At 34.3% G+C, this 108,086-nt stretch overlaps 7 protein-coding genes, 1 long non-coding RNA gene, 4 other non-coding genes and 5 pseudogenes across 13 annotated transcripts; 11 read left to right on the top strand and 6 right to left on the bottom strand.

Annotated features, from left to right (window-relative positions):
- Positions 1-15,466: 15,466 nt before the first annotated feature.
- LOC120151716 lies at positions 15,467-17,200 on the bottom strand (annotated as a pseudogene).
- A 1,150-nt stretch (positions 17,201-18,350) lies between these two features.
- TRNAG-GCC lies at positions 18,351-18,421 on the top strand. Its single transcript has one exon. It is a non-coding gene; the product is annotated as a tRNA-Gly (tRNA).
- Positions 18,422-18,620: 199 nt separating this feature from the next.
- On the top strand, positions 18,621-21,223 carry LOC120151832 (annotated as a pseudogene).
- Positions 21,224-21,290: 67 nt separating this feature from the next.
- Positions 21,291-21,744, bottom strand: LOC120151791. The gene is made up of 3 exons (XR_005518646.1): positions 21,651-21,744; positions 21,481-21,549; positions 21,291-21,346 (listed from the first exon to the last, which is right to left on the bottom strand). It is a non-coding gene; the product is annotated as an uncharacterized LOC120151791 (long non-coding RNA).
- Positions 21,745-22,797: 1,053 nt separating this feature from the next.
- Positions 22,798-22,868, top strand: TRNAG-GCC. The gene has a single exon. It is a non-coding gene; the product is annotated as a tRNA-Gly (tRNA).
- Positions 22,869-22,875: 7 nt separating this feature from the next.
- Positions 22,876-22,962, top strand: LOC120151866. The gene has a single exon (XR_005518649.1). It is a non-coding gene; the product is annotated as a small nucleolar RNA snoR114 (small nucleolar RNA).
- Positions 22,963-23,272: 310 nt separating this feature from the next.
- Positions 23,273-23,359, bottom strand: LOC120151864. The gene has a single exon (XR_005518647.1). It is a non-coding gene; the product is annotated as a small nucleolar RNA snoR114 (small nucleolar RNA).
- Positions 23,360-26,452: 3,093 nt separating this feature from the next.
- LOC120151831 (antifreeze protein Maxi-like) lies at positions 26,453-27,112 on the bottom strand. The gene has a single exon (XM_039164171.1). The coding sequence runs from the start codon at positions 27,110-27,112 to the stop codon at positions 26,453-26,455; it is 660 nt and encodes a 219-aa protein (XP_039020102.1).
- Positions 27,113-37,200: 10,088 nt separating this feature from the next.
- On the top strand, positions 37,201-41,965 carry LOC120151787 (C2 and GRAM domain-containing protein At1g03370-like). The gene is made up of 9 exons (XM_039164142.1): positions 37,201-37,710; positions 37,972-39,201; positions 39,314-39,496; positions 39,613-39,896; positions 39,998-40,114; positions 40,233-40,495; positions 40,597-40,765; positions 40,963-41,235; positions 41,330-41,965. Exons 1-9 carry the CDS (start codon positions 37,362-37,364, stop codon positions 41,519-41,521), a joined length of 3,060 nt encoding a protein of 1,019 aa, XP_039020073.1. The 5' UTR covers positions 37,201-37,361; the 3' UTR covers positions 41,522-41,965.
- Positions 41,966-42,344: 379 nt separating this feature from the next.
- On the top strand, positions 42,345-44,416 carry LOC120151790 (protein phosphatase 1 regulatory inhibitor subunit PPP1R8 homolog). Of its 2 annotated transcripts, none has more exons than XM_039164146.1 (3): positions 42,345-42,472; positions 42,704-43,205; positions 43,383-44,416. In XM_039164146.1, the coding sequence occupies exons 2-3, from the start codon at positions 42,802-42,804 to the stop codon at positions 44,224-44,226; spliced, it is 1,248 nt and encodes a 415-aa protein (XP_039020077.1). In that variant the 5' UTR covers positions 42,345-42,472; positions 42,704-42,801; the 3' UTR covers positions 44,227-44,416. The 2 variants fall into 2 exon arrangements, with proteins under 2 accessions (XP_039020077.1, XP_039020076.1); XM_039164145.1 differs by having other exon boundaries at positions 42,695-43,205.
- A 2,028-nt stretch (positions 44,417-46,444) lies between these two features.
- Positions 46,445-50,271, top strand: LOC120151788 (probable galacturonosyltransferase 4). Its single transcript, XM_039164143.1, has 9 exons — positions 46,445-46,724; positions 46,808-46,842; positions 46,936-46,983; positions 47,077-47,146; positions 47,240-47,391; positions 47,888-48,150; positions 48,305-48,662; positions 48,890-49,465; positions 49,747-50,271. Exons 1-9 carry the CDS (start codon positions 46,616-46,618, stop codon positions 50,020-50,022), a joined length of 1,887 nt encoding a protein of 628 aa, XP_039020074.1. The 5' UTR covers positions 46,445-46,615; the 3' UTR covers positions 50,023-50,271.
- Positions 50,272-50,474: 203 nt separating this feature from the next.
- LOC120151789 (ent-kaurenoic acid oxidase 1-like) lies at positions 50,475-78,861 on the bottom strand. The gene is made up of 10 exons (XM_039164144.1): positions 78,857-78,861; positions 61,891-61,896; positions 52,680-52,953; positions 51,863-52,340; positions 51,506-51,772; positions 51,310-51,399; positions 51,139-51,217; positions 50,917-51,023; positions 50,713-50,834; positions 50,475-50,620 (listed from the first exon to the last, which is right to left on the bottom strand). The coding sequence occupies exons 3-10, from the start codon at positions 52,916-52,918 to the stop codon at positions 50,530-50,532; spliced, it is 1,473 nt and encodes a 490-aa protein (XP_039020075.1). The 5' UTR covers positions 52,919-52,953; positions 61,891-61,896; positions 78,857-78,861; the 3' UTR covers positions 50,475-50,529.
- LOC120151830 lies at positions 58,321-61,831 on the bottom strand (annotated as a pseudogene).
- Positions 70,408-72,152, top strand: LOC120151829 (aldehyde oxidase 4-like). Its single transcript, XM_039164170.1, has 5 exons — positions 70,408-70,413; positions 70,690-70,962; positions 71,121-71,207; positions 71,598-71,787; positions 71,890-72,152. Exons 1-5 carry the CDS (start codon positions 70,408-70,410, stop codon positions 72,108-72,110), a joined length of 777 nt encoding a protein of 258 aa, XP_039020101.1. The 3' UTR covers positions 72,111-72,152.
- Positions 78,862-84,745: 5,884 nt separating the features above from the next.
- LOC120151828 (very-long-chain aldehyde decarbonylase CER1-like) lies at positions 84,746-85,475 on the top strand. Its single transcript, XM_039164169.1, has 2 exons — positions 84,746-84,772; positions 85,113-85,475. The coding sequence occupies exons 1-2, from the start codon at positions 84,746-84,748 to the stop codon at positions 85,473-85,475; spliced, it is 390 nt and encodes a 129-aa protein (XP_039020100.1).
- A 10,809-nt stretch (positions 85,476-96,284) lies between these two features.
- LOC120151778 lies at positions 96,285-99,270 on the top strand (annotated as a pseudogene).
- A 2,771-nt stretch (positions 99,271-102,041) lies between these two features.
- Positions 102,042-104,031, top strand: LOC120151827 (annotated as a pseudogene).
- The last annotated feature ends 4,055 nt before the right edge of the window (positions 104,032-108,086 follow it).

The following is a 108,086-nucleotide window of genomic DNA, read 5'->3' as shown; positions in this document are numbered from 1 at the left end:
AAAATGAGGAAAGAGACACTGAAGCTTCGTCAATGGACTCCAAATGACTGACGGCTTCAAGATGGGGTTAGTGTCCTTAGACCGAATACCTTCGAAACCTTTTACAAACAGCTTGACCTTGGACTATTATGTTCGTTTTTTTTTTTTGGGGGGGGGGGGGGGGGGGGGGGGGGGGGGGCGTTGGGAGGGAGAAAGAGGAGAGGAGAGGAGAGGAGAGGGAGGGAGGAATATTAATAATGTGTAGGACGCGGGGATACTTTTTTTTTTTTAGTTTTTGGAATTATCTTAATTTTAACTCATAAATTCATTTAAAATTCATTTTTTTTATTTTAAATGATTCGAGTATCATTACCCAACTTCAAATTAAATAGTTCTATCTATCAGATGTTTGGATTCACACAAAAAAATCAAAAATTAAAATTTTAAATAATATATCAAATGTCCGAATCAACCAATCCTATTGTAATAAACTTATTTTTTAGGGTTAGGTTTAGAGGTGAGCATTCGATCGATTAGAGTTGAGTCGAGTCAAAAAAATTTGAGTTATTTGAGTTGACGAATTGTACTTTACAACTCGAACTTAACTTGATATTTTTTCGAGTCGAGTTATTCGAGTTTCTATGTTGATTTTCTTATATTTATTTATAGTATTATAGTAATGATTGATTCTAATTTTTCGACTTTATCTAACCATATAAGATATATATATTTTATATTATTTTCACATTATAATGTTATTTTTTATAACCGCCAGTATCTGATTTATTGATCGTCTAATCCAGATCGGGTATTACAGAGGCAATGACGACCCTCCCAACCCAGTTTACTCCATTCGCAATTGCCAGGATTTAAACCCCTAACCTTGCTTAATAGATCTAGTACCTCATTTCACTAGATTAACTGATTGTGGGTACATTATAATGTTATTTAATATAACAAATACAATCTAAAACTATAAAATATATTCACAATATTATATTTTACTTTATTTTTAGGGTAAAATACCGACTAGAGTATAAAATAGTCAAGGAATTGATGGGAAGAAAGAATTTGCAAACAATTGCAGTCAAAAGATCAAATTGAGTAAAATGCAATGTCAAGGGTCTAAATAAAAAAGAGAGTCCATTTTTAGCACCAAAAAAAAAAAAGAATTGAAGTTACATAGGTATTATATAGTGATATATGAGCATGTAGTGGTGGCAATCGAGTGGGGAAAAACTAAAAATTGTGGGGATCTGAACTGACAGGGATGGAGAATAATAGAAATCTTCACCCGCAGGGATGAGGATGGGGGAAATTTTATCTCCGAAGCTCAAATGGGGATGGGGACGAGATTGCTATATCTGAACCGTGGGGATAACCGAATCGTACCCGTGTAAATAACCGTGAGGATCCCCGAAAAACATCCGCAAGAATCCTTGATATTTTACAAAATTTTAAAAATATATTTATAATCATTTACTTATATACCCTTAATATATATTTTAATAAAAAAAATATATATGATAAGATTGTGAGATTACGTGTTGTCACTTTTACATCTCAAAGGAACTAAAATTGAAGTTTAGATATTTTCTCATTTAATATACATTGACTTGTTGAGATTGAAAATGATTAAGATTGTACAAAGACATTGGGTGTTATATGAATATTGATGTTTGAAACTTTCTTATTATAAATAGAGACCAATTTGAGACAATTTGATATATCTATCAAGATTTAGGTGTTGCATTGATTTCAAAAATGTTTGTTTATTTTTTGGGTAACCAAAACCCGCAAGGATCCATAAGGGATGGGTATGAGGATAAAAAAATACCCAAAATATATAATGGGAATTCCCCAAAATCGTACCCTTAAGTGTTGGGGATGGAATGGGTAATGTAAAATCGGCCCCGCCCCACCCCGTTGCCACCCCTATGAGCATGTGGTTCAAATTTGATAAAAAAATGACTTAAAATAAAGGATAAATTGAAGAAATAAGGAAATTATAAAAAAATGAGGGACTAAATTGAAAAATAAAAAATTTGTTATCAAAAAGAGAAATCGAAAGTACATATATATTCTACTATGTGTTAGGAGCATGCATTTCAAATTTTGTTAAAAATAGACTTGAAATGAAGGTAAATTGAAGGAATAATTAAATATTGGACTAATGGAAAAACTATCAAAATACATAGTCATTTTTTTCAAGTAACTCAAAATTTCAAAATTTCAACTCAACTAGTGTAACACCCCTAACTCATATTCGACCTGAATACAAGTCCAAGATGTCACATTGACTTTTCAAACTTTAATTCTTAAAGAAAAATCCTGGGAATTTAAAATTTTCATTAAAACAAAATATTTTAATTTACATAAAAGAGACCACTTAATACAAAATCGATCAGAGCATTCATAATTAACCACTTATTACATACCAACACTTTATACACAACAAAATACCTACTTTGTCAATTACTTCTGATCTGATTTCTTAGTAATGTTGCTGTTCGTGCCACTACTATTCTGAATCTTCTTATTTCTTGGTATCTACGTGTAAATCACTTACACGCTAAGTCATAGACTTAGTGATGCAACAAATGAATATGCAACAATATCTTCATGAATATGCATTCTTACCATTTCCTTTATGACATTTCAATATGCATGTATCTATTACACAATAACATATATAATCATATCATGCATGTACAAAACTTACCTTCTTGTACCACTTTCACTTTACTTTGTGTTTCAATTGGCCATGTATATTATTGAGAATAGAGGTATGTGAGTACATAGAGGTTGTGCACTAATGCTGTCACCACAGCTCGTATCAATTCCCTCATGGGGCACCGAACCTTAGTTCAGTATTCGTCCCGAAAGACTGTCATATATGTCCCGTAGGACCACTACATCCCGAAGGACTATTATACCCTCGACTCTTGGCTTGCCAATTACACTTATAGCTCTCATATCGTATACTATGGGCATTATTCTTATATTCCATATGTTCATGTACTCATGTCATTTCTCTTGTGATCATGTAGCTCATGTCATTTCTCTTGTGATCATGTAGCTCATGTCATTTCTCTTGTGATCATGTAACTCATGTCATTTCTCTTGTGATCATGTAACTCATGTCATTTCTCATATCACATATCATATTACATTTGTATTTGAATCTATTCATATATATACATCATTTATCCAATCACATGAACATATATATGCCTTATGCATGTATTACAATAATTATCATGTATGCATGTTCACAATTATTGTACTATAAAAATCAATATAGGAATTAGACTTATCACAAGTCTTATTCCATTATTCTATACATATAGTATGCACTCACCTTAGGTTTTCTTTGATTCGATTCTAATCCTTTGATCGTTCCGGAATAAGCTTACTTTTAGTATCTACATAATCACACATGGATCTATATCATTATTATAGCTAATATACTTTAATGGTTCACTCTTTAGATTAAGATAAATGTCAATTTCCTCTTTTAATGAAGGTATGCATCGATGCATAAAATGCATTCGATGTTTTATTATTAATGGGATACATCGATGCATGCCTTATGCATCGATGCACTAATTGCATTCGATCTTTTTATTTTAAAAGAGTGCATCGATGCACTACCTGTGCATCGATACACCTTCAAACACTTTCTGGGTTTTAACCTTGATGCATCGATGCACTATGAATATGCATCGATGCAATTTGCCCAGAATCCTCTTTTTGAACCTGAAAATTCATTCATTTTGGATTAAATCCTTCATGTTTAATCCTCTTTTTCATTCTTAACTATAGTACACATCCTTAAACCAATTTATACTCAATTATTTTATCTTAAACCTCCAAATTCTATCCTTCATATGTAATTTAAGAATTACATCAATAAATCAACATGTTTGAATTCCACTTTTAACACTTCGTATATCTTAACTAGATTGATGACAAGTCAAATTTAACTTTCAATTCTAGTTATGAACTCTATTCCAAGATTTCATTTAAGAACTTCAAATCTTAAATCTCTCCTAACTCAATCATCCTTTGATGTTAAGATAACTTAAGCTTTCCTTAAGCTTAGTTATCATCTAATAATCAAAACCCAATATTAAATTTAACGAGAAACTCAATAATCAGAAATCTTACCTTTGCTTTTGTTCACACGCACAAGGAAGAAAGAAGAAGAAGAGAACTCTGGAAGTCTTGGGTGTTTTCTCCCTTTCCACCCACGTGTATCCTTATATATATATACTTATCCCTTCTTTAATTATTTTTCCTTGCAATTACTCTATTGTCCTTTCATTCATTCTTCCTTTCAATTCCATCCTACACAATAATTTATATGTAAATCTTTGTACTATTTATTCATTTTATTTTAACCACCAAATTCTGAGACTTTACAATTTAGTCACTAACCCGGTATTGAGGATTTTACAACTAGAACTCGAAAATCGAATTGATAATTCGAGTTGACTCGAATAACTTGACTCGAATAAGAAAAAAATGATTTTTAAAGTCAAGTCAAGTTTTGCTCAGCCCTAGTTAGGATCCATTTACATTATGTAAAACTAATAAGTTATACACGAATTTATAGTCATTAGATTTAAATAAATAAATGACTCAGATTTAATTAAAATTTATAACTCATAAATAATTTTTTTTATAAAGAAAGGAAAGAAAGTAGGCTAACTAAGTAGAATAGCTGATAAACCCTAAACCTTAAACCTTAGACCTTATCCCTAAAAAAATATTATTCTACTGTTAGTTAAAGAAATATTTATTTATGAGTTATAAATTTTAATTAAATCTAATTCATTTATCTTTTTAAATTTAATGAGTATAAATTAGTGTAAAAACTTATTAATTTTACATAACATAGGTGACTCCTAACTCTATTTGTAACACCCTAAACCAGTACGATCGATCGAAGAGCCACACAGAACCACCGAAGTAGCTAACCAAAATTTTTCTTAAATTTTCAAATCTGAAAATGATCATTTGTAAATATTCGACCACAATTTAAATCAAAGTAGTTTACAATCAAGAGCTCCCAAAAATAATGATTCAAATTATATAGACCATCTTTTAAAATAAGTTATGAATCGAATATAAAATAACGAGGTTTACAAATATGCATGCCCTCTAGAGACGAACTCGAGAGGTACTCTGCACTAGTCTAATCTAAATCACAGCTGGCCAAAAAATTCCTCTGATTGCTCCTAGTCTAACTTGCGTATGAAAACAAATTCCAAACGCTGAGCTAATTAGCCAGTGCCACACTAACAACTAAGTCATACTAAAAGTGTTCATGACATGCTCAAGCTAACTGATAATAATGCAATAATGAGTATACTCGTACACTGCACTCTCTACTCTATGGTAGACATCATGGTTCGACTGAGGGTTCTGCATCTCGGAGCTCATGCACCCCTCTAGTCTACCGAGGATGGTGCCCGAAATTCTTGCATCGTTCAATACCATTGACTATCCCACTCCTTGAGTGTAGGACCTTGTGCTCAAGCTAGTCAGCTTAAAGTGCTACGCACACTACCTAAGGATATATTCGGACTGATTTTATACTTCGACGTCATAATCTTGCTAAAGGAACTTGGGTGTCCCAATCGTTTCCCGAGCGTCAATCAAGGCTAATTTTATGTCCCTTAATTGATCTCGTTTCTAAATGTAGTTAAACATCATTAATGTTCTCATTTGTAGTCTTATTTGATGATATACTGAAGTGTTGGAGTATCTCGAGTCTAATCCCTTAAAATTAGTGTTAATTGCCCAAAACAGTCTGTTGGTATTGATATTGGCCCTTCAATATTGATACATCTGACCTGGTCTCGATACCCTATGTGAGCATCGATACTAAAAAGCTTACTGGAACTTTTGGTCTCGATACCAAATCGGTGAGTTTCGACTCTCGAGACCGTGACCCCAGTATCGATACCCCAAAATTGGCATCGATACCGCTGCCTAGAAAATCATAATTTTGCCCAGAAAAAGAATAACAGTCTCGATACTAACCCTCCAATATCGAGACCCAAGCTGCAGAGTGCACAAAATAAGCTAAAAAAAATCCTATTCTAACCCAAAGACCTTATTGAGGCCCCCAGTCATTATTAAAGTTTTATGTAGTTACAAGGGATCATAAATAGAGCTTTAAACATGGTTAAAACTCTAAAAAAATGAAATCTACCATGGTAATTCTTAGCATGCTTCAAACTCAACTCTTAAGCTAATGTTGCAATTCTAATGACTCACTAAAGGTATGAAGAAGTTGTAAATGTGTTATATTGCTTCCTTGATGGCTAGAACTCTCCCCAAATCAACCAATTGTCAACTTTTCTTTTCCTTTAGCTTTAGAGCTTTCTCCCACTTCCTTCACTAAACAAAGGTGAGAAAAGGGATTACTAACTCAACTAAGTGTTAATTTCACTCTAAACACAATCTTTATAACTCAAATCTTCCCAAAATGAGCTAGAATCCATTAATTCTATTAAACCTTCCAATATCCATTTTTGACATTATGGTTAAAACTAGTGAAATGAAGCTGAAAAAGAAGCTTTAAGGATTAATAATCTTACCTTTGTGTAACCAAATTAGGCTTGAAACTCTTGTAATATCCACTTTAGAAAGAAAGAAGAAGAGAAAAAATATGGAGGAATAGAAGAGTGTTTGGTGAGATTGAGGGGGTTTGGTTCACGTAAAACATAAATAATGAAGGGGTTTTCAGCTTTCTATTTGAACTGTGGGTAAACTACACTTTCAGTCCCTCTACTTCCTACTTCCTACTTCCTAATTCATAAGATACTCATCACCCTTCATTATTTCTCTTGGGTCCAACTCAAGCCCACCATCACTAAATTTGGCCCAAACTATTTTAATAGGTCCTTTTACTCAAAACATGGATCTCGGGTTGATCCGAACTATTAGCCCAGGATTCAGAGCGTTACACTATTTTTTATGTTGTAATCCGGGGTCGAATATATGATCTCAATCCACATATGTATAATTAATTTGGATGTAAATAACAAATATCCAATGGTATCTATCTGCATTCGTTTCGAATCTATAACGAATAATAGTTTTAATATTTGAATATGCAAAAATCAAAACTTATATTCATAAAATATCTAAGTCCACAATCTAAACAAACGTCCTTAAGCATGAAAAGACTTGGACAAAAGCAACGATTCACAACAACTTATCGTGACTATCGAAGTTGTCGAGGATTCTTTTGATTACGCAATTGATTAAAACCTTCAATAATTTAATACGTGTAAAATCGGTCCCAAGTCTAGCAAGAGCATTCGCACACTGATTCCCCTCCCAATATATGTGTTTAACATTCACTTGTTGGAATATATGGATAAAGATGGCAACGGGAGTATCGGGTTTTTTTGTCAATTTGGCCCGACTCGAAAATATGTATCATTCATCTGAATCCGATTCGATCCAAAATTTATATCTTTCACCTAACTTGATCCGACCCGATATAAAATAAGGACTTAATTAAATAATAATAATAATTTTAAGGAAATTACATTATTATTCTCGAGTCGTGTCGGATCGAAATTTTTTCACTCTCCACCTAAACTCGATCCGATTCCACCCCTAAAAAATACGACCCAACTCAACTCAAACCTAAATTTTTTATATAAAAAGATATGACCCTATCAAATCGGGTCAAATCGTAACCCGCCATATTTGAGTTAAATTGTCATCTTTATACATGAAAAAGAGTCTTGCAATTATTATAAGTATATAAGAATGGGTTTAAACCGATTCCCACTATGTGGCACACTAATAACAACAGTGGGTCAGTGGCATCAACCCCTGTAGAGAGTATATTGATCTATTTAATAGTAGAGTTAAATTATTATACCTTTTAGGCTTAATTAGAAAATAAGTGTTTAAATTATGCTGTTTTACTAATGAAAGGAACTCAGCCAAGAAGATGACTGACGCTCCACAACTTGGTGGTATAGGCATCCTCCTGATAGTCTTTAGCTATCTCCACTAGAACCATATTAAAAGTTGTTGTATCGAATGAGCTCTTCCAGGCAATTTCGTCATACCATCAGCCACCCTGCTGCAACAACGAGTTGAGCTTGACATGCCAGTCTCTCTTAACTAGTTCTACTATCCAATTTCACCTCAATCGTTCGGATTTGAAGATTTCGAGCCAAACACAACCTTTCATATAGTCCCTTCAACTCTGTATCGGTAACGGAACAAATACCAATGGGTTTAGAGAAGTCCAGAAGTTATTTACCGAATCGATCCCGAATAACCCGTCACAAGTGGTTAGTCACAAGTGGTTATAACTGAATTGATAAGTTTGAACCACCCCTGAGGAGGAGGAGACCAAGCAGTTGCAAGGTTACGACCCATTACTCGATTCCCCATCAGTGGTAGATTCATCGAGTTGGCTTGCACTGTTTCTTGAACTAACCGGCTGCTTTGCTGAAGGATGGTTTCCCTCCCCACATACTCTTTGTCAGACAACGTTTTATTGCGTCTAACCCGTATGCACCAAATCACAGAACCAAAGAAAGATCCCAATCTTGAGATAAAAGAGGACAATAGTTTGAACTGTTCAGGTTTTTTTCCAATCCATTGCGTCAGATTAAGGCTTAAAAATTCCTCAAAGTGAGCAGGTTTAATAATAGTGGACCAAGCTGCTTTCGCCAGAGGATTTTCCCTAAGTATATGGGTTATAGATTCCACAGCAGCTCCGAAAATGGTACAACTGGCATCCGAGGGGATATGTCTTCGAGCTCTTTCCTCGTTGGATGGCAAACACCCTCGACAGATTATCCACAACAGCGTTTTCACTCTGGGAAGCCCTCTGTAAGTTGAAATTAAGTTTCATAACTTTGCATTCGATGAAACCGAAGGAGAAGGAAGTCTCACAGCTAGTTGCACAAGAGCACTCCTAGTAGTAAACTTCCGATTAGCTTCCCATTTCCATCCCAGTACATCGTCGCCTCTCGGAGGAAGAGGTGGTCGAATGGCTGCAATACAAAGGCGAGCTGAAGGAGATAACAAATCCTCAAACTCCTTCCACCTCCATTCCCTACTCGGATCCACCATGGATGCCATCGTATCATCTGGCTGAGGAACACTACCAGGCGCACATCCGTTCTCTCTCAAAGGTACTAAGTCCCCGAGCCAACAATCATTCCAGAAGTCAACTGTTGAACCGTCACCCAAATTCCATACAATACCATTTCAAACCAGGGATTCAAATCGCGATCGCGGCCGCGTTTATCACGGTCGCGGACGTAACGGTTGCTATCGCGGTCACTGTGAGTATCGCGGACCGTGAAAGTTTTTAATTCACACAACTTATTACATAATATAATAAATTATAATTATAATTATAAAAAAACAATTTTAATGATATTTAGAGTATTTTCTAACACTTATGAACTTCTAAAAACTTTTATTAATACATGAGCATAATTTTTACAATCATTAATTATTCTTATATTTATTTATAAATTTCTTAAAAATATTAGTCAAGAAACATAAAATTAAAATTAAATTTTATAAATATAAAACAATTCAGTACTTCTATTATCAATAATATAATACAAAATATAATAAACATTTTTCTGATAGTGAAGAACAATAAGTTTACTGCATAAATTAATAAATAATAAAAATAATTTAAGTGTATAAAATTTAAATTTAACATTCAATCTCTTAAAATAAACCATAATCATTTTAAAAAAATTAATCCATAAAATTATCTATTATTATTCACTTACCAAAAAACATATTAAAATTTAAAACTCACAAAACTAAAATAAACCCAACAAAAAAACCCATAACATGGTAACCCAAATCTTATTAATTTAATGAGATTTCTTTTGGTCCAAACCCAAACAATTAAAAGTAAAAAAATATTTCAAATCTAAAATATAAATAAAATAAAAATTACTAAATACCCAAGCCTCTTCTTCTTCTATCTTGTGCGTGTGAGAGAAGGGAGGCAAAGAGCAGCACAAGCAGAGAAAATTGGTATCCCATGTTTATTTTTCGTTTGTGCTTTTCATCAAAAAGCTTCATTTCTTTTCTTGTAGATGTGTTGTTGAAAGCTTCCCTTGCACTTTCTTTGTTGAAAAATAATCAATTGGAACATCCTGTTTCATGTTTTCCTCTCTTTGTTGTCCAAAAAAACAGGTATGAGTCTGGGCATTTTCCTTCTTTTTTTCTTTCTTCGAAGCTCTACTTTTCCCTCTGAAAACCTAGAAAATATGTGTGGGGTTCAGTAGTTGATTTGGTGTAACGGGAAATAATGGGAAATAACAGGAATAACGACCCGCTATCACCGTGATCCGCCATTACCCATTTAGTTACGGCCGCAATCGGCCGCTATCGGTGTGATTCCGCTTCACACTGGTATTTCGGATAATAGCAGTATCGAACGACGGCGCTACTGTGAAATAGCGGCCACTATCACGTTTGCGTTCTGCTATTTGAAACCATGCTTCAAACATCATCCCAAATGGTGCATAAACCCCTCCACAGCTGAGAATAACAATTGCCTAACCTTACAAACATGATCATTTTAGGTATTCGGGTCGAAATAACATTGAGTTAATTTTGAAAATTTTATTTAAAATAAAAAAACTTAAAACTATATTTTTTAAAAAAAACCCAAAATTTTCGAAAATCTTTAAAAAAACCCTAAAATTTGAAAACCTTAATCCCTATACCCACACCATTGCCACACTTTACCATCGTCGTTTCCATCGATTGAACCTACCCCTGATCGCGACTCTACCCGATGACCACCCACGAAACAAACAGTTATTGATTGTGTGATTTACATCAATCGACGGTGTGATAATTTGGGGAAATAATCACGATATTTATGTGACCAGACAACGCAAACGACGGTAAGGACGATGTCAGTCAAAAAGGGAGGCGGTGTCAGCCGCTTTGACAACGTCGGAGGCATCGATCGTGGTTGTGATTTGGGGATTTAGGTTAAGGATTTGGGGTTGATTTTAGGGATTTGGGGCTTTTTTGTAATTTTAGAAAAATTAGAGTTTTTTTATAAATATAATAATATTTTTAAGTATTTTAACTTTATTTTTTTTTAATTTAACAATAGTTACAGCCCGAACACCTAAAGTGATAACATTTGTAACGTTAGACACTTAGATGAATCGAAAAAGAGTTTACGCACTAATTTGATAAAAACGAGATAGTTTGGGCACTTATTTTTTAATTAAGGATAGAAATCATAATAGACGGACGTGATAGGTAATTTCATCCCCTCCATTGGGAACGAAGTTTCTCTAACCTGGTCTGTATAGCTCAAGCTGCATGCAGCTTTGTTCTACGTCTTTACTGATTCACAATACGTATGGTTTTCCTTTTCTGCTAAGTTCTCTACTCACACACAACACCAAACCCGGAAAAAAGGAAGAAGAAACAGATTACAAATACTATGAAACGAAGTATAAAACTTTGAATTTTCATTAACAATCCATCTTGTGTTTCTGAAATACTTTATACATCTATACAGAACAAATAATTATTATAGAATATCGGGAATGTTTCCATTATTTAGTTCCATCATCATATCATTATAACATCTAATCAATCAAGTAGTAGTCGTCTGCTAGTTGAAACATCTATGCATTCATCAGATATTATGCCGCCGCATTAGACGTAGATGAAACATGGCCGGCAAAGGCCCGTCCGCCGATGCAAGGCGGGCCATTTCCTCCAGGAATGTGGGTGCAGCCATTGGGACCAGAAGGAGGGATAGGTTCCCCCTTTTGGGCAGATTGTAGCACAAGATCAAGATAACCTTTGTCTAGAACCCGACCAGAAACGTCGTACGGGTGAGTGCATACGAGAAAAAACACGGCCGCCGTGGCAAGAAAATGTCGTAGATTGCTCATTTTAATGTAATCAAGATCGATTTAGCCCTGAACTTGAGGATGGTTAGATTGTAGCTTTGTAAGGTAGGTGTATTTATATGTGTTTATGACAACTTGAAGGACCAGAAACGCATGGCTCTAGGTTGACCTCAGTTTTTCAAGTAGGCAGCGTCGTCACGTAACTACAAAATCAACTAAATCTTGTTTAATTAAGCTGTTCGCCGGATCAAACATTGGTGTCAATTGGCATGTGGGTTGGAATTTGGACTTTGAGGTTTCCTTGGTCGGCTTTGCTCCCTCTTTTGAAAGATTTTAACGTTCCCAAACTCTGGTCTTTAGATCAATGTATATGTGGATCCTTCGGACACGGAATGAATTAGGAAAATGAGAATTCAAGGATGAGGATAATGAGGTGTAAAATGTGAAAATATGCCCTTCGCTGGCTTTCCTAGAAGCAGCATGGATATAAGCAAAGGAAGACTCGAACAGTAAGCACGATCGTTGACACACTTTTCAAAAGCATTTCACGAAACTGATTAATGAGCTTACATGTAGGATTAGATGGGTGCCTCAATTTGTTAAAAGACATTAATTAAGCAAAGACAAAGGCTTGGTTAGCATGCATGGGCCATTGTATCTGTTCCGATGGAAATATTACAAGACACGACCGGTTCCAAATGAGGGATCAAAATGACTGACTCATTCAACTCGGAGTTTGTGTCTTCAGACCGAATCCTTTTGCAAACAACTTTGACTTTAGATTTTAGGGTGAGGGAAGAAAGAGTATGGATAGACTTGGACTAAAGAAAAGACTGCAACCTTTTACTGCTACCCAAGTTACCCAAGTTAATCAAAGTAAATGATATGGGGAAAGTAAAATGAAGTATCTTATTGAAGATAACTCTTAACATTATTGACATTTATGGTGCTTGAACCCGAGTCCTCAGGAATAACAACAATTTCTTTATCACGGATGTCACTTTATTAGTGCGATTTTATAATAATATTAATTATAAATTAAATAGGGGTTGTTTATAATTTTTTTATATATTATAAATTTCATCATTCATATTTTTTTCACTTCGATCTATTTTCATCATTAAATTTTTTTCTAAAAAATAATTTACTCACTCTTCATTTATTCTTATTTTGATCATTTTATCATTAGATGTTTAGCAACATCATGAATAGATATTAATATTTCAAAATTTATGAAATGATTTTAAATTTTTTTTTTTTTTTTGAAAAATCTACACTTTTAAATTATTTTCAATTTCTCGATGAAGAAACATCTTTTTTCCAAATCTCATATGTGGGAGATAGGGGTGAGCGTTCGATAGTCGAGTAAAAAAAATTCAAGTTATTCGAGTTGACGAGGCCTATTTTATAATTCGGAGTGGACTTGAAATTTTTTTGAGTTGAGTCAAGTTTATAAAATTTGAGTCGAGTCGAGTCAAATTTTTGAGTTCTTATTTAAATTTAATTATAAATATTTACAATATTATGACATTATTTGATTCCAATTTAAATGATATTTTTTAACCATATACAATACATATATATTTTTTCATATTTTTTTCATATATGATTCACATATACCATACAAAGTTAAGGGACTTGACTCAAATTTTGATTCAAACTTGAAAATCAATCTAATAATTATTAAAAATTTTGAGTTATTCGAGTTGTATTTTACAACTTTATTTGAACATGAATTTTTTTCGAGTTAAGTCGAGTTTATCAAATTACAACTCAAACTCAATTCGAGAAGAGTTTTTTCAAGTCGATCCGAGTCGAAAAAATCGGTTTTTCAAGTCGAATCGAGTCTTGCTCATCCTTAGTGGGGGAGGTGGAGAATGAGAAAGCGAGTTGTATATCTTGATTCTATATTGATCGGATGATAGATATTACAGATCAAAGTTGTTTCGAATTTCATGAGTATCGGGTTGGGGTTGAGTTTTAAAGTGATTTGGGTAAAATTTAAATAAACAGAGTGATAGGAGATAATGACGTAAGTTCGTCGATATCTTGAGTAATCATAAAAGATATTGGAGATTGATAATTGTAGCGCCAGAATGAGACAACGAATGAATTTAATGTCAATAGAAAATAATCCACACCAACACACATGATTATCATGTCACCTTTTGATTACAATAAGTGCAAATCAAAAGTTCAATGAGTAAAATGATTTTTTTTTTAAAAATTAGTGATGAAAATAAGAACAAATAAAAAATAGAATCGTAAATTTAAAAAAAATTAAATTTTAATGACAAAAATAAAACTAAGTAATAAATTTTATGATTTATTTACATTAGTTTAAGTATATTTTAATATTTTAATAATTAAATTAGTATTCGACTAATTCATTTATGATTAGAAGAAAATGAAAAATAATATCAATAAAAATTTCAAATAATCATTAATGAAATAAGCAAAAATAAATAATAAATTACAGTGACAATTAATTTATTATTGTTACACTTCGCTCATAAGTAAGCAACATTAGGATGAATGTTCCATGAATATGCTTAAACAAGCCATTGCTACCCGATCAGTAGTTTCGTTGGACACGGTAAATAAATTAACCTGCACCACTCATTCACCACAGTAATTTCCTCAGGTTTGAGGTCATCTGTAAGTCCATAGACAAATGATTCTAGAAAATAATGGCAGGGTTTGTATGGATTGGACATTAATTCATTAGGGTTCGAGGGTTTAGGGTTTGCATGTAAAGAGAAGATATTGAATGATCAGTAGCCTCCCCTGGTGAAGCCATTGAGTTGTCATAATAATTCCCCACAGTGTTCTGATCCGCTAACCCATTCTCACAGTAAGAACTTGCGTTGGGTTGATCGGAGACGTTCGGGTTAAAATTTGATGCCATGATTGAATCATCATGGTGAAACCAGCTTTGAACATCTTGGAGCTGAGAACAAGTAAGGTTTCCATCATTAGGGTTTGTAAGAATCATATGGCATTAGGGTTTGTAAGAATCATATGGGTTGCTTGTTCCACAAGATAAGACGAACGTAGGATTTTATGTTAGGAGCGGGTGCCTTTGGTCGAACTAAGATAAGATAATTAGTTCAAACATGGTCAAAGTGCAGGTAAAAGAAAAATAACCTGCTGTTGGGGAGAAAAGATGTGAGAAACACAGCCATAAATGGGGTCGTGAAGTCTGGCTTGAGCTTCGTAGGAGATTGTGACGGCGGCTTCACAGCGGTGGGTGACGGGGAAGCGAGCGAGCAGCTTCGAGACATTGCTTGCACCAAAAACCTTATGGATGGCTCCGTTAGTGCACCTCACCAATTAATATTTATTTGGTTACCTTATTAATCTATCTGTCCTTTAGACCTCGGGCTGGTTCTCTTTATATGCATTTTATCATAGTGTCGATGGTGTTTATCTTTTATTATCGGTAGTGTTCTTTGTTTGTATCTATTATTCTTTTTATCTGATTATTTTTTTAATTTTATTTATATGATCATATTTTATTTTTTAATCTGTGGATTTTAGATTCAAAAATCGTAGAGTCGTAATATTATAGTTTAAATATAAAGCATTGAGACGGTGGCTTGGATCGATTGTATGATTGGGACCATCATCGTCGACTCTTATGTGCGTTGCAATGTCGACATAAACCTGAGGAATCCCAGCAAAGCAAAACTTAAACCGGGCCAAGATTATTAGGTAATATCATTCTCAGCTTATTAATTCATGGATGATTCGTAACGTTTACGATCAGTTGCACCGGTCTTGGTCGCAAGCACGACAACTATCCATTTGAATTACAACAAACGTCGACGTAACAGTCTTCTTGGGGCTGCTGTAAAGCTCGTTTCACCTAACATTCAACATATGAAAATGCCTCAACTTTGCAAGAGGAATATACCTTTTCTTTTGGTGGCTCGACACCGAAATTCGCACCCATTGCTAACTGGGAACTTGATTCCTGGACCACAAAGTAACATGTCAAACAGGGTTTCACTAGGAGATTTCTCATTAGGAATTAGGGAAAAGGAAGAGGTGATTGCAGGATGATACTCGAGTAAGTTGTTTATAATCGTCAAACGTATTGCCTCGAGCAGTTCCGGGTCTTCGACTTTCCTTCCAGTAGTGCTACAGAGAAGAACCAACACTATATTAGTAATGTCACATTGAAAATAGCTATTGTAACAACAGATATATAGCACTAGGTAATGCATAACCTCTTGCACATCATTCCATGCTCACATTCGAGTTATTTACGAGACGAAGACGAGTTAAAAGGCAGGCAACTTACGCCTTAGTGATGGCGAACTTATGTCCCAGATGAATCCAGGTAGACATTTGCTTTAGCAACATTCAACCCAAGATTTCTAAGGGCATTCATCTGCAACTCATTCACTAATAGTTAGATCATGCACAACAAATTCTTGGTGAAAATCCAAAACATCCATATGAAAAACACATTAAGTGATTTATACAGTATCCAGAAGAGCTCCAAGCCGATCGCCAAAGGTTATTTCAATTACGGTGGCGTCGGGATCCGAGTCTTGGTCGATTATAACTTTGGGGGTTGAAACTGTATCAGTGTCATCATTCTTCAAACACACAACAACCATGGATCTTTAGGCAGCTAAAACATTGTTAAAATTCAACCAAATATATAATTTGTTCTTCCATACCTCCACAGCAGTGGCTGATGGTGTTGCTCTTGGAATGATTCTCACCATTGAAGATGACAATCTAACACTGTAATGATTTAAAAGTGAAGATCTATCAAATTTAAGATGCAACGAAACCATTAAATTGCAGCTTTTTTTCTCCATAAAACTGATTGATTCCAGTTGGATTTACTAATGCATTGATTTTTTTTCACTTCAAGCAACATGAAATTCATATTAAAGGATTCCCAAAACAACAATTTCAAAACCCAGACAAGGAAATCTGCAGATACAAAAACAAAGAGAAAAAAACAAGACCAAAATTCAGAAATGAATTAGATTGAAGAAAGGTACCTTCTTTTATCAAGAATGTTGACTGAGGCAACAAGCCAAGAATGGTTTTTGAGTTCGAAGATAGGAAGTTTATGCTTGTTTTTAGTGTTGGTTGTAAAGTACGCACCATAATCAGCAGCAGAAGCCATAGCCAAAACAGCCATTGAAACAGAAGAGATGAGAAAGAACAAACAAACAAAACTGAAGAGAAAGAAATGTTAAAGGAGAAGAAGGTTCAAGGCTCTCGTTTTATCCGCCATGAGAAGGTAAATGAGATTGTGATAGAGAAAGAGAACTCCCCATTGTTATAGATTTTGCTCCTTTTTATCTCTTTTATCTTTTTCTTCCTTCTGCTTTATTGAATTGGTTACAGATCCTACTCATCCCTGTCTGCATATTAACTCCAACGTTGAAAGTTAAAATGAAGGGTAAATCCATCACAAGATCACTATACTATTACTAAATTTATAATTCAGTCACTTTATTGTAAAACATTACAATCAAGTCACATAATTAATCAATTGTAACAATCAAATCATTATGTCATTAAATCTCAAACAGGCATTTACTTTTTATTTATATTATGGTCGCTCAATTATGAGTATGCTTGTATTTTGATCATTCATCTTTCGAATGTGAGTTGATTTTTTTTTAATTTCTTACATGTTGGTACAAAAACGATTCCGTATTCTCTCAATATTCTTCTTCAACGAAAGTTCTTTGATGTTTCTATACATCTGCTCATTAGTCCTAAAGTTGTAAAAAAAACTTTCAATTTCTTTATTACATCATTACGTACACATCAAGATAGAAGAAACGGTCTGATGTATTCTATATTAATGTTAGTGACCTTCAACGAACAATGGTGTTTTTATACTTTAGTGTACAATTTTAGTGGCATGCCATCTCTTCTAACATTGTTACAATATATATACATATATGGGAAAAATAAATAAGTTCAAATACCAATGTGGAGCGAAAAATATTAGGTACTAATATGAGAAAATGAGACAAGTTTAGGTACCAACATGGATAAAAAATGTTCAAGTAGTAACATAAAAAAGTTTGACAAACTCAAGGACTAAAGTGTTATTCATCATATGTTAATAATTACTACAATTTGTGAGTAGAAGCAGAGGTGTCCTATGTGACAATTGTGATCATTTATAGCTAACTTCCAGCAAGCGAGAAAGGACCACCGGGTAGGTGATGAGGGTATGCACCCATGAAAATGACCATAAAAGAACCATCTCGATATGTCAAATTATCCACACGTTTCAATTTTAAAGATTCATCGTATCTTATTATGTTAATGTTTGATATTATTTATTTTTTATAATTCAATTTTAATAATGAACTCGTACCTCAAAAGCGCACATTTTATTGAGAGTGATAATGTAAGAAAGTATCAAAATAAAAGTTATATATATATTTGTTCTCTGCAATCGTTCAACAAGCACCAGTGGTCTAGTGGTAGAATAGTACCCTGCCACGGTACAGACCCGGGTTCGATTCCCGGCTGGTGCACTTCCTGAAGTAGTGATGAACTGCCGCGCTTCCAATGAAGATAGGGTTCTTCACGGTGTCTGATTCAAGACGACACACCAGCGCTTCTGAACTTCTATTTTTTGCCTTAGTCATTAACTTAGTAAACAACAACTATAATCAGTGAGATATTTAGCAGCATACACCAAGCAGCAAACCCACCATGAAATCACAGTGAACAATGACCAATAATCATGTCAACAGGTGGAACAGTATCATGTACATGCCTCCACAAGCATCTGCTCATTTTTGTTTATATTCTCAACTACAATCGAGCAAACTTTTGGATGGCTTCCCACTTCCACTTCCCAGCTTGAACCTTGGTCATAACTGGATGATCCGAGACTGCCAGCTCCCTCGTGATGCATCTACAAATTCGGCAAGAAGGTGTAACAACACTTGAATACCGCTAGTGTACAGTAATTATGTTGCCATTTCATGACAAACAACAAGAATCTGCAATATATGCCTACAAAGCCCAAAAGGTACAAGCTCCCAAAAATTCTACAACAAGTTAAATGAGATCATTTCATTTATTAACCCAATACTCAATCAGATCAGTGAAATCTTCTTGGTTTCTAGTTTACAGAGCCAAAACAATCATTAACCAGCAGAAAGTTTGAGCAAGTGTTTATACTTTATAGAGTCCAAGTCACTTAAATCATTTTGATTCCCCAACTTCAAGTGCTTTTGAAATTTTACATTTGAAGATTCAGCAGTATCCCACACTTCATTTTGATAAGAATTCAAACCACTCAACCTAACAGTACCATTAATTGCAGATTGAAGGAAGTTCGAGTATAATGTATGATCAGCTTCATACTGTTCAGCTTGAAAGTGCAACACTAAATAAATTTGTATTACCGGTAACAGATTTAGATGCTCCAAGTCGGGAACATTTGATCTTGGTGTCAGCAATTTAGCAGTCTCATCACTCCCTGCTGAGGATAGCTCATGCTTATTTATATTATATATGATTTTTTTTTAGAATAATATGGTATTTTTAAAAGATGGGATATATCACTTGATGCATTGTAGTTTAAAATATGATATCCAAGACTACAATATGATATCAGAAAATTAACTGTTATAAAAAATATCATTTTATTTATTTTTCTTATATGCATAAACTATTTTATTTATTTAACTTGGTTTCTAGTTTTTTGAGTCAATTACAAAATATAAAATTTAAATTGCAGTTTGCTTGGTGATTTAAGTTCCTAATGGCGTCTCGTTGATGCGAAACTAGAGTCTAGATGTGTTGTGATTTGATCTCACTTTATGATCAAGAGCATATTTTGTAGAAATTGATGGAGTAGCAATATACTCGGTATTAAATCTTCAGTTGACACCGGTCTCGGATTCGATCTTTCGACGATCCCTACTTCCTTTCCCTTGTCCATTAAAAGGAAATTGATTTACTTAGGTTTACGGTTTATTTCCAGGTCAGAGTTCACTAATTCTTGCAATCAGAGTTTCAGTGTTTGAGTGAATTTTTATGAGCTGTTTACATAGCAGTAAAAGTTTTTCAATCCTTAATTTTAACCCTTTGAAAGATCTCTCACATTTAGAAGTGAAAGTATGAGGCTTTGTTTATATACGAAGTTCTATGTTCCGTCGTGGTCGAGCGGTAATGTCCAAGAGCAACCCTACTGAATTATCATATGTTTATCTTGTAAGGTCTAGTGCATTGTTGATGCATATTGTCATACATTCAAGCATCTTACATTCCAGTTGCAGATGATTTGATGCTCATGATAGACCTCAAACAATCTTATCGTTTCTTGGTTTCCAATTCTCGTCTGTAGTTTTTGTTATCTAATGTGACTTGTTATCTGTTATCTTTTAATGTGCATACAAAAACAATGTGATGTTTTACTAGTTAAGGGAAAGAGTGGAATATAGGATTAGGAATCTTAGGTGTGCCATAAACGTGTCGCGGTTGTTCGGTGAGATATGTTTTTCGTTCCAATCTTAGTTGCACGTTTCGCTGGTGGTTCTTAGGAGATAACTCAAGTCCCCCGGGGAAGAAACTGAATGCCGAGAGCTTTTCGTTGTTGATATGATTGCATAGCTCCTTGGTGAAGATTGGAAATTGACGTTTGTTTCGGAGGATTACCTGTTCAAGATTGTATTGGTTGTTGATTCAGCTGTTGGGAAATCGAATTTACTTGCAAGATTTGCTAGGAATGAATTCTGTCCTAATTCGAAGTCAACCATAGGAGTAGAGTTTCAGAACCGGAAGATGGATATAAATGGCAAGGAAGTTAAGGCACAGGTCTAGGATACGGCCGGTCAAGAGCGCTTCAGGGCCGTTACATCTTCATATTACCGAGGTGCAGTTGGAGATCTTGTGTACGACATTAGCAGATGGCTAAATGAACTTCAAAGTAAGAACCATGCTGAACTCATGCTTTTGTTGACTATATTATTGGATATGTTGTTCTTGGCCGATGATGGCTAAGGATTGATTTGTGTGCTTTGTCATTTCGAACAGCTCACTCCGACATGAATGTAGTCATCATTTTAGTAGGCAACAAGTCGAACCTCAAGGATGCCCAGAAAGTACCCACATCCGAAGGAAAGGCCTTGGCAGAGGCGCAGGGTTTATTTTTCATGGAGACATCTGCACTCGATTCCTCCAATGTAGCGGCTGCATTTCAGACCGTCGTTAAAGAGATCTACAACATATTGAGCCGGAAAGTCATGATGTCTAACGAGAGCAAGAAGCGAGACGCGCCGTTGGATGGGACGACTCTCAGTCATCATCGAGTTTCCACTTAGGTTACCGATTTTTCTTCTTCTCCATACATTCGTTTATCAGTGCCATTAAAATGTTTGTTTTAGTAAACTAGCCTCCTCTGTAGTTGGACGCCTCAAGAAATATCATAAACTGTTAGCAAGAACCTGCCGAGTTTCATGCGATTAAAACACTCATTCGAATGGTGCCCCGGAAAGTGATTAGGACGTATGCCCTACCGTACCTATATGATTAATACTACACCTGCAATTTAATGTGCAATGTGTTAGTTGCAGTTTACCTGCTGCAGGGGCCTGCTGATAGCTTTACCCTTGTAGCTAACGTGAAACTTTGCCTTTGCCAACAACCCCTATGTTTCGAAGGTAGAATTTCGAGAGGGAAAGATAATATCTTTAGGCTTATGCAAGATGACGACCTATGGAAGAGAAAAAGAGTAATTGACCATCTCACCTCAGTGTCGAACTCCCCGGACTCAACCGTGATGTTGATGTCGGAGATGATTTTTACAAGATCCAGCAGCAACCCTGGGCGATCGGCGGTCTCCACGTATAGCAAGTGAACCAAATTTATTTACAAAATTAAATTATATGGAAATGAACCAATACTGCAAGCCAGAACATATCATCCCTTTTGGCTGAATTAGACATGTAAGGTGCTGCCGAGGAGTGTAGTCTTAAATGTTAATCAAACTATCGAAATTACAAGGGCAGATGTTGCATTTGACCACAGCATTCGTTACCTACGATTGGGACCATCATCGTCGACTCTTAATGTGCGTTGCAATGTCGACATCAACCTGAGGAATCCCAGCAAAGCAAAACTTAAACCAAGGGCCAAGATTATTGGGTAATATCATTCTCAACTTATTAATTTATGGATGATTCGTAACGTTTACGATCAGCTGCACCGGTCTTGGTCGCAAGCACGACAACTATCCATTTGAATTACAACAAACGTCCACGTAACGGTCTTCTTGGGGCTGCTGTAAAGCTCGTTTCATCTAACATTCAACATATGAAAATGCCTGAACTTTGCAAGAGGGATATATATATATATATATATATATATATATATATATATTGATATGGGAAAAATAAATAAGTTCAAATATCAACGTGGAGCGAAAAATATTAGGTACTAATATGAGAAAATGAGACAAGTTTAGGTACCAACATGGATAAAAATGTTCAAGTAGTAACATAAAAAAGTTTGACAAATTCAAGGGCTAAAATGTGATTCATCATATGTTAATAATTACTCCAATTTGTGAGTAGAAGCAGAGGTGTCCTATGTGACAAGTGTGATCATTTATGGCTAACTCTCATCAAGCCAGAAAGGACCACTGGGTAAGTGATGGGGGCATGCACCCACGAAAGTGACCAAAAAAGAACCATCTCGATATGTCAAATTAACCACACGTTTCAATTTTAAGCATTAATCGTATCTTATTATGTTAATGTTTGATATTATTTATTTTTTATAATTCAATTTTAATAATGAACTCGTACCCCAAAAGCACACATTTTATTGAGAGTGATAATGTAAGAAAGTATCAAGTAAAAGTTATATATATTTGTTCTCTGCAATCGTTCAACAAGCACCAGTGGTCTAGTGGTAGAATAGTACCCTGCCACGGTACAGACCCGGGTTCGATTCCCGGCTGGTGCACTTCCTGAAGTAGTGATGAACTGCCGCGCTTCCAATGAAGATAGGGTTCTTCACGATGTCTGATTCAAGACGACACTCCAGCGCTTCTGAACTTCTATTTTTTGCCTTCTTTTTTGTTCTTTCTCCCATCGTTTCAGGCTTGGCTCCTGTTCATGTTAAGATTAATGGTGAGAGTTGAACATACATTTATTACTTATGGAGTAATTGAATCCAGGTAATGTCTTTGTTTGTCCTCCAACAATCAACGTGACCATTTCCACTTGTCCACACCACGAAGACGATCAAAACATTTTGCAGTAAAAATATTAGAACCTAAAACTCCATTTGCAGGCTTCTGTGAGCCAGAAGGGTGAGTCAAGCTAAATGGCAGAAAGAAAAATATTTCAACAGAGAATAAGAATATGAAGTTCAGAAGCGCTGTTGCATCGTCTTGAATCAGACGATCGTGAAGAACCCTATCTTCACTGGAAGCGCGGCAGTCATCACTACTTCAGTTAATGCAACAGCCGGGAATCGAACCCGGGTCTGTACAATGGTAAGGTACTATTCTACCACTAGACCACTGGTGCTTGTTGAACAGATTTTTAGAACTCTGATTTCATTTCATTTAGATAGCATTGATGGTTTGATATTTATGTTGAAGATATAAATTACAATATCTTATATACGTGAGAAATACTAATTAAAATTCAAGTTTAAAGAGATTCCAAATCTGATCTAATTTTTAATATAAAATCTACATCAAATTGTTTCTTATCTAATTTTAATCAATAAAATAAATATTTAATTAAAAAAATATAGAGATATTATTGCAACTATCCTTAAAGATACAAAAGATATTTATATTTATTATTTAATATCAAATTTTTATGTATATATTGGTTTCATTGATGTATATATTTTTATGTTAGTATTAATGTTTATTTTTCACACACTAATATTTATTTGTATCTATTATTTTTGTTGAATTTTTAACCATTGATCTTATTTTATTTCTCAGTAGCTAATAATTGTATTTTGACAAAATGATCGGTTAACGTGATTAATCTATTCAACTTTTATAATTTTATTGTATTTCATATGTAATTAATAAAAGGGTAAAGTATAGTAATGGTCACTGAACTTTTCTAAATCTTTCATTTAGGTCCCCCAACTTTTAAAACTTGTAATACAATCCCCCAATATTTAGTCAGTTTGTAATATGGTCCCTCAACATTTAGTCTGTTTGCAATATGATCCCCGACGTAACTATTGGGGGATCATATTGCAAACGGACTAAATGTTGGGGGACTGTGTTGCAAGTTTTAAAAGTTAGGGGACCTAAATGAAAGTTTTAGAAAAGTTCAGTGACCATTACTATACTTTACCCTTTATTTAACACTGAAACCACGCGTTGTCACTGACCATGAATGAGGTTGACATTTATCCTATGCTCTCTCTTGTCTTTTAGCTACCTACCTATTGGAAATCAATTAATGCTTTTTAAAATCACTTTTAAATAAAACAAAAATCTATTTTGACCGTAAAATTAATATTAAACAGATAAAAAATGAAATAAAATGACAATGGAAATAATGATTTCAAACCAACATTAAAAATTATGATTTCTAACTTTGTCATTTTTAACTTTGTGTTTGTAAGTAAATTATAATTTTACTTTTATTAATTCATGGATTCCGTTCAAATATATATTTATATTTTATTTTAATAATTTAATACTAACATCCTTAAAAATAATGTACTACTTCTAATAATTTATTTTAATTATTTAAAAATAAATAAAATTTATGGTTTATATATTAAAATATTAATAGTGAGTTATATAAAATATTTTTTATAATTTTATTTTTATTTGTATTTTTTTATCTTTTTAATATAGTTTAAATTGATATCATTAGTATATAATAATATTTTTTCTAACTCACTTTTTAACAGAAATCTCAAACAATTAAATTTTAAATTGTACTTTTATACAATACTTTTGAGAGTTTATTTCTACAACATTTTTAAAAATCAAATATACCAAATTAGCCCTAATTATGACTGAATACCTCTAAATCTTATTTATGTTTTCACTTAGGTTTGAAAATTATTTAGAGTTGAAAGTGGATTCGGGTTTTAACTTGAATTTGTAATTAGTTTAGGCATATTTTGGGTTGTTCAGGTTAGAAGAGTACTAGACCTTAGTTTTGATATTAACTTTGATGAATGAGTCCTGGACCTAGAAAAAAATGTGGCATTTAATTGATTTTTTTAATTAATATACGGTGTTTACAAGTGTTAGTATATATTCTAAAGATCCTCAACCATTTAACAATAAACGTCTAAATATCCTACAGTTTCTAGTGTTTGAACCTAAAAAATAACAATCAATCTTTTAACCACCGAGATAGCTTGATTCGTGCTGAATTGAGCATTAGTATGTAACACATATGCATACAACAATTGGGAAAATATTATGAGGTTAATGTTTGGGTTATCTCTATCCTAGTGCCCAAGGAAGGATATATTAAGGATGTTTTTGTTTATAATTGATTATTTATGTATACAAATTATATAAAATTCAGTAATTTTAATAAAAAAACAATTATGAAAGAAACCTATTAACATTAAAATTTTGTACATTAATGTTATCATTTTTCTTTTTTATATATGTTTTGTTATATAATAGTTTATTAGGTAAAGATGATGACAATTGAACACATAGAATACCTTAAAGGCTTATATTAGAGGTCAATAAGAAGATCGACATTAATAGGAAAACAAGTAAATGAAGTTTTATTAGTTAAAAGGACCAAGCAAAGACATAAGGGGGCGTTTGGATAGGGGAATGTGGGATTTCTTCGGGAATGGAATCCACATTCCCCGTTTGGTTTGGCCGGGAATGTCATTCCCGGTAATGTTTTATTACTAATAGTGGATTTTTTGGGTATATTACCGGGAATGTCATTACCTCCCTTCCCTTAGGTATTGTAACATTACCGGCATTTTAGACTAAAATGCCCTTAAATTTTTATTTTTATTTTCAAATTATTTTTATTTTCAAAAATATCATTCTTCTGTCATTGAATAATAAAAATTATACGAATGTTAAATTACAAATTTATCCTTAAATTATTTTAGATTTACAAAAAAAGTCTATAATTAAAATTTTATATGAAGTTCAGGGGTTAAAATAAAATTTTACTCTTTCATTAAACTTTTTTTATATTTTTAATTTTGTAAAAAAATTATATAAATATTATGAATTTAATTTTTTAAAGAAAATATATAAATATTTTACAACTTGTAATATTATACAAATATATAATAAGGACAATTTGATCAAATATACATTCTAATAATCTTTTATTCCTTTAACCAAACACGGTGATCTTACATTCCTGCTAAACCAACCAAACACAAAATATAACATTCTCAGTAATCCTATTATCTGATAATCTTTTATTCACACTAGTAATCTTACATTCCGTGAATCAAATACACCTTAAAAGCGACAGACCCCACACCAACCACAAATGACAAAACTCAAGCAACTTAAATCAATTTTATTAATCTCCTCCCCTGCTTTCAGACATCAAAAGTCAACATTGTAAAAACCCAAACTTAAAGTAAGGAATAACAGACTTAACAGGCCAAGGTAGACAGGCAGGCAGGCAGACAGTAGAATAGATTATACTTGTCTCAACGTCACATGATTGCACAACTTGACGTTCTCTGCTCACAGATGCCACACCTTCCACAGCCACATGATCCACCACAAGTTCCGCTGCACCAAAAGTTACCGCACCGCTTACACGATGACGATATATTGCGACCGTTGCATCCGCCGCAAGCACTGCTGCCGCACCCTTTACAACAACTCCAGCTATTGTAGTATCCGTATCCACCGCCACCCCTACAGCCCCCACCACACGACATGCTGCCGCACCCTTTGCAGGATGACCAAGACCAGTTGCCGCCCCCACTGCATCCTCCACAAGAAGAGCTGCCGCACCCTTTGCACGATGACCAAGACCAGTTGCCGCCGCCGCCGCTGCATCCTCCACAAGAAGAGCTGCCGCACCCTTTGCACGATGACCAAGACCAGTTGCCGCCGCCGCCGCTGCATCCTCCACAAGAAGAGCTGCCGCACCCTTTGCACGATGACCAAGACCTGTTGCACCCGCCACAAGAAGAGCTTCCGCACCCTTTGCACGTAGCCACGCCGGTGCAAGCGTTACAATTCCAGCTGATCCATCCATGACCGGAGCAGCCTTTGCAGCCACTGCCTCCACACCAGTTGCAACACATTTTCTTCCCACAGTTCTCATTGCACGTCGTCAGTGGGAAGGAAATGCACTTGCTCTGGATGCATGGACCTTCGGGATGCCACTTGTGGCATTCCTTGCAGAGTATCCACACTATCTTACTTGTTTCGGGCTTTTTGGTTTCGGGTTGCTTATCCTTTGGTTTGGTTTCAGGCTTTTTAATCTCAATGCTTTTGATGGCACTGCCAGCTTTGTACCTTATCTTGGTTTTGATACACTCGGGATCCCAGGATACCACCGTGATGGTCACTGTATTTGCCTTGTCATCATATTTCTGGTCCCTTATTTCTGTTCAATTACACCATTACACCACACTTGATCAGTTTTGCAAACTTATCCTTTATTTTTCTTTAAAACACTTAATTCTTAACCATTTATTTTAGAGTAAAATAACTTTTAGATGAATAGCAACAGTTAGTAAATTAATAGTCGATACTTATCATTTACGTAGCAAGTCTTATAAATCTAAAGTGATAAGACAACACATGTCATATGTATATAAGTGATGATATGAGACATATGATCATGTGTACATAAGTAATGATATGACATATGTCACATTATTACTTTAGACATATAATACCCGTCACATCTAGGGATACACATGTCACCTTATATATTTGGGGATAATTACAATAATACCCCGTTATATATTATTTTTTCAATTAAATCACTGTTTTTATTGAATAAAAATAATATTTTTTATTATTTCGGGTCGGGTTGTCGACCCGACCCGTGCACATCCCTAGTTGCATCAATAACAAATGTTAACCATCAGTCAACTAACTATTTATATCCAATCAGATTTATTTGATCCAAGTGAAACTTTGAGCGTCAAAATACTTCTAAAAAATAATAAAAACTACTTTTATTGAATACCAAAAATATTTTTTTTACATTATATCTTATATTTTATCTCGATTTATTTTTATATAGATCTGAATAGGTTCATGTTATTAATTTGATCGTGTATTGTAATAATTAAAAGTATTTTTTCCTCATGCATATAATATATACACGAACAAATCAAAATAATAGTAAAAGAGAAGAGACCCATCGGACTTGCCCGGGAATTTGCAGAGCACTTTCTTGACCTTCTTATAGCAGCGGTCGCAGTGGAGGTCAACTTTCAACACCATTGTTGTTGTCTACAACAATGCTATCATCAATAATTGCGATAATAAGAAGAAAAAGAAAAGGTGGTGTTATTGTACCATGTATCATCATCCGATACGAAATTAAACTCGTTTTCCGTAATAATTTATCTGATTATAAGGTAGTATATGTGAGTATATTTCTTAATTATTAACAACGAATCTACTTAATTTACGGGACACGCTAATATTTAGTATTGCAAATGAAATAAAAGGAGAATTAATGCTATATATATATATATAATATGAATATGAATCTTTTTTACACTGTTATTTTGAAAATGAAACATGACCCTAAGTTAGTATGTATAGATACAAAATTATGCGTATAATTTGGGGTTCATGAAGTTAATACGTATAGAGTACCTCTGCCATGGCGTCTTCAACAGGCTCCAAGTGAAACAGACAAATTAAGAGAGAGATTGGGAGTGTGGGCGTCCTTCAGTGTGGCCCTAATTAAGCTGCTACGTTTAGTGTCTTAAATAGAGAAAAAGACTTCGACGTGCTGTATGCATAGTCGACGACCAATCACATCCATCCGACCCTACATATGTCTTGTTTTAATTATCAAGATTGTCATTTTATGTAATGAAATGTTCAACCTTCGGTGTTGAATTTTCTCATGTCCAATTATTGGGTTCACATGTATATGTAAAACAGAATTGGTTGGATTGATTGACACACCGTACCTGTCGTCCAGTTGACGAACATAATCTTAACTTGATTTTTATTGGACATGGCAGCATCCATGTTTTGGTATGGGAATGGTATCTCAAGGTGGTCCATCTAAGTAATTTGTCGTGTGTTCCTCGAGTGGGTGTGGTTGACACATCCATGCATTATTCTAATCTCTGGTCTTTATAGTTTTGGATAATACAATATAACTAATTGGTATAATACTATTATCATTATTAATGTAAACTAAAATGGTGTGCTAATTAGAATATTAGTTAGCAGTTGTCCATCATGTACTAATAAATAGGGATCGACATATGATATTAAGTCAGGAACGAACTTCTTAAATTTTATGAAGAGATAAACTTAAATTTTATGAATGAAAATAAATTATTAATTAAAAATATAAAAAAATCTAAAATATATATTAATTTAAAATTTTTAAGAAAACGATGGTGTCTGTGCTCTTATATCCATCGTGCTAATAAACCTAGCTAGTTGCAAGTAATGGTGTATGGGGAGTTGTTCAAGAGAAGGCCATGTGTCGTGGCTAGGAGTGTTCAAATTCGGGTACCCAGGTCTTCAGGTAGTTGATTTGTCGGCTCGTGTCCCGACTCGGATGTTGTGGAAATCCGAATTTTGCGGGTACCTGTAATTCGGGTACTCGATACCCGAGTTTTTTTTTCATTTTCAAATTATTAATTTAAAAAAATACACAAATTTAAATGTTTGAAACTTTGAATTACATACTCCAACATCCGAACATAAAATTTAAAAGTTCGAAATACAAAATCTAATAATCCATAATATAAATAAAACAAAAAAATCATAGCTAACTAGGGTAAATATGAATTATGATAGACATCCAATTACTAAACTATCAAAACTTAATTCAATTATGATATTAAATTATAATCACAACCCATTTAAATAATTTAATTACCTAGACTTTAATTACCTAGACTATCAAAACTTAATCCAATTATAATTCAATTACAAATTAATCCAATTAAATTAATATCATATTTGATAGTCATAATCCAATTACTAAACTATCAAAATTTAATCCAATTACAAATAATATCAATATTTATACAAATTATCATGTTAATGGTTTAGTAATTGGATTATATATATATATATATAAACTAACCCGAGTATCCGGAAAACCTCAATTTTGTGATCGGGGTCCGACTCGGGAAATGTCTGGTCGGGTACCATAAAAATTACTCGATTTTTAAGGTTCGGGTCGACGGATCAGGTCAAGCGGGTCGAATATTTTTGCACACCCCCTAGTCGTGGCTTTGTTGCTTAGCTCAAAGGAGCTTTAAGATCTTATCTCGGGATGGGCTTTGACCCATTAGAGGTTTTCAATACCCTTTAAAGAGTCCAAGTTTCTAAATGGGTTATTAGTTTGATCTCGTGTGCGTGTTTATATATATATATATATATAAGATATACATTTTTTTATGTATTCGTAATGGCAATCACTTGCAATTGTGAAGGTTGGTCTTTTGATTGTTATACAGTAAGGAGAAGGCACTAACAGTTCTATGTTGCTACCATTCGCTCACTTTTCGATAACTATTTCGGTAGATTCATAGATGGAGGGCATGGAAGGAGGAAGCTCATATGGACCAACATGGATTTTTAACTGGTAACTTCAAACAATTTGATGCCTCAATTCATGCGATTGTTTGTGATCAAAGTCATGCAAAAGACATTTCGAAAACTTTCAAGCCATTACTATGATGATTATAGCTTATTTGCTGCAGTCTTTGCTGCAGCACAAGCTAGAGAAGCGCTAATGCGGAGACAAACGGCTTTAATTGTACACCACAAAGCGAACCCCTTAGCGACGAATAGAGTTGTGATCTGGTTGGTAGGTACAGAACATTTCTTCTTGCTGCGTTTTCTGCAAGAGTTGACTCATAGATATGTTGGTTTTATATTTATCATTGATAATATATTGTGTTCAGGGAAAATTGCAGGCTGGTTTGAGCATATGTATCATGTAAACCATCTTCAAGATACATGGAACTCGGAAAGTAGCTCTCCGTTTCCGCTCATTACAAAAGCGTCAATGCCGACTCGATGCAAGGCTGTGGCATTTGCAGGTAGAGTGTGGGTCACGAGGAATCCTATAAACAAGGATCAAGTAATTTGGTTCAGTATGGCGATGCCAACATCCTGGAGCAGCAACACAAAGGCATTTTGGTTATACATACGAATTCGATAATTAGGCTCTAAATGACAATAAATCACCTTGACGGCAGCTTCGACGATTACTCTGGTGCCGTCACCATGCAATGGAAGCTCGAAGAAGAGAAGCAAAGAGAGCGAAGTCCATAGGTCGAGTCACGTCAAGTTGTCAACGGTTACTCCTCCGTTACGGGTAGTTCACTGCATTGGGTGCGTTAAAATCTAGAGTTCCTTGTTCTTCATTTTCATTCACATTTGGAGTTGAATTAATTTATGCAGACATGGTTGTTTCTCGATCTGGTTGCCGAACTTGGACGATTATGAATGACGGTGATGTCGTATATCGGTTCAGCCCGATCCGAGTCATGAGCACCTCGTACCTGCGGAGGTTGATGGATCCTCAAACAAGCAAGCCAAGGTAATGAATTGCAGGGCACGGCGTTAAGAGCACTGTCATAATAAAATGACTAATAATAAAATGACAATAACATATTTTTTACCCTCAACTTTATCAGTTTAATCATTTTAACCCTTTAACTTACATTGCATTCTTTTTGACGCGTGGATTCCGATTAAAACGAAATTTTGGAGTATAAATTCGAACCAAAATAAAAATAAGGACCTAATTAAAAAAATATAGAGAGAGGGTACCATAGTAATTATCTATAAATTTATATATAAAAATTGTACTATTATCCTCGAGTCGGGTCAATTTGAAGATTTTTCACCCTCTACCTAAATCTGACCCCTCCCTATATAAAACCCAATTCAAAATCTGATCCGACTCAAATATTTTTAATAAAAAAAACACCGTTTGATCAAGTTGGATCGAATCAAAATCTATTAATTTCGAGTTAAATTATCATTCTAGGTGTACTTGAAATGTTCAGTTGAAGGATTTAAAGATTGTGGATCGAGAGGTGCAGGGAAGAGGTTGAGTTTTGACCGGATATGACCAAAACGGGCTGGTGATTTCAAATTATTTGGATTTGGGTTTAGCTTGTTTGCTTTTAAGGTAAAATTGGTCCAACAGGTTAGGCGGGTAAAAAATTAGCCTATTAGGTAATTTTAAAAATTAATTTAGGATCTACAGTAAATGTTATAATATAAGATAAATTCGTCACGCTCACATGACGAGTTTATTCAAATATTATTTTTTATTTAAACTCGTCACGATGAAGTGACGAATTCTAATAAAAATATAATTTTCATTAGATTTTGTCACGCCGGAGTAACAAGTTCCAAAAAAAAATATTTTATTAGAATTTGTCATATTCACGTGACGAGTTCAAAGTCACTATAACAAATATCGTAATTTTCAAAACAAAAAATCGGGTATAGTATTGGGCTAAATAATTAGCCCGCCTACTATATTGGGCCAAAATTGTCAAATTTTTTAGATTAATTTATTAGATTCGGATCTAACATCTGTATTGAGCCCAAACAAAATTTAATACCGATAAATGCCTTTAATTTTATTATATCTCAAAAAGTTAATTATATCATATTTCTCCAAACTATAATTCTCATTTTAAATTGATTTTTAAACTTTTGAATATTTCAATTCCATCCCCAAAATATGACTCTCATTCTAAATTAATACCTAAACTTTTAAACATTCTAATTTCATCCTTGAATTGTGACCCTCTTTCTAAATTGGTCCCCAAAATTTGAATATTCCAATTTCATCCTCAAATACATCCAAATATGTAATCAGTTTCAACCATAATTTAACCTAAATTTTATTTTATTTTTCAAACATGTAATAATATAACATGGCCTAACAATTTTATTAACAAGGGATGTGATTAGTATATACCCATAGTTTGGGATGAAATCAGAATGTTCAAAATGTTTGAGGACCAGATTAGAAATAAGATCATAGTTCGGGGATGAGATTGAAATGTTCAAAAGTTTGAGGACTAATTTAGAATGATAGTCATAGTTTAGGGATAAAATTGAAAGATTTAAAAGTTTAGAGACTAATTTAGAATGAGAGTTATACTTTAAGGTCATGTGATGCAATTAACTATATCTCAAATATAATAATTTACGATTGTGATCGTAAATCTTTATTGTAATTTAAGATATTTTTATTTTAAATAAAATTAATTGTTTCTATAAAAAAAATAATCTAAAGTAAGAGTAGATAAAAAATTAAATAACATCTAAAATAGGGAAGAAAAAGGAAATAATGCAAACAAATGGTAGAAATCATAATCGATGACAGTAATTAAATTATTTAATTGACATATATGAAACCATCAAAATAACTCATTAATATGCTACGCAACAACCTTTCTTTCCTTTTAATTATAAGAAAATAATTTCAGTGACCGAAAATGTCTTATAATATACGATTTTAACCAACTTTTTTTTGGATTTACGAAAATGACCAATAAATTCGCAACGCGAACTCCAATTTCGCAACACAGGTTCCAAAATCGCAACGCGAATAGGTAAATCGCAACGTGATTTTCTAAATTCGCAACGCGAATAGATGAATCGCAACGCGAATATGTAAATCACAACGATAATATGTAAATCGCAAAAAGAAATATGAAAAGCGCGTTACGAATTCGAAAATCGCGTTGCGATAATACTGTTTATATTGCGATAGTACTGTTTACCTATATCGGTAATTAGCGTTGTGAATTTGAAAATCGCATTGCGATAGCACTGTTTACATTGCAATAGTACTGTTTACATTGCGATAGTATTGTTTACCTATATCGGTAATTAGCGTTGCGAATTTGAAAATCGTATTGCGATAGTACTGTTTACCTATATCGGTAATTAGCGTTGCGAATTTGAAAATTGCATTGCGATAGTATTGTTTACCTATATCAGTAATTACCGTTGCGAATTTGAAAATCGCGTTGCGAATTTGAAAAATTGCATTGAGAATTTGGAAAATTACGTTGCGAATTTGAAAATTGCATTGCGAATTTGGAAAATCGCGTTGCGATTTCCGAAACTGAGTTACGAATTTGAAAACTGTGTTGCGAAATTGGAGTTTGAGTTGCGAATTTGTTGGTTATTTTCGTAAATCCAAAAAAATTGGTTAAAATCGTATATTATAAAGTATTTTCAGTCATTGAAGTTATTTTCTATTTTATTATTTCTTTACACGTTTTCTTTTCTTTTGGATGCTTAATTGCATAACCTACCATTACAAACATTATTATCTTATTATCGGTAAGGGACGGAGTCAGGATTTTAAGTTGAGAGACAAACTTAAACTTATAAAATTTTAAGAAATGAAAATAAACTTTTAATAAAAAATCCATAGAAAAAATATAAAATATATATTGATTTTAGAGTTTTAGTGAGACAACCGTACCACCCACTCCCTCAATCCATCCTGTTATTGGTACTTGATTATTAGGTAGCTCAACCAGTTTCTTACTTTCATTTTTAATCTATTAGTTGATAGCACATATTTAATATATATTTTTTATTAATTTGGGGTAAGTGCAAGATAATATATGTTCAAAGATAGTTCTTAATCATTTGATATTATACGCTCACACCTTTGATATTCCTAGTGCTTGAACTCGAAACCTCAAAGAAAAACAACAATTCCTTTATCACTGAGGTCGTTTGGTTCGTGCACATATTCAATATTTTTTAGGGTAAAGTATAGTAATGGTCATTGAACATTTCTGAAGCTTGCATTTAGGTCCCCCAACTTTTAAAACTTAAAATATGGTCCCCCAACATTTATTCCGTTTGCAATATGGTCCCCCAACTTAAACTACTGTTAGAAAATTAGGGTAAATAATATAAACGGTCATTGAACTTTTCAAGCACTTGAATTTAGGTCTCCTAACTTTTAAAACTTACAAAACAACCCTCAATTTCATTCTAAACCCCAATTTCCAAAGTAATTCAATTTCATTATAAACCCTAAATTCCAAAATAATTCAATTAAATTTTAAACCCCAAATTCTAAAATAATTCAATTAAATTTTAAACCCCAAATTCTAAAATACTTCAATTTAAGGTTTAGAATGTAATTGAATTATTTTGGAATTTAGGATTTATAATGAAATTAAGGTGTTTTGAAATTTTGAACATGAATTTACTATTTGACAATATTTATTTCAATATAAATTTGAGGTTTATTTAACTGTTTATATCAATTTTGAATAACAATATGTATTGATTAAACATCCCGAATAGCAAAATGTAAGCACTCTATTCGGTATTTCAACTTCCCATAAACTCTGCTCATTTCTTCAACTTTTGACTATATGAAATTCGGAACACTCATTTGGAGCATTATGATTTAAGTACCACTATGTTCTTGCATGCTATTTTTTTATCAGATTTGAGTACCTAACCCTTCAGTGCTTTACAGTGCGATCATTTATGATTCGCCTGAATTTTCTTATACAGTGATCATTTATGATTTAGTAGAATCAATGGTTTAGAATGAAATTGAATTACTTTGGAAATTGGGGTTTAGAATAAAATTGAGGACTGTTTTGCAAGTTTTAAAAGTTGGGACACCTAAATTCAAGTGCCTGAAAAGTTCAATGACCGTTTATATAATTTACCCTAATTTTCTAACAGTAGTTTAAGTTAGGGGACCATATTGCAAACGGAATAAATGTTGGGGGACTGTATTGTAAGTTTTAAAAGTTGGGGGACCTAAATGCAAGCTTCAGAAATGTTCAGTGACCATTACTATACTTTACCCTATTTTTTATTAAGATTGGTGATGAATTAGTGGTCAAATTATATTATTAGTCCCCTGCTAAATGTAAGTTAAGAATTCATCTCCATATTTTAATTGACGTAATAACAAAATTACCCCCAACGTTTGCACAAATAGTCACTTTGCTCCTATTCTTTTTTTCTTTGAGTATTTTAGACCCTAATATTTTATTTTGGAGTAAAATACCCCATGGTTAGATGAAAATCGTTAATTGACTAACGATTAATACTTTCTATTGACGTGACAGACCCACATGTGATGTCACATTAGAAATTTTTTAAGGCAAAGTGTAATTGTAATTAATTACATATATATAATTATAAAAATATATTTAAAAAATAATTTAAAAATAATTTTTTAATGACATGGCATCACATGTGGACCTTCCACGTCAATAGAAATCGTTGACTGTTAGTCAACTAACGATTTTCATTCAACCTGGAGCATTTTACTCAAAAATAAAATATTGGGTTTAAAATGATTAAAAAAAAGATGGGACAAAATGACTATTTCTACAAACGTTGTGGGGTAATTTTTTTATTATACCATTGTAGTTTAGTTCTTATTTAATATTTTGTTGAAGGAGTCAATCAAATAAAAAATAATATTTTTTTCTTATTTGTTTTTTAAAAATATATTTGATAGTATAAAATGAAAATGATAGTATAAAATTCTTTCCATAAAGATATAAAAGAAATAGGTAGATAAAATGTAAATACAGGGACTGAATCATAATTTTCCCATAAGAAGAGGTCAAAACTGAAACGCGCAAACGCAGACACAACGGCAACGTTTAAACGAATCAAAAAACAAAAGCTGCCAACGTTGAAAACTTGAAAGGCTCTCTCCCTTTTCTTTCAATTGACTCAAGGCCGAAGATCAAAGCATAATTTCTCTTCTTCTTCTTCCCCGTTTTCGTCATTTGCGAATCTTTACGAAAGAAAAAAAGTCCCCAAATTTATTCTTTAGCTTATCATACATATACGTGTCTCGGTAGCTGCTGTTTTTGATCTTATCTTCCTCTTCAATTTTGAAACTTGATACTGTTTGAGCTCTTAATTTAGCACATAACACTGGGAACTGCTTTAGTTCTAGATAAATGATAAGTAATCGAGTTTGATTGACTTTTTATATCAATTTAGCAGCGGCCCTTGTGTATTTTCAAACGATCTTAGCTTGGGAGAGTCGTGTATTTCTTTCTTTCTTTCTTTCTCCCAGACATTGAAGAAATATAGCTACTTTGGAAGAAGTGGAATATTCCTAGGCATTGTTCTTTCTTGGGTGTTCTTTTGTTTTTATCAATGACTGAGATACAGTGTTGATTGCCTGTCGGTGGGTGGGTTTTGTTTCTTAATAAAATTAAATATTATCGATCAAGGCTAAAGTTTGATTGGGTTGAGGGAACCTATAGAGGGAAAAAGATCCCAAAATGAAGCTTATCGTGGGCGTAATGGAAGCTAGAAACATACCCGCCATGGATATAAATGGGTTCAGTGATCCCTACGTGAAGCTTCAGCTTGGAAAACAGAGGTACAAAACCAAAGTGGTGAAGAAGACATTGAATCCGATTTGGGGTGAGGAATTTAGTTTCAAGGTGGAGGATTTGAATGAGGAGCTGCTAATCTCTGTCTTGGACGAGGATAAGTACTTCAATGATGATTTTGTTGGGCACCTTAAAGTCCCCGTTTCCCAGGTTTTCGATGCTCATAACAAATCTCTTGGCACCGCTTGGTATGCACTTCACCCTAAGAACAAGAAGTTGAAGAACAAGGATTGTGGTATGTTTTCTTTTTTGCTTTCTATTATTTGCACCTTTCATTTCTCAGCATCTGCCAAAAAAACCCTTTTTTTATATGAGGATCATTGTACAAATGCCACTTTTGGTCATCCCCCCCCCCCCACACAAAAGTATTTATCTAAGTAGTTTGAATCTAGGGTACAAAGATTCCAGTCTTGAAATACATGTTTCAATTGGTATTGGTTATATACTGTCTGCTTGAATCTTTACCTATATACTTTTGTTTCAATTTTGGTTGTAGGTGAAATACTTTTGAGTATCTATTTTTCCCTAAACAATTTGAATTTTAACGGTGATCCTGCACCGACATTTAGGAAGCATGAAGACATGGCTAGTAATGATCTTTCTAGGTCTTTTAGTGGTTCATCGAACTCGTCTTCTCCGCCGAGACAAGATGATAATATGTCTTCCAAGGAAGAGAAATCATCTGCACAGAAATCCCTAGCAGGTCGAATCACTCAAATGTTTAATAGAAATGTTGACACTGCTTCTACTACATCCAGTAGGGGTACTGATTTGACAGAGATACCTGAAATTTGGAGTGCTGATATTGTCGATAACAAGTCTGATGATGAGTCATCTTCTTTTGAGGAAGCGGTTGAAGCGCTGTGCTCGAGAGATCAGGGGAGCGAAGTTCCAAGTAATTTACCTGGAGGAGTGCTTCTAGACCAATTGTATGTGATTGCACCGAAAGAACTAAACTCTCTGCTTTTCTCACCTGATTCAAATTTTCCTAGGTCAGTAGCAGAGTTGCAGGGATCTACTGATCTACAATTTGGACCTTGGAAATTTGAGAATGGTGGTGAGAGCTTGCAAAGAATTTATTCGTACATCAGGGCTCCGACCAAATTAATTAAAGCTGTGAAAGCCACCGAAGAGCACACATATATAAAAGCTGATGGGAAGACTTTTGCTGTTTTATCAGTCGTGAGCACTCCCGATGTTATGTACGGGAGCACCTTCAAAACCGAAGTGCTGTACTGCATTACTCCTGGGCCTGAGCTTCCATCTGGAGAACAATCGTCCCATTTGGTGATTTCATGGAGAACGAACTTCTTGCAGAGCACCATGATGAAAGGTATTATAGAAAATGGAACCCGACAGGGTTTAAGGGAAAGCTTTGAGCATTTCACTACTCTACTGGAGCAGACTATTAAGCCAGTTGATCCAAAGGATCTCGGGTTGAACAAAGAACAGCTTTTGGGATCATTGCAGGCTGAACCTCAGTCAGATTGGAAGTTGGCAGTCCAGTACTTGGCTAATTTTACCATAGCTTCCACAGTTTTGATGAGCTTATATGTAATAGTCCATATCTGCCTAGTTGGACCTAGTACAATTCAAGGACTCGAGTTCGTTGGGCTTGACTTGCCTGATTCAATTGGTGAATTGATTGTGTGTGCTGTTTTGGTTCTTCAAGGTGAAAGGGTGCTACAGTTAATCTCACGCTATGTCCATGCCAGAGCACAGAAAGGTAATTTTTACATTTAATAACTACTCTGCCCAGCCCATGAGAAGAGTTGCCATGTCTTGTTTCTTGTGTCTCGGCCTTTGATTTCCTTTTTCTTTTGTGTCTCTAACAATAGGGAGTGATCATGGAGTGAAAGCGCAAGGGGATGGATGGTTACTAACAGTTGCATTGATCGAGGGGAGTAATTTAGCCGCTGTAGATTCCAGCGGCTTTTGTGATCCATATGTGGTGTTCACGTGCAATGGGAAAACTAGAACCAGCTCAATCAAGTACCAGAAATCTGCACCCCAGTGGAATGGTGAATTCAACATTGCTCTGTCTATGTTTGGGTTCAGTGTACATGTTTGCAGCTGCACTAGCGTAGTTTTGAATAATGAGTCACTTTAATCATTTCTCGAGTATTGCTTTTTGCAGAAATATTTGAATTCGATGCTATGAAAGAACCTCCTTCCGTATTGGACGTAGAAGTTTTTGATTTTGACGGGCCTTTTGATGAACCTACATCTTTGGGACGTGCTGAGGTTAATTTTGTAAGATCTAATATATCTGATCTAGCTGATGTGTGGGTTCCTCTGCAAGGTAAGTTGGCTCAGGCATGCCAGTCTAAGTTGCACTTGAGAATTTTTGTGGAAAATACGAGAGGTGGAAATGTAGTTGCAGAGTACTTAAAAAAGATGGAGAAAGAAGTGGGGAAGAAGGTAAATAGATAGTTGTTCTTCTTTTAGCTTCAATCGACCAAGAATAAAATATTGTTGTCCATTCTTGTTATTTACTTTAGGCCAAATGTTCTATTTTGCAGATAAATGTGAGGTCCCCTCAAACAAATTCAACCTTTCAGAAACTCTTCGGGCTTCCTCCAGAGGAATTTCTCATCAACGATTTTACCTGTCATTTGAAACGGAGAATGCCTCTGCAGGTTCTGTTTTGTCTAGCTACATAATATTTTGTAAAGCTCACTTTTGTTATGTTTACTATGAGTAATTAATATTACTGTGTTTGCCCCTTTTTGTTAATCTGACGTAGCATCTATGCAGGGTCGCTTGTTTTTATCACCAAGAATAATTGGGTTTCATGCCAATTTATTCGGCCACCGGACAAAATTCTTCTTCCTTTGGGAAGACATTGAAGATATTCAAGTTTTCCCACCTACTCTGGCATCAATGGGCAGTCCAGTTATTGTTGTGACTCTCCGTCCAGGAAGAGGAATGGATGCTAGACACGGTGCAAAGACTCAAGACGAGGAAGGCCGGCTAAAGTTTCATTTTCAGTCTTTTGTATCTTTCAACATAGCTCATCGGTAAAAGAGCATTCTATCTTCTGTGATTTCTGTTTTTATTTAGTTTATGCTTTTCTGTATCTTTTGATATGTTTATTAATTTTCATTTTTTTGTTGTCTAGAACAATCATGGCTTTATGGAAAGCCAGAGCCTTGAGCCCAGAGCAGAAAGTGCAAATAGCTGAAGAAGAGTCCGAGTCAAAAGGCCTCCAATCTGATGAAAGTGGATCTTTCTTAGTCCTCGAGGACGTCTCTATGTCTGAGGTTTATTCGCGTTCTCTTCCTATTCCCGTAAGTCCTTCACATCTCTCCCTATGTGAACCTATGGAACTAGTTTCTCGCATCATACAGCTCGACCACTGCCAGTCCTTTTGTTAAATCTTATTAATGGAGTCCTAATATGTAAATGTAGCATATGACCCTTCATATACATGTTTTTTAGATATATTTTCTGTGATCAGATGGTGATTGTTTTATTGGTGATTCAGATCGGTTTCGTCATGGACTTATTCAGTGGTGGTGAATTGGAATATAAAGCTATGAAGAGAGCCGGCGGTCTCAACTATTCTTGCACTCCATGGGAATCAGAAAAGCCTGATGTGTACGAGAGGCAAGTATATTACAGATTCGATAAGCATGTATCCGGCTATAGAGGAGAGGTGACTAGTACGCAGCAGAAATCCCTACTTCCCGACAAAAACGGCTGGCTTATCGAAGAAGTTATGACTCTCCACGGTGTTCCACTCGGGGACCATTTCAATGTATGAATACCACGGAGAACAATTTATCGGTTTTATCTTCAAGTGTGAGGCTTCCTCGTTATTGACCCAATTTTGAACTTTCAATATTTTTCAGCTTCACCTTAGATACCATATCGAGGACTTACACTCAAGAGCAAAGGGATGCCAGGTGCGAGTATTTTTCGGAATCGCGTGGTTGAAAAGCACAAAGCATGAAAAACGGATTGCCAATAACATCTTCTCGAATCTAGAAGGTCGCCTGAAGGTGATATTTGGTGTCGTTGAGAAGGAATATACCTCAAGATAGTATGTGACTGGCATTGCTGATACAATTTCCGATTGACTGCATTCTTTGGTTTGTTTTCTTCGGTGCGTATTACGTTTGTGAAAATTAGATTTATCCAGATTTGCAGCACAGCTGTGATCTGCACGAGTATCTCACTCAAAGTTGAACCGAAACTTTTGCTCGAAAGCGAATGCGAAAACTGCTGGTTGACAGCTTACTCGGCTTTAACTTGTTTTTAGAATGTAGCAGAGTTTAATGCTAGTAGCGACCGAATCCCCTCGTCGAAGCAGCCTTTTAAAGTTACGGCCTTCATAAAATCTAGGTGTGTTATGGCTGCTTTAACCAGAACCCGGCCGGAGATACGCCTCCGTTGTTCTTTGAACTGTTTTTGTAAGATTATTGATTATCATTGTATTCTAAAAACCGGAACGGAATTGCGAAGAGCAACCGATAACTGTTGTTTATTGACGAGCTGCTGTAATCATAATTTAAATGCATAACGGAAGAAGAAGTTATTCTTTTTGCAGTGTAAATTAGTCAAATGGATGGAGGTGTAGGATTAGTATACTGATGCATATGGTGGTTGGTAAGTACAATTATCGACGTCCAATCAGAACATGTCACGTGTCATTTTATCGAACCGGGACGGGTTTGGTTTTTTTTTTAATCACTACTGAGCTTAAGGTGCCCATGATGCAAGTCTGTAAACCCAAAGTTTCGAACTTTATTCGTTTATCCGCAGTTACTCCATATGATATAAAATAAATCCAATTCCCATAAATAAAATTGATTGAACTCTATAAAATTACGAAACAGAGAAAGAAAACACCGGGAATAACTAGCGCGCCGAAAATAACGAAGAAAGCTGCTTCCTTCTGATTGTTGATTTGGCCTTCACCGTGAGAGTGTTGGATTTGTATATTGAATGTCGATTTGTTTGCCGCTCTCTCCGTTATCGCTATTTGCCCAAAGGTTAGTCAGTCCCTTTCTATCTCTCTATCTGCTATTCATTCAACTTCATCTTCATCTCTTTTCTTCTTTCTTTTTATGCATTTGGTTGTAGAGGGTTGGATCTTTTCTGTTCGAAAACTGACTTTTAGGCCATGATTTATCTATATCATTGGTTGGAGAAATCTGGGTTTTCGAACTCCTATCCATTTTCTCCAAAATCTAAATGGGGGCTTTTGAATCTAGATTTTGCAGTTCTGTGACTGTGAATGATTGAGGTGGAGAGGGTTACTGCTAAACTTGATGTCTACTGAATAAACCTGGGGAATATAATCGATAGGGAATAAAAGAAAATGTACGGGAGAGGTGGTCTTGAGAAATTCAGGAAAGCTCAATCTTTGAAACCCTTTTCGGTCTCGATAAATTCTGCCCCGAAAACCGCACCCGTTCGAGTTCAACAACATTCGCATTCTCAAAATGTGGCTGCTCAGCCTCAGCAGGAGGACCAAACTCAGGTTCAGCCAGCCACTCAGCTTGGTGGGGGTCAATATACCTGGTTGCCTCCTGATTGGGCTGTTGAGCCTCGCCCCGGTGTCTATTATCTCGAAGTTGTGAAGGAAGGACAGGTGCTTGATCGCATTAAACTCGATAGGCGCAGGCACATCTTTGGGAGGCAACATCATACTTGCGATTTCGTGCTTGATCATCAGTCGGTTTCACGCCAGCATGCTGCTGTTGTTCCTCACAAGAATGGCAGGTCACTTCCTTTTCTGTTTCTTTTGTATTTGCTACTCTGTTGAGATTGCTAATTGACGTTTCGAATTGACGTTGATTCTCTTCCAGTTGTTGCCTTATTTCTATTTATCTGAAATCGAATCTTCATCTTCATTCTTGGATATAGTAATGATTTATAAAGCTGTTACAATCTTAACAGCATATATGTAATCGATTTGGGGTCAGCACATGGAACATTTGTTGCAAATGAGCGTTTGACAAAAGACACACCGGTTGAACTTGAAGTAGGGCAATCTTTGTGCTTTGCTGCATCAACAAGAACTTATATCTTACAGAAGAATAATGTGGCTCTATTTCCTCGTCGTCCTCCTCCCACCGAGATAAATCTACCCCCAATGCCCAGTCCTTCTGATGAAGAAGCTGTTGTTGCATACAATCCACTTATAAATCGTTACGGTCTGAGCAAACCTGATCCGATGCCAAATTCATATGCGTCTTCCATCTCATTATCTGGAAAAGAAGACAGCACAGAGGCAGAGAGATGCGCTAAGAGAATGAGGAAACTGAAAGTGACCTTCAAGGATCACGCTGGGGGAGAGCTGGTTGAAGTTGTTGGAATTTCAGATGGTGCGGATGTAGAAACCGAACCCGGGACCCTAGGTGTTAAAGAAGGAAGTCTCTTTGGAAAATACGAATCACTTGTACAGACAACCTTAATTCCTAAAGGTAAGGATCAATCATCCATAAAGGAAGAAAATGTTATTCAGAAAGGTGCGACTGATAAACTGCAGGAAGTCTTGGATAAGGTAAAAAACGCTCCTAAAGGTGGGATTTACGATGATCTTTATGGAGAATCTTTGTCTGACAAAGTGGGTTCTTCCTGGGCATACACTTCCGATAGTTCGACCGGAAGACAAGGGTCATCTTGTCCTACGAAGGACGCTATTACAGGAAAGCGTACTGATGTTTCAAGTGGAAGACCTGGAAGTAATACTGCCTCTAATGATGATGATAGTGAAGACGATTTATTCAGTGACTACTGATTGAATGAAGCTGAAACACTAATGCAACTTGCATCGTTCTTCGCACTTCGGTTCGACAAAATGACTGAAAACACGTTGTGTGAGGTAGCAAGATATTGTTTTCATCTGAAGTTGCAGAATTTTTTGTTTTCATCTGAATGTTCATCCTGATTACTGAGATTGGGAGATTTTAAAGGATCATGTTGTCCTGGAAGAAAAATGGAAAGTATTGGTAGAAAGTTTTTGAATCCTGGTATGCTGTTCAGTTGTGTTTGTTTTGTTCTTTTAGGTTTCTGCTGCTGTTTTACTTGCAGGGAAAGTTATGCAGTTGTTGGCTGCACATCATCTTCTTTCTTATGATGATGGTAGTCATAGGCCTTCTTTTGGTACCATTGCAACCTTGCATACAACTTGGGGATGAAGATGCAATTTACTCTTAGATTGATTTTTCATGAAATCCACTTGAAACCGATAAAAAATTTATCTAAATATTTGATGACTTGATACTTTGATTCCCCCGATAATCATACGATGAGGATAATTTTGAAGTATATTGTTCAAGTTTTTTGAAAGAATGCTTCTCACCATTGCATTTTCGAACAAATATAGAAACCCTTAAATCTAAAAAAAAATTCTAAACTCAAAAAATATGATTTTTTAATGTTTAATTTCGTGAGTTTTAAAGATTTTTTAGAAAAAATCTAAACCAACAAAATAATAGAAGATGATAAGACGAGTATATCAGTATTTAGGGTGGATGCAAAAATATAGAAAAATAATAGTTTTCGACAAATAAAACCGATAAAAGAAACTATAATTTTAATAAAAAGATTGATAAAAAATAATTTTTTTATTTTCTCGTAGCATCAAATTGTCATGTATCGTGTTGTTGATGAAATGATGGTTCAGTGATATAATTAAAGTTTTTTATAAGATATAATTAAAGTCTAGACTAAAATTTATGTCATAATTAAATAATCAAAAATTGATATTAAAACTTAAAATTCAATGATTTTAAAGTAATTTATGTTAAATAAAATACAAATAAATAAATTATTTAAAAGTTAACTATTTGAGGAGTAAATTATATAATTTAACTCAAAAGATTGATTTAAAATTTAAATTAAAAATTATATAATTTTTAACTTTTAAATAATAAGATGAATTGTTATGAAGCACGAAAACGATAAAGGAATTACGTTTTAAGTAATTGATACGTCTCCAATACGAGAATGACACGGGAACGGTTGAGATACGTACCGGAGACGTACCACATTGGTGGAGTTAAAACTCACGAGTTTCGTATCAATACAGTCCCACGTCGACGGCGAGAGTTAAAATCATAACGTAGAAGCTTTTGGGAGATGACCGACGATCTACTTACCTTAGATCAATAAGAACAATTTAGACGAGACGAGAATGGACGAGCAATAAGAGGAAAAGAAATAGAGAGACAGCCAAATGTTAAAGCAAAGCTGGAGATTTGTGATTATTATAACACTGATATAATTGCAGTTAGTCCTCAAATATTTTAGGATTTACAAAAAAAGTTACATGCTTTATAATAATTACAATTTAGTCATGGAAATAATTTAGGGATTTAAGCCAAAATTCTCAAATCTTATGGTTTCAAGTTTTCTATGAAATATTGACTTTATGAATTTTATTTTCTAATATTATAATTTACTTATGGATTTTATTTTTTAATTTTCTATGAAATAATGAAGTATTAACTTTATTTATGATTTTTACATCTATTTATAATTTAAATTTTTTATATGACGTACTTTTATCGTTTCCGTATCCTGTAATTTTAAAAATTATTATTTTCATCCCTGTATCCGTATCCGTCCCCATATTCATATCCGTATCTGTATTAGTGTAACATAGATAAATTTTTCAAGTTGAACAAACATAAATTATTTAAAAAAGAAGAAGCTATAATTGTGTCAATCCAGTTCATAAACACTTTCGCCCGGGGGGAAGAGTATTGAATCTGCAGCATCTGCCGACGCTCTTATTTTCCTCCATGTCCATGAATTTAAGCATGATTAAGTGAGTAATTTAAGAAATCATAATAACATTTTTTAGAACGAAAAACCAAAGGCAGCAACGGGAAACAGCAATGATTGACCATCGACAGCTTAAAGTAATCACGGCTCTCTTTTAAATGATTAAAAAGGAAAAAGAGCATTCATTTATATCATCTAGATCTACAAACACTACAACTGGAACCCCAGAAATAGAATCCTCTCTCATACAAGATCGCTTCATCTTTCTCTCTTCTTCTTCCCCGCACGGTGGGTGGTTTTCATTCTCCTTTCTATTCTTGGTGGTGGTGGTGGTGGTATAAGAAGTGAGCAAACTGTTTTCATAATTAGATAGTGGATATTATACTAATGAAAAAACCATGAAGTTGAAATTGAGGCATGTAGTATTGGGTTTGCTCTCTGTTACAGTCATTGCTCCCATTTTTCTTTACACTGAAAGGGTCGGAACTTTCGTCAATCCTTCTTCTTGTATGTAAAGCTTCTCTCTTTTTTCTTCTTTTTTTATAACCATTGGTTTTGTTTTTCATTCCCCCCTTGTTTGATCTCTGCAGCAAGACGCGATTTTCTTGATGATGTTGGAGCTTTTGTAAGTTTCTTTCTTTTGGGGGTTAACGAATTTGATGGTATAGAATATTGAAGCAGGAAAAAATAAAGTTGAATTCTTTCTTTTCTTGTGCAGATGTTGTCTGGTGATAATACCAGACATCTCAATGTTTTTCAGCACCAGGTAGTTCAATTTTCAACATAGTAGATTAGTTCCAATTTTGTTGATTGATGTCAGATCTAATTGTCTTCAATGTCTAAATTTTGTTTGTCTTAGGAAACTTTCACCCTGAAAGAACCCATTGGAGTTGTATATTCTGACCAATCTACCGGTTCCTTTCCTAAAGGTGAGTTTTTTATTTTGTTGTTTGCTTTTGTTAAAGAAAAAAAGGGGGCAATGTGAATTTGAATTGGTGGTGTTTCATGATTCTCAACGACAGTGACGACGGAGCATAAGTCGACACGGGTGCTTTCTGCTACCGATGAAGGACGGCAACAGCAATTGTCTAACCCCATTAGGCAGGTCGTCGATGGTGCACCTCCCAATCTTACCACCGCCATCGATTCCCATCTCAATGCCTCTAACATATCAGTAATTGCTTCCAGTTTTCGCCTACTATAAATCGGTCTATTTTTGAAGTATTCTTGTATTGCCATAGCAGCATTTTACTTGGAATTCACGATATTTGTTGATTTCGGTTTCTGTATGTTCTTTTGATTTGATCACTTGCATCTTGTTCTTGTATTTGAGCATTTTGAAAATGTTTTAATGCTAGCAAAACTTGAACTGTCCCGTCTGTACTTTCTAAATCTTTGCTATGTACTTTGCTTCAATTGTCACCGATACAGAAATGTCTGCCTTAAGCTGATCCTTGAAGGGATGTTAATCCGTAACCCTTTCATGCTTGTTGGCATTTGTGCTATTCTCGTTAGCCAATGTTGTTTTGCATTTCCGAATCATCGTTTCTACACGGCTAAGACCAGTTCCTTGATGCAGCCACATTTCCAGGATTCACAATGAGAGGAAATTTTGGACCTAATTCTAGGCTTAGCTAACAGTTACCATACCTTGTTTGCTTTATGAATAGGCTGTAAAGCTTGAGCAGCAACCAACTCAACCGGCTCCCAGGATTGATCAGACAGAGATTTCGGATAACAAGAATGACAGACAGTCTGAACCAGCAGATGCTCAGGTGCGCCGCCTCAAAGATCAGCTCATCCGTGCAAAAGTATATCTCTCCCTTCCATCGATAAAAAACAACCCACATGTTACAAGGGAGCTTCGACTGCGGGTTAAGGAAGTTACACGATCTCTTGGTGATGCAACTAAGGACACAGATCTGCCAAAAAGGTAACTCTTCTTTCTGAGCATAGGATTGCTGCTCTATGTTTAAACTTTCTTGGTTGTTCTTTTCATTTGTCAAATTCCTGCATGTGTTCCTTTATTTCTTCAGGTTCAATCACCCAATTTGTTAATTTTTCCTTTTTTTCTTTTTCTTTTGCAGTGCCATTGATAAGATGAAAGCAATGGATCAATCATTAGAAAAGGCGAAGCAGGTTCAAGATGATTGCACTCCTGTGGTAAAGAAGCTGCGAGCTATGCTTCAGTCATCTGAAGAGCAACTTCGAGTGCACAAAAAGCAGACCATGTTCTTGACACAGTTAACTGCAAAAACTCTTCCCAAGGGTCTTCATTGCCTGCCCTTGCGCCTTACTACCGAGTATTATAGCTTGAATTCTTCTCAACAAAACTTTCCGAATCAGCAGAAATTAGAAGACCCTCGTCTCTACCATTATGCTCTTTTCTCTGATAATATAATGGCAGCGGCAGTTGTTGTAAACTCAACTGTTTCCCATGCTAAGGTAAAATGTAGTCTTCTGCAGAGATTTAACTCGTTCTTCCTTCAGTTGCTGGGGGATAAAAAGGCTGTTTTTCATTTTAATCTATACACTTGTGAAGTAAATATTGGAGTATCTGTTCGAACGCATGCGTGTGTTTGTATAAAACAGCTTGGTATGTAGATAACGACATTTGATCCCTGCTTTTTGTTGACATGTTGAACTCATCAAATTTACTTAATTCTTTGCAGCACCCTTCGAATCATGTTTTCCACATTGTTACGGATAGGCTTAATTATGCAGCGATGAGAATGTGGTTTCTAGGTAATCCACCAGGGAAAGCCACTATTCAGGTCCAGAACATTGAAGAATTTACGTGGTTAAACTCAAGCTACAGTCCAGTTCTTAAGCAGTTAGGTTCTCCCTCCATGATTGATTATTACTTCAGGGCACATCGGGCTAATTCTGATAAAAATCTGAAGTTTCGGAACCCAAAATACTTGTCCATCCTAAACCATCTTCGGTTTTATCTACCGGAGATCTTCCCAAAATTAAATAAAGTGTTGTTCCTAGATGATGATATAGTGGTCCAGAAGGACCTTTCTGGCCTTTGGTCCCTTGATTTAAAGGGCAGTGTCAATGGTGCTGTTGAAACATGCGGAGAAAGCTTCCATCGGTTTGATTGGTATCTCAACTTCTCAAATCCCCTAATCTCAAAGAACTTCGACCCGCATGCTTGTGGATGGGCATATGGAATGAATATTTTTGATTTGAATGAATGGAGGCGGCAAAACATCACCGAGGTGTATCATCGATGGCAGAGGCTGGTAAGTGAGCTTGGCTAAACAGATAATACATGCTAAGTTAGATGTAATTCACATATACTATGCTTAAACGGCTAGTTTAGCATTGCTTGGTTATGCGCCTTGGGTGCCTAAGCCTCCCGGTCACACATTATCGTACATTCAGAAATGTAGTGTCGTTGTAAATGATAAAAAACAGCTCGGAATTTTCATAGTTCACTATGGACATTCCCTATACCTTGTACATAGTATTATGCTGGTGTATTATCTTTGTTTTTGATTCCGAAGTTAACTTTTATATGCAGAATCGCGACCGGCAACTGTGGAAGCTGGGGACCCTGCCTCCTGGTCTCATAACATTTTGGAAACGCACATATTCCCTGGACAAATCTTGGCATGCGCTCGGGCTTGGCTACAATCCTAATGTAAACCAGAGGGAGATCGAAGAAGCTGCCGTTATACACTACAATGGCAACTCGAAACCATGGTTGGAGATCGCCATACCTAAGTATAAAAACCGTTGGACAAAGTACGTAGATTACGACATCACGTATATGCGAGAGTGCAACATCAACCCATAGAAAAAAAACCTTCACGGGGTACATCAAAGCGTTATGGTGAGCTATGTTAACCATTCATCTTGATTGTCACTTCATAGGTTTATTTTGTTCAAAGGAATCAGGTCGAATTTGTGCTTGTATACATTGTCCTTTTTGTTTTCGATTTTTTGGTTCTTACCGCGATGCGTGGAAGCTGTGTTTATGCAATGTTTTAGGTATTTAATCGAAAATTCGGGTGTATTTTGTATATCATTTAACTGGCAATCCTTTCATCTCTTGTATTACTATGGAAAAAATAAGTTGTTTCATGCAGCAGAGATTGACATGCACCGTAAACATGAATAGAGACTGCTACATATTGATCTCAACACATCAGTTTCATCCATTTTTTTCTGTTTCATTCGACAGTCGATTCGCTTACATTCTAACCGAGTTATCCTGCACTCCTAATCCCCCGGGAAAGATATTATTGCTACTTTTATTATTGCTGTCTAGAATTTCCCAATAACTTGCTAGAAGTTGAAAAGGCTAGTTTTTCTTGATCACTGCCAAGCAATTATCCTGAGGCCTTGTATGAGGTAGATACCTAATTTTACTCCCGGGATTAAGACGTTCCAGCCTGCATTTCGACATCGATCGACGTTAAAATCAATAATTTTAAGCTTGAATTTATAATATAATCATGGAAATATATCAGCAATCGAAAATAACTTGTAGTTGAGGAGGAAATGGTGAAGAAATATGGAAATTTCAAGCTTGGCAAGATCATTTCCAGGGCACAGTCTGCTTCCAGCTCCAAAGGGAAGGAAAGTTCCTGCTTTGGCGTTATAGTCCTGAACATGAACAATTTTGAACTTAAGAAACCATCATTACATGCATACATACAGGAAATATGAAATGCTTTATGGATCTTACATCCCATCGAGAAGGGTCGAATTCTTTTGGATTCGGATAAATCTCAGGATCCAAGTGAATGCTTCTGAACCAAACTAGTGCTTTCCATCCCTTTGGGACAGTATAACCTGAAAGACAGATAGCTCTATGCATGAATGACGGAAAAATATCACTTCACATTGTCCCCGACCTTGGCCGAGGACATGTATGCGGTATGCATACACACATAACATTAAAACTGACCACTTATATTGACGTCTGTTTTTGCTTCACGGAAGACCATCGAGGAGAATGTTATCAACCGAAGCGTCTCATCAATCACCTTCATATATATATATATAAATCAAATTAAGCAGTTCGAGATAAAGGGTTCCGAACTATACTTAGCATCCAAATATTCGGTTAAAGATGTACCTTAGAAAGGTATTCCATTTCTCGAACTTCCTTGAGATTTAAACCTTCATGGGTTGGTGGCCTTTTCTTCAGAATCCTCTCTTGCTCTTCCTGTATACAACAATACTGTAAAGTGTAACGATAAAGAAGCACACTCAAGCTCAAACACTGCTCGAAAACGAATGTTCATTTATGACATCTAAATCGTAAATGCCACCTTAGCTACATTTAGGTATTCAGGATGTTGCTGCAGGAAAACAGTCGCCCACATTGTCGTATGGCCGGAAGATTCATGGCCAGCATTCAGGTACATCAACATGATATCAATGATTTCCTCATCATCCAGTGTTACACCTTTCTCGTCTTTAACATCTATCAGGGCATCCAACATGTCTTTCTTCTTTGTGGTGTAGGTGTTTGTCTTCCTCTGAATTCTCCGCTCGCTCACCACGGATTGAAAAGCCGCCACGAGGTTTTTCCGAGCCTGAAGAAAACGAAAATGCATTTCAATATTATACCTTGCTAGCACAAGACAGTTAGCTTCACACGCAAGAAAGAAGTGAGAAATTCCCACCTTGAGGGCTTTATGGTAAGCAAACCCTGGGATATTGATTGCCATGGCTCTAATTCCATAGTTGAGAGTTGTGTACTCCCTCTCCAAAGCGTTCATCGCCTCTTCGTTTTCCGAGCTTAGGAAAATAAACATGATTATCCGAAAAGTGAGCTTTCGGAGCTCGGTCAAGAACTCGATTTTCCCCATCTTAGACCATTTGTCCAGGGTAGATATCACAATCTCCTCAATGTAGGGGATGTAAATGGAGAGTGCTTCATGGCCATTGACCGGAGTTGCGGTTAAACGGCGGAGACGCTTGTGTTCTTCATACGAAATACCGATGAACGATTTCTTACCTATGAGCTCAGTTGTGGAAGTAGGCCATCCAGGCTTAAATGCATCATCATCATTCAACACTTTCCGACTCGTCTCCGGCCTGGTTACGATCACACTCGGGCACCCGAACATGAAGGCCTTGTAGATTCCGGTGCGTCCAAATCTGCATAATCAGTACATTAACATTGAGCTAAAATGGAATGTCTTGGAAAATAGTGAGACGCTAAAAGACATTGCAGTAGGCGACAAGAGATGCAACTGCTCCATTCTCGAGACAGGAGCTGGTGGGTCTTCAACTAGAAGACACCAAAGAAACTACACCTTTACCTTGTATTTTATAATATTTAAAAGAAAAGAAAAAAAATGAAAGTGGGAAATGAAGTGATCATCCACCATTGTTGAGTAATTTTTTACTCTGTAACTTGATCACTCACACGCTTCCATCCTTTGTAGTGAGCAAAGTTTAAATCTTTACTTTTTCGTGATGAAAATTGAAAAGTACCTGGAAACGAAGGAACCCATGAAGGAATCGGGCTCGTCGGACCGGAAAGCTCGGAGAAACGACCACATGTTGCCGATGACAGGCCAACCCAAATCCCCCGGCGGCAGAGAGTACCGCAAATCGCCCAACCGGGATTCATACACCCACGGATTCACGCTCTTCAGCACCCATTTCAAAAACGCAAAGCCACCCAGTGTAGCCAAGGCCACCGTCAACCACATCGAACCCATGATTTCCATTGCAGCAGCAACAACAATAACAAGTAGAAGACAGCTTTTTTGGAAAAATTATATAAAGGTCAACCACATCGAAAGTAGCTTTTTTTGAGAGACAGAGAAATAGAAGCAAAGGGCTCAAAGTTGGTAATGACAGCTGATATAAAATAACAAGGAAAGTATAGTTGTTAGTACCATAAATTAATTAGGGTAAAGTATAGTAATGGTCATTGAACTTTTCTAAAGCTTTCATTTAGGTTCCTAACTTTTAAAACTTGCAATATAGTCCCTAACATTTAGTCTGTTTGCAATATGGTCCCCGATTGTTTGACGCCGTTACACTGTTGTTAGTACGTTTGCAATATGATCACTGAACTTTTCAGGCACTTACATTTAGGTCACCCAACTTTTAAAACTTGCAACACAGTCCTAAATTTTATTCTAAACCCCAAATTCCTTTTTCGATCTTGAATTTCCTTTTTCGCTTCTCTCTTCTCATTTCCAGCGTAACTTTTCAGTCGGGGATGCATGAGAAATTCTAATCTAACTTTGAATTATGTGGAGGTGTTGACTTGAATAAGGGTCCATTGAGAGAAGATCCGGCCAAGGGACTATAGGGATCATCAACGATTCAAGGTGTAATGTTAGATACATGTTATCTCAGGTGAAGCATAGATGTTCGATGAAATGCTTGTGAGAAAAAAATGGGGTTAGAAATGCAGAGTTGAAAAATACTACTAAGATGAACTAAGTATCATTGTTGAAAGTCACAAACAAAGCTAGAATTATTTTGTATAAATGGCATATAATAATTTCTTCGTTTAATCCTTGTGCTTAAAGATTTTCCAACAGATGATCAAATATAATGAATTCCCAAACAGCTTATTCACCTCTCGTTTTGGTTTTTGTTCTTCAATTTCCCGCCATGTAAAATTGTAAACCCAAGCAGTGCTTCGTCTTTCAGCTTTTTATTTACAAATAAAAAAAATTGAGGAAGAATTGCTGGAACGCAACACTGATTGCGTTTATTTCTTAGTCTCTCCCCTCACTTGTAAGAATGTATTTATTTTCTCTTTTGGGCTATCCAGAAGTAAGCTTTTCCTCTTTCGTACTTTCCCATTTTCAGCTTGCATTGTGTGTTTTTCGTTGAAATTTTTATGTTTCTGGAACTGCATGTCAATGATTTGGATATTTAGTGTTAGTTTTGAACAAAAACCATCTAATTTTCTTTATTTCTTCTTAATCAAAACTTTTAGTACTTCTTATGAAAGATATTCAGTCCATCAGAATAGAAGTGAAATAGGGTCCTATGCTAAATTTTTTTTATCTTCTTGTTTGGTTTTTCTTTAAATCAGGGAATTGTATTGATTCGACCTATGGTTTTCAGCGTCATGTGAGCTCGTATTCTTTTTAATAAGTTCATATTGATTATGTGATTGATATATCGTGAACGAATTAAATTTTTTACATGTTTTGGAAATTTTATAGTTGAATTGTATTGAATTATAGCTTTAGATGACAATTTTACATGCACGCAACTCGAAAGACATCATAACAGGATAGTATATTTGGTGCAGCTACTTGACCCTGTCATGATGCCTTTCGAGTTGTGAAAGAGACTGAGAGGTGAATGCGCTATTTAGGATTTCATTATATTTGATCATCTGTTGGAAAATCTTTAAGCACAAGGATTAAACGAAGTAATTATTATATGTCATTTATACAAAATAATTCTATCTTTGTTGGTGACTTTCAACAATGATACTTAGTTCATCTTAGTAGTATTTTTCAACTCTGCATTTCTAACCCCTTTTTTTTCTCACAAGCATTTCATCGAACATCTATGCTTCACTTGAGATGACATGTATCTAACATTACACCTTGAATCGTTGATGGTCCCGATAGTCCCTTGGTCGGGTCTTCTTTCAATGGACCCTTATTCAAGTCAACACCTCCACATAATTCAAAGTTAGATTAGAATTTCCCATGCATCCCCGACTGAAAAGTTACACTAGAAATGAGAACAGAAAAGCGAAAAAGGAAATTTGAGATCGGAAAGGAATTTGGGGTTTAGAATAAAATTTAGGACTGTGTTGCAAGTTTTAAAAGTTGGGTGACCTAAATGTAAGTGCCTGAAAAGTTCAGTGACCAAATTGCAAACGTACTAACGGCAGTGTAAATGCATCAAAAGGTCGGGGACTATATTGTAAACAGACTAAATGTTGGGGGATCATATTGCAAATAAACTAAATATTAGGAGATTGTATTGTAAATTTTAAAAGTTAGAAGACCTAAATAAAAGTTTTAAAAAAGTTTTAAATGAATCAAATCATTTAAACGATAAATGAGTTTTTATTTTCTGATTTTCTTACTTCGAACATTATGAATATCAAAAGTATAAATATTTAATCTCAAATGATTAACAGTTAGTTTAAAATATTTTTTTTGATTGAGTTAATTGGCTATAAATTATTATTTGTTATAAGTATTTTTAACCGTTTAACAATAAATGCTCATTTACTCTTACAGTTATTAGTGTTCGAACTCGTAATATTTAAAAATAATAATAATTCATTTAATCACTAAAATAATTTAATTTATGCGAATAAATAATATTTTATACTTATATCGTATTAATAAAACAAATATAACCAGCTACCTGTAATCACCTAGTAAGGCTATAGCTTCTATTTGAATTTAATGAAATTGGATTTATTCAGGAAAAATGTTTAAGTATTTAATTTTTGTTAATTAATTAATACATTTACGCTGCATTTATACATTTATGTATATTTTTTTTTGAGATTTTAAATTCAAACAATTATAATAAGAGAATATATATAATTATTAATATTTTAAAAAGATTTTAGACAAGTATTTTATTTTTTTCATAATTTTAAAGTATTATAAATATCATGGTTATCAAAACCGGACCGGATCGGCCAGTTCAACCGGTTGAATCGTGAACCGGTGGCCTGTCCGGTCCGGTTACCTCACAAAACTGGTCTGGCAATGAACCGGTTGAAAACCGATAGAACCGGTTGAAAACGGTAAAACCGGGGTGAACCGGCTGAAAACCGACAAAACCGGTTTGAACCGCCGGTTCACTTTTTTTCTTTTAAAAAAAAATTAAACCAAACGACGTCATTTGTTCAACGAGCAGAGTCAAATTCGAGTATTACTGAGCTCGACTCGAACTCAAAAACTTTAAAAGTAAGCTCAACTCGACTAAAAAACTCACGAGCTAAAAATTATCAAGTTCAACTCGAACTCGAAATATAATATTAAAACTTGAACTCGAAAAGGCTCAAACTCAAAAAAATTTAGAAGTTCGATTGAAGCCTAAAATTTGAACTCAATTGAAGCGAAAGAATAGTTCACTCTGTGCTCACCAAAAGGCTCCATGATTTTGAATGTCAAATTACCTCTATTATTTATAGAAGTAAGTTGGGATGCTCTTCTATGTTTCTTAGCCATGTGGGATTGTTTTGTTCTCATATTTTTACTCTTTAAACTTTTGGGATGCTCTTCTATGTTTCTTATCCATATGAGATTGTTTTTTTTTAAATTAAACCAAATGACATCATTTGTTATGATTTTTTTAAACCTCAATTTTATTTTTTTTGATTATAGTTATATAATTATATTTATTATTTAATATGTTTTACCTTAAATATTATGTTGTAGTTGATTTGAATCATTTTGTTTCACTTGGTTTTATGTTTTTAATTTATACATGTTATGACTTGTGACATTTTTATACCTTTTAATGTTGTAAACTTAAAAAATAGTGTGTTATATTTCTGAAGGTGTTCAATCTATTAATTTAGTCGATAGACGAACTGTATTTTTTTTCTTTAATCGTAAATCAAATTGACTTTTTCAAATCAACCAAAATTTGTTATAATTTTTTTAGTCAGATTAATTTGAGTTTAATTTATATTTTCTTTTATTTGGGTCTTGAAAGTTTAACAGATCTAGTGTAATTAAAAAATAATTGAGTCTTAATTAGTAACGGATCTGAGCTTAAAAAATATATATGTGATAGGTAACATATTTAATATTAACCGATTCGTAACTTATTCAATTAATTAACCGATTTTAAATCGAATTGATCAATAACTTAAAAAGTGAAAGAAAAAAAAAAGACAGTGTGTTAGAAGGAGAATCAAATGTGTCCTAAAGTTGGAACAAATGGGTGGTGGGTGTGACTGGGATTGAAGATAAATGAAGAGATGAATCATGTTATGTAGAAGTGTAAAAAAAAATAAATCCGAATATCCGATTTTGCACAAAAAATATTCGAAATCAGATATGGAAAAAATCGGTTTTTTTTAAACAGGATCGGATATTTTAAAACCGGATAGTATAATCGGTTTGGGAAAAAATTGGACGACCGGATTTTTTATCGGATTAAAACCGGTTTGAAAAAAATTGGATAAAAAACCAGTTTTTTATCCGAAAAATTCCGGTCTGGGGTTTAAAAAACTAGCTGTTAATATAGCCGTTGGGCCGTATGCATTTGTTTGAAGGATTATTTGGATGGAGCGGATTTTTTACCGGATTAAAAACTGGGTTTTTTAAAAAACCGTTTTTTTCAAACCGAAACCGGTTACACCATCCGGCCCTCTAAATCGATTAGAATCCGAACCGGTTTTTTTAAAATCCGATTTTTTTACTAGGTGAAAAATTGGATCGGTTTTTTATCCGACTGTGTGCATGTCTAATGTTATGGGTTAGGCATACAATTAGAGATATAGGGATAGAAATAAACAAACAAGTCCCTATCATTCTTCAACATTGTAGCTTTCATCCCCATCCATTTCCATCCTTTTCCCCTTTTTGGTAGAAAATAGAATTCATTCCCTTATATATTTTGTTTTAATTTGTTTGCTTTGCACTCAATTACCACCCCATATATATAAAAAAAATTATTCATCCATTTTTTTATTTAGGGTAAATTACACATTTAGTAATTAAACTATCAATTTTGATCCGTTTTATTACTTAAATTTTTTTAAATCATATCTAATGTTTAATTTTTATTTCATTTTAACACCCAACGTAAAAAACTTGACATGCCTATTACCTAAACTATTAATTATAATATATTTTAGTACCTAAACTTTCAATTTTATTCAAAATTTAACGTTAAATTTTAAACAATGTACTATAAAAAATTAAACTTTAATTATGATTTTAAATTTTTTAAAAATTTAGATACTAAAACAGATCAAACTGATAATTTAGATACTAAACACATAATTTACCCTTCCATTTAACACACCAGTGAAAAAATAAAAAGAACAAAAATTAAGTGATTAAATTAATTTTTTTTCAAGTTTAATGGCCAAAACAAGAATACGATTAAAGTTGAGTGTGCAAAGCATAATTTACACTTTTTTTATTATCAAAACTCCCTTTTGTCAACTCATTGCCTAGTAGTTACTCTGATTATTTCTTCATACACATTTCTTTAACTCAACCTAAGCATCCTTTAACATACTAATAACACCCAAAATGACCCTCTCACCTGCTACCATTTTCTTCCAAGCCTCTCACCGGCACACGGTACAAGGAGACAGGATCGGAAGGAGGGAGGAAACTAGTGTCAGAAAGTTTAAAACATTGCTGCCTAGACACGCCAACCATTTTGCTTCTTCGCCTCGATCGAGGCTCCGTCATTCATCATGTCTTGCGCATCAGTTTCCATTCCAAGCTTGGAGAGGGCAAGAGCTTGCATGTAGAAGGCAGTAGGCCATTCCGGCAAGCACACTTGAGCCTGCATGGCATCTCTCAATGCAAGTTCTGGTTCACCGATCATCAAGTACGAGAGGGCTCTTCTCACGAATACGGTACCAGACGGAACAGACATCATCGATACCAACTGTATTTAAAGGGGGGAAAACAAACCAACATTTGAAACACAAAATACACACTCTTAACTCAAGCTTGTGAGAAGTAAAAACAAATCCATTAGAGGGAGGTAAGGAACCTTTGAGTAGTAATCAATGGCTTTTTTAAAATCTGTCTCTAAATGCAATGTCCCCAAATTTCTTTGTATTCAACATATCTTGAACCTGTTGTGTCCACTCTTGAAACGACAGCTTCACCAATAATACGGTTCCGGCAAATTAGACAACGAGAGAGAAACCGACAGGCAGAACATGAAACTAAGCATTCCAATTTTGTTATTTCATAAATTTGAGAAAGTAAAATAGTCATAACCCACCTCATTTTCTGCACCTTCCTCGTCTTTATAACCCGTTTTAAGTAAGATATCATGCACCGCTGTAAGATCCATCCTAGCACATGCCTTTCCGAGAGGGGAAAGCATAGTTGGCAGCGCCGGTGGCAACTTAGATATACCCATTAGAGCATGAGATGCGACCTATGGAAGGCAATGGATATTAATTTAGTAGATTTCAAGATGCATCTATACATCACACTCTCTAAATTGAAATGCCAGTAAGTTCAATGGCTCGAAACTCGTACATCTTTCTGTTTTTGAAGAGGTGCCGCTGCTGAAAGGAGGAAATTGATATCAGGTCGATCTCTAGCCTCATACTGAAGACATTTTGAAGCCAATTCAACCAATTCTGAGGCATCTTCATTAGCGTACTGTCCATCCAGGGAAGAATCCAATAACAACAGCAAATTCTTTCCTCTTATCAAATCCAATGCCTGGAGAATCAACAGTCACATAATAGTGTTAAAATCGATATACACAAAATTAACGGCGGATGTAGAAATTTACTAGAGAAAAAACCAAAATAAATAAATAAGCAGAATGTCACCATTCATCAAAGAAAGAAGCCCAACGGAAAAACATCACAGTACCATACAAAGGTCAGCCCAAGGATAAACAAAAGAAAGCACATCCATGAAAGAGTGCAAGGCTAATCTGGTTTATGTCTCTGTTCTGAGTGTGCATGTGCATAGACATAGACATAATAGTTCTATTTTTTTTCCTAGACTCATCTCATAGGACAACGGACAAAACTCAACATTACCTATAGGACTATTCCACAATAGTATAGTAGATATTTGATATTTCTATTTTAAGACATTTTGCACTCTTCTAATATTTTACAGATCTTAATCTGACTTTCTTGCCTCCCAACATGAAGTTTTCATCAATAACAACTTCAAGGGCAGTATTAGCAAGGAAACAGAAAGAACAAAACTGAATTTGGAGAACTGAGTGTCCCATACATGGCTGGGAGGGATATGCTTCCCACTTAAGAGATCCAGGAGAACGGTTCAATAACTGTAAATCACACTCTCAGAGACGACCCTGCCTGCGGAGTTGAAAATCAAATAACTTAGCAGTGAAGGGATATACATTCAGTAACCAATCCCCTCCTTTTTGGAAGGCCTATATAATGTATTGTTTCTTATTTTAAGATTAAGAAAAGGAATCAGTTAATTGAAATTCAAAATCCAAATATGTAATCAGAAGAGCTTACCTGTCCTCAAAAATTCAGGAGTATAAGCTAAATTAGTACTGTAACTTTTTCCATCTCGGCTATTTTTCATCAGTCCAAAACTGGATAATCGAGGATCGCCATCCTGAAGTAGAACGAACATATACCAGATATCAATCGATGATTCTACTCATGGAGCATGGCGATATGATATGTATGCAGATGGGTCCCATTTCTATTTTTCCAATGCTATTGTCAAATGTCAATTACTCTATCTGGCTGAAACAATCAATTTCGATATCAACCATACCACAAAACTCAAGTCGGCCGCTGCGAAGCCGAAGCCGCCTATTTAAAGGACTCTCGTACGAGAAAGGATTGACATTCTAAAATGTAATTAAAAACTATACCTAATGGGGACAAAATCAACAAGAAAGGTCCCTTAACAGCTAAAGAAAAGCCAGTTTCCACCCATTCTCAGAAGAAGCTACCATTATATCATAATCTCCCAAAAAGCTTAAAATGTAAAACCATAGAGAAATAACATGGTAGAAAGGGAATGAACAAAGCGAACCTCATCGAAAAGAACTCGATAAGCATTTAAATCGTGATAAATTTTAAGGTTCTCCGCATTGCAGTGATGAAGGGCTTGTGCAACATGGTAAGCAACTCTAAGGCGCATTTCCCATGGCAAAGGCTGTTTTTCCCCTGCATAGTTCATTGTATTTTTCATAAACGCTGAGAGAAAACTTTTTTTTCTTCTTCTTTAATAGTAGTAAGGGGTAAAGGGCAAAGGGCATACAGTGGAAGAGATGCTTAGAGAGGGTATCATTAGGCATATATTCAGCAACCAACAACCGCTCGTCTCCCTCGGCGCAACATCCGATCAAATTAACCAGTCTCTTGTGACGGGCTTTACCAACCCCAGCAGCTTCGTTAACAAACTGGTGTGGGTCTGGCCACGACAGCTTCGAGAAACGCTTAATCGCCACCACTCGGTTGTTCTTCAACTTCCCTAGGTACACCACATTGGGAGCTTTGTCCCCGCTCTCCGACACTATGAGGTCGCCGCTGAAGCCATTGGTAGCCGCACGCAGCTCCGTGAATTCGAACTCCTTGAATGCCGGGACCGCCGGAAGCTCCCCATTACCATCTGAAAACAACAAAATAAAGAAACCCAGAATCAGGAAAACAACAAAAATGAAGGAGGAGGAGGAGAAGAAGAAGAGCATGGGCATTGGGAGAATGAAAGAACCTAGATCTGGGTTGTTCTGGGAATCAAGAGGAAGAAGAGGAGGTTGATTAGAGGGAGGAAGAAGGGTGGTTTTGGACTGAAAGCAGCCCATCACAGTAACAGTAACAGTAACACTAACAGTGCCTAGTGACACTGTTTCACCAATATTTTCAGAAGTAACACCTTTTTTGCTGAGTTGGCAAAGGTGCGTCGGGACGCCTTCGCCATATCAGCAAATACGTGTGGAAAGCACATCTCCGGGGACGCATCTTCCATTAAATGTCATAAATACTCCCATCCGTTTTTCCTAACTACCCCTCCTCCTCCCCTATATAAACTCCCTCAACCCTTCATCATTCTTCACACCAAAATCATCTTCTCCTCTCTTATATAACTCAAATTCTCCAACTATTTGAGTTTTAAATTTGTTATTAGTGGTAAGAAATTTATTTTTATGTTAGTATTTTTTTAAATAGTTATTATTTTTTATATTAATATATTTATGTAAATATTATTTTTTTATTAAAATAATATTTATATAATTATTATTTATTTAGAATTATTAATTTTTTTTGCTAATTATATTGTTTTTTCTACAGTTATAATGGAAAACAAAATGCTGTTGCGATTGGATATTGATCATATCTCCAGACATTTTAGCGATATGGTAATATTTTTTATAATTAATGTTAATATTTAAATTTATTTTTATTTTAAAGTTATTATGAATTTATATTAATTTTTTATAATATATTATTTAGGATGCTGATCGTATTTTAGAAACTTTTATTAAAAATCCACGTATACCGACACCGGAACGTATTTTGCCATATTTAGCTTCTGCTGGGTTCGGGTATATTGCAACAATTATAGGCGGTTGCAAACTTGAACCTGTCCTAATTTCTGTACTGATTGAGAGGTGGAGGCCCGAGACACACACTTTTCACCTTCCATGTGGAGAGGCAACAATTACATTGGAGGATGTCTCTATGCATCTGGGGCTTCCCGTCGACGAAAATATGATGTGTGGTATGGCGGATGGTGATTGGCAATCAATGTGCATTGATTATCTTGGAGCTGCTCCGCCAGAGTTTAATGGAGGTAGAATAGCTTTATCTTGGTTGAAAGCTAATTTTGAGGTTTTAAATGAAAATGCTTCAGAGGATCAAGCAAAGGCATGTGCTCGGGCATATATTCTACGAATAATTGGAGGAATATTGATGCCCGACAAATCTCGCAACCAGGTGCATTGTATGTGGTTGCGGCATCTGATCGATTTTGATGAAGCTGGAAGATATAGTTGGGGTGCTGCAGTTTTGGCATTTCTCTTTAGAGAAATGTGTCGGGCGACGAATTATAAGAAAACTGCTATCGGTGGATGTCTTCTGCTTCTACAATCATGGGCGTGGTTCCGCATGCCTTTCTTATGCCCGATCGTGAATGAACCATACGTATTCCCCTTATTGTTGAGGTAATTTCGAACTAAATTTTGATTTAAATATTTTCAATTAAATAGGGTGATATTTAGTTTATATTATATTTCATAGGTGGTCGATGAAAAGAAAGGACCATAAAAGTATACCTACTGGGTTAGAGGAAATTCGTTTACTTATTGATACGAAAGCTGGGTCTGAGGTATGTTTTTAAATTTGTTTAATTATTAATATTTTAATTTAAAATGTTAGATATAATTAGAATATTTTATTTATTTGAATTGTATATTTATATTTCAGTTTCAGTGGATACCTTATGCGAGCGATGAAGTGAAAGCTTGCATCCCACCCCACCTTAGTGGGTCATTAGAGGTATGGATATCGGTTATACATCTTATATGTTATGCTATTATTGAGTGGCATCCAGTTGATCGCGTGCTCCGTCAGTATGGTTGTACGCAATATATTCCTGAAGCTCCTAGGAATTTAGACGACGTGCATAACATAGATAGACGGGGAAAGAAAGATGTTAACTGGGTGGTGAGACACAGAGATTGGATTGCGCTTTGGGAGAACCGATATACACTGTTGGCCCCTCGTCAATATTACGCTGAAACTGGTCATATGGTTACGGATAACTATATGGACTGGTTTAATGAAAATGGGAAGCCGTTTCTACTTTCGGCGGAAGCACGAGGGGTTAACATTCCTAGGCGCCGAGAAAGACGTCAACCGTCTCAATATCATCGTCCCCCGACGCGTGGATGGAGAGAATGCGCTACCGGTTCTGCATCAGTCCCACCACAACATCCTTATTCGTCGATGCCGCAGGGTTACATGCCCAGCCCTCCACTTCATATGCCAAGCCCACCAGTTTATATGCCATCTCCGCAGGGTTACATTCCGAGCCCGCAGGGTTACATTCCTAGCCCGCCAGGTTACATGCCTAGCCCGCAGAGTTTTATACCATATGGAGGTACATATACGACTATGTTTAATGATCCAGCATATGGTTCATATGCATCTTATTTGGCTGGTGGTGCTTCTCCGCAGACACCTCAATCTCCATCTGGATCACATACATCGATGCCAATGTTTCCACAGTTTCCACAGTTCCCGGGGAGCGGTGGGATTGTTACTAGCACTCCTCCATGGTCGTTATTTTATACAGGCCCTTCAGCCCCTTCAGCGTCATCTACACCAAATGAAGAAAATGCTGCTGATGATGATAGTGAAGATGAGGAGACTGAAGAACAAGTTCCACGAAGAAATCCTCCACGAAATAGGCAACCACCGCCATGTGGAACTCATTCGAGAAGACGACATCGGTGATCCAATTATATTTAATGTTATTTAAATAATTATATTTCAGAATTTTATGTAATTTGGTTATGTTATTTAAATGTTTCATGGTTGTTACATACATATTTTTTAATGTTATTTTTTATTCACATTTAACATTAAATGTTTGATAAATGTTTTTAAAATACAAATTATATTATTCGAAATTTAAAATAAAAAAAAATAATATTATTCAAATTTAAATTTAAAATATAAATTATAGTATTCGAAATTTAACATTAAATTTCAACTTAATATTCCAATTGTATTCGAAATTAAAAGTTATATTCCAATTATAGTTCACAATACTTAAATTGAAATTAAATTTATCCATACATATGATTTATCATTAACATATATATTAAAACGTATACATTAAAATCAACTTATGTTGAGTTCATCGATCGACGGAATCAGCCAAGAGGGGGGTGAATTGGCAATTTATTCAATGTCACATTTCAATGCTCATTCCATACAATTTCAATGTCACAATCAACTTATCACTTCACATTTATTCAATTTATCCATAACATTTTATCTAATTTATTCAAACTTCACATAACGTTTTAATTTAAGTTATTCTTAACTTGCTGAACTTTCAAAAGAAGTTAAATTTTGGTTATAATTTACCTGATTTACTGATATATCTAGTGTCCCCGAGGGACATGAGTGACATAATAGGGCAATGATAACATATTCTCTGACGAAATAATGGAAGGCGCGCCCCGGGAACGCGCCTTCATGTGAATAGTGAAATAATAGGTACTGATATATCTAGTGTCCCCGAGGGACATGAGTGACATAATAGGGCAATGATAACATATTCTCTGACGAAATAATGGAAGGCGCGCCCCTGGGAACGCGCCTTCATGTCAATAGTGAAATAATAGGTACTGATATATCTAGTGTCCCCGAGGGACATGAGTGACATAATAGGGCAATGATAACATATTCTCTGACGAAATAATGGAAGGCGCGCCCCCGGGAACGCGCCTTCATATGAATAGTGAAATAATAGGTACTGATATATCTAGTGTCCCCTAGGGACATGAGTGACATAATAGGGCAATGATAACATATTCTCTGACGAAATAATGGAAGGCGCGCCCCCGGGAACGCGCCTTCATGTGAATAGTGAAATAATAGGTACTGATATATCTAGTGTCCCCGAGGGACATGAGTGACATAATAGGGCAATGATAACATATTCTCTGACGAAATAATGGAAGGCGCGCCCCCGGGAACGCGCCTTCATGTGAATAGTGAAATAATAGGTACTGATATATCTAGTGTCCCCGAGGGATATGAGTGACATAATAGGGCAATGATAACATATTCTCTGACGAAATAATGGAAGGCGCGCCCCCGGGAACGCGCCTTCATGTGAATAGTGAAATAATAGGTACTGATATATCTAGTGTCCCCGAGGGACATGAGTGACATAATAGGGCAATGATAACATATTCTCTAACGAAATAATGGAAGGCGCGCCCCCGGGAACGCGCCTTCATGTGAATAGTACTCCGATTATAGACACTATTATATGCAACGTATTATAAACTTTCAAAACAAACTTCAGTTCACAATCTTTCAAATTCTCAAATTCCCAAACTCTAAATTCTCAAATTCTCTGAAAATGAGTCCTCTTTCTGCTGTTGTTTTGTATGATGGAGAAATTAAGGAAGCTGAAGAGGGGGTTGTTTTTGAGTCAGATCATTATATCCCCTTAACCTTGAAGAGAAACATCACAATTGAGGAGTTAATCACAAAAATTTCGTTAAAGATTCGTGTAGCAGGCCAGAGAAGACTATCTTCACTTCAGTACAGATTTCCTACTGAACTTTTTCCGCTCACGTATACATCATTTCAGCTTTCAAACGATGATGATGTTTCTATGATGGTTGATGCTCATATGGGGAGTTCACAATCTCTTATTGAAATGTATGCCACTTTTATTGAGGTTCGTGCAACTCGTGGTCTCTCATATTCCTCTCACTTTGGCATTGCATATCAAACTGATCAAGTTGATAGCCCGACACAACTTATCTGTAATGATTTCACATCATTAATGGCGGATCCAACGCCATATACCATGCCATCAAGTTCAATAGGAAGGCGCTCATCTGCAACTGCTTATGATCTCAACCCACGTGGCTTCACTAATAATCCATATGGCAACATCTCTTCTACTTCAAGGGGCAGACATTCATCTGCCAATGTTTTCGACTTACATATGGAAATGCCAACGAGACGACAGTCTATTCACATCCCACATGATACAATGGCCTCAAGTTCAAGGGGAGGACACGCAAGCGGGAACTTAGTTGACCTCAACATTGGATTATCGGAGGAACCCTCATCTCCACCAGAAGAACCTCTTCGGGAGCCAGGTGCAGATGGTGCTGAAACGGGATTATTCGTTGAACCTGACTCACCACAGTTTAACGTACATTCTGATGATGACGAGGATGACGTTCCGATAAATACAACACCAGCCGAACTTCCTGTACATATGTATGAGGCTGATTATGATGCAATGTATGAGCCTAAATTTCCAGATCTTCCTGATGTTGGCAACTATGGACTTCAATCATCAGTCAATGACGGTAATTTACATATTGGAATGGAGTTCGCATCGAAGGAGGAAGCAATGATGGCAATAAAGAGTTACAATATTTGTAACTCAGTTCAGTCCCGAGTTGATCGATCTAACACGGAGAAATATGTCTGCTACTGCGTCCAACGTCACAAAGGATGTCAATGGATGGTCCGTGTATCAAAGAGGAAGAGAAAGAACAACTTATGGGAACTAACCAGATACAACGGTCCTCATACATGTTGTGCAACAGGTATAAACCAGGATCATCCCAACTTGGACTCCAACATTATTTGTCAAGCAATCATGCCCATTGTGAAACAAAGCTCTCATATAGCTGTTGCAGTGTTGATTTATGCTATACAATCACAATATGGGTACACTGTCTCATATAAAAAAGCGTTGTTGGCAAAACAGAATGCCATTTGCAAACTTCATGGCGAATGGGATTCCTCTTACAACGAGCTGCCCAGTTGGTTTCATGTTGTGCAAAGACTTAATCCCGGGACAATTGTTGAGTTCGAAACTCAACATCATTACGTGAATGATCGAATGGTTCACGATCGCTGCCAATTTTACCGAGTCTTTTGGACTTACCCTCAGTGTATTAATGCAGTCAAGTACTGTAAACCAATTGTCCAAATTGATGGTACTTTCTTGTATGGGAAATACAAGCAAGTTTTATTATTGGCTGTGGTCCAAGATGGAAACCGCAATATTCTTCCTGTTGCGTTTGCCCTCGTTCAAGGAGAAGACACTGAGTCTTGGGCTTTTTTCCTTAAAAATTTACGTTTACATGTTGTCACCAGGGAACGAGTATGCATTATTTCAGACCGAGGAGCCGGGATAAAAGCAGCAATGGACTCTTTGGGTACAATGTATAGACCTCCACATGTTCAACATCGTTATTGTGTCCGTCATATTGCTGCAAACTATTACGGAAAATACAAGAAGAACGATGAACGTCAGTTAGTCGTGCGGATGGGTATGTTACTTTTTCCCAAATTTTCTATCAATTTCTTATTACTTATTTATACTTCATATTAACTATTACATATTCCTAATGGCTTAGGTTACGAACTCTTACCTCAAAGGTTTGAGTCGATGCTACAAGAGCTGTTTGGCAAAAATAAGAAGGGGTGCGAGTACATTATGGACATCAGCAAAGAAATGTGGACAAATGCATATGACGGGGGGTATCGCTATGGTCATATGACAACAAACTTGGCTGAAGCAATAAATTCAACCTTAAAGGGGGCGCGTCATTTACCAGTCACGGCGTTGGTTAAAACGACTTATTTTCGTTTGGGTCAACTCTTTGCAAAGCTCGGTGGACAAGCTCTTACTTGGATGCAAAACGGACATATTTACCACCCAAGACTAGTAGTTGATTTACAGAAAAAAGTGGTTGCATCAAATGGGATGTTAGTTACAAATTTTTCTCGCACCCGTGAATTGTTTCGTGTAACCGAAATGCCACGTCCGCTGCAAGGGATTGAAGCTAACTCTTTCAGAGTTAATCTGTAAGAGAGGTGGTGCGATTGTGGTTTCTTTCAAGCACTCAAATATCCATGCTCTCATGTCATTGCTGCTTGCTCACATTCGCATTTGGACTACAAAAATTATGTTGATCCCGTATACCAACTTTCACAAGTATTCAAGGTATATGAATTTGAGTTTCCGCCCATAGGAAACGAAAGAGACCCAAATGAGATTCAAACTTGGCTTACAATTGTACCAGATCCATTGCTATTGAGGGACTCAGGTCGTCCAAAATCTACTAGAATACATTGTGATATGGATATTCGGGAGAAGTCAACAGAACAAAAACGATGTGGGCATTGTAGAAACATCGGGCGCAATAGAAAAAAATGTCCAGCTCTGTTATCATCATATAACCGTTAACTCTTATGTAATTAATATTGTATTTAAATGAATGTTTTTGTTTCTAATAATTTAATGTTATTGCATTTATATAATTTGTCAATGTATGTACACCTAAATAATTTTTTTTAACTTTTAAATACATAAATATATTTAATATATTTATTTAATATAATAATTAATATTATTAGTTATAATTTTTTTAAAATATAATAATAATTTCACCTTCTAAGTAGAGAAAAATATTAAATTAAACAAATTAAAAGTTATTAAAAAATTTATGTATACGATGACATATTTCATGTTCTGATTGGAGTATTAAATTTATTAAAATAAATTTTCAATAAGACTAATTTTATAAAATATGTAAGTCTTGAAGATTAAATATGTAATTATACTAATTTATTAACTTATGCATCAATATTTTCGTTAAATATTGATATGAGATGACTAGATTGATAACATTTAAATAATTAACTAATAAAATTAATAGATCGATAATCAAAATAAAAAATAATCGAAACTTGATAATTCTTACATTATAATCTAAACATTTTACATAATATATTATTAATTTATAATAATAATAAAAATAAACTATTTATTATAAAACAAAATACGTGTATGCTGAGTTGGCGAAGGCGCGTTCCCGGGGACGCGCCTTTCACACGTGGCATCCAACTCAGCGAAAACACGGGTAAAGCGCGTCCCCGGGGACGCGCCTTTGCCAACTCAGCAGAAAGGGTGCTACTTCTGGAAATATTGGTCAAACGGTGTCAGAAAGATAAAATTAAAAGCAAACGGTGTCAGTTATGTAATTTAGAATGAGAGTGACGATAATGAGACAAAGAAGCAGAGAAGAAGCTTGAACAGTGAGAATGAAGAAGATAAGCAGAAGCAAAGTTTACTGAGGACTACACAGTTGATTAGAAATGGAGTCGAAAAGAAGAGGAAAGGCCACGCTGTGTTCAAACTCCCCACCGAGTTAACTTCAACTCGGTATTTTTTTGCTTCTTTGGTCTCGAGAAATAGCATCAATCAAATCTGTCTATGTCCATTGGTTGGGTCGCCCATTTTTTTATTTAAACGATTTGATTCGAGAATTTAAATAAATTTTAAATGAATTAAATTGTATTATTTTAATTGATTTAAATTTTAAATTTATAGAATTAAATGATTTAGTGGTAAAAAAATTATTGTTTTTTTTAAGTTTTAAATTCGAGCAATAGGAATATCATAGTATAAACGTTTAATATTAGATAATTAAGGGTTATATTTAAATTGATATTACTTTGTATTTACCCATATTAATAAAAATAAATTTAAAATGTACATTTAGTATATATATATATATATATACACACACGTTAATTATTTTTTCTCAATTATCATGAATTATATAGGAAAATTCTACGACGTTAGACGAGCACTGCTAAATACTATTAACGATGAACACAATTAATTTAATTTTTAAAAATTTAAAATTCTAAAACACTAAACATATAATTATACATTAATTAACATTTTAAAGGTAAATTAATTAAAATAAAATATTAATTACATTATTCTCCATAATCTTTTTTGGGTAAACTATAGCAATGACTGTCTAACTATTATCCTTTTTCATTTTGACCATCATTTCTAAAATTTTATCAATCAAATAATTAAATTATTTAAATGCATTCAATTAAGCCATTTAACGTTAACAATTAACGGAGGTGTTGACGTTACAACTAATAAAATTTATATAATTATACATTTAGTCCTTATTACTTACACAAACTATCAAATTGGTTATAATTTTAAATTAATTCAATAAAACGAGGAGGGGTTGATATGGGTCCATTGCTGTTGAAGTTGGAGGGGTTGATCTGGGTCAGGGTCCATGGACCAAAGTGAAACAAGTGGCTGCATATAGTCTTGGTTTAATCAAACGTGGTGGCATCGAAGAGCTGTTGGAGAAAGTAAGAGTCATTCAATCTGGTACTTTGAGTTTGATTCAAGGGGGTTTCACTGGTGGCAGCACAACATCTGAATCGAGCTGTGAAACAGTTAGAATTTGTTGCAATGTCTTGGTTGAGAAACTTACTGCTCTTACGGAACAGTTGATGGAACATATGGGAACTCTTGAATGGGAAACATTGATTCTTCAGGTATGAGCTGAGATTTACTGTTTTAATATCGAACTCATGTAATTCAATTCGAGCTTCTCTCCCATTGAACCAATCATGTTCAATCTCCAGTCCGATATTTAGAATACTGCCTATGGTATCCTTTTTGTTTCACCATCTTCATCTAACATTCATTGCAGGCATATCAAACTTCTGTGACCTTATCTGCAAGCACACTTTTTATATCCGAATCTCCTTCTGTGCAGTACCTAAACTATGGTGCAACAGTGAGTGAGGCTAGTACTCGTCCAAGTCGATTAACATAGGAAACAAATATGTTTTGCAGATCGAAGGAGCTTACGTTCAAGGATTTGGATTCTTTATGTTTGAAGAATACCCCACAAACTCACATGGATTAGTGACCGAAAATGGAACATGGAGTTATAAAGACCCTACCCTAGACACAATTCCCAAACAATTCGATTAACATAGGAAACAAATATGTTTTGCAGATCGAAGGAGCTTACGTTCAAGGATTTGGATTCTTTATGTTTGAAGAATACCCCACAAACTCACATGGATTAGTGACCGAAAATGGAACATGGAGTTATAAAGACCCTACCCTAGACACAATTCCCAAACAATTCGATTAACATAGGAAACAATATGTTTTGCAGATCGAAGGAGCTTACGTTCAAGGATTTGGATTCTTTATGTTTGAAGAATACCCCACAAACTCACATGGATTAGTGACCGAAAATGGAACATGGAGTTATAAAGACCCTACCCTAGACACAATTCCCAAACAATTCAACGTGGAAATCCTCAACAGCGAACATCATCAGAAACGTGTGCTTTCTTCAAAAGGCAAGCTTTTAAAATTCCCATATAGTTCATGTCTATTTCTTTTTTTTCTTTTCTTTTTTGAACTTTGGTAATCAACAAAGTTCGTCGACTCTTGTTTTGCAGCATCCGGTGAGCCGCTATTAACGCTGGCGGTTTTAGTTCACTCTGCCATGAGGGCGGCCATAGCTGAAGCCACGCGGCAACTTGGTTCATGGAATAGAGTAGACGAATCTAATTCAAGAGCATTCCAGTTGGAGGTTCCAGCCGTGATGCCGGTTGTGAAAAAGCGGTGCGGGCTTGACAGCGTCCAGAAGTTCTTGCAATGGACAATGGGCACAAAGTGACGCAATTCTACTACCTGTTTGCTTCAGTTTTAGCTTCGGCGTGTGTACATCTCCATAAGTTATGTTGAAGAGGAGACGTTATCACGGTTTTCAAACCCGACATTAACTTAATAATATACTTATAAACTTCAATGTCAATATCCAACATAAAATACATCAAGTATTATCTCTATTGTTTCATGGCCAACTATTAGAGGATATGGCCTTAAACGATGGATGTAAAGACTACATTCGTTTTATTGAATTAATTTAAAATTATGACCAATTTGATTTATTATGTAAATAATAAGGACTAAATGTGTAATTATACAAATTTTATTAACTGTCACGTCAGCATTTTCATTAATTGTTAACGTCAGGTATTTGATTGAATGCATTTAAATAATTTAGTACCTGATTGACAAAATTTCAAAAATGGTGGTAAAAAAAAGAACAATAGTTAGATGGTCATTGTTGTAATGCCCTGAAATAAGGTTAAGAGTTTCGGGTTTATTTGATTTGGACCTTAGAATAAATCCTCTTAGCCCATGAAGAGTTTGACCCAAGTAGCATTTGAATTGGGCTTGAGATGAGACCAACAAGTATTAAAAAGGGGGTTTTATTATGGAACCAAATGAAGAGGGACTATGAAAGTAATTTGACCAATTTTTGAAACAAGATTGAATTCTCATTAATTGGGATGATATCACCGTTTGTTGCATCTCTTTTTCCTCACTCTTGTTTTGTTTTCTTCCTCTCTTCTTGGCATATTCTTCCTCCCAAAAAAATCAACAAAGGTCCAAGTTTTAAAAATCCTAAGCATCCCTTGAGAATTCTAAGGTAATAGCATCATCCTACACCTCATAAGCTTCAAATTGAGCTCTTATTTGAAAGGTTTAAGTGAGTTAACCAAAAATGGGTTTTAGTGGGGGTTTATGAAATCCTAGGTTCTAGCTCATTTTATGGGATTTGAATTGTACGAAAATGTTTTTGGTATCTTCATAAGGTTTAAAATGAGCTAACAACTCATTAAACTTGTTTTGATTAGTGCAAGAGCAAAGGGAGAGCTCAAAAGCTAGAGGCAAGGAAAAGTTAGTCCTTGGGTGATTTGGGAACATTTTTCAATCATCTAGCTGCAAGGTAACACGATTCTAACTTGTCCATACCGCATGTAGTTAGTTCATTAAATGTGCATAAATGGTATGGTTTGTTCATGTAAGCATGTTAGACTGATTTCATGGAAAGATTCGTATTTGTGTGTTGTATGCACGAAAGATGGTTCCTTTTTACCTCTAAGATCGCAAATAAGACTTTAACAACGTTTGTAGTCTTAGGGGAGTGAATGGGTGAGTTTGGGTATAATTTTGTGCTCAAAACAGAGCATTCTGGTCCGTCGGTATCAGAAGAACAATACCGATACTATTCTTCGTGAAAGGCCAAAATCAGGCTATTTTGTAAGGGAAGTATCGATACGCCCAATAGATGTATCAATACTCACGGTCCATTATCGATACTTAGAGGGTCAGTATCGATACTGAAGTATTTTTGAAAACATCGAAGCTAAATTTCGTATCGATACTTACGGGGGTATCGATACCCAACGTAGAGTATTGATACTCCCGATAAGAATATCAATACCCAAGTACTTTTCAAAACATCGAAACATATTATTGGTAATTTGGTTTAATTGTTTTGGGTGTTTGAGCTTGGGTGTTTTGAGTTCGTATAAGTTACAAGCTGTTTTGAGCAGAATCTGTTGCCCTGCTTTCTGACATTTCTTCAATTAAAAGTTCATAACTTTTTGTATACCTATCGAAATCAGTATCTGTTTGTTTTAAACAAAACTATAATGAGATACGAATAACAATTTTATCAAAACCCTAGGTCATGGCCAAATGAAATTTCACCCAATTTCAAGTAGTTTTAATCATCATACAAGCTTTAGAATTAATCTCCAACATAAAAAACATAAAAATATTTCATCAAATCCTTAAAATCAACAAATCTTAATAAACCCTAATTTCCAAACTCTTCCTATAAGCATGATCTCCATGTAATATTTATACCAAATGATAGAGAATTTCAAGGGGATTAATTCTCTATCGAATAGCTTAATCCAAAAACCAATCGAATAAGCTTAAAATAAAATAAAAAATTTATTACCTTGTAGCTATGGTGGTGCACGTTTTGGGGATGGAAGAAACCGAAAATTTATGATTTTTCTTCAATTAAAACATAATAATTGGCTTAATCTAATATAAATGAATTGAAAATTCATTTAATGTGAAATTATCATTTTACCCTAAATGAAGCATGATAATTTCAACTTGCCATTACATTATCATCACTTTCAATATTCCAAAGTCAAATATGAACAAATAAATATCCACTTTCCACATTTTTCCTTGCAAATTTTCAAAACTTGTAATTTAGTCACTAAATTTTCCAATTTCAGCTAAATATGTAAAATCGACTTCAATTCCATTGATCCACATTAAATTTCACTATTATAAAATTTGGAAATAATATTTCCAAAATTTGTCTATCATCCTTCAATTTTTTGTAAAATTCTTGTTCGATCCGATTATCCGATTATCTGATTTTCTTTATGACTTTATTGCTTTAGGATCAAAATTCTAATTCACATTCTTGGGGATGAATTGTTCATTTATGGGGTTAAAATACCTAAAATTTAAAAAAATTACTATTTTGATCCTTAAACTTTTCCAACTTTTTACTTTGGTCACTAAACTTTCAAAATTTATATTTTGGTCACTAACCAAAATTTGGGGTATTATAATTCTCCCCATTAATAAAAATTCATCCTTAATATTTCGATATGTACTGGATGTAAAAAGATGAAGATACTATTTTTTTATCCTATTCTTTTTTTCAATCAACTTCCTCAACCTTTGATTTTTCTAACGTACTTTAATAAGTACTGTCTTTTTTCACAGATTAAATTCTGACTGAATCTTTATATCCTTCAGTGCAATAACATGAGAAGGATTTAATCAATACATTAAGAAACACTTATTATCAACTTGATAAAAGATCTATTTTCTTTACAAGTCTGAATAAGACTTCTATCGTTCAACAACTATCTTGAAATTATCTTAAATAATATTTACCTATTACAAAATCCATTCTAATTCGTTCCAATTCCCACTAAGTGATGGAAATAAATTACAACAATTTAGAAGGCACTTGATGCTCTACTTTAACTTGTTGACATGACTGACATTTAGAAACATACTCGATGCTAATTCTTTTCATATCTGCCGCTAATATTCGACTCTTCCCTCGATAATATAATCATCCATCAGATTGGTCTTTGGTTTCATTTTTTTTTCATACTTGATCCATCTTTGACAATCACTTTTCATCTTTTCTTTGAAGATCCTTTACTCAATCTTACAACATAGACTTTAACTTTAATTCTGCAATCAAAACACCGTCTTTCTTTAAAGACAAACACGTATTCAAACTCTCAAAACAAAAATGTCTTCCAGCTTTATCGTATCATTTACCACATTAGCCTTTCCTAGTGGTAGTCAATAAGCACATCATCATTCTTTAAGGAATTCAATCCATTTCCTTTATTTTCACTCCTTCAAGTTAACACATACTTTTATTTGTTGAGATCAATATAAATATAACATCACTCACCGGTGGTATATCTATGAAATGAACACAACTCATGCTAACTCAAGATCATGAGTCAGATAACTTCTTCCATGATTCTTAATTTCTATAAAGCATGAGCCATAACTTGTCCTTTTGCATAAACACACATCCCAAATCATTATGAAACACATCACTATAGATCATATAGTCTTTTCCATATTGGATTACACTAACGCTGAGCTTCTATCAACATTTTCTTTAATATCTTCAAATTTTCTTGTCACATATCAATCTAATTAAATAGCACATATTTTCTCAATAACTTGATCAAAAGGGAGACAACCATCAAAAAGTTTTTTTACGAACCTTCAATAATAACCAACAAGCCCTAAAAACTTTAAATCTTAGAATTAATCTTTGGAAATTATTATTCGACTATGGTTTGTACTTTCCTAAAGTCTATTCTTATCCCCCTCATCTAAAACCACATGGCTAAGAAATGTAATTTTAGACAACCGAAACTCAACATACAATTATTTCTCTCGAAGAATTGGGAGAATCATGCAAAAATGTGCATTGTATTCTTCTTTAGTCTTAAAATAGACCATATTATCATCGATGACCACTACCATCAATTAGTACTATTATAACTGAAATACTCAATTTATCAAAACCATAAATGCCACAAGAACATTCGTTAAACCAAATGGCATTACCATAAACTTGTACCATTCATATTGAGTCCTGAAAGCTTTCTTAAGAATATCTTCTTCCTTAATCTTTAGCTGATAATATCCATATCAGAGATTAAATCTTAGAAAACATCAATGAACCTTTTAATTGATTAAAATATAATTAATCATCATAAAAAGATACTTACTCTTTACCTTATTTTGACTGATAATAGTTCATTCATAATTGCATAGATTTATCTTTCTTTTTCACAATTAACACTAGTACATCCCAGATGACACACTTAGTTCTGAAAGCGCCCGATCTTAACAATTCTAATAACTACACCTTTAATTTTATGGGATCAGTCGGAGCCATTCAATACGAGGCTATAGAAACAAATGCAATACCTTGTAACATTTCTATTTTATAATATATACCTTAATCTGGAGGTAATCCATGTAACTCTTCTATAAACATATTTGAATACTCTCAAACAATATCCTTCACATTATACATATCCTTCATATTGATTAAGAAGACTTAACAACCTTGTAGAAACAACTTCTTGGCAGTTACTGCTAAAATCACATTAGATAACAGATTTACTTACCACTATAATCTCAAAACCTTTCGAGTTCTTTTAAATCGATCACTTTAAGCGATAATTCATTATAGCATGGTAGGAGACAACCAATCCATACAAAAAATTACCATCACAAAATAATTCTATCAAGTTCATTAAGACTCATCACTTTGAATTTTTAACAGACAATTACTACCTACTAATACGACTCACCCTCGTAGTTTAGCATAAAGGGTTAGTCATGCACATGTCACTTAGGGTATATTCTATCATAATGTCCCTCTATTTAATCAAATACAGTACTTGTATATGAACAAGGTTTCTTAATCTTACACTGGCACTTCCTATGGTGCCAGTGCACCATCAAAATCAGATTAATCATGAGGATTGTAATTAACTATATTATTATCACTATCTTCCTATTCATGAACCTCTTGTCTAACCATTTACCTTAAACTTTCTCTTTCAGAAATTTTCTACATATATTATACTTATTCACTTTCATTAGTAAGGAGTAACATCAATCAAATTATATACATAACATATTAGTAACAATGACATACTAATGGCATGTATACACTTTTCAGCTCAAAATAAGTTCGATTTAGGCTTATAATCAGCTAAATGTACTGCTCTTATACAAAAAAAATGTAACACCCATAGCTCATATACTTCTCAAAATACGAGCTAAAGATGTCACATCAACTTTACATTCACTGATCATAAATGCTTAAAATTTTGTTCCATTGTAAAACATTTCATTATTCGTGTAAAATCATAAAATAATAATTATCATATAAATCAATCTTAACTTTGGGTAGAAGTTTAATAGTTCAATAGTAAACAATACTGCTTAAAAACTGCCAAATTTTAAAATATTTCTTTGTTCTCATAAAATATAATTTTTATTTAAAATATAAAATTTCGATTCATATTTATAACCCTAATAATATGTCTTAGACATTTCTTATTCGTATACATATCATCTAGAAAATTTAAAATAGTAAGATGTCATTACTGATACCTGTGATTGTTATTTGTTGATTGATGCCAACTTGACTCCTTACTTCACTTACCATTCTTTATTTACGAGTGAAAATCATCACACGCTAAGTATTCACTTAGTGAGGCATTATGAACAAACTAAGGTGACATAAAATATTAAACAACTTAACAACATCATAACATTATTTTTCTTTATATAAAACTTAATTTAAAATATCATAAAAATTCAAAACATTAAACTTAAATTCAAATAAAATCATTAAATATCCAAACTGATTTATTCAAGCCGTCTTCCCTCATCAAAGACCTGAAAATCATATCTCATGATTTTGTCAAAACCATGATAATCAATAATAAACATAACAATCATGTCATACTCCATTTTATTCAAATACTTTTTAGAACTTTCTTATTTTATTCTCATTTTCCACTTTCATATTTATTCACATATTCATATTCATATTCCATGTTCATAATAAATACTTTCACATTTCAGAATTTATTTTTCGAATCAGAACTTATTTTTAGATTCATAACTTATTTTCAGACTCATAGCTTACTGTCAGATTCATAGCTTCAAATTCATAGCCCTATGTGTAATTATGAGAATGCAAGATACGTAAGTAGAACATAAGGTGCGCATATGGCACATCATGATGCCAATCTTAACTGAAACATATAACGCACTCCAAGTGCAGTCATAACATGAGCACCAACGGTACATATCATAATGTACATGAATGTACCATAACTTAACTGGAAAATACTCAACTTAATGGCATGCCAAATGTACCTACGACTCTCAATGCAACATACAATGGATTTTTCCATTAATTATTATATAATATTCAATTATCAAAGATGTCAATAAATCAACATATCCAACTCTTCATATCATAACATAATGGGCAGTTCATACCCTAAATATTTCATTTTCACATAACATTTATATATCATAATCATCGTCAATTATCTTTCTTTAACATAAAAACATCATAATCATCATGTAATAAATATCATAACTATTTTTCAATCATAATCTAAATGAACACCATTTACGTAACATATATATTTCATACCATATGTTAGAATTTTACTAACATAGGCACACAATAGAAAATAAGTTCCTAAAAACCTTTCGATGCTCATTCGATACGAATTCAAAATCACATCATCAATGTTGACCTTAATACTTCAAATTGACCAATAAATCCTTTTTTATCGAAATTCACCCAAACTTGACATAACATTTTTCAAATTTCCATTTTAACTACCATTTATGAATTCTTTTAGAATTCATATAAACTTTCCATTTTATTCCAAATAGTTCTTTTGCCTTTTAGCTTCAATAAAAGTTTCAAACAATTGATTAAATTTCCATAATATAATTTTCAGCTCAATACCTCAACAACTCCACTATTACCACTTAAGTCAATAAATTTCTCAATATTTTTCATTTAGTGCTCAAACTTTGCCAACTTTCCAAAATAGTCAAATTTCACATTCTAACATCAAATTCAATATTATAACTTTCAATTTCAGTATAGTACATCATCTTTCTAGCATTTGCACATAAACCCCATAAATTTCTATAATTTTCAAATAGGTCCCCCAATATTCATAAAATTAAAAAATAACCCAAATAACTTTTTAAAGCTTGTAGAACCTTTCAAACATCATTTCTAAGCCTAAGGAATTTTTTTGCAATTTTCCCCCAATTAATTCCTTTAGGTTGAATATCATAGTGGTTAGGGTTCTTGATTTTCACTTGATTCAAGCATGGATTCCACATTTAAACAACATTCAAGGCTTCTACAATCAAAGCCCTAACATAATTTAACCAAATCACAATTTTCTTAAAACCCTAGGTCATGGCCAAATGAAATTTTACCCAATTTTAAGTAGTTTTAATCATCATACAAGCTTTAGAATTAATCTCCAACATCAAAAACATAAAAATCTTTCATCAAATCCTCAAAATCAACAAATCTTATATAAACATGAATTTCCAAACTCATCATATAAACATGATCACCATGTAATATTTATACCAAATTATATAGAATTTCAAGGGGATTAATTCTCTATCTAATAGCTTAATCCAAAAACCAATCGAATAAACTTAAAAATAAAAAAATTATTGTCTTGTAGCTATGGTGGTGCACGTTTTGGGGTGGAAGAAACTAAAAATTTCTTATTTTTCTTTAATTAAAAAGTAATACACTTGGATTAATCTAATATAAATGAATTTAAAATTCATTTAATGTGAAATTATCATTTTACCCTTAATGAAACATGACAATTTCAATTTTCCATTGCGTTATCATCCCTTTTAATATCCAAAAGTCAAATATGAACAAATAAAAATCTATTTTCTGCCTTTTCCCTTGTAAATTTTCAAAAATTATAATTTAGTCAATAAATTTTCCAATTTCGGCTAAATATGTAAAATCAACTTCAATTCCATTGATCCACATTAAATTTCAATGTTCTAAAATTTGGAAATAATATTTCCAACCTTTATCTATCATCCTTCAAATTTTCATAAAATTCCAGTTCGATCTGGTTATCCGATTTTCTTTCGGACTTTACTGTTTTATAGCTTTTAACACAAATTTAGGATCAAAATTATGATTCCCATGAAAACATCATTCTTGGGGTTGAACTATTCAATTACGAGTCAAAATATCTAACATTTAAAAATTACTTTTTTGGTCCTTGAACTTTTCCAACTTTTTACTTTGGCCACTAAACTTTCAAAATTTATATTTTGATCGCTAACCAAAATTTGGGGTATTATAGAATTCAATAAAGTTAGGATGGCATAAGATTGGCCTTGTGTGACACTCGAAAAACGGTTCGAACACCCAAGTTACTCTAATATTATGACGATCGTCCTTTGTTTGTAAATATCTGGATATTGTTTAATGGACGCATCCAATGCATGTAAATTTTAGGTCGTACTGGTATAAATTTCAATGCACGTAAATTTCATAATTGTATCTTATGCTTGACTAGGTTCGTGATGTGAGCTTTCGATGCACGTAAATTTCGGACCTCACCTCGACCTCTCGAATATCCGAGGTAGACTAAGGGCTATAACATCTTACGTGCGTAAATTATGGTTCTTACCCCAAAGCTATCACACTCTATGTAGGCTAGTGTGTTGTCCAATATGCATGTAAATTGCTCCGACCACACTACTTGGCCTATCTCATGTTGTTATGTACTAATGCATGTTATGACTTGCACACTGATATGTTCATGTAATGAATACATGTAGTATTGCATAGTTATTCTCGTGGCACTGAGCTTGTGAGCTCAGTGTGTGGAATGTGTTTTCATGCACAGGTTATTAAAGGGGATCGTTGAGGAGCCTATCGCATCCGTATATTCAAGACTAGAAGATTTGCAGAGTATGTCTTGGGTCTATTTTAGAGGGCATGTATTCTATATGGACCTTGTGTATTCGATTAATAACTCTATTTTGATTTAAAACTCAACTGGTTATATTATACGTATTTTGAAGGACTCTTATATTTTGTAAATTTTGAATTTGATTTCCGTTGCAATTATAATGAGTTATTTTGATGATTATAAACGCTTTTAAAAGAAATTTTTGGGTTGATCATTTTGGTGGTCTCGTATGGCATCATAATCCATGGATCTTCAGGTCGGACTAGATTAGGGTGTTACAAATGTTATAGTTTACCCAAAAAATATTATGGAAATAATATAATTAATATTTTATTTTAACTAATTTAACTTTAAATATTTAACTAACATATAATTATATGTTGAGTCCTTTAGGATTTTAAATTTTTATAAATTAAATTAATGGTACTCATCGTCGCTCGTACAATGTGGAAGAATCATCCAATTATATATTAATTAAATAAATCACTTCATCATTTTGTTATTAAGAAAACAAAGTAGTGTCCAAAAAAGCTAAAGGCAACTATTAAATTAAAGAAAATTAAAGGGTAAACTACAAATTTGGTAACTTAATTTTATTCTCTCTCATATTTCATTCATTGTACTTTAAATCTTTTCAATTTCCTCTATGAACTTAATACATTGAGTTTTTTTGGTCACTCGACCATTAAATAGTTAACGACATTAAAATGGACAATTATATAGATGCAAAATGATGTTTTGGTGAAAATTTTGTTTTTTAAAATTGTGTCGTTTTTAATGTCATTAACTATTTAACGGAGGAGTGACCAAAATATGAGAGAGAGTAAAGTTCAGCGATAATGTAACTCCCCAAACCCCAGTTAGTAGTTTTGGGCTGATTCGAGAGGGTTTTATATAAGCCCACTAGCCTTGTAGGGAAGCTTGTCCAAATTGGAGTTAGATTGGGCTTGGTTTAAGCCCTATTAGAGTTAAAAGGGTATTTTTTTCATAGATACCAAAGTTTGGGGGACCAAGGGTATAAACATACCATCAAAAGTTTGAAAGGCTAATTTCCTTTCAATGTTACTCTTCTTTGTCTTTTTTTCTTCCTACAATCTTCATCTCCTCTCATTGGCAACTTAGAAAAAGGTGGAAACTTTGTTAGCCTTCATCTCTAGTTTGATTTTGCAAAGGTAAGAAATGGAATCATCATCCTTAGAACTTCCCTTCTAGCCAACAAAATCAAGGTTTGGTAATGGTAGCCTCAAATGGGGGTTTTAGTAGGGGTTTAGAAACCCATGTTATTTCAGCTTGTTTTTGGGGGGACTTGAGTCATAGGAAACCCCCTTAACATGTTTCTAACCTCTTAATCCACTTAGTAAAACATATGTTTGATCCTTGCTTAGTGAGAAAAGTTAGGGATAACTCCAAAAGCAAAAAGAAATAGAAGCTAACACTTAGTTGAATCTTGAGTGTTCTCCAGCAGCTGAGGAATTAAGGTAACACATTTCTAGCTCATCTCTACCTCTTGTAGATCACTAGATGTGTTTGGGTATTTTGTATGAGTTATGAAGCATGTAAGCACATTCATAATAAATTTTAATTTATGGTGTTTTTAAATGGGTATTGGCTTATTATGACTCCTCTTAACATACATAAGACTTAAATAATGTTTGGGAACCTCAGTGGGACTTTTGGTAGAAATGAGATGTTATTTTTGTGCTCAAACATAACATTTATGGGCTTGGGTATCAATATTGGATGAACAGTATCAATATTGTTCTTCAAATAGTCTAAAACAAGAAGTTTTTGGATAAGAGTATCGATATATACTTTTCTTTGGGTATCGATACTCACTGGTGGAGTATCGATATCATGTCCGGTTTATAGATTTCAGTAGCCTATTTTGGTATCGGTACTCATGGGAGTATCGATATTTTTTGTAGGGTATCAATATTTAATTAAATTTCAAACATCGAATCAAATTTAGGTATCGATACTCAAGATGGTATCGATAACCCAGTTCAGAAGTATTGGTACTCTTTTTAAGGGTATCAATATTGTCCAATTTCCTTAGATTCTAGTAGCCAATTTTGGTATCAGTACCAGGGTGAGTATTGATACTCAAGTGTCAACATCGATACTAAATGGCTTAGTATCGATACCAGCATACGAATTTGGGTAAGAAACCCAATTGATCAAAGGGTTGGAGAAATGGGCCTAATAACACCACAACTTCACTATATAAAACTACAAGCGAGAATAATAATGAATACAATTACAACTACACACGATACCAGCTAAGATAACGTAAAACTAGCCATTGTGTAATACTCGGGAAACAACCAAGACACCTGAGTTACTTTAGCAGTATGGTGATATTCTTGCATGTTAGAATATTCGGATATATCTCAGCTAGTGTCAAGGCACTTTAGTTATTGGATGGGCGCAAATGCCCCAAGACTTTCAAGTGTGAGCTAGTCGAGTGTACGTTTTCGATGCAGTTCTGGATCTCACCCTAGATATCTTAGGGTATCTTAGATAGGCTAGAGGGGTTTACGTCCCGAGATTCATAACCCTCTGACCACACAATGATGCCTACCTCAACTTTGTATGTTAGTGTCCTTGTATGTTCACATCTCTGCCTACTAGCATGCTCATATAGTGAATACATGTAGTATATTACAATTATTAGTGTGGCACTGAGCACGTAACGTTCAGAATGTGTTTCCTTACGCATGTTCCTAGGAGAACCTCGAGGAGCATTATTGTCACCAATGATTCCATACCTGTAATAGGGCATTTATTATTCATATACCCCATTTGTACAAGCGTAACTTTATTTTTGAAGTATTTTACTTATTTTGTTGGATTTTATTATGAGAGCTTCCCACATTGTCAACACAAATATGTACAATTTTATTTATGATTTCATGGAGACTATTTTGAATGAATGTTTCAAATTGTTTTAAAGAAAATTTTTGGGTTAGCCACTTTAGTGGTCTCGTGTAGGACTCTAGTCTGTCGATCTTCAGGTCGTGTCGGATTAAGGTATTACAAATAAAAAAACCCAATGTATTAAGTTCAGTGAGGAAATTGAAAACTTTTAAAGTTCAATGAGCAAAATAAGAGAGAGAGTAAAGTTTAGTTATGAAATTTGTAATTTACCCAAATTTAAATTTGGATAACTAAAATAAGAGTTGGAAAAAAGTTGAATGGTGAATTAAATAATTTATCCTAATTATAAACATTAAAATGTTAAGGGTAAAGTATATAAAGAGTACGTTGACTATACGGTGTATTTTTGTTGAGTCCTCTGACTATCAAAAGTTTGATATGATTATTGATTATCATCTCGAAAAAAGTTAATATGGTTGTTGACACACTTAGTCAAAAGGTCTTTGTTTTGAAATCTTTAAATACTTGATTTTCATGGAAAAAAGATGGTGTACTTGTTGTAGAGTTGATGTTCATACCTATATTGTCAGATTTGATTAAAGATCTTGCCAACAAAGATGAAAGATATTCAGAGAGGATAAAAAAATTGAAGGAAATCGAATATCAAAGAGATAATAAAATATTTATCAAAGTTTCACCTCAGAAAAAGGTTCTAAGAATTGAGAATAAAAGAAAGTAGAGTCTGAGATTTATCAGTTATATGAGGTTGTAAAGAGAGTAATCATCAATTCAAGGCTCAAGCATGGATAGTGTGCTGATGGATTGTTGATATGTTGCAGATATGGTTAGTGGGAGATGAAATGACCGAAGAAGATCAACGAAAGGCAGCCAAAGGAACAGTATTTATACCATTTTCGCAATTTCCACCCAAAAGGGTGCGCAAAGACTGCTTGTATCACAGCACACCAGCAATGCAGAGTCCCAGGGCACTTGAGAACGTGGATTCCTGTGAGAATTGGCTGCCGAGGAGAGTGATGAGCGTATCGCGCACGGCCAGGATCGTACATGGTCTGGGAGGGTGGGAGGAGCATGAATGTGGTTCCACCATGTCAAACATTGATAAAGTTTGGGAAGCATGTCTCAAGCATGGATTTCAGCCTCTGAGGATCCCAGCTCTATCAAAATACCGGATGATCATTTAATAATTATATAATCTATGTGTTCTATTTATAAGCATTTACTTGCCTATGTTACTTTTGTATAAGCTATGTGTTCTATTTATAAGCATGTGGATTGTATAATTGCTTTATGGGTTATTTATGTTACTTTTGTTGGCCTACCAACATCGTTACTCGCATATTAATATTCGTCTATAGTTTGAATCTAATCCTACAATTTTTTTCTCGAAATGATAAGAAGGCAAAAGCCTTTACAGGTTACATATGATAACTGTCATAAAGCAAGTCTAAAAGGAAAGGCATGGGTGGTCTTCGAAGAAGCCACGCAGAAGTTGTGGGAGACAGAGTTTGGCGAGGGCATAAGCTGCCTTGTTTGCTTCTGTATTGAAAAGTTTGAAATCCACAAGCCATGCACGATCTGTGAAAGAAAGCAATAGCCTGTAAAAAGGCCGAATGGTTCGAATGGACGTTAGGAGAGGTGACCAGGGAAAGAGTTTCACTGGAGTCCAGTTGACACAAAACTCTTTCATAACCTTTATTCCAAGCATGTTTCAAACCTTCAAACAAACCCCATAATTCAGCTTGAAGGGCGGTTGTTACACCCAGGGGTCTGATGAAGCCTCCAAGACAAGTGCCATGACAATCACGAATGAGGCCGCCTGTTGCATCCAGCGATGAAGAAGAAGAGACCGCTCCATCAGTGTTGAGGGCAACCCAACCATGTGGAGGTGCTCGCCAGATAAGATCCACCTGATTGTCTTGGGGTATGATCTTTAAATAAATTTGCCCAGTGAATACCAAGGTGTAGTAAGTTGTCTCTAGCCATGCTTGTTCTATTGAAAATGTACTAATTCATTCTCTTTCATATTTGCCAGGTAAAAGACGAGGACAGCTTGTTCCATGGTACACCAGTCCCTTGAAAGAGGCAAGCCGATCAAAAGTTCATGAGAATCCAGTCAGCTAATGGAAGAGAAAAGAAATTGCCAACCGTGCAGCGGTGAGTAATCGAGTTCCATAGGGGTTTGGTGGGACTAAAAGAGCCAGTCTGATGTTTTATATTTTGCTGTCGCATGATATTTAATTACTTGGTTGATGAATAATGCAAGTTGGAATGATGCTATGCTTTTACGTGGAGAGGTGTTGCTTTACGGAGGAAGCTCGTTTTATTCAAGTTTTATCAAGGTGATTTAATGCTTTCTCTTGACCTGTGCGCCAGTGATCATTCCGAGAGGAACGATTCTGTGGGTGGTTTACATATTATGTTAAAAGCAGGACTGGTGATAGTTATATGGTGCTTGTGCTAGCTTAGCTCAAGTGGGGTGCTTTTAGCTTTGGGTTATGATGTCTGTAATATATTGGGATGTGTTTTATATGGTTGCAGTGTCATTTTGTTGTATTTGGTTCGAAATTGTATTTCGGTGGTATACCTTTCTCTAATTAAGAGTATTCTTTCCTCTTTCTAAATTTATGGAAGTTTTTAACGAGACTCTTAGGTTTTATTAATAAAATTATTATTGCCGAGCAAGAAAAAAGTCTCCTGAGGATGGTGGTTTCCTCTGAGGTGCCACAAAGCGGACATGAGGCACTGTTCGTTAGAGGGCGTCGGAATCGGTTAGCATTATAAAGCAAATTATCGCTTAAAGAAAGCCATAAAAAGCACCTAATTCTTTTAGGGACAGCGGCTTTCCATGGAATCAGCCCATTCTTGTTATGAACATTCCATTGTGGTTTCATAAGAGCTTGATAAGCACTTTTGGTAGAGTATATGTGGTTCGGTGAGGCAGCCCAGCTACATCTGTCTTCTCCGAAAGATGGAGCAGGAGGGAGGATTGAGAGGAAATGTAGAACGGCTGATGGTTGCAAGCGTTGATGAAGGAAATCCCAGTTCCAATCTCCAGAGGGAAGAACCATATCCGACCAGAAAAGTTCAGTATTTCCATTTCTAGTAGACCAACAAACGAGAGATCTGAATGGCTCCCAGATCTTCGAAAGTGAAGACCAAAGAGTGGAGCAGTTTGGTCGAAATATGGAGAGGGGCCAGCGGTCAAAGACTATGTATTTGTGTCGCAATAGAGATACCTAAAACGAATCATGGTTATTGATCAAGGCGAAACAAATCTTCCAAAGGAAAGCCATGACATGTGATCTCATATTTTTCAATCCGAGGCCACCATAAGAACGAGGTTGTGTAATAGTTTTCCAACTGACAAGAGACACATCGACAGACCCCATAGGAATTTACGAATTACCTGCTAGATTTCATTACAAATTCGGACGGGAAACATGCTATCCTGCATGAAATACGTAGGTATAGCTGCAAACACAGACTTCGCAAGAGTTAATCTACCTGCAAAGGAAAGGGTAGAAGCTGCCCAATTATTCAATTTATTTTTTATCTTGGTGATAACGTAGGGAAAAGAATCTCGTGTAACCCGTTTGTGAATGACCAGGACACCAAGACAAGCCACAAAGTTTGAGACTTGGTTAAAGCCGACAATGGTGCAAGCCGAAGAAAATGTCTCCGTGTCCGTGTTGGGGAAGAAGAATATGTCCAATTTCCGATTGTTAACCTTGTTTCCAGAAAAACGGCCAAAAAATCAAGGATCTTACGGATGAGTCGAGCGTGATCCTCGGTAGCTAGATTGCTAGGTTCGTCTCTAGCAGAAAATCCTTGTAACAATACCTGAGAGGTTTGAGACCACCATCACCACTTTAAAGAACACGAAAGATATGTCAAAGATTACTTTGGCGGAACTCTTAAGTACTTTGGTGTGTAATGAGGGAAGTAGGGGTCATTGAAGGTGCTCTACCCAGTTAAGCATCAAGATGATGAAAAGGACTGGAGGCCGAAGAACAAAAAATTTGACACTGCGAGTGGAGAAAACTCTGCATTTGAGAACAAAAACAAAACTTAGAATAGAAGATAATAAGGACTATCCTCCATGTCAACACTGCGGAAAGAAAGGTCACCCACCTTTCAAATGTTGGAGAAGACCAGATGCAAAGTGTAGCAAGTGTAACCATATGGGACATGAAGTTGTTATTTGCAAGTATAAAAATCAGCAACAAGATGAAGCACAGGTAACAGATCAAGAAGAAGATGATCAACTTTTTGTTGCAACTTGTTTCACTAGTCACGAAAAGAGTGAAAGTTGGCTCATTGACATTGTTTACACTAATCATATGACTCATGACAAATAAATATGGTGAAATCGGGTTCCTCTGTCTGATGCCTCTTGTTGGAGAGGAAGGCATGCAAAGTTGACCGTTCCATTGAATTTGGATGGATGATGTGCGAGGAGGGAACTTTGCTTCTTGAAGAGTGTCGACTATAAAGTTCCAGTCAAGTCGATCAAACGCTTTCTGAAAATCGATTCTGATGTACATCTAACCTGTCCGACAGGGGCGGATGTATATGGCTCCCCTATTGTTAAAAGTTTCAAAGTTTGGCAACCAACTTTGGAAAATGTTTTTTCAAAGTTTGGTAAATGTTTCTTTGAAAAATGTTTTTCAAAGTTTGGTAAAATTTTGGTAGATGTTTGTTGAAAATAGGAATGGGTAAATTCACTTTAGTCATTGCACTTTAGGGTATTTTCAAAGATTAGTCCCTAAGTTTCTACTATAAATACCCTTACCCATTTAGCTTCAAAATCATCCCAAAACATTTCTTTCTTCCTATACTAGAGAGCTTTCTTGTGAGTAGTGAGTGTTTTGTAAACACCTGTAAATTTTCTCTCTTAGTAAAAGATCTGCAGCAGCCCGGAGACGTAAGCATAATTGGCTGAACTCCGTTATCAATTTTCGGGTATTATTTTTCCGCTTTTATTTTGCATTCTCACTAATCTGGTTATAGGGAAATTACTTGTACTCGGTTTATTTTCCTAACACCTATAGGCAAAAGTTTCATATCAGGTAGAAAATCAAAAGCTTAATTACATAATTTTTCTCGATTTGGTTAACTAGGTTTAGAAACCCTTATGTTAGTTTTGAAACCTAAACACATACTAGAGTTTATAGGTTTCGAAAACCTACTAATAATCTTGAAACCCTAAATGCATACCAGAATATCCATGTTCAAAATTGAAGCTCGAGTTTCAAAACCCTAAGTCCCGAACAATTATCCAAATGAACCCTAACCTTCTAATGTACCAAACATACATTTTTATCCTAACAAACAAGTCACGAATTAAACGATTTTAGTGATTAAGAGATGGTTATTATCTTTAGAGGTCTCAGGTTCAAGCACCGTAGAAAGTGTTTTAGCGTCCATTGTCAAAAAGTTGAGTATTTCGAATAGACCCTACTCTTTATAATCATCCCGGATTATTCATGACATCCACATGTAATTAATTAATAGGGTGTCCTCCATTGTATCTCCTATCCAACTACTTTCATAACAATGTCTTAAATTGTAACAACCAGACAAAGTACAACCCCACAAAATTCAATCCAACTTCAATCCACCGTCTCCTCTAACTTGGCTCTTTGATCTTGACCTACTCATCATGATAACTCAAATGTATTTGAAAAAAAAATCATTTCGTTCTACTTGTATTTAAAATATGAGTTAACCACATGATTGATCATTTATGTTTGTATTTTGTTCACTTTTCTTCAGTGATTTCAAAAAAACATAGTATATGGTCACTTTCGTTTTTATTTAATTAAGATATGGTCACTTTTGTTTTTATTCAATTAAGATGTGATCATCACGCGTTAATTGTCATTAACAGTTAACATATTAGGTGACGTGATGTTTTGTTATAATTACACTTTTGGTCTATATTATTTATATATTCTTTCAATTTAGTCATATTTTTAATAAATTAAAATAAATTTGATCTTCCAATTAAATGATGTCACATATCACTGGTACCACGTGTCATGCGATATGTCTCCATTCAGTACAACGTGGGAGTTATGTTTTTTGCTTAAATTTCTACGTGCGTCAGTACAACGTCCAACCATTGAATTAAGTCAAAAAAATTATAATAATTTGATAAAATATCATATTTAAATTAAATTATTTTTAGTAAAATTTTATGGGAACTTGTACATGACTCAAGAGTAGTCAAACCTAGATCTTTTGGGGAGTGTGCGTAGCACCCAACCGGCAACCAAAAAAAAACAAGAAAGTTGTGATAATTTTAAAAATCCAAAATATATTTAAAATAAATAAAAAATTAAAATGATAAAATATTGAAAGTTGTAATATATATATATATATATATATAATATTTAAATTATTCAACTTTTGTAAAAGTTATAAAAACTAAGGTAAAGTATGTATATAGTCATCTGATTATAAGATATTACTTTATTCAGTCTTACGAGTATTAAAAGTTATAAAATGATTCTCTAACTATATGATGTTACTTTGTTGAGTCATTCGATTATTAAAAGTTACATAATGATCACATAATAATTTATTATATTTCAAACACATCATTTTCTGTTAAAAATTGATGGTTGTTTGAGTTAGACATTAACATGTTGACTGAGATATGATAGTCATTTAAGGATTTTGAGATCATGCTTTATCATACCTCAATCAACAAATTAACATCCAACTCATATTGCTATCAAATTTTTAACAAAAAATGATTAGTTTAGAACATAATAAATAATCATTTTGTAATTTATAATAATCGAGGAACTCAACAAAGCAATGATCTATAGTCGAGGGATCATTTTGTAATTTTTAATAGTCTCAATACAACAACATCCTATACTTAGGGGATCATTTGTGTAATTTATCCTAAAAACTATAGAAATTAGAAAATATAAGAATTTATAAAAATTATTAAAATCCGTTGTTTTGTTCATTAGTTGATTTAGTTCAATAAAAAAAATTCAAGAGCCAAAAGATACTGATAAAATTAATAGCTAAAACATTTTTTACTACTACCCTTGGTGGTAGGAAATTATTATGACAATTAGATTTCAAATTTAACTAGAAACTTCAAGTCAAATTTGATGGCATAAAATAAAAGATAAAGATTCAAAAGAGAGAAAATTGTTTGGATTGGTGTAAAAATTAAATGAAGGTGACATTTCATGAATACTTTGTGTTCGATCGATCAACCGAAAATCGTCAAGAGGGGGTGAATTGGTCTTTAACAATCTTTGGCGTGGAAGTAATACAATATAGAAAATTTGGCACAATGATTTATAGTGGTTTAAATTCTCAACCAAGTCTACATCCACTATCTTAGCTCCACACTAAGGATTTTCTAACAAATTCAATAATTTGTTCTTACCTTTCAAGGATAAGGTATAACATTTACAACTCTTTAGTTTTTCTAAGGCTAAACAAGGTTTGATTTGGGTAAACAAGAATACCTAACTATGTAGGTGTTTACAAATATTTAAGGTCACAAGGAATGAATACAAAGATAATCAATAAGGATCCATACATTGTATACAAGTCCATACACTGTATACAAGAGAAAATGGAAAAATAAGAATAAAGACTTTTTTCTCTTGATATTTAAGCTTTGGATAGGTGTAGTAACATTTTTCAAGTGTCCTTCGAGTGTTTTTTTATTGTGTGGAATGAGTTGTTAGTTGTTTATGGTAATTGGAGATGAGTTATAGCCGTTGGAAGCTTTAAAAACTGCAATAAAGGTCACCTGCAGTTTCGAAACTATTTTGAATGTTAGGAAACTTCTAAAAACGTTTTTGAAAGAAACTCTTACTTAAAAATATGACTGTTGAAAAAAAATCGAGCCGCTAAAATAGGGCAAAGTTTCGAAACTTTTGATAAAGTTTTAAATATTTCACATATATAAAACAATTTAGAAAACATATTTTTCAATATATTTTGGACTTTGAATTATTTTTAAAATATTTGATTAAGTCCAACATCAATTTTACAAATATTTGTTATATCAAAATATAAGTTTAATAATCTCCCCTTTTTTTGATATAACAAAACTTCTTTGAAAAATTATTTTTGACAAAAACTCCCCTTTAAAAAAGAGAATTTATTGAAAAATATTTACGTTTCTCCTTTTTTTTCTTTGAGAAATTTAATTTTTCACTTGTTTCTCCCCCTTTGTGTTATATAAAAAATTCAATAATAGAGAATAAGCTAAATAAAAAATTAAAGAGATCAAACATATAAATCATTTAAAAACAAAGCTCCCCCTTAAGAGGAATATTGAATTTCAATAAGATAAGACAAAAACACATCAGTAGCATATGAAATTCAATAAATCCAAGACTATTATACTTTATGAAATATGAAGAAATAATACAATGAAATGCACATGCATAAAGCACGACATAATATCATACATTTAATATAGATATCAACTGTTAGATATATTACAGGAAATAAAAAACATATGCATAAACATTTAATCTGATTTACAATTGCATATCAAGAATGTAAAAATTAGGCACAAATACGAAAATTGACAAAAAAAAGGCATATGGAAAAAAATTAAGATTTCATATATATGCACCTTTTAAAAATGATACCAATTGAAAAAGATTTTAGAATATTATCAAACTTGGCATCATAGGTTTAAAGTGATTCAAATTGTTAAAAAAAAATCAATAGATCGAGGATGTCACTTGTTTTTAAAAAATAAATTTCAATAAAAGCACAAATTAAGGTTAAAGTATTTTAAAAGAATCATTTAAAACATAAAAATACAATTTGACCCCAAAAAATTATGATGAACTAAAAATTGATAAAATAACTTTGAAACATGTCCACATTTTCAACATACATGAGATAACAGACAACATGTAATCATTCATACTTAATACTCTTACATGCATAAAATAAAATACGCAATCAATATACAAAATCAAATACATTAAGTTTAGAGGTTACTCATTCCTCGTATTGTGTGGCCAGAGCATTTGAATTTCTTCACTTTTATGATCATTCTCTCACACACCTACAAGTGACATTTATTTGGATTTTAGTATCCAAATTGCTTTGGATCCTTGAATATTAGAGAAAGTGTCTCTAGTTCATTTAGTAACTCATACTTGTCTAATTTTGAAATGTTTTATAAGTTTTAAAGTACAAGTATGTTCTATGTGGCCATGATAATGGCAATGTGAGCATTTTGCCATTATTAAGCTAGATGAATTATTTAAATTGATTTCTTTTTCTTTTGTTAAGCATTCAAGCTTAACTTTAAAATCAAAATTTTCCTTTTCAAACTTTTCAATTTTTACTTTTAAAAGCTCTAAATAATTCTTCAAAATTTTATTTTAATTTTTAAAATCCAATTTTACTTTCAAAAGAATTTTTTTCGACTTTAAATTTTGAAATCAATTTATTGTATTTGGAATTCTTGATCTCAAATTCCAAACAATATTAATCATATGCATCTTGTAACTCATTAAAAGACTATGATTTAAATTCATTAGAGTTAGAAGATACCTAGGGCTCTTCAAGAGCCATTAATCACATTATCTTTGGATTTGAGAGGAGGTTTGAACTTGATGATTTCTCTTCTTTCTTGTCACCATAAAGTTCTTCAAGTTTGTACCAAAACTCCTTGGAATTTGAACATGAAGAAACACTTTCGTATACATCGATACCAAATGCACAAAATAAAATGTGCATGGCCATGGCATTTTGTTGAATTTTTTCTATTCTTGGGCACTCCACTCCTTCATCTTCTTCGTTGGAGAAGAATAACCATTATTAATCATCTCCCATGCTCCAAGATCAATGGTTGAGTGAACAACTTCATTAAGTTATTTCAATGACCATAGTTAGCTCCATTGAAGTACGGAGGCTTGTCGATCGGTTGAGAGTCCTCCATGTAGAATGAGCTAGAAGTGAAAGTCATCTTCTCGGTTGAATAGAAAATTGATAAATCACTTATAGGATTTTCACAAGGTTGTCGATTGTGACCTGCTCTAATACCAATTGTTAAGCTTGATCGATCAATCGAAAACCGCCAAGAGGGGTGAATTAGTCTTTGAAAATCTTTGGTGTGGAAGCAATAAAAGATAGAAATTTTAGCACAATAATTTATATTGGATTGACTTCTCAACCAAGTCTACATCCACTACTTTAGCTCCACACTAATTCACTTATTTGTTCTTACCTTTCAAGGATATGGTGTAACCTTTACAAATCTTTAGTTTTTCTAAGGCTAAACTAGAACCACTCCCCTTTTACAATGTTTGATTTGGGTAAACAAGAATACCTCACTAGGTAGGTGTTTACGAATATTTAAGCTCACAAAGAATGAACACAAAGATATTCAATAAGGCTCAATACACTATATACAAGAGAAAATGGGAAATTAAGAATGAAAGACTCTTTCTCTTGATTTTAAGCTCAAATAGGTATAGTAACCTTTTTCAAGTATCCTTGGAGTGTTTTTATTGTTTGGAATGAGTTGCTAGTCGTTTATGACGTTGGGGATGAGTTATAGTTGTTGAAACTTTGATGAAAGTTTCGAAACTCTTACTTAAAATTATGACTGTTGGAAAAAATCGAGATGCTAAAACAGTTTCAGAGGCAAAGTTTCGAAACTTTTGATAAATTTTCGAAACTATGAGCAGTGTCCATGTATGAACAGTGTCATAAACAGTGCTAAATAGTAATTGAATAGTGTTTTTCATACTTTAAAAGCTTTAAACATATTTTAGACATGTTTTAATTAATTCAAAAACATTTCACATATATAAAACAATTTAGAAAACATGTTTTTCAAGATATTTTGGATTTTGAATTATTTTCGAAATATTTGATTAAGTCTAAAATTAATTTTACAAATATTTGTTGTATCAAAATATAAATTCAACACTTTGAACTAGACACCTTATTAATTATTACAATGGTTTAATAACTTAGAAATTTATGATATTTTATTAATTAGGGTGATTATAAGTGGTAGTATCTTTTTTAAGGACTTAATCATTTGATAATGAATGCTTAAATCTAACAGTCACTACTACTTGAATCCGAAATCTCTAACCACAGAAGCAACTTAATTAGTACATAACAAATGAATTTTATAAATTCGGCTCATAACACGGGAAAAATCACATTCACGTATTAACATAATCAATTTAATTGTGGGAGTAAAATAAACTTGAAAAAAAATCACTCATAAACTTTCTTTTTGTCTAACAACCGGTATAGATCGGCAAAAATTAAACCATATCATAAAAATTTATTGTAAAGATAATTCTTCTGTATCAAATTTATTTTATTCACATTAACTTTTATACTTAAGGATGGACGGAGGGGTAAGGACATTTACTTCCTTTGAAAATTTAAAATTATTATATATTTTAAAATATATATATTTTATTTATTACTTTTTCTATCTATAAAAAATGTTCTTTATTGATTTTTAAAAAGTAAATTTTTTAAAATTTTGATATTGATTATTTTAAATAATTAAATTTAATATTTAAAAATTATTTGATTGAAAGTTTTTAAAATATTTTTTATTAATAATAAATTTTAAATAATATTTATATAAAGTTTAAAAAAATGACCAAAAATCAATAATAAACATATTTTATAGGATAGAGGGAGTAAAATTTGTTTTTTTTATATCTAAAATTTTATAATTTGGTCCTTTCGTACATTTTAAAAGTTGACATGTCCGTACCTGAGTTAATGTCTAATTGATTAATAGGATATCCTCTAACTATCTCCTTTCCAACTACATTCATGCGTGTCATACACTACAGCTATTAGACAAAGAACAAGCGCTTCATACTAGTACCATGACGTATCCTGTACGGAATGGTTGCATGTAGATATAGTGCAGCTTGAAGCACACTATATAGTGCAGCAAAAGCCTCATACTAGTAATAAGAACCATTTGCAGATAGCAAAGCATGGCTTCTAAACCAGGAATCCTCACTGATTGGCCATGGAAGCCTCTTGGAAGCTTTAAGGTAGTAAGATGGTCTCCTTCCTTGAGTTCTTTATGTATTTATTTTCACACGTATCGATCGGATCCGATCCAATGATGTGTCTTGATCCACTTATATGTTGTTTTGTCGGATGGATATTTGCAGTACATGTTGTTGTCGCCGTGGATTGCAGGGAGCATGTACTCGATTGTAGTTAAAGAGTGGGACGCTTTCAACCTTATGATACTCCCACTCATGCTATCGAGAGCATTGCACAATCAGCTATGGATTAGCCTTTCTCGTTATCGAACTGCTGTAGGCACCAACAGGATCGTGGACAAGGCTATCGAGTTCGAGCAGGTTGACAGGGAAAGTAACTGGTAATGTACACAACTTACTATCAGTGTGGCATATACTACATCGCACCACTGAAAGGTCTACGACATAAATAACACAGCGTTTCAAGTTCAGTGATATTTGATGTAGTTTATCCTTTAACTTTTTAGTGGGTATTAGTTATTAATTATGAATATTGTTGCAGGGATGATCAAATATTGTTCAATGCAATCCTGTTTTACTTGGGCAACAAGTACATTCCAGGAGCTTCACACTTACCCATATGGAGAATGGATGGTGTGGTTATAACCATATTGGTCCATGCCGGCGTTGTTGAGTTCCTTTACTACTGGCTCCATAGAGCATTGCACCATCATTATCTTTACTCTCGCTACCATTTTCATCACCATTCATCCATTGCCACTGAGCCTATTACTTGTAGCCACCTCTCCTTTAAATTGCTGCTAAAACTTTATTATTAGCTTAACATGTAACTGAGGCATTATTTCGCTTGTTGCAGCTGTGATTCATCCATTTGCAGAGCTCATGGCATAGTATGCCCTGTTCGTGATACCACTTCTGATAACGATGCTAACTGGAACCGCATCCATCATCGCCATTGCTGGCTACACCACTTACATCGACTTCATGAACAGCATGGGTCATTGCAACTTCGAACTCTTTCCCAACTGGATCTTCTCCTTCTTCCCTCCTCTCAAGTACCTGATGTACACTCCATCGTAAGTCCCTCTCTCGAACTCGTTCCCAACTTGATTTTCTCCATCATAAGTCCTCTCTCTCTCTCTCCCTCTCCCTCCCTCCCTCTCTCTCTCTCTCTCCCCCTCTCTCACTCTCTCTCTCTTAATAGATAATCAAATTCCTTGTATGAATGCTTGTGCAGGTTCCACTCGTTACATCTCTCTCTCTCTCTCTCTCTCTTTCTTCATAGATAATCAATTTCCTTATATGAAAGTAATGTTAATTTTTGGTTGAATACGTGTGCAGGTTCCACTCGTTACATCACACACAGTTCAGGACCAACTACTCATTGTTTATGCCAATCTATGATTACATGTATGGCACCATGGACAAAACTTCGGATTCTTTGTATGAACTTTCACTCAAAAGAAAAGAGGAATCCCCCAACGTTGTCCATCTGACGCACCTAATCACACCTGAGTCAATCTATCATCTCCGACTCGGATTTGCCTCCTTCGCCTCTAGACCATACTCACCGGTTTGGTACTTGTGGTTGCTCTGGCCTGTTACATTGTGGTCCATGATGCTTACTTGGATTTATGGTCGCACTTTTGTTGTTGAAAGGAATCGTTTTGATAAACTCAAATTACAGACATGGTGCATACCCAAGTACACGCTACAGGTTAGAAACCTGTACTACTGCTACTACAAGTTGGTGCAACCAAAAATACAAAAAAAAAATGTCTTTACAGTTAACAATGATGTAATTAACTTTCAGTACCACTTGAAACGGAAAACGGAATCCATCAAAAACTTGATTGAGGAAGCTGTACTAGAGGCTGATGAAAAAGGTGCTAGTGTGTTGAGCCTTGGCCTCATGAATCAGGCAAGTTTTCTCCCCTTCCTTCCCATAATCTGTCACTATATGCTTCTGTGATAATCAGTCACTATATGCAGAGTGAAGAGCTGAACATGCATGGTGAGGTGTACGTAAAGAAGCACCCCAAGCTTAAAGTGAAGTTAGTGGATGGGAGTAGCTTGGCAGTGGCAGTTCTTCTGAATACCATACCAAAGGGAACAACCCAACTTCTTATTAGAGGCCAGCTAAACAAGGTCGCTGTTGCTGTCGCCGTTGCACTGTCCGAGAAGGGCATTCAGGTATCACAGAAAGGCAATACCTCCCTAGTCAAATTCTCAACTATGTTTAATACCATGAATTTTAATTTTGTTTCACTTTAGGTTGCTGTATCGCGTGAGGATGAATATGAGAAGCTTGATAAGTCATTTGGCTCGAAGTCTGAGGGCAAATTGGTTATGTCAAAGAGTTATAGCTCTTACAAGGTAACTGAAGTACTCTCAATTATCAATTCAAGGCTCAAGCCTGGATAGTGTGCTGATGGATTGTTGATATGTTGCAGATATGGTTAGTGGGAGATGAAATGACCGAAGAAGATCAACAAAAGGCGGCCAAAGGAACAGTATTTATACCCTTTTCGCAATTTCCACCCAAAAGGGTGCGCAAAGACTGCTTGTATCACAGCACACCAGCAATGCAGAGTCCCAGGGCACTTGAGAACGTGGATTCATGTGAGAATTGGCTGCCGAGGAGAGTGATGAGCGTATCACGCATAGCCGGGATCGTGCATGGTCTGGAAGGGTGGGAGGAGCATGAATGTGGTTCCACCATGTCAAACATTGATAAAGTTTGGGAAGCATGTCTCAAGCATGGATTTCAGCCTCTGAGGATCCCAGCTCTATCAAAATCCTAGATGATCATTTAACAATTATATAATCTCTGTGTTCTATTTATAAGCATTTACTTATACAACATTATCTTTATCTTGGATACATCCTGTGTGACTCTCTATTGAGTTATAGGAGGATCTCAGAGTTAAAATATATGATAGAAATGTATGTTCTGTTTTAATTTTAAGGTGCATGTGGATTGTATAATTGCTTTATGGGTTAATTATGTTACTTTTGTTGGCCTACCAACATCGTTACTCGCATACTAATAATATTCGGATATAGTTTGAATCCTACTAATTCGTGCGTGTAAATGTCATGTACTTGTCAATACAATCAATATGACAAGGACCATCAAGTGTCCTGTAATTGTTGCATGTAGCTACAGTGCAGCTTGGAATACACCATGTGGTTGCAGCTAAGCCTCGTACTAGTAATAAGAACCATTTGCAGAAAGCATAGCATGGCTTCTAAACCAGGAATCCTCACGGATTGGCCATGGAAGCCTCTTGGAAGCTTTAAGTTAGTAAGATGGTCTCCTTCCTTGAGTTCTTTATGTATTCATTTTCACACGTATCGATCCGATCCTATGATGTATCTTGATGCACTTATAAATTGTTTTGTTGGATGGATATTTGCAGTACATGGTGTTGTCGCCTTGGATCGCAGGGAGCATGTACTCGATGGGGTTTTTCGGCCCAACAGGGCAAATCCAAAAAAAAAAAAATAGCTCAATAGAGCATGTGAAAGTTTATTTTGGGATATACAGCATTTGTTACAATGTTCATGGAAATCGTCACCTCGACATGAAGAGTTTTAATAAAATATATTATTTTATTCGACGATTGGTCAGTTTTAATTTTTTTGTATTTTTTTTAAAAAAATTCTAAAATTAATTAAAATTTGAAGAAAAAAAACCGTTGGAACTCGAGGTGACGAGTTCCCCTGAATTCAAATAAACTAGCCATTTGTAGCTATTGGACAATGGGCAACAACAACGGTCAACTCCGACGGTCACCATGAAGAAAAATTGAGGAAAAAAATCGTCATTTCTAAAGAATTTCCAAAAAAAATGTCTACCCGTGAAGAAATGTTATGCATTGATGATGTTCATATTTTGTCATTCAAACTCCAAGAGTTCCATATCAGCGGATGATTATATATCTTCAACAATCTGGTCTGTATCTAACCATATTTCTATGTGATTTTAAGGTGAATCGGGCTTTGATTGAGCATAGGAGGCCCGAGACACACACTTTTCATTTTCTTAGCGGTGAAGCGACGGAAGATGTCGCTTACCAACTGGGTGCTCCCGTGAATGGAGTCGTCATCGTGAAGCGGAACGATTACAACTGTATCAGTATTGTTCACTAAGTTTTGGGAAGGATGCCACTACCTGAGGTCTTAGATGGGTATTGGATATGGATCACGTGGTTGGAGTCCGAATTTCAAGTGACAACGACTCTATCGAGGAGGAGATTATTTTTGAATCCTGAGTGTATCTTCTCCAACTGATTAGAGGGATATTATTACTGGATAAATTTGGTAACTTGGCGTATACTCAGTATGTACCTATATTAAATAATTTTACTCTGTATTTACCGACGAGCCCCGTGCAATTGTCATTCGACAACTCTTCGGCATCGCCAAGAATTACGAAAATATAAATAAATTTTATTATGTATGTATTAGTTTGTAAACACTCTTTTATTATATTTCTACGATAAACTTATTAATTTACCCGTTTTCAATTAATATATTTTTTAAAATTAAATTCGATCGAACTCGTCACCTTGAGCTGACGAGTTCCATGATGATCGTTGGCAATTGACCGTTGTTGTTTCTCGTTGCCCAATGGCTAGTTTTTTTGAATTCAAAGGAACTTGTTACGTCGAGGCGATAAATTCCATAATTTTTAAGATTTTTTATTTAATTTATAATAATTATTTAAAAAATAATTTCTTAAGGGAGGTGACGAGTCCCGTTAAATAAATTAAAATAATGGCACACACGGAGCCCACTAAGCTGGACTAATAAAATATTATTTTCAACCGAACTCGTCACTTCGAGGTGATGAGTTCCCCTTTACTATAGTATTTTCCGTAGATTGTAAAAAAATTGATGTGTCCTATTGGGCCAAATAATTTACCAAAATATGTTATTGGGCCAAAAATAGACGTACTCAATTAGGGACGGAGCCATGATTTTAATTTATGGGACAGAGTATAATTAACAATAAAAAATAGAAGACAAAATCAAAATTTAAAGGTCTAAATTAATCATTATCTCTATTTTTTAATGGTAAAAAAAATTTGGGGCAATGCCCCCGGAGCCTACATGGCTCTGTCACTGTACTCGATTGTAGTTAAAGAGTGGGACGCTGTCAACCTAATGATACTCCCACTCATGCTATCGAGAGTGTTGCACAATTAGCTGTGGATTAGCCTCTCTCGTTATCGAACTCCCGTAGGCACCAACTGGATTGTGTAAAAGGCTATCGAGTTCGAGCAGGGAAAGTAACTGGTAATGTACACAACTTACCTATCGGTGTGGCATATACGTCATCGCACCACTGAAAGGTCTACGACATAAACAACACAGCGTTTCAAGTTCAATGATATTTGATATAGTTTATCCTTTTAACTTTTAGTGGATGTTAGGCTATCAAGTTCAGTGGATGTCCCACCGACTTCATTTTTACTTTTCAAAAGCGTCAAATTATTTTTATCAATCTGTATGTCGGATCCTCAAGCTCAATTCCAAAAGTCATTTGAGATGAATTTCCAATCACATTTCTTGATGACTCGGGAATAAAGATATGAGATGAATTTCCAATCACAAATAACTCAATAACTGCAATATTTGTTGACTCGTGTAATCCAATCTTGGTTCCAATATCAACATCATCTTCAATTGGTACTGCAGCATATCTGTCATTTTCCATAATATATTATGATAGACAACCGTGAAAAAATTGTTGCTCGTGTTCTCTACAATTTAAAAATATTTATTTAGAATAAAATAAACACGTATATATACTATGATAAAAATTATTGATAGTAAAATACTTCAAATAAAAATTCTTCACACTTACTTGATTATTATTGTTTAACATGTAAGCACCTCTCCTTTCTCAATCTTTATTATTGTTTAACGTGTACTGAGGCATTATTTGCTTGTTGCAGCTGTGATTCATCCATTTGCAGATCAATAGCATACTATGCCCTGTTCGCAATACCGGGGTTGAAACGGTGCTAACCGGAACAGCATCACTCACCGCCATTGCCGGTTACAGTACTTACATCGACTTGATGAACAACATGGACCATTGCAATTTCGAGCTCATTGCCAGTTGGATCTTCTCAGTTTTCCCTCCTCAAGTACCTAATGTATACTCCATCGTAAGTCCCCCCTCTTTCTCTTTATGATCAAATTCCTTATATGAAAATAATGTTACTTTTTGGTTGAATATACTCGTGCAGGTTTCACTCGTTACATGATCACACAGTTCAGGACCAACTACTCATTGGTTGAATATATGGCGCAATGGACAAAAATTCTGATTCGTTATATGAGAATTCACTCAAAAGAAAAGAGGAATCCCCCAACGTTGTCCATATGACTCACCTAATCACGCCCGAGTCAATCTATCATCTCCGACTCAGATTTGCCTCCTTCGCCTCTAAACCTTACTCATTGATTTGATACTTGTGGTTGCTCTGGCCTGTTACATTGTGGTCTATGATGCTCACCTGGATTTATGGTCGCACTTTTGTTGTTGAAAGGAACCGTTTTGATAAACTCAAAGTGCAGACATGGGCCATTCCCAAGTACAAACTATAGGTTAATGCAAGTCTGCGACTACAAGTTGGTGCAACCAAAATACAAAAAATGTCTTAATAGTTAACAATGCTGTAATTAATTTTCAGTACCGCTTGAAACGGCAAAAGGAATCCATTAAAAACTTGATTTGAGGAAGCTGTACTGGAGGCCGATGAAAAAGGTGCTAGTGTGTTGAGCCTTGGCCTCATGAATCAGGCAAGTTTTCTCCTTTCTTCCCATAATCAGTCACTATATGCCTCTGTGATAATTAGTCACTATATGCAGAGTGAAGAGCTGAACATGTATGGTGAGGTGTATGTAAAGAAGCACCCCAAGCTTAAAGTGAAGTTAGTGGATGGGAGTAGCATGGAAGTGGCAGTTCTTCTGAATACCATACCAAAGGGAACAACCCAACTTTTTCTTAAAGGCCAGCTAAGGTCGCTGTTGCTGTCGTCGTTGCCCTGTCCGAGAAGGGTATTCAGGTATCACAGAAAGTCAATGCCTCCATAGTCAAATTCTCAACTATGTATAATACCATGAATTTTAATTTCGTTTCACTTTTTAAGTTGCTGTAGAAGCTTGATAAGTCATTTGGCTCAATGTCTGAGGGCAAATTGGTTAAGTCAAAGAGTTATAGCTCTTACAAGGTAGCTAAAGTCTCAATTATCTCTTCAAGGCTCAGGCCTTGATAGTGTAAAAAGTGCTGATGGATTGTTGATATGTTGCAGATATGGTTAGTGGGAGATGAAATTACCGAAGAAGATCAACGAAAGGCGACCAAAGGAACACTATTTATACACTTTTCAGAATTTCCACCGAAAATATTGCACAAAGACTGCTTCTATCATACCACACCAGCAATGCAGAGTCCCAGGACACTTGAGAACGTGGATTCTTGTGAGAATTGGCTGCCGAGGAGAGTGACGTGCATATCGTGCATAGCCGGATACTGTTGTACGGTCTGGAAGGGTGGGAGGAATATGAATGTGGTTCCACCATCTCAAACAATGACAAAGTTTGGGAAGCATGTCTCGAGCATGGATTTCAGCCTCTGAGGATCTCAGCTCTATCAAAACCATAGACGATCATTTAACAATTATATAACCCATGTGCTTGATATCTAGGTTATCTGTATAATCATTTACTTAGGAAGGTGAGTACAGTTTCAGTGGCCAAACCGTATGAGTAGCTGCTGCTTCAAGAGCTTAGCTTCAAACAACCATGTTGAACACACAAATTAAGAGGAAAGATTGGGTTTCTCAAATTGGAATCTGATGGCATGAATGAATACATTACATAATGGGTAAAAACATTAGCAAATTGCAGATGGAAGACTGCAATGATCAAAAGTAATAATAAAGGGAAAAGGAGGATCAACAATGATGGCCATAGCACAACACCCCCATGTGGGAGCACTACTGTTGGTAGTTTGCCTGAATCATGAATGATGAAAATAAAAGATAAAAGAGTGCCATTTGCTTCTTCTTTTTTCATTTTCAAAAAGTTCCTTTTGTTGCTCATTGGCAATACTCACCATCTTTAACATAAAAAGTACCAAATATGGAATCTGTTTTAGATCCTTTAGGCCATACTTTAATTAAAAGGGTTAATGTTGGAAGAATACATTATAAAACATCATAGTTGTTGTTGGATCAAATGATAATAAATTTGATATTCTTTTAATAAGTTTCATTGATACCTTTTATCTTATTTTTTTTATTGGCGATGTCGTCAACTTTAATGTTGATTACCGGCTATCGGTAATTTAATTTGTCCTTTTATTTTCTTATATTACATCTTTATTTTCTTTGGTTTTTTATTTTCATAAGTATATGTATGATGTTTTTATCTTCTTTTATGATACTTTTTCTTCGGCCTTTTGACAAGTTTTTCGATCATTGATTTTGTTTTCACTTGTTTTTTTCTAAGGTTGATTTGACATCGTCATTATTGATCAAAATGAAGCTTATCTGTTATATTGTCGATCTTCTCTGCTTGTGATCATTGAGTTGAATTTGGATATCCGTTATGTGTGTCCTTGGATAGCTTTTCGTCACTCGAGTCTGATATGCGATTATTGATGGTCTTCAGTAACTGATTACCTTTTGTGATTCATTTGCCGATGCTATCAGATCTAGTTGTATCTATCTTTTTTTCAAGTTTTTTTGGTTAAGTTTTAATATTTCCTTGTATATTTCATATGTGATCTTAAGTTGTTGGTTTTATTTCATTATAAAATAATTATCCGAATTATAAGCTCAATTACTATTAGATTATAAATTTATGTTGTAATTTGAAATTTTTGGTGACTTCTATAAAAAGTTTTCATTTCAAGCATCATAAATAATAATAATAATTTGAATAATTTGGTCGATTTTTGGATTGGATCAACTTTTAGATCTCCGAGTCATTTGAATTTAATTTGATTCAATCAAGTATATATAGAATTATTGACGTATTCTTATAAAAATATCTTCATTTTATTTGTTAATATTGTCATTTATGTTCAAATTAACTCTCAACTACTCAAGTTTAGAATAAAATTTCTTTAACCGGACACAAATATATACATTTGAGTTTTAATTTGAGATCACTTTAAGATCTAGGGTAAATTACACCAATCATCATTGAATTTCTCTCTCTATGTTTCACTAATTGTACTTTAAATTCGTTCAATTTTCTCACTGAGCTTAACATAATTAATATTTTTGGTCACTCAGGCGTAAATATTTAATAGCGTTAAAACGACATCATTTTGAAAAAAAAATTTATTTTCCGTTAAGTAATTAAAATTTCATCTAAGTGATCTCAATTACAATTAATAAAATAAATTGGAATTATGGATATTGATTAATATTATTTATAATTTTTTATTAAATAATTTAAAAAATAGAAATTATCCGACCAGATATATAGATGGTTGTTTAAAGGAGGAAAGATGATGAGACATTATTTTTTTTTCAAAAGTAATTATTAACTAGTAGTCTAATAAAAAAAGATTTATTACATTGTCAATGTCATAGATAAAATAAATTATTTGTTTACTTTAACTCAATCATTGGGTTAAAATCGAGTTCATATTCGGTTAAAATTGAATTTGAGTAAATTAAATTAGAGTATTTTTAGATACTTATAGTTCGGTCAAGTTAACTATGAGTTAATATCGATTCATTAAAATTTGAGTTAATTTTGATTCATATCAAATTTAAGCGATCATGTTTGGGTTCATATCAGGTCTTGAGAGGAATAATCAAGTTTGGATCAAACTTATCAGGTCTAACAAGCATATAAACACTATGTTAATTTGTCTTGATTAATCGGATCGACCAATGTCGCACACTTGTTTTGATAGTGGACTCCCGATAGGGATTTTCTGTATATGCAAGGACTCGAACTCGAGATCTTACTTAAATAATATCAATCTACTTATCACTTAAACTACGTTTGTTGGTTTTATTAATTATTGATAACGTATAAACTAATTCATATAAAAAAATCTTAAAGAGAAAAAGACAATCTAATATCAATCATTTGATCAAGGATTAGTTTGTAAAGGAAGAATGGTTTTTCTCTGTTTGTGAAGCATTTGTTTTTCAAAAGTAGGGAATTAGAGGGTAATTATATTTTACGACATTTTAATATAAAGTTAAAAAAACTTAATAAAAATATTATATTTTCTATATTTCTGGTAGAACACTATTTAAAAATATTTAAATCATATTTTAATAACGTCCGATATTAATATTTTGATAAAAAATAATATTTTAAATAGTATTCTATCGAAAATATTAAAAAAATATTAATATTTTTGAAAGTTTTAATCTTATATTAGACTACATTTCCTTAAACATCCGTAATAATGATTGTCTATTACTCCCAAATAAATAATGATACCAATCTTACATATCATACAGGTGTACACAGTAATAAACATTAAAAAAGGTGAAGAGGAAAAGTGAGTGTATAATTGAGATATGTGCTGTGAATTATAATTGAGTGGTGGGTGACTTTATGTGGGGGTGGGCCTCTCTCTTAAAGGGAAAATTACTAGATTGTTCTAGTTGATCATATTATTTATGATTCTAGCCAATAATAATTTTTATTTATTTTTAAGGTAAATATTCGTCTTATTTTATATAAAAAATAAAGAGTAATAATTATTTAAAACTATTTTAAATTTATGACTCTTACTCATAGAAATTATAAATAAATAGTAAACCGAGATTTAAAATAATGTCTCCTCTAAAAGGCTTTCACTCATCATTATATAAAAAAATCTTAAAGAGAAAAAGACAATCTAATATCAATCATTTGATCAAGGATTAGTTTGTAAGGAAGAATGGTTTTTTCTCTGTTTGTGAAGCATTTTGTTTTTCAAAAAGTAGGGAATTAGAGGGTAATATTTTACGACATTTTAATATAAAGTTAAAAAAAAATTTAATAAAAATATTAATATTTTCTAATATTTCTGGTAGAACACTATTTAAATTTAAATAATATTTTAGATAGCGTCCGATATTAATATTTTTGATAAAAAATAACATTTTAAGTAGTATTCTATCAAAATATTAAAAAATATTAATATTTCCGATAACATATTTTTAATCTTATATTAGATACATTTCCTTAAACATCCGATAATTATAATCGTCTATTACTCCCAATCAAATAATGATAACAATCTTTACATATCATACAGGTGTACACAGTAATAAACATTAAAAAAGGTGAAGAGGAAAAGTGAGTGTATAATTGAGATATGTGCTGTGAATTATAATTGAGTGGGTGGGTGACTTTATGGGGGGTGGGCCTCTCTCTTAAAGGGAAAATTACTAGATTGTTCTAGTTGATCATATTATTTATGATTCTAGCCAAAATAATTTTTATTTTATTTTAAGGTAAAATATTCGTCTTATTTTATATAAAATAAAGAGTAATAATTATTAAAAACTATTTTAAAATTTATGACTCTTACTCATAGAAATTATAAATAAATAGTAAACCGAGATTATAAAATATGTCTCCTCTAAAAGGCTTTCACTCATCATTTAGTTTTATTTATTTGATTGTGGGGCTACCCCTATCATTAACAAGACATTTTCCCCCATGGGAAAGAGGATCCAACCAACCAACACACAATTTTCAGATATTTACATATCTGCCCCTCCAAGGATA

The sequence above is a fragment of the Hibiscus syriacus genome, unplaced genomic scaffold, assembly GCF_006381635.1.
Source record: "Hibiscus syriacus cultivar Baekdansim isolate YM2019G1 unplaced genomic scaffold, ASM638163v2 tig00111069_pilon, whole genome shotgun sequence".
NCBI classification, from domain to species: Eukaryota; Viridiplantae; Streptophyta; class Magnoliopsida; order Malvales; family Malvaceae; genus Hibiscus; species Hibiscus syriacus.
This window is presented reverse-complemented; position numbering and strand designations above follow the sequence as displayed.

Coding starts and splice junctions, on each gene's coding strand:
- LOC120151831 (XM_039164171.1), bottom strand. CDS start 27,112: ATGGATGGATCAGCTGGAATTGTAACGCTTGCACCGGCGTGGCTACGT.
- LOC120151787 (XM_039164142.1), top strand. CDS start 37,362: ATGAAGCTTATCGTGGGCGTAATGGAAGCTAGAAACATACCCGCCATG. Junction 39,897..39,997: donor AGAAAGAAGTGGGGAAGAAG/GTAAATAGATAG, acceptor TCTATTTTGCAG/ATAAATGTGAGGTCCCCTCA. Junction 40,115..40,232: donor AACGGAGAATGCCTCTGCAG/GTTCTGTTTTGT, acceptor GCATCTATGCAG/GGTCGCTTGTTTTTATCACC.
- LOC120151790 (XM_039164146.1), top strand. CDS start 42,802: ATGTACGGGAGAGGTGGTCTTGAGAAATTCAGGAAAGCTCAATCTTTG. Junction 43,206..43,382: donor GTTCCTCACAAGAATGGCAG/GTCACTTCCTTT, acceptor CAATCTTAACAG/CATATATGTAATCGATTTGG.
- LOC120151788 (XM_039164143.1), top strand. CDS start 46,616: ATGAAGTTGAAATTGAGGCATGTAGTATTGGGTTTGCTCTCTGTTACA. Junction 46,725..46,807: donor TTTCGTCAATCCTTCTTCTT/GTATGTAAAGCT, acceptor TGATCTCTGCAG/CAAGACGCGATTTTCTTGAT. Junction 48,663..48,889: donor CAACTGTTTCCCATGCTAAG/GTAAAATGTAGT, acceptor AATTCTTTGCAG/CACCCTTCGAATCATGTTTT.
- LOC120151789 (XM_039164144.1), bottom strand. CDS start 52,918: ATGGAAATCATGGGTTCGATGTGGTTGACGGTGGCCTTGGCTACACTG. Junction 52,341..52,679: donor ATGGGTTCCTTCGTTTCCAG/GTACTTTTCAAT, acceptor CTGATTATGCAG/ATTTGGACGCACCGGAATCT. Junction 51,218..51,309: donor AAATGGAATACCTTTCTAAG/GTACATCTTTAA, acceptor ATATATATGAAG/GTGATTGATGAGACGCTTCG.
- LOC120151829 (XM_039164170.1), top strand. Junction 70,963..71,120: donor GGGAAACATTGATTCTTCAG/GTATGAGCTGAG, acceptor CATTCATTGCAG/GCATATCAAACTTCTGTGAC. Junction 71,788..71,889: donor ACGTGTGCTTTCTTCAAAAG/GCAAGCTTTTAA, acceptor CTTGTTTTGCAG/CATCCGGTGAGCCGCTATTA.
- LOC120151828 (XM_039164169.1), top strand. CDS start 84,746: ATGGTTGTTGACACACTTAGTCAAAAG. Junction 84,773..85,112: donor TTGACACACTTAGTCAAAAG/GTCTTTGTTTTG, acceptor GATATGTTGCAG/ATATGGTTAGTGGGAGATGA.